This window comes from Molossus molossus, unplaced genomic scaffold (genome assembly GCF_014108415.1).
Source record: "Molossus molossus isolate mMolMol1 unplaced genomic scaffold, mMolMol1.p scaffold_m16_p_22, whole genome shotgun sequence".
In the NCBI taxonomy this organism is placed as follows: domain Eukaryota; kingdom Metazoa; phylum Chordata; class Mammalia; order Chiroptera; family Molossidae; genus Molossus; species Molossus molossus.
The window spans coordinates 25,557,268-25,685,308 of record NW_023425358.1 but is presented as its reverse complement, the minus strand read 5'-3'; the positions used below and the strand labels follow the sequence as shown (position 1 = coordinate 25,685,308).

The 128,041-nt window shown below is 51.1% G+C and overlaps 5 protein-coding genes, 1 long non-coding RNA gene and 1 other non-coding gene across 13 annotated transcripts in view; 5 read left to right on the top strand and 2 right to left on the bottom strand.

Annotated features, from left to right (window-relative positions):
• The first annotated feature begins 8,254 nt into the window (after positions 1-8,254).
• On the top strand, positions 8,255-21,587 carry SELPLG (selectin P ligand). Of its 4 annotated transcripts, none has more exons than XM_036276663.1 (4): positions 8,255-8,629; positions 12,612-12,671; positions 14,120-14,721; positions 14,812-21,587. In XM_036276663.1, exons 3-4 carry the CDS (start codon positions 14,125-14,127, stop codon positions 15,412-15,414), a joined length of 1,200 nt encoding a protein of 399 aa, XP_036132556.1. In that variant the 5' UTR covers positions 8,255-8,629; positions 12,612-12,671; positions 14,120-14,124; the 3' UTR covers positions 15,415-21,587. The 4 variants fall into 4 exon arrangements, with proteins under 4 accessions (XP_036132556.1, XP_036132554.1, XP_036132552.1 ...); XM_036276661.1 differs by having other exon boundaries at positions 14,120-14,735; positions 14,826-21,587; XM_036276659.1 differs by having other exon boundaries at positions 14,120-21,585.
• Positions 21,588-29,985: 8,398 nt separating this feature from the next.
• TMEM119 (transmembrane protein 119) lies at positions 29,986-35,738 on the top strand. Its single transcript, XM_036276973.1, has 2 exons — positions 29,986-30,015; positions 34,103-35,738. Exon 2 carries the CDS (start codon positions 34,114-34,116, stop codon positions 34,957-34,959), a length of 846 nt encoding a protein of 281 aa, XP_036132866.1. The 5' UTR covers positions 29,986-30,015; positions 34,103-34,113; the 3' UTR covers positions 34,960-35,738.
• Positions 35,739-54,945: 19,207 nt separating this feature from the next.
• On the bottom strand, positions 54,946-61,097 carry ISCU (iron-sulfur cluster assembly enzyme). Of its 2 annotated transcripts, XM_036277163.1 has the most exons (6): positions 60,959-61,097; positions 59,265-59,378; positions 58,184-58,294; positions 56,914-56,992; positions 55,628-55,710; positions 54,946-55,458 (listed from the first exon to the last, which is right to left on the bottom strand). In XM_036277163.1, exons 1-6 carry the CDS (start codon positions 61,070-61,072, stop codon positions 55,411-55,413), a joined length of 549 nt encoding a protein of 182 aa, XP_036133056.1. In that variant the 5' UTR covers positions 61,073-61,097; the 3' UTR covers positions 54,946-55,410. The 2 variants fall into 2 exon arrangements, with proteins under 2 accessions (XP_036133056.1, XP_036133057.1); XM_036277164.1 differs by lacking the exon at positions 55,628-55,710 and having other exon boundaries at positions 60,959-61,092.
• A 1,401-nt stretch (positions 61,098-62,498) lies between these two features.
• Positions 62,499-90,948, top strand: SART3 (spliceosome associated factor 3, U4/U6 recycling protein). 2 transcript variants are annotated; one of them, XM_036276680.1, is made up of 19 exons: positions 62,499-62,840; positions 69,073-69,199; positions 69,487-69,591; positions 71,933-72,117; positions 73,225-73,276; positions 74,598-74,722; positions 78,769-78,924; positions 79,616-79,754; positions 80,212-80,319; positions 81,220-81,297; positions 81,424-81,482; positions 82,466-82,575; positions 83,512-83,624; positions 84,507-84,583; positions 85,186-85,354; positions 86,895-87,346; positions 87,853-88,005; positions 89,095-89,285; positions 89,930-90,948. In XM_036276680.1, the coding sequence occupies exons 1-19, from the start codon at positions 62,526-62,528 to the stop codon at positions 90,090-90,092; spliced, it is 2,877 nt and encodes a 958-aa protein (XP_036132573.1). In that variant the 5' UTR covers positions 62,499-62,525; the 3' UTR covers positions 90,093-90,948. The 2 variants fall into 2 exon arrangements, with proteins under 2 accessions (XP_036132573.1, XP_036132572.1); XM_036276679.1 differs by having other exon boundaries at positions 62,526-62,840; positions 73,171-73,276.
• A 1,613-nt stretch (positions 90,949-92,561) lies between these two features.
• Positions 92,562-99,789, bottom strand: FICD (FIC domain protein adenylyltransferase). The gene is made up of 3 exons (XM_036277314.1): positions 99,742-99,789; positions 97,837-98,195; positions 92,562-95,242 (listed from the first exon to the last, which is right to left on the bottom strand). Exons 2-3 carry the CDS (start codon positions 98,135-98,137, stop codon positions 94,167-94,169), a joined length of 1,377 nt encoding a protein of 458 aa, XP_036133207.1. The 5' UTR covers positions 98,138-98,195; positions 99,742-99,789; the 3' UTR covers positions 92,562-94,166.
• A 2,617-nt stretch (positions 99,790-102,406) lies between these two features.
• Positions 102,407-102,536, top strand: LOC118640471. The gene has a single exon (XR_004961388.1). It is a non-coding gene; the product is annotated as a small nucleolar RNA SNORA33 (small nucleolar RNA).
• Positions 102,537-124,115: 21,579 nt separating this feature from the next.
• LOC118640243 overlaps positions 124,116-128,041 on the top strand; it is a 16,386-nt gene continuing 12,460 nt past the window's right edge. For both annotated transcript variants that reach the window (XR_004961343.1, XR_004961342.1), the window contains exon 1: positions 124,116-124,217. This is a non-coding gene — a long non-coding RNA (uncharacterized LOC118640243). The remainder of the gene's footprint in view (positions 124,218-128,041) is intronic.

The following is a 128,041-nucleotide window of genomic DNA, read 5'->3' as shown; positions in this document are numbered from 1 at the left end:
AAGGACCGCTGTGCACAGAACAGCATCTCAGTCCCCCACCCCACAAACTCAGTCCACCAGCAAACGGTTTATCAGACTTCGAGGTGGAAGGACTCTGCTAGGGGACACCAGTCCTGGGTGCTGTATGAACTTTCTCCAATTGCAAGTTTCTGGGAAAGGTAGGAGGAGAAGTGGGGAGTGAGAAATTGCTCAAAATCCAAAGACGCTAGCTGCTGAGTGTGCTCAATGGGTCGGAATGGGAAGGAAGGCGAGTCTAGGGAGGCTGGTGGGGTCTTTGAAATTCAGGGTTGGTTTACTTTACTGCATGGAAATGAAACCGGGTAACAAAACTGCTTTTAAGAGCCTGCATAAATGGGGGCATGGAGGGTTTGGGTGGGGGAGACAGCTCACGAGACAGACTTCATGCCAAGGGACCTAGGAAAGCAATGCCAATCCATTGCCCAGGGAGCTCCGGTCAGAGACAGGAAGTTACTCCAGCGCTCTGCTCCGAAGTCGGAAGGCAGCTGAAAAGCAAGTAGTCAGGTCTCTTCTGTTGCCCAAAGAAATCCATGCGCTCTAGAGTTTGGGGACTGACCACTGGGTGCTTAGGTTTTTCCCTCTTCAGTAGAGGTGTGTTCACATCTCAAAGACTAGGTGAATTTTGAGGGAAAGGATTTAGTGGTTTCGGAACAGCACTGGGGAGGAAGGATTCAGACAGGATCCCAACAGGCAGCTGTGGGTGTGGGGAAAGCTTTAGGTTGAAAGTGACAGAAATCAGTGTTTCCAAGGGGAGGAGCGAGGGCTCACCTGGTGCCAGGTGCAGTGTGCGCGCCCTAGGGTTTCAAATACAAATAAGGCGCCTTCCCCGCCCTCAGGCAACCTGTGATGCAAATAGGTTAGTGTAAAGGGATCGTGCACTGGGGTGCCTGGGGGCCCTCTGGAAGCTGGGGGTGCTGGCTGCCAAATTCCGTCGCACCTCACCTCCCCCAGCTGCCTCTCAGGTCCCAGCAGCCGAGCTCACCATTCATTACAGCTCTGCTGTCTCATTCTCGTTCCTAACCCTTTCTCCCCACGATCCGTGGTTCTATTTATCTTGACATTCACTGGATAATTTTTTTTTTTATCCTCACCCGAGGACATTTTTGCATTTATCTTCAGATAGAGCGGGAGGAAGAGAAGAAGGAAGAGAGAAACCTTGATGCCAGAGAGACACATCGAGTGGCTGCCACCCACACGACCCCAACCAGGGCCAGGGTCTGGGGACAAACTGCCACTGAGGCACATGCCCTTAGCGGGAACCGAACCCGGGACTCTCTGGTCTGCGGGCCGACGCTCTAACCGCTGAGTCAAACCGGCCAGGGCCCAGTGGGTAAATGTTTTCACAGCAAGAGGGTGAAGGTACTGGAGCGAATGGCCAAATGGTCCAGCAAGGAACAGTGTGTGGGCTCTGTGTCCTGAGGGTCGAGAAGTCAACCATCAGGATTCCAGCCAGTAACATCCAAGCGTTGGGGCTACAGTGACAGCCTGAGAACCGAGAAGTTGCCCCATGCACAACAGGAAGTTGTTGCAGGTTTGTTTTCGTGCCGAGATGCGCTTTGTGCTGGGGAAGGCACACAGCATCTCCTGGTTGCCCAACGCCCGGCTGCTTGCGGCCACCCCCACTCCACGTCCAGAGCCCAGAGAGCTCACCACCCTGCCAGTTTCTACCAGAGGTAGTGTTTCAAAACATCAGAAAAGATGGCAAGGTGGAGATTCTTTTCATGTTTTAATTAAATGTATTGGGGTGACATTGGTGGGTGGAGATTCTTTTGTTGTTGTTTTTCATCCTCATCCGAGGACATTTTTCTATTTTTTGTTCAGGTAGAGTGGGAGGGAGAGAGAGGAAGAGAGAGAGAGAGAAACATCGACGTGAAAGGGACACATCGAGTGGCTGCCTCCTGCACGACCCAACCAGGGCCGGGGACAAACTGCAACCGAGGTACGCGCCCTTAGCGGGAACCGAACCCGGGTCTCTCTGGACCGCAGGCCGACGCTCTAACCGCTGAACCAAACCGGCCAGGGCGGGTGGAGATTCTTACATGGGCATCGGCCAGAAACCTTTCCTTGTAGAGACCAGACTGTTTCTTGAACTGGGTCCTCGGTCTACACTCACCTGTTCCTTTTTTTGCTTCCAGGGCGATGTGTTCTAGAACGGAATCTCACGATTTCACAGGGAGACACAAGTCCACACTCTTCGGCCTCCTCTGTGAGCCCCTTGGCCCTGCGTCCCACCGTACCTGATTCCTGTCTGCTTGTCCCACCTGCAGGCTGTCAGCTGCCCACGTGGGCTCCAGCTTCAAAATACACCCCCGTTCCAGCTGCTGCTCACACCTCCTGTTACCCCCTAGCCCAGGCCCCCCTCCTCTCTGATGTGGACTGCGCTCCTGTAGTAGGGTTCTCCAGAGAGACAGAACCAATAGGATGGGTGCAAATATATACAGAGATTCATTGCAAGGAATTGGCTCACAGTTATGGAGGCCGGCGAGTTCCAAGATACTGCAGGTTGGGCTCCAGCCAGCAAGCTGGAGACCCAAAAAGCAGATGTTCCGGGTTGAGTGTAAAGGCAGCAAAAACAAAACAAAACAAAAAAAACAATGCTCAAAGGCAGGCAGGTGAGGAGTGCCATCCCGGCCTTCAACTGATTGGATGAGGCCCACCCACCCAGAGGCCAGTCTGCTTTTCTCCGTCTACCCTATCACCCTCACAGTTTGACCTGAGCACCCTGGGTCCCGGGCACATTGACACATAAAATTAACTGGCACAGCTTCCAGACCAAGCTGCCCACTGTCCCCTGCCGTAGCCTTGGCGTGGCAGCCAGAGTAACCTCTCCAGGTCCGGAGGCAGGGGTGGGCAAACTAAGGCCTGAAGGCCAAATCCAGCCCACTGGAAGTTTCTGTGTAGCCCACAAGAAGAGATTTTACATTTTTAAATGGTTGGGGGGAAAAAACAAACAAAAGAATAGTGACAAGTAAAAATTTTATGAAATTCACATTTTAGTGTCTTTTCTACATTTTCGGAGTTGAGTGGTTGCAACTGGCCCATTCAGAACAAAACGTGTTGATCCTTGATAATCAGGCTCAAAACCCTCCACAACTTCCCATCCCACTCAGAGTAAAAGCTGAAATCCTCACACTTGGCAGAGGTGACTTGTTTCTGTAGACTCCCCAACCTCCTCCCCTGGTGACCCACTGGGTCCCGAAAGCCGCCTGCCTCTGAGCCTTTGCACGTGCTGTTCCCTCTGGACCACCCACCCTCCCTACCCCCTCCAATATCTGCAGGGCTCTCCACTTTACCCCCTCCCCTGCCAGCTCCCCCATTACACTTCATTACCATCAGATCTATCATCTCATTGAGTTGGGTTTTTTTTAAATCCTCATTAGAGGACATTTTGGCATTTATCTTCAGATAGAGCGGGAGGAAGAGAGAGAAACATCGATGCGAGAGAGACACATCGAGTGGCTGCCACCCACACGACCCCAATCGGGGCCGGGGTCAAACTGCACCCGAGGTACGTGCCCTTAGCGGGAACCAAACCCGGGTCTCTCTGGTCCGCGGCCGACGCTCCAACCGCTGAGCCAAACAGCCAGGGCGACTCGCTGAGTGTTTACTCTCTCCCCAGATGGTGCAGACTCTGCGAGGACAGACACTTGGTCCCTTCTCAGTGGCACCCACAGGGTCTGGCATAGTGCGTCAGTAAATATTTGTTGAATGAATGAATTGAAAACCTAGACATCTGGGATGGAGGCACCTCTTGGATTCTCTGTGTGGCAGTGATTTGCTTCCAGACTACGGCCCTCCCCTGACCACAGCTGACCCCAGGCTGGGCCAATGAGCCCCTTGGAGTTACCTCCAGTGCGTCATATCTGAGTTTTCATGTATGAGGGCCTGGGAGTCGGGGACGCCAGGGAGCAAAGACAGAGCAGGTGTACAATGATGGAGGAAGGGCTCCTGGGTCCCTTTTGTTTCCCAGAGTCTGTGCCCAAGGTCCAGCTGCATTCTGACCTTAAGCCCCATGAGATACCACGGGAACCCTATTGCCACTTAGGCCAGTTGGAGGTGACTCCTTCCTTGTGTGGTTCTGTTCAGAGCCCGGGTCCAGGCCCTTCATCCCCGTGCGGTTCTGCTCCAGAGCCCGGGTCCAGGCCCTTCATCCCGTGCGGTTCTGCTCCAGAGCCCGGGTCCGGGCCCTTCATCTCCGTGTGGTTCTGTTCAGAGCCCGGGTCCGGGCCCTTCACCCCCGTGTGGTTCTGCTCCAGAGCCCGGGTTCAGGCCCTTCACCCCCGTGTGGTTCTGCTCCAGAGCCCGGGTTCAGGCCCTTCATCTCCGTGTGGTTCTGCTCCAGAGCCCAGGTTCAGGCCCTTCATCCCCGTGTGGTTCTGCTCCAGAGCCCGGGTCCAGGCCCTTCACCCCTGTGTGGGTCTGCTCCAGAGCCCGGGTCCAGGCCCTTCACCCCGTGCGGGTCTGGCTCAGAGCCCGGATCAAGGCCCTTCATCTCCGTGTGGTTCTGTCAGAGCCCGGGTCCAGGCCCTTCACCCCGTGCGGTTCTGCTCCAGAGCCCGGGTCCAGGCCCTTCACCCCGTGCGGTTCTGTTCAGAGCCCGGGTCCAGGGCCCTTCATCTCTGTGTGGTTCTGTTCCGAGCCCGGGTTCAGGCCCTTCACCCCGTGTGGTTCTGTTCCGAGCCCGGGTTCAGGCCCTTCACCCCGTGTGGTTCTGTTCAGAGCCCGGGTCCAGGGCCCTTCATCTCTGTGTGGTTCTGTTCCGAGCCCGGGTTCAGGCCCTTCATCTCCGTGTGGGTCTGCTCCAGAGCCTGGGTCCAGGCCCTTCACCCCGTGCGGGTCTGGCTCAGAGCCCGGATCAAGCTCCTCCTCGCTGTACCTCCGAGGCCTGGCGCGGGGCGGCCGTTGGAGGCTCGGAGTCCTGCAGCTGCTAACCCTCTTGTAGAATCACTGAGTCCGCAGCACGTTTCTGGATTGGCTTGCCCTCTGACCTTCCGGGTTGGGACCAGCCCCTACACTGGCCACCCTCCCCTACACTGGCGGCCCTCCAGTGCCCAGCTGCTCCGGGGACCCCTGGGGTCCCTGTTCTCCACCTGGAGGAAGGGTGCCTGACTGACAGCAGGACGGGCTGAACAGGAACTTCCTGCAGTTCTGTTCCCATTTGAGAAGCAGAATTGCGTCCCAGCTGCGGTGGCCCCAGAGGGCCATTTCCCCTTTAAATGAGTCAAATGGCATAATCTCAGCCTGGGAACCCTCCTTGAATCAAAGAGGATGGTAACCGGGAAGCAGCTGGGTATGACCCTCCCCCCCTGGGCTGGGACTTTCTTTTGAGCAGCCCTGTTCCCTATTTTATGAGGCCTTTGCTTTCATTTGAACAAAAGGCCCCATGACTGGCAGGTAAATGCAGAAGCCGCTGCCCCTGAGAAGCAGGCCAGCTGGACCCTTGTTTGGGAGGGAGCCTGGGTTTGCAGTCCCGATGACCTGAGTCCTTCCCTGAGCCCCCGCTCCCTGGGGGGCTTCTGTGGGAGACGGCACCTCCTTTTCCCGCAGTTTGTCCATTTTCAGGGAAATGGACAGAGGGTCCTACAGGAAGTGGGCATCGTGTCAGGAAGGGGCCACAGTGAGTTTCCAGTGAGTTACCAATAGATGATCAGATCTCCACCCGGCCTGTCAGGTACAGACCTCCCCAGCCACCTGTTTCCAGGATCCCACAAGGGTTTGATCCCCCCCCCCCCCGTTTTCCCTAATAACCAAAGGTGTCTAGGTGACCAGTTTATGCCTGTAAATGACAGGTGGAAGCTAAACTTGGCTGGCTTTGGCCACCTAAATGCTTCCTCTCTTTGTCTCTAAGGTGTTGTTTACATCTTTATTTTTATTTATTGATTTTAGAGAGAGAGAGCAGAAGAGAGAGAGAGAGGAAAAAACATCGATGTGTTGTTCCACTTATTGGCGCATTCATTGGTTGATTCTGTATGTGCCCTGACCAGGGATCCAACCTGCATCCTTGGCCTATCAAGACAACACTCTAATAATTGAATTACCCAGCCAGGGCATCTCTGGGATTGGTTTTTGTCAGCGGTGTGAACAACTCCCCACTCCACTGCCCATCCAGATACAACAGAGGAGCAAACTGCAACCACGCAGACCACTGCGCAAGCACAGCTGGACAGGTGGGGACCCGGTGCCCACCGTGAGGCTGGTGTGAACACACACTCACAGCTGCGAGCATTGCCACCCCTCGGCTAGTGTGAGCAAGACCAGCTAGTGCATGGGTGACCACTAGGAGTGTGCGGGGGAAGACCGCACAGGTGTTGCAGGTGGGCTCCAGACCCCCGCAATAAAACGAGTCGAATGACTCTTGGGGTTTCCCAGGGCATATGAAAGTTGTGGTTACATTATACTATAGTCGATTAAGTGTTGCAATAGCGTTTTGTCTAAACCCCCCCTCCCAATGTACATGGTTTAATTTAAAAATACTTTTTTTTTTGTATTAAAAAAATGCTAACTATCATCTGAGCGTTCTGCAAAGTATCATCTTTGTGCTAGTGGGGGGTCTGGCCTCGATGCTGACTGATGGGGGGTGCTGAAGGCTGAGGTGGCTGTGGTGATTTCTTAAAGACATTGATTTCTTGCATGAACGATTTCTCACAGCTCACTGGTCACCGACCACTGGAACAGATACAATAATGAAAAATTGATTTATTATCAGAATTACCAAAAATGTGACACAGAGATAAGAACTGAGCAAATGCCAATGCAAAAATGGCACCGATAGACTTCTTCTATGCAGGTTTGTTCTACAAACCTTCAATTTGTAAAAAAACAAAACCCAAACAAACCAAAAACCCCTCTGCAATATATCTGTGACGTGCAATAAAGCGAAGCGCAATAAAGCGAGGTAGATCTGTATAAGGACACCACCCGGTGGGGCTCCAGTTCCATTTTGTCCTAATTTTAAAAAATATATTTATTTTCTTTAAAGTATGTTTTTATTTTATTTTTTACGCATTTATCACTTTATTCAAAAAATTTTTTGTTCAGGTAGAGTGGGAGGGAGAGAGAGGAAGAGAGAGAAACATCGACGTGAAAGAGACACATCGAGTGGCTGCCACCTGCACGACCAACCAGAGCCGGGGACAAATTGCAAATGAGGCACACGCCCTTAGCGGGATCCGAACCCAGGTCTTTCTGGACCGCAGGCCGACGCTGTAACAACTGAGCCAAACCGGCCAGGGCTAAAGTATTTTTTTAAATTAAAATTTTAGAGAGAGAGAGAAATATCAATGTAAGAGAGAAATATCTGCGGGCGGGATGGGAAGGAAGGTGTCCTGGGGTGAAAAAGGAGAAATATGTGTAACAAAAATAAATTAATAAAAATTGAGGGGGGGAGAGAAATACCCATCTATAGCCCCCATATGCCATTTGGGGATTGAACACGAAACCTGGGCATGTGCTCTGACTGGGAATTGAACCGGCGACCTTTTAGTGCATGAGATGACGCTCAACCAACAGAGCCGCACCGGCCAGGGCACCACATTTTATTTAGAAACAACCTATGTGCAAGGTGGGGTGTGAACCTCTCTGCGCATGTGCCGAGCCCCACCTTGTGCAAAAACCACAGGCCACGTTCTTGAGAGCTCTGTGCATTCCTGGGCCCCCCAGACGTTGCCCACGGTCTGCTCTCTGCCTGAGCTGCCCACCCAGCCCACCCAGCTCATGCAGACCCGCTACTTGTCATCTCAAGTGCCACTTCTCCTTGGCAGTCTCCTGGCACCCCTCCCCCACCCAAGTTGAGTTAGGGGCCCTTCCGGGCTCACCACAGGGTGACATCACCGTGTCATCCTGGTCTGTGTACTTGTCATTTGCCGGCCTCCCCACCACATGAAGAGCTACGAGGGGGCTGGGGTCTGACACTGCGGGCCGCTGGAGCTGAGCACAGCCAGCCCGAGTTAGCTGAGCCAATGTTACCCTGCTAGAGGACGTAAATTCTTCTTATGCACGAAGAACATGGGGTTTGCCATCTAACTTCCCAGCGAGGCTGTGGTTGCAGCGGGGAGGACCACCTGTTCACCCAGAGAGACCGTTCGGGTTGCAAAAGGACCGCGTCACATTTGCCACACTCAGGGCGGCCCACGTGGTGTCTTCTCCCCCCACAACTTTCCTGGGCTCTAAGAAGCCATTACCCTCCTCCTTTGCATCTGGTTACTCCCTTCCGGGGTGGGTCCCCGGCCACCCCATTCTCCATCAACCGTGGCATAACGCTGTGACCTTCCTCAGCATGGCCCCTCGACCGCTGCTCCCCAGAAGATTTCCATGTGGTTCTTGGTGTTTCATGGTTACCAGAACCCTTGAGTGATATCAGGCTCCACAGGTCCCTGTGTGCCACCACCACCCAGTCACATCAACTGTCACCAGGGCTGTCACAAACAAGGAGGTGTGGGTCATCACGTGGCCCTTTCTGAGTAACTACATTCTCGCTTCCTCCTTTCACACACGGCCGTTGGGCGTCGGCAGGGGGTAGGACCGGGCGGGGGTGGCACAGCAGTGTCCTGCAGTGTGGAGCAGCGAATTCTCCTGAGCCCACGAGGCAGCTGCCCATGCTCTGCTGAGCACGGTAAGTGCCAGTTCGCAAAACCACAGGGAGTGGCCGGGGCGCCCAAGGAACCAGCGCCGGGCTGACGGCGGGGCAAGCCCGGAGCTGCGGCCCGGGGGAGGGCGAGCCGCGGTCTGGGGGCCCGGCAGGTCTGCCGGACTCTGGCTGCTGTCCCTTCCGGATCCTGCTCGGCCGCGGCCGCCCTGCCCTTGCAGACAGTGTGTGTGTAGGGGCCACTGCTTGGTCGCTGTGCTTGGGAACCTTCTGAATCAGAAAAACGGGAGAAATCGGGAGCGTGTCCCTAAAACCCGCTCTACCCCACCCACCCCGGTGGGACGCGGGGGCCCAGAGAGGTGGAGGGATCCGCTTGGGACCAGCGCTGGTCTGGGAAAGACCTAGGAGGGGGTGCGGGGTTCGTCCATAAAAATCTCGTTTCCGAAGTGTGTTCTTCACTCTTTTTAATAAGATTGAGGAAATGACATGTGTTCATAACTAATCATTCAAATATTAGAATTAGGGCACTATCGCTAGCAAAAGGAAATGATGATGATACACTTGTTTGTATTTGGGGTGTTCTAGGGGAAAAAAGGAGAATAGGGGGCTGGTGGCCAAAGCAGTGCCCCCTACACACACGCGCGAGTGCACACGCACACACATACATGTACACACATACGCACACATGCACCCACACACACCCACATGTGTGACACACGCACCATAGACAAGGGTCAGGGTCTGGTTGCCTGGAATTCCCTTTCTCCCCCCCGCGACCCTCCTGTTTTCTTCCCTCTTCTGTCTCAGTTCCCCAGGCCAGGCCTCTCAAGGTCCCCGGGTGAGCGGCTCAGGATGGGGCTCCCCTGGCCCCGGACCCCAGAGTGGCTTCTTCGGGGTTGCCTGGGCAGACCACCACCCCTTAAATGGCAGATGCGTCCCTCACCAGGCTTGGCCAGCAGCCCCGGGAGAGGGAAACCCAGACATGGGAAGGAGCCGGGCTGCCGGGCTCGGTGCCTTCTGGAAGCCTCGGCCAGGTGGGAGCAGAGCCTTCAGAGGTGCTGGGAATCGTCTAAGAACCCCGTGCCCCTTTTTAGAGAGGAGAAAACGGAGGCACAGAGGGGAGAAGTGGCTGCTTCGGGTTGTAGGGCCCCAGTGAGCTAACAATTCATGTTCGGCTCTTAGACCAGCGTCTGGCGCACTTGAAACAGGTGGTTCACGCACAGGCTGGGCTCTGCCCTGCACACAGGGCTCGTCCCGGCCTTCTCTGACTGCCGATGTCAGAGGTGGGTCGAAGCTGTTCCAGGGTTGGGGGCTTCTCGGGGACTTGGCCCTAAACACAGCATAATAATGCCCACCGCTGGCCTGTATTGAGCACTTACTATGTGCTGAACACGAAACCTGGGCCAGCTCATTTCAACCCCACCGGGTGCAGGAACTGCCACAGTCCCTGTTCCAGCCAGGCATCTGTGGCTCAGAGAGGTGAGTTCAGTAGCCCAAGGTCACACAGCTTTGAACAACAGAGCTGGGTCTGGATCTGGGTTGATACTGGATTCGATCCCAGTCCTGTCTACTGGAAATGAGATGTGCACTGGGATTGGGTGTGTGTGGGGAGGGCGGTGGGGTCACCTGGGCCTCAGTTTGACCTACTTATGGATTCGGAGTCCTCCTTTCTCTTGTGGCTGCTCAGTCCGCACCCTGAGATGCTCGGTCTTCCGGATCCTAAGATTCCAAGAACTTGAACACTGAGACTCCCGGGGTCCAAGATTCTGGGTGGGAGGTCCCAAGGTTCTTGCAGCCCCAGGGTGGCTGCACAGTGTGGTTCTGGAGCTGGGGTGTGGGCCCTGAAGCAGACCCATCCCCCATCCCCCAGCCCAGGTGGGGCTTGGGGGCAGAAGCAACTTGATTTTAGCTTGAAAGGCAGGAAACGGGCAGTGTCTAGGTAAGCGGAAGACAGATAGGATGTGACAGCCCTTCGCCCCTCTCCCCAAGCCCTGCCCAGCCCCCCTCTTGTGATAAGTGGCTGTTTTCCTGTATCAGAGAGATGCGGTGATAGGTGGGGCCTGGAGGAAGTGATGTCCCCTCTCTGAGCCTTGTTTTTCTAATCTGCATAATGGACATCGTCTCAGCCAGTGTGGAGCGATGATAAATGAGGTCCCTCCAAGGAGGGGGTGATGAGCTGACCCATCCACAGCCAGGGCTTTATAGTACATCTTCGTTAGAGTACAACACGTCTATTTTAGCAGATGTTAGCGTCACTGTCCTGCCCTTGGCACTCAGAGCTCACACTCTGCTCCTCTCCTTGCTACGTGCGTGGCCCCACGGAGCCACAGGACCCGAGGAGCTGGGCTTCCTCCCATTAAACGGGCTGGTGCCTGCCCTGCCTCGGCCCGGAGCGAGGCTGCTGTGTCCGTGGAATGACAAGCATCAGGCTGGGTGTAGCTGGGACGGAGGGCCATGGCACCAGGGACTTCTAGCGCTAATGCTGGACACCCAGGGCAAGCTGGCAGCCCTGGCCAGGCCAGGCGGGGAGCTGTGGGCTTCCCAGTGTGCTAGTCTTGTATCTCAACAGACGGGGGGTCTCAGCTCTCACAGAGGACCCTGCAGTTTCCCTAACTGCACAGGGGGAGGTAGGGAGTTTGCCATCTCTGTACCCTCCCTGTCCACAGCCCCAAAGAGGGCCCCCCAAATACAGTGCTGGCATCCAGCAGGGAGGACCTGCCCTGCAGCATCTCATTGCAGTCTCGTGAGCATTCATTCTTTGGAGCAATAGTACCTATTTTACAGATGAGGAAACTGAGGCTCAGAGAGGGTGAAGTGACCCCCTCAAGGTCACACAGCTGCCAAGTGGTCTCCCCTCCACTCCTCTGCATGCAGGGGACTGTGGGAATGGGTGCAGGGGTGAGGGCCCACCTTGGGAACAGGACCTCGGCACCCTCCGTGATATCCTCCCAGCCCCCAGGCTGCAGAAAGGGGGGCCCTGACCGCCCCAGATGCCTCTCCCCACCCGGGAACTGGTGGGCTGGGCCTCGGGTTCTGCCCTCCCCTCTCTACGGGAAGTGGCTGAGCGCGCAGCCTTCCAGGAACTGAGAGCTGCCCGAGGAGGTGGTGGTGAGTCTTTGCATAATTATGAAATATGGCCCTGAGCTGGTGGTTTCTTTCCAAATGCCTCTGCCCCCGGGAGAGTAGGGTGAAGGTTAGGTCATGCACTACTCCCCCAGCTGGGAACTCCACCCGTGTGCAAAGAAACTCTGCCTCCAGAGGGCAGGTTAGGGTGGCTGCTGAGATGCTTTCAGTAAACCCATCCCGGAAGTCCTCCAGGGCCCGGAGCCATCAATCTGGGCCAGGAGAGAAATCTTTTCAGGGAGCTGTGTGTGTGCGTGTGTGTGTGTGACGTTTATTAAGCACCTCCTATGAGCCTGGAACTTCTGAGTCCATCAGCTCACTGCATTCTCTCAACCCTGTGAGATAGGTACTGTTTGTTATTCCCATTTTACAGATGAGAAAACTGAGGCTCAGAAAGGCAAAGATCTATGTCTCGGTCATACGGCTTGTAAGAGAGCCAGGACTCAAACATCTTTTTGTCTGACCCCATAACCTGTGCTCCCAATTCTATGGTCAGCATGGCAGCCAGTACGTATGGGGCTGACCTTTCGAGGTGATGTGGCCTTTAAGGTCCTCCTTATTCTTACCCTGCCCTCCCTCTCCCAACTTGCTCCCCAGCCCTAGCCACAAACACATCAAGCTAAGCTCTCTTCCAAGCCTTTGCGCCTTCTGTCCCCACAGCTAGGTTAGGTCTCTCCACAAAACCTTCCCGAATCCTCACTGGGTTCAAATCTGATCTCCGCCACTTGCCTGCTGTGTGTCTTTGGGGAAATGGCTTCACCTCTCTGAGCCTCATCTCTCCTCAGTCAGATGAGGATAATTGTGAGGCCAGATGGGTCTGACGCAAATATCATCAAGTCAGGTTTAAGGAATTATCTTAAGAAACCAACATGATTCTCCCCAACAGGTGAAGGAGGTCAGGTGGAGGCTGAGGGGCCTGCGAGTACTTCCAGCCGCTCAAGGAGGGGTAAGCAACTGCTCTGTGCTCCACGTCATGCCAAGCGCGAGGGACGGTCCCGGAAATGACCCCGGCTCACTCTGCCCCGGGCACTGTGGCCGGGTGGCATGCTGTGGAGGGTACTGAGCGCAGGGACCCAGAAACACCTGAGGCCTGCCCTCGGACACAGCTGTCACTCCTCATGGGATTTCCCAATGCAAGCCTTTGAGGGGCACAAGCACCAGCCAGGGCCAGGGGGAGCGGAAGGAGAGAGGACGCGTTCCTGATGCCAAGAAGAAAGACCAGTGAGCTGGCCTGGAGGACAGGCGCTGCCCTTTCTGGCCACCTGGTCGGGAGGCTGACGGCAATACCAGCACGGACAGTGACCCTGCCCACAGGCAGTGAGCCAGCTCCCCAAGGGCAGGGCTCTTCTGAGAAGGTGTTTCTCCCGGCCCCAGATGGCGTGACCCTGGGCCCTGGGGACTTCTGCGCTAGGTTGACCGAAAGCATCTAAGTGCCGCCCTTTGCGGGAGCGAAGAGCAAGGGGTATCGGTCCATTTCACCCTCACAGGCGCCTCTGACGTAGGTGCTGTTATGTCCATGGTGTGGGCGAGGACCAGCCAAAGGGACACAGGCCAGCGGAGGCACCGAGAAAGGAAAAAAAAAAAGCTGAGCTTCTGAGGGACAGGCCGGGGCTGTGTGGGGTGCAAACCCAGACTGGGGAGAGTGGGATGGAGGGGTCAGGATCAGACCTCAAGGGGCCTCAGGGTCCAGACAAGCAGCTTTATCCCGTGGACCTGAGGTCTCTGAACTCTGCTCATGGCCCCATCGGTGGATGAGTACATGCCTCTATGAATTGTAAACAGGTTATCTTATAAATGTAAAGTTAATATAACTAGAAGCTCTAATATGTTATTTCCTTCCTTTTTGATTGATTTTAATATTTTCTTTAAAAAAGTGTACTATTTGTATTGATCCGAGAGAGAGGAATGGAGAGGGAGATCGGATTGTTGTTCCACTTATGCACTTGCTGGTTGATGCTTGACTGTGCCCTGACTGGGGATCGAACACTCAGCCTTGGTGTGTGAGGACCACGCTCTAACCAACGGAGCTACAGGGCAGCGCTGATATTTCCTTTTTCTTTTCTTCCTTTCCTTTATTGATTTTTAGAGAGAAAGGAAGGGAGGGAGAGAGAGAGAGAAACATCGATGAGAGAGAACATCGATTGGCCGCCTCCTGCACGCCCCCCACTGGGGATCAGGCCCACCACCTGGGCATGTGCCCTGACTGGGAATCGAACCGGCGACCTCTCGATGGGTCGTTGCTCAACCACTGAGCTTGGAAGTGAGGATGCCTGAGGCCAGGTGTGTGTCCCAGACCGACACACCAGCTGCGGCCGCCCAGAATCGCAGTCGAGGGTGCTCAGCAAGTCCAGGGTAGAGCTGTCCTGATGTCCCTCTGTCCGTGTCTCCCTCCAGGTGCCATGCCTCTGCAACTCCTCCTGCTGCTGGTCCTGCTGTACCCTGGCCGCAGCCTCCAGCTGTGGGAGGTCCGGGAGGATGAGGCCAAGGAGGCCCCGGGCCACCTGCTTGCCCGGGGCCGGAGACAGGTGGGTGAGGACAAGGATGACTATGAGGATTACGGCACAGACCCTCCAGAAGTTCTGGGATACAGCCCAGGGGCTGAGACCCTGAGTCCTAAGCTTCAGACTGTGGCGGGAACCTCAGGGCAGAGAGATTCTGCAGGGCCTGGTACTCCGGAGCCTGCCACTATGAAGGTGACCACAGGAGACTCTGCCACAGGAGGTGCAGCCACTGAGGATCTTAGCACAGAACTGGCCACGCAGGGGATTCCCGTGACACCAGGTCCTCTGACCAAAGACCTGGTCACTGCAATCCCTCCCAACACAGAGGCTCCATCCACAGAGGGGGCTCCATCCACAGAGCTGGCCACCATGAAGGCCCTGTTCGTGGGGTCAGAGGTCACAGAGACATTGACCACGCAGCCTGCAGCCACAGAGGCCCTGTCCACAAAACCAGCAGCCACAAAAGCACTGACCACACAACCTACAGCCACGGAGGTGCTGTCTATGAAATCCACCAGCATGGAGGCCCTGTCCACAGAACCAGCAGCCACAGAAGCACTGACCACAGAACCTACAGCCACGGAGGTGCTGTCTATGAAATCCACCAGCATGGAGGCCCTGTCCACGGGGCCGGCAGACATAGAGGCCCTATCCACAGAGCCCACCACCACAGAGACCCCGTCCAAGGATCCAACCACCATGGAGGCCATATCCACACAGCCTGCTACCACAAGGGGTCTAACCACAGCCCTTGTGCCCGCTGATCTCTACAGGGGCACCACTGTGGCCAGCAGCAAGCCGCCTGATACCTTGGTCAAAGAAGGGGAAAGCCGGCAGGGTCTGCTCCCTCGGAGCTCTGTGTCCCCCCGCCCCACAGAGGGCCTGGACTACATCCCGGTGAAGCGCTGCCTGCTGGCCATCTTCGTCCTGGCGCTGGTGGCCACCACCTTCCTGGTGTGCACCGTGGTGCTGGCCGTCCGCCTGTCCCGCAAGAACCACACGTACCCCGTGCGCAGTTACTCGCCCACCGAGATGGTCTGCATCTCAGCCCTGCTGCCCGAGCGGGAGGAGGGGCCCGTGGTCACTGCCAACGGGAGCCTGCCCACCACCAAGAGCCCAGGCCTAAAGGCAGGGCCCCAGAAGGACCGAGACGGGGACGACCTCACCCTGCACAGCTTTCTGCCGTAGCTCTGCCGGCCCAAGTCCCCGAGCAGGTCTCCTCGCTCTCCGCGGTCCTAACCACCACTGAGCGCTCAGGCCCCGTGCACGTGTCCGGGCTGCACCGAGGCCCCTGGGGAACAGGGATCATTCGGGCCCCTGGCCACTGCCACAGGACTGAGGCAGCCCAGATCTCTCCTTTCTCCCGGCCTCTGGAGCCTCATTCCCACGAACCCAGGGAAGACTCGGTCCCTGCCTTCACCCCCTGCTCCTGTCTCGTGCTTGCCATGGTCATGATGTGTTTTGGGGGTGGATACTGAGGAGTGTTAGTCTCCTGCGGCCGGTTCCTGGTGCTACCCCACAGCGGCGACTGGATTTTCTCAGCTCCTCCTCCAGGGAGCCCAGGGGGAGGTGTTGTCTTTGAGGGCTGGGGAGGCTTCTTTGAAACTATGCGCATCTCTGAGCTTCCTTCTGGTGACAGAGGAACCCCATCCTGCCCTCTCATGCCTCCCCTGTGTCCAAGGTAGGGGGCGCTGTGTTTCTCCCTGAAGCATCCCTCTGCCCAGCGCGGGCCCACAGGGCGGCACTCAGTAAATATCTGATGAACACGTACCAGCTGAATGCTTCGAGGTACTGGGGGGCCTCCTTCAGGCAGGGTGTTGGTCCTTTGCAGTCCCGTCCCCTCAGGAAGCCCCTTGCATGGGCCATCGGGTTGACTTCAGTAGTGTGTCTTGGGCAGGGAGTGGGGTGGGGGGCATCCTGGTATATTCCTGAGAGGCTGCGGAAGATTTCAGGCCATTTGGGGTTAGAGGGAGGGACCACTTGATTCAACTTCCTCCATGACCCAGCTCTGGCCTACGGAATCGGGTTCTACCAAATCTCAGACAAGTCTAAACATCAACGCCGGCCTCCCCAGAAGCCCACTGTGACCCCTCCGTTCCGCGTGGGGCCTGTCTCTCAGTAACACCCAGACCCACCCTCCCTCGCACGGACACCTTTGGCTTTTGTACAGCTCACAGAGTACTGACTGTCATCTGAAGTTCAGGGCCAGCAGACTTTTTCTTCAAGGACCAGGCAGTAAATATTTGGGGTTTGGCCGGCCACCAGGTCCCTGTTGCAACGTCTCAGCTCTGTAATCGAATGCGGCAAACAATAGCATGTCATGAATAAAAGGGTTTGACTGAGTGCTAATAAAACTTTATAAACAGGTGGCAGGCTGGATTTGGCTGACCCCTGATTTAAGCATAGGGTGACCAGAAGTCTCAGTTTGCCTGAGACTGTCCTGATTTTAGCCCTGGAAGTCCCAAGTCAGGACCGCTGGCGGCCCTATTGAAGAGCCGCTTAACCGCGTGCATGTACGACCACTTTTGAAACCCACCTTGACCCCGAGGGTCGGATCAGAGTCAAGGCTTGCGGAGGTGAAGTGGCTCTATCTGCCTCCCGGCGCCTCTCACTCCTCCTCCTGCAGGGAAGGGCACTGGTGCACCTTCTAGAAGGGGAATAAAATCCACTTTGGGGGAGACCTTTTCTCTTCTAGAAAAACACCTCCGGTGGCCTGTTTAGAAGTGAAGGGCCATCCACTCCAGGACATAACCTGCAAGGGGAGATTTCGGCAGGGGTCTGGAGACACTGGCTGCACCCCAGGAGAGAGGGCTTGTGGGGACGAGGAGAGATTGGGGAAGGGAGGGAGGGAACGTGGCAGGCAACAGAGTCTGGGAGAAGTGGAGACTGCTTGCCCCTCCCCTGAGCCTCTGGAACAAGTATGATACACAAGGTGTGTTCAGGGCGCTTTGGTGGAAGAGGGGTGGCCATTGTGCCTGGGGCCATCAGCCCTGGAGAAGGAGGGTTGATGCGTTAGGAGGAACATCTCACTCATTTCCCCTTAGGAAGGGATGAGAAAAATCAGCTGGGATTGGGGACTGAGAATCTAAAAGACTTGGGGACATCTGAGAATTTTTCCCAGGGTCTTGTTACCTCGTCTTTCTGGGCAGGGAGCGGGTGTCCCTTTCTCCTAGGGGTCCTGGACTGCCTGGTTTTCTGTTCTTCCAAGGGGCAGGATTTGTCAGTCAGTGATGATGAGTGTTTAGAGCAGCCACCAGGGGGCGCCCGGTACCAGCTCTTAGAGCCATTTGCAGCCCAGCACCCTCCCGTCCAGTGTTTGAGGATGAAGGAGGGACTGGTAGCCAGAACCAGGCTCCAAACCCAGCTGTGTGCTTGTAACTGTTTAATGACTGGCTCTGTGGGTGAATTGGTACCCATGCCATGATTTGTAGTGATTGCCAATTTCATTGACGTAAATACTTCCATGGCTGATTTTGAGCAACCAACCATTCATATAGATGATACAATACATGCCAATCATCTCAAGGGCATAGATAATAGTAGAATATAGTAAGATAATTAGGAAGGGATGAGTTTTGAGTATCGAGGACCTTAGTTTTTAATGGTATATAATTTAACTTATGAAACAACTATCTCGCAAACTTCTGAAAATCGGATAATTGGCTCTCAGAGACAGGCCGGCACCTGCATAACACTGTGCCCTTCCTCCTGCTCTGACCTCCCATTGCCCTTGAACACCAGAGCTCAATTGCCCAATTAATCCATTTAGCAAATATAGCCTGAGCGTGAATATCTGCAACATCTCCTCGAGTCCCCTCAAACAGCCTGGGAAGGAGGAACTAGCATCCTCCCCATTTTACAGAAGAGAAAACTGAGGCTCAGAGAGAAGTCACCTGACCCAGGTCATGCATAAAGATCTGGGATTGGAACCCAGGCCTGAATCAGCAAGCCATGTTCAAAAAAAAAAGAGGAAAAGAAAGCCATGTTCTCACCACTATGCCACACCATCCTTGAGATCACAGTGGGGTTCTAGGGAAATCCCATGTCCCCAACTCTCCCCCGCTGCTGATCACGCTGGTGCCTGGAAGTCCCTGTCAGCTCCCCCTTGCAGGTCCTGACTGCTGAGCGAAGAGACTGGCACTTGGAAGGGTGATAAAGTTGAAGCCAGCCCCCCGCCTTGCAAGGAGCAGGACACAGCAGAGCTGGGGCCTAGGACAGAGAGATGGCTGGGGACAGGAGTGGCACTTATCGGGCAGTGACTGCATGCCCGGCCTCATGCCGAACAGTTTATCTGTATGATCTTATGTAGGCCTCGCAATAGCCCTGTGGCGTGGCACAGCAATGACCCCGTTTTACTGCGGGGAAACAAGTTCAGAAAGTTGAACTACTTACTGACTCCGTCAGGATTCACAACTAAGAAACGAGACTGCTGACTTCAGCTCCGATGTCAGGAAAGGAAGGCGGGTAGACAGGAAACGGGGGGTGGGGGTGGCTAAGTTTACTCCAGGTCCCTTTTGTCTCAGGAGCTTGGGCTGTCGGACCTGCGGGTGGTTCATTCAGCAACTGATCTGGGCAGAGGTTCCCCAAACTCACCCTCCATATCCCACCCCACTGGCGCTCAGCCAAGCCCTATAACTCGACTTTCACGGCCTGTCTGCTCTGTGCCAGGCCCTGTGCCAGGTCCTGGGATGCCAGGTGAGCGGTACAGGACTGGTGATGCCCTTGGGGCTCGTGGGGCTCGAGGGAGAGGGAGAGGAATGGACCCGATCACATGGATTGCGGCAGGGCCAGAGCCCAGAGGAGAGTGCGGGGCCCTGAGCGCGTGCCCTGCGCCAGACCTTGGAGACTTGGAGGACGCAGACTTGCTGACTGGGGAGGGAGGCTTCAGAGAAGGATGTTCCCGGCGTGGAGAACGGAGGAGCACTGGGGAGCAGACCAGGCCTGGGGGGCTGCAGGGAGGAGGGTGTGGCTGTGAGGGTGAGGGGGGCCTGGGCCCGAGTTGGGGTGCAAGGCAAGTGCGGAGTGTAGAGATAACTGGGAAGGACCCAGAGCTCTGTGTGAGGCATCGTGTGAATCCAGGGTGCAGACAGCGTGGCCCTTGAGGACACGTGTGCACGGCCACGGTGCCCCAGCGTTGGCGGGTAGACATGGGCAGGGCCCCGAGACGTGGGCTTGTAGGAGCACAGTCCACTGGCCTCACACAGATTGTCATCCAGCGATTGAAAATGATGTTTTTGAAGGATAATGTGGGAAAATGCCACGATGTAACGTCAAGTGAAGCCAGCCTCGGTTCCTCCTCTGTGGAATGGGGCCATAACAGTGTCACTTCATAGGGCTGTTGGGAGGATCAGTGACACAGGCCTAGGAAGCCCCCGGCCCAATGCCTGGCACAGGGTTACGTGCTCAGCAAATCGTGGCCGCAGTATTAGGGTGATCAACTGTAGGAAGGACACTGGCACTACGGCCACCAACTTGGCGAGAGGTCGGCCGTCGAGTGTAGGATCGCTTCTTTCGACTTTTCTGTCTTTTCCTAGTTTTTCTCAGTGAACAGAAATAAACGATAAGTGTTAGGAAATCGGGTGGCCCCAGGCCTCCCGAGCTGGTGAGTAGAACCATCTTCCTATAGCTATTAATGTCCGCACAGGAGGGCTCCGAGCCCATGGTCCTCACCTGGGGGCCATTTTGCCCCCCAGGGGACACTTGGCAATGTGTGGAGAAACTTCTGGTTGTGCCTACTTGAGGGAGTGTTATAGGCATCTAGTAGGAGGTGGGGGTGCTGCTAGACACCCCAGCGTGCACAGGACAGCCCCCACGTCCAGGCGGTGTCCGGTCCCAGACCGCGGTAGTGCCCAGGTGGAGAGAGCCCCGCACAGGTCCCCTTCGCAAAGGCTTCGGAAACCCACAGGGGCTTCTGTGTGGCCATGAACTTGGTTGTGGAGTGTCCTTTCGGTGGGCGGAAGGCTGTAACCATAGCTGCTCCAGCTCTTGCCACCCGGGGCCCCACAGACCTGGCACCCTCAAGGTCAAGGTCAGCCAAACGAGGGTGCTGCCGCTGAGCCTCCTAGCGGGACAGCCTTGGTGCAGCTTCTCCCCAGAAAGGAGAGGAGAGTGTCCCCAGGGCAGGGAAGGGGAGTTCTGATGCGGCACAGACATGGTCCTCTTTCCCAGGGACAGGGACCCTGCAGGGGAGCCACGTGCTGGTGAAACACACACCCTCCAGCCTCAGCGCTGGTTCGGGCCGCCCCTGCTCCCTGGGAGTTCTCTTAGGGCTCTCTGTTGTCCTGACTCACGTCTGGTCTTTGGGCTCCTGAGAGGGTCAGGCTTCACATGATTTTCCCCATGAGTTTCAGAAGCACCTCAGCAAAGGAATATTATAGGGCAATGCGGTCCCCTGATCCCTGCAGCGAGAGCTTCTGGACCCCAACTCCCGCCCCGCTCAGACCCCCATCTCACCTACTGACAAATGTGTTGGCTGGATGAGTGAAGGAAAGCTCCTGTCCCCTCTCTCTCTGCTCTGGCCCCATGCATCTTCTTGCTCTCTCTCCTTCACATGCTCCTGCCGCAGGACCTTTGCACTTGCTGTTCCTTCTGCCTGGTACTCTCTTCCCAGATGTCTGCCTGGCTGGCAGCTTCTCTTCCTTGAGGTCTCAGCTGGAATGGCACCTCCTCAGAGACAGTTGTCCTTTACAACAGTCCCCTTTCAAGGCACCGATGACTACCTGGAGTGATGGCGTTGATATATTGATTTTTGCTAGGCGAGGTTGGGGGCCTCTGTCCCCCGCGTTCACTCCTTTGTGGTCACTGCACAGTGCCTGGCACACAGTGAGAGTTCAGGAGACATGTACTGAATGAACACATGTGCTAGGGAGACTTTGCAAGGGCGTGAGGACGGAGGCGAGGCAACGGGACTGAGAATATGTAAGTGCCCGCGGGGAGCTCATGAGCACCTTAGTTTTATGGCTTGGAGTCCGGCAGACCTGGGTCAAACCCCCACTCCACTTACTAGTTGCAGGGCACTGACGCCTCTCTAACCTCTGGGAGCCTCAGCTTCCACACCCGTGAAATGGGGAGACGCAGCCTTCTCTTCCTGGGACGGCGGGTGCAATGAGGGGGGTGTGGCCGGCACAGTGAGGTGCCCAGTTAGCCCCATCCTGGGAGACAGTCCCTGGCTACGGGGGCAGGCGCCGACCATGTGAGGGGAACCATGGAGGCCGCCAAGCTCCCCCAAGCCTCGAAGCCCCACCCCTGTGGTTTGGGGAGCCAGCCCCAGCCCTGCTGAGCTCTCTGTCTTTTGGCCTAAAATTAGCTCACAAATTCCTTGGCTGCCTGGCTGGTGCTTCCAACCGACAATTCAAACCAGATGTTTCCAGCTGTTGGGGCCCATCGCCCCTGGCCAGCGCCCTGGTGCGTGCGCGTGTCCTGGCTCCGGAGGCGGGACTTAGCCAGGGGAGATCGACCCACTGCGTACACGCAGGGTCCCTGGCTGCGTGGCGGGTGCGGGTGGGTGGTGGAGAGGGTGGTGGAGACAAGCCCCAGGCCTGCATGTGCACTCCTCCTAGGACAGGGCGCCCCCTACTGGCCAACCGGCTGGTGCACGAGGGCTGGGGTAGCTAATTGCTCTACTACCCCTTTCGATCCGGTAACCTTATGGAGCGCCTGCTGTATGCCAGCCTTTGTGTTCTTTTTTTTTAATCCTCATCCGAGGCCATTTTTCCATTTTTTGTTCAGGTAGAGTGGGAGGGAGAGAGAGAGAGAGAAACATCGACGTGAGAAGGACACATCAAGTGGCTGCCACACTTGCACGACCAACCAGGGCCGGGGACAAACTGCAACCGAGGTACGCGCCCTTAGCGGGAACCGAACCCGGGTCTCTCTGGACCTCAGTCTGACGCTCTAACCGCTCAGCCAGACCGACCAGGGCGGCCTTTGTATTCTTGTCCCGATGGTGTGACAGAGTCTCAGTCCCAGATGTCACTTGAGTTGCTGTTGTTGCTATTTAGTGCCTGGTGCCAAGGCTCATTTTCTTCTCACAGTAACACCCAGGGTTCAGGGTGTTATTACCTCCCATTCTACTGATGCGGAAACTGAGGCCCTGAGTGGTTGAGTCACTTAGCCCAAGGTCACCCAGGGTTCCCCCAAGGGCAGATGATCTTGGCTTCTCCTGGGTGGGCTTTACTTTTTGGCCGTCACCCCACGCGGCCCTGTCCCTCGTGGTGGGTGGACTGGATGCCATGGACACCCTCCCTGTGAGCGGGGCCCTGGCCCAGGTGCACAAGGCTGACTCGGGGCAGCTGCCAGGAGCCCCCGGGAGCCAAGGTGCTGGTCCTTACTGAGTCAGCAGATGGTGGTCTGGGCTGGGGAGCTTTATGGCTTTCGTGGGGGCTTATGTGGAGCCCCTTCCTCTCTCCAGAGATGGGACCTAGCGACCTCCCTTGGTCAGCATCCTCGAGAGAAAGGGTGGGGGGGGGGCATAAAGAAGACGAGGGCTCCATGCAGGGAGAGAAGCCGGGAAGGGTTTTGCAAACGCAGGGAACCACGACTGGCCTTCTTCACTCCTAGTAGCAGCCAAAGCCCTGCAAACGCCCGCAGGGGCCTCGCCTCAGGCCCCGGTGCCCGCTAACCTCACTTCTCCTGCCAGCCCCTCACGCACTCTCTCCCGGCCACACCAGACACTGTCCTTCTCCACTCCTGGAGAATTCCGGGCTCGCCCACCTCAGGACCTTTGCACAGGCTCTTCTCTGTGCCCGGAATGCTCTTCCTCCGGTCATCTCGCGGATTTACGTCTCATGCCCTTCGATGTCCCCCGCTCCCTGCTTTGTTTTCCTCCGTACCCCTTGCCACGACCGCCACACCTTGTATGCGTTGCTATTTTTTTTTTATCCTCACCCGAGGATATTTTTCCATTTTTTGTACAGATAGAGTGGGAGGGAGAGAGAGGAAGGGAGAGAGAGTGAGAAACATCGACGTGAAGGGACACATCGAGTGGCTGCCACCCGCACGACCAACCAGGGCCGGGGACAAACTGCAACCGAAGTACGTGCCCTTAGCGGGAACCGAACCCGGGCCCCTCCGGACCGCAGGCTGATGCTCTAACTGCTGAGCCAAACTGGCCAGGGCACGTTGCTATTTTTTTAATGGTCTACCTGTCCCGCTAGAGGTAAGCCCCATAAGGACAGGGACTTCTTCTTCTATCTGTGTTGTTCTCTGCTGGATCCCCAGTGCTTGGAAAGGGTCTGGCACATGGTATGTGCTCAATAAGAACCTGCTGAGAGCCCTGGACGGTTTGGCTCAGTGGTTAGAGTGTCGGCCCGTGGACCAAAGAGTCCCAGGTTCCATTCCGGCCACGGGCACGTACCTTAGTTGCAGTTCGTCTTCAGCCCCAGTTGGGGTCATGCAGGAGGCAACCAGTCGATGTGTCTCTCTCACATCTATGTTTCTCTCTGTCTCTCTCTTCCTCCCTCTCTCCTTCTTCTCTATCTGAAGATAAACAGAAAAAGATAAAAAGAAGCCGCAGAGAGATAGAGAGAGAAAAAATGGAAGAACGGGAAGGGAGGAAAGGGAAGAATAGAAGAAAGGAATGAGGGAGGCGGGAGGAGAGGGGGAGAGAGGGAGGAGAAAGATGGGACGGAAGGCCTTAGTGTAGAGGGGCGGAGAGCAGGAGAAATGTGAGCCGGGCACCGAGTGTTTGCAGGACTTGGGGCCCTGAAGCTCAGCTCCAAGCCCTCCTCACTTCTCCGGACCAGCCCCCTTCCCAAAGATGGAGAGAGGCCCCTGCCAACAGAGCCGCAGAGGAAGTTCAGAAGCCTCATCTCCGTTCCTGCTCGTGACGGGGGCGGGTGGCGCTGGAGGGGTGGGCAGTGGGCAGAGCAGGAGGCCGAGGCCAGGTCTGCAGCGTGGCCGTGTTTACATTCCGCCCTCCCACGGCCGCTCCTCTAACCGGGCCTGGGGAATGTAAATGTTTACAACGCGGTGCGCAGCTGGCCGGCCACCGCCGCCACAGGAAGCCGAGACTCTACCAGCTCTGGCCCCTCCTCCCCCCTAAGAGAGAGGGACGCAGGGTTCTTTATTTTTTAAAGAAAACTTTTAATCAAGTCACAACCTACACACACATCTGAAGTGTGCAGCTGGCTTTTCCCCTATGAGCCCACGTCCCCCCCCCCCCCCATCCCATCTAGATATTGTGCATCCTCAGCCCCAGACCGTCCCTCTCACCTCTTTCCAATCAATACCCACCAAGGTGACTGCTTTTGGGACTTCTGTCCCGATAGCTTAGTTTTGCTTCTGTTCTAGAACCATGTGGATGGAGTCACCCAGGGAGTATTTCTTTGGGTCTGGTTCTTTGGCTCCGTGTTCCCATGGGATTCACCCACATTGTCACAGGTCTGGCGTCTCTTCCTTTCTCTGCTGAGGAGTGTCCCACTGACCGGATGTACCACAGTCTGCTCATCCAGTCCTCTGTGGGTGGACGTTTGTGTTGTTTCCAGCCTTTTCCCCCTTTTTTTGCTGTATGGATAACACCACTATGGACATCTTTGTTTTTGTGTGGATGTGCGTCTGCATTTCTCTCGGGTGAAAAGACCCAGGAGCGAGATTGCTGGGTCACCCGGGAAGTGTCTGGCTAATTTTATAAAGATGGTTCTCCAAAGTGGCTGGCTGTTTTCTCTCCCATCAGTAGCGGGAAGCATCTGGTTGTTTGCTGGGGGTGGGCAAACCAGTGGAAAATTTACTTAGAATCACAGAATGACAGAGCTTAGAGGAGGAGCCTCTGCTGACCCTTCCTGGTGCAGGAAGGGAAATTGAGGTTCAGGTCACACAGCTCACGAGGGGCAGAACCAGGAGTTAATACTCCCAATTTCCAAGCTCTTACTGCTCCCTGGTGAGAATGCAGCAGCACCCAGTCTCATTTCCTTGGAGGAGACCTAATGCCAAGCCCTTCCCCACCTCAGGGCCTTTGCACTTGCTGTTTTCTTGACCCAGAAAGCTCTTCCTTCTGCTCCTTGAGAGATTCCTCTTGCCCTGCAGGTTAGTTAGACACCTCTTCAGAGAGGATGTCCCTGACCATGATTGCCAAATAGCTGCCCAAGCACCTGCTCCTGCCCCTTTCAAGCTGCTCCCTGTCTCCTCATCCTTTTTATCTTTTTGGTAGCATTTTGCAGTGTTGGGTTATCTTCCCCGTTTGTCAGTTGACTTGTTTGTTTCTCATCTGTCTCTCCTGCAAGGAGGTCCCTGAGGCAGAGGCTGGGTCTGTCTTGTTCCCGTACAGGAGCTGGTGCAAAGCAAAATAGTGTCAGTGTATCCCCTCCCTGTGCCTCTGTTTCCCCATCAGTACCATGGGCAGGTTGGGTAGAGTTGTTCAGCCGGTGAAGGAGATTTATTGAGCACCTACTATGTTGCTGGCACTGGCGCTAGCGATACATTGACAGAAAAGGCCCTGATCGTAGACCTCGGAAGTGGATAGTGTAGAGACACGTAAATAGGACATTATGGCCCTGGCTGCTCAGTTCTCTGAGTGGGGAGCCTGGGGTGCAGGAACACAGAGGAAGCGACTGATCTCCCTCCCCAGAGGCTGGGGTTCAGGGAGGGCTTTCTGGAGGTGGTGATGATTGAAATGGAATGTGCAGGGGGGGGTGGGCAGGCAAGGGGGAGCGCGGAGGTGATGCTTCAGGCAGAGGGAGCGGCCGGAGCGAAGGTGTGGCCGCATCTGTCTCGCTTACAGCTCTCTGTGCCCGGCAGCTGGGGGTCGCTGAGAAATAACAGAGCCTCTCGAGTTGACAGATGGGGAAACTGAGGGCCACAGAGGTCTCACAGCACACTTAGAGCTCTGGCCTGCTTGGACGAAGCCCACTCTGCCTCGTTGGAGCACGCAACAGGAGACCGCTGCATGGGTGTCCCTCTGAAGGCCAGGCCTGTGGGTCGCAGCCCTGGCCCCTCTGGCCACATGAAAAGCTTGGGCTATTTTTTCCCAGAGCGCAGGCCCAGTGGCCCCGGGAGCTGCATAATTAGAAGGGATTCTGAGCCCACGAGAAGCTGGAGCTGGGGGCTGTGGTAGACCAGTTGGCCCATCCCAGGCTTAACTAGGGAGGACCCTGGCAGAGGCCTGAGGAGGGTGGGTTTCGTCCTGGTCCTCCCTGTCTCCTCCACTGTGGCTGTTCAGCAGGGCGGGGGTCATGGCTGCTAATTGCATGGTAGGCACAGGGTGAGGTCTCTGAATGGCTTCAAGGCTGGGCAGAGGGCCCGTTGCTCTCTGCCTCTGAAATTACAGGTTGCAAGCGAGTGGCCCGGCCTGCTGCATGCTGCAGGCCTGCCTGTGCCCTCTTGGAACCATGGTAGTGTGGGCCGTGGGGGTCATCTGGCCCGGGACCCAAAACAGGTCCTGGAACTAGGGAATGGGAGACCCTCAGGGAGGACAAGGAGTGGCTGGGGCAAAATCTCAGAGCAGTAGTTTGTCAAAACGTGGGAATGCAAGAGCGGAGATCAGACTGGTCATTCACACAGCATTTATTGAGCGTCAGTTGCGTTGCAGGCGCTGTCTTAGTTGCTGGAGTGAAGGCAGTGGACAAAGCAGACAAAGTTTCTGGTCCCTGCAGAGCTGCTTCATTTCCTCTCACTTGAAAATAATCTTCAGGAACTGCTCTGAATCTGCTGGGGTCCCAACTACCTCAGGGCCTTTGCACGTGCTGTTCTCACTGCTGGGAATCCTCTTGCATCCCTGTCTTCCTGAATACCTCCTCCTCATCTTCACAAGCAACTCTGCCATCGCCTTTTGACGGAGGTCTCCATGACCGTCAGGACCAGACTAGGCTCCCACAGCCCCTGAACTGTCTCATCCCAACTCTTAGCCCAGATTGCAGTTAGATAGTCACTTGTTTGTTTTCTTAATATCGTAGATCTCCCCTCTACTCTGTAAACTCTGTGCCTTTGTTTGCTCGTCACTGTCCCCCAGGGCCTGACACTGAATGTCAGAGTGTTGGAGGCAAAGTGTGGGCAGGCGGGTAGCTGACATCTAGTCTGACCCCACATTTATTTTTTTATTTTATTTTATTTTATTTTATTTTTTTAATCCTCATCCGAGGACATTTTTCCATTTTTTGTACAGACAGAGTGGGAGGGAGAGAGAGGAAGAGAGAGAGAGGGAAACATCAATGTGAAAGGGACACATCGAGTGGCTGCCACCCGCACGACCAACCAGGGCCGGGGACAAACTGCAACCAAGGTACGTGCCCTTAGCGGGAACCGAACCCGGGTCTCTCAGGACCACAGGCCGACGCTCTAACCGCTGAGCCAAACTGGCCAGGGCTGACCCCACATTTAGCTGCCGCCCAGGGAGGGATGGGGATTTGTCCAGCCGCCCACAGTTGATGTGTGAGCTGGGGCTGGAACCCCCAGATCCCTTTTCCTCCCATCGGTGACTGCCAGTTTTGCTGTTCTGACCTCGGATTGCAGGTTGGGATTGTGGGCTGGCTGAAGGGGAGCCCGTGTGTCTTTGTGTGTGGGTGTGCATGTTGACATGGTCTGAGAGCCCGTTAATGGGCCAGATGGAGGTGGTACTACTGTAGGGGATGAGCCCCGGGTGCAACTTCACTTCCAGGTAAGACACAGGAGCTGGTGAAGAAGAAGGGGCTCTGACCCTCAACGTGCTATTTTAGGTCTTGGCAGGTCACGCTGCTGCGAACCTCAGTTTCTGCATCTGTCCAGTGGGCTTCACTTATCCCTTCACCTCTGCCCAAGCACTATGGAGCGAGCACGGTGGAAGGCTCTGTGGGAGGAGGAACCCCAGTGCTTTGGAGGGGGGTGATTTCAGCTCCCCAGGGAACAACTGCAGTGTGGGCGACGGCATGGTGCCCCACCCCCAGAGATGTCCACACCCTCGTCCCCGGAAACCACGAATATGAATATGTCACCTTACACGGCAAGAGGGACTTGCCGGTGTGATTAAACTGAGGTTCCTAGAGGAGACAAGTGTCCTGGGCTAGCGGGGTGGCCCGATGGCCTCACACCGGCCCTCAGAAGTGAAGAGAGACGGGAGAGAGAGCCAGAGGGGCAGTGTGCCGACTCCGCCGGCACCTGGCCGGGGAGGAGGAGGAGGAGGCCTGTGAGCCGAGGAACACAGGTGGTTTCTAGAAGCCGCGAAGGCAAAGGAACAGATTCTCCCCTTGGAGGTGCCAGGAGGAAGGCAGCTCTGCCAGCCCCGTGGCGAGCCCAGGGACACCCACTGCTGACCTCTGGCTGCCAGGACTGTAGGAGAAGAAACGCGCGTTGTCTGATGCCACCAGTGTGTGGTGACTTGTTACGACAGCAACGGGAAGCCCATCACTTGGCCTCCGGCCAATGCTTTCTTATCGCCCAGCAGCTCAGGCTCCCCTCCCCCATCTCCCTCCTCTGAGGCTCCGCACGGGGCAGGACAGGTGGAGGCAGGGTCCGAACCCTGCCTCTGGGTCCCAGACTCCTCGGGGGGGGGCTGCTCTGCTCTCAGAGGAGGAGCCCAGAAGGGACCCTGTCCTAGGCTGGATGAATGACATTCTGAGACTTCCGCCCGGCTCCTGCTGACGTCCCCAACCCTTGTTCCCTGCTCCTTCCTTCGCCCACTCATGCTCCAGCCGCTCTGCCTTGTCCATGCTGTTCCTCCACCTGGAAGGCTCTCGGGCTGTCCTCTTGCTCAGACTGCTCGTCCACAGTCGTCCTCTCTTTGCCCCGGGACAGCCGAGCCCTTGGCCTGGCCTCTCTCCTGCCACAGACGCGTTTGTTTTTTAAAAAGTGATTTGTGTACGTGTCCTCCCTGGAAGCCTTCGAGCTCCCTGAGGGCTGCGTCTGGTTCACCTCCGAGACCTGCTTGGGACAGCGCCCGGGGCCCTAGAGGAGCTCATTAAGAACATCTAGAACATCTCTGCTGAGTGAATAAAGGAGTTCATGAATGAATGAAAGCAGGGGTCACTGACCCACGGGATTCCTCAGGTCAGCCCGAGGTCCTGGCTCCAGGGCTGCCACTGGCCCGTCTCAGCCACTAGTTGAATCACTTGGACGCATCCTGCCTCACTTTCCCCAGCTGTGAAATGGGGCCACAGCTCCTGCTCCAGCCACGCCATTTGGGGTAGTGCGAGGCCACCGACCTTAGAATGTCAGAGCCAGAGGAAGCCCGGAAATCTGACCCACCTCTGCAAATGGGGAGACCGAGACCGGAGGAGGCAAGGGCCCGACCAGGGCCAGACAGGGGGTGACAGGACTTTCTCCCTGCCCCAGCCCTGGGCCCTCCAGCAGGGCTGCGATCGTGCTCTGCCTTGTACACACCCTGGCTCCCACTCTGCACCCAGAGCCTTGGAAAACCTGAGTCACAGCTGGAACGAGGATGGGGAATTTTCCTCCTCACTTCCAGGGGCCTCCGAACCTCCCTGACCTCCTCTTCTTTGGAAGAAGGACAGGACCCCAGCTTGCTGTTTTGTGGTGGGGGTGCTGTGGAACAGCCCTGTCTGTCTGTCTGTCTGCCTGTGTGCCCCAGCCTGCCCTGGGGACCGGTGGTCAGGGAGGAAGTGTCCCATCTGGGCTTCCCCGAGCATGGAGGGGGCGCCTTCGGGAGTGTGAGCGAGGGGGATGTGTGTGGCCCAGCACAGCCCCACCCCTCCCCCTGTCCCCACCCCAAACCCCTTAATGAAATCAAGCTGGCCCCGCAGCCAAGGAGGGAGGGAGGGGGCGGGAGGTGGGCGGGGCGGCCAGCCCAGAGCAGCGCCCGGGCACTGGCACGACTCTCTCTCGCTCCACCTGGCGGGAGCACCAGGCCTGTGTGCAGAGGGACTGGTGAGTCCTGGGGTCCCCTCCTCTGCCTGGGGAGCCTGGGCATGTCTTGGAGTTTAGGGACTGTGGGCCGGCAGGAGCGCTTTGGGGGGGCATCTCTAAGTGTGTGTACGTTTTGAGGGTGTGCTGCGTGCTGTGTCCGAGTGTGATGTGTGCTAAGGGAGAGGGGTGCGGCGCGGGTGCCTTCCGTGCCCCCGTGTGCCCGAGTTCTGTGTGTGCATGGTGGCCTTGCCGTAGGGGATGTGTTGTTTTCAAAGTGGACGCCAGGGGGGTTGGTCCCTGGGTCAGCGGGAAGGTGGTGTGGACCGGGACCGGCCCGTTCGGGGGGATCCATGGCGTGACCCGGGGTTGCGGTCGTGCACATGTTGTTGGAGAATCAGCCGATTGTGTGTCTGTGTGTGTTGTCTATGCGTCTGTGCGGGTGGGCCGTGGGAGCTCTCTGGGGTGTCTGGGGGTTGCATGCCTCTGCTGCATCTGTATATGTATTGTGTGTCCACGCTGCTGCTGCTCTGTGTGTGTGTGTGTGTGTGTGTGTGTGTATTTTGAGCCCTCAGGACCCCCCGTCCCTCCTCAGGTGTCCCCTCCGAGGGGCCCAGGTCCCTGTCCTCAGCTGCCCCGGAGTAGGGGGTACAGTACTTCAACCAGACCCCTCCCCCAAGGGCCACTAATTGAAGCCACATTTTTGCAGGCGGCCCTTCCCCCTCTGGCTACCGGCTCTGGGTGGGGGTGGAGCAGCTGCTGTGGCCCCTCGACCTCAGGTCTTGGGGTGCCTCGGTCTCAGGGAGGGATTGACATATTGCGTCATCCTGACTTCAGCTGGGGCCTCACGTTTTAAAACAATAAACCCCGAGTGTGTGGGCTCTGAAGAGAGGCCCCGCTCCAGGCTGGGAGCCCCGGCCCACCATGTGGCACCCGCTGTTGACATCGCCATGCTCCCGGCACAGCTATGTCTTGTCCTGACAACAGTCCATGGAGGTGGCCCTCACCCCACCGCAGAGATGTGGAAGCCGGGGCCCAGAGATGACACCCAGGGCACATCACCGGAAAACCACCTCCCGTGGGGTATTCTGAGTGGCCTCTCTGTTCAGGGTCCCGTTGAGGGCTCCCCCCTGACAGGCTGTGAGGCCTGGGCTGCCTAATCCCAGTTTCCTGTAGGTAAAACGAGAGGGGTTGGCCTGACCCCCCCCCCCAGCTCTTACCGGCCTGTGAGTTCCCGAGTCCTGGAAGAAATGAGGACCCAGGAGGAAAGTAGAGCAACTGGTGGGCTACAGCCATTTCAGAGCTGCCCAGACAGTGTGCCCATTCTACAGATGGGACATCGAGGCCCAGAGAGGGCAGGGGCTGTCGTGCGGGCCATACAGCCATCTCCTGCGGGACCCGGCCAGCTCCCACACTTTGCCTGCACATTTTCTGGGGAGCGAGGAGGGGTTGTAGGATGTGGGGGATGCTAGAGTCGGGGTCTCAGCCTTTGAGAGCCAGAGATTGTTTGTGTGGCCTCTTTCTTTACCCTCTGCCCCCTCACCCCGAGGCTTCAGGGGAGGGAGCACTGTTCTCTGTCCCTAGCTGTTGTGCGTGTGTGTGTGGCCCTAGATTTCCTGGGGACCAGGCTTGAGGGGACTTCACCCAGCGAGGTGGGAAGTTGGCCTGCCCCGAGGTGGGGGAGGGAAGGAGCACAGCGCACGCATCAGGTGAGGATGATCATTTGTTGACATCAGCGGGAGAATGTTGGCTGACCCTGGCGCTCCGCTGGGGTAGCAGTTCAGCTGCTCCTTCCTCTGGGAGCCGCCGCTCTGGGCAGGCCGGACCTGCAGTCACCTCCCCAGCACGCCCCCCAGTTACAGACGGGGAGAGTGAGGCCCAGAGGGTGGAGATGGAGCCAGGATCCGAGTCCCGGCCACCTGCAGCCCTGCAGGGAGGGAACTCCAGTTGACCCTGGGACAACCCCTGGTCTTCAGCCACCGCGGCCACAGTTGAGGTCTGTGGTGAAGCTTCAGCTGCACCTTGAAAGGTCTCTCCTGGGGCTTGACTGGATGCAGAGGCAGGGTGGGTACGGGTGGGACCAAGACCCCAAGGTCAAAGCTGTCTGCAGGAACCCTTGCCAACAAGTACCGGAGAGCGGAGGACGGGAAGGCTCCTGAAGTTCGTGTGGCCTCTCAAATCTTTTCTCGAGCTGACAAATGACACCGACCAGGGAAGGGGGCCAGCCCCGGGCATGAGTGGGAGAGAGAGAGAAAGAGTCAGAGAGACAGAGAGAGAACTCTTGGAGTCACACAGAAGGAAGTTCAAACCCCAGCTCTGACCCTTACCGTCTCTATGTACTTGGGCAGCTCACTGTCTCTGAACCTCAGTTTCCCCATCTGAAAATAGTTGTCTCTCTCTCTCTCTTTTTTTTTTTTTTGGTTAATTCTCACCGAGGACATTTTTTTCTGTTGATTTTTAGAGAGAGTGGAAGGGAAGGAGGGAGGAGAGAGAGAAAGAAACATCCATCCGAGAGAGACACATCGATCGGTTGCCTCCCACAGGGGCTCCGACCGGGGCCGGGGATCAAACCTGCAACCAGGTACGTGCCCTTGACGAGGAATCAAACCACGACCCTTCAGTGCCTGGGCTGATGCTCTATCCACTGAGCCACCCTGGCCAGGGCAGTGTTGCCTCTTTTTATGTCCTGGAATTATACTTTGTTTTTGCCATCTGAGCCAGTTTGTCCAAATTCATGTCAGCACAGTTCATTTCAATTCATGACACTTTCATTAGGAAGCCCCGGGTCACTTAGTACAAGACACTCTATGGCCTATTGTCATTCCCGCCTCATCTCTTGAACCCCCAAAGTCACCGTGAGGTCAGCACCGCGCCCGTTTATTGAAGCAGGGCTTCAGGCCTAGGCACTCAAGGGGACCTGCAGTCGAGGTGTTGGGGACCTGACTTCTTTCTCCAGCCTAGGAACTTGCTGTGTGGCTTTGGGCCTGCCCCTTGCCTTCTCTGGGCCTCCGCCTTCCCGTCTCAGTTCCCTGAGAGAGGGCCCCAGATAGGGGATCCCGAGGCTTCCTGTCTTGGAGCCTCTAGCCCCACCCAGTGTCAGGGTCCTGGGTCAGGATGGGATTCTCCGGGGTGACCTGAGGGGCACAGAAAGGGGTCCCAGGGTTTATCTGAGCGCCTCGCCCTACTCAGGCTGGCTGGGAGGGTTCATGTTTTAGAAGCCAGGTTCCTCCTCTGTAAACCAGGCCCATGAGGAATCGATTAGTTAGCCAGCTGTCTGGGCCAGGTAGGGTCTGGGGGTTCATGCTGGGAGCAGCTTGGCAGCGGGAGAGGGAGGTGCAGGGTCCAGCTGGTTCCCATTTCGTGGTGGGCTCAGGCTCCAGCAGCCCCTGCTTTGTCTCAGGCACGGGGGAGGGGGATCCCCTGCAGCCTTGGGTCCCACTTTGAGCCTGGAGGTGAAGGTTAGCCGAGGGGCAGATGCTCCCAGCGTGCTCCTGGCATGCAGGTCCTCTGCTGAGCTCAAAAAGTGTGAGGCTTCGAGACCTGTGAACTTCCAGAGAATGAAGGAGACCTCGGCAGGGCTAGGGGCTGCTGGGGAGGGCTCCCCACGGGACGGGGTTCTGCTGACAGTTCCTCAGTTCCTCACGTGCTCAGCCCTACTGTCTTCAAACCCCTGCTCTTCCTTGGCAACTCACGAACCCCTCAGTCTCCAAACCTGGAAAATGGGCTAATAATAGTACCTCCCTCATCCGGTGGTTCTCAAGACTCAGTGAGAAATTCCACATAAAAGACTTACAATAGTACCTGGGCATGGTAAGCAGGAAAAGGGTCAATGGTTATGATTAATTCAGTCAGGTCAGTCAAGATACATTTATGGAGCACTTACTGTATACCAGACACAGAGCCCCGGGATGCTGAGGTTGAGATTCAGCCCTGCCCTCCAGGACCTCAGGGCAGAGTGGGTGGGGCAGGTGTGACCCCCACATACGAAGGAGCAGGGAGGCTCAGGATGGGGAGGGGAATGTGCTGGAATATGCGGTGCTTCCTGCACCTCCTCGGGGTCCGAGGCCCTGGAGTCCCGCCCTGACCTCTCTCCTGCGTCCCTTCCCCATAGGTCCCGGCAGCATGGTTTCTGCCATGGCCCCCAGCCTCGCCGTGTCGCTGCTGCTGCTCCTGCGGGTTCTGCCCGTGGGGGCCCACTCCGCGCTCATGCAGGGCTCCTTACTGGAGGACATGGGGGGCAGTGGGGAGGCTGATGGCTCCTCAGCCTCCTCCCCGAGCCTCCCGCCCCCCAGGACCCCAGCCCTCAGCCCCACGTCGGTGGGGCCCGAACCTACGCCCCTGGCGGGCCCCAAGCCCCCCACCAACTTCCTGGACGGCATCGTGGACTTCTTCCGCCGGTACGTGATGCTCATCGCCGTGGTGGGCTCGCTGGTGTTCCTGGTCATGTTCATCGTCTGCGCTGCCCTCATCACGCGCCAGAAGCACAAGGCCTCCGCCTACTACCCCTCGTCTTTCCCCAAGAAGAAGTACGTGGACCAGAGTGACCGGGCCGGGGGCCCCCAGGCCTTCAGCGAGGTCCCCGACAGGGCTCCCGATGGCCGGCCGGAGGACGCCCTGGACTCCTCCCAGCAGCTCCAGGCTGACATCCTCGCCGCCACCCAGAACCTCAAGTCTCCCGCCAGGGCGGCCCTGAGCGGTACAGACGGAGCCAGGATGACGGAGCGCAGGTCGGCGGGAGAGGAGCCGGGCAGCCCGGAGGAGGACCGCGAAGCCCAGGGGCGCGGGGTCCCAGCGGAGAAGCCAGATGTGCCCGAGGAGCCGTGCTCAGCGGTGGCAGCGGGGGCTGTGGGGGCCCGCGAAGGCCCAGGGGAGCCAGAAGCGGCTCCCTCATTAGCCCAGGAAGCTGGGGATCCAGCTGGCACCCCCGAAAGCCCCTGTGCGTGTGGCAGTGTCACCCCTAGCGTCTAACAGGCCTCCAGGGCTGTGGCCCTGACTGTCGGACCCCTCGTGGTCCCCTCTGTGGGCATAGAGAGGCCCTTGGCCCTTAATGCTCCGATGCCCCCTCCTTGCCCACCCCCAGCTGCAAATCCCAGCATGTCCTGATCCTAAGCAGGCAGAGGTACTGGTTTCGGGTCCACCCTGTTCTAGAATCTCACCAAGTTCTAGAACACTTGCCCCTGCTGCCCCAAAGGCTACATCCCAAAGCACAGCTCGCCTGGGGAGGCGGGGCCAGGGTGTGTCCGGTTACAGACACGTCAATTAGGAAACACCCGCAGGTCCCTTGCGGCAGCGCCAACGTCACCATCGAGGAACAAGAGAACACAGACTAACGTGTTGGAGACTTTAACCAGCAGGAGCAGAAGTGCCCGGGGCTGCCCCAGAAGCTCGCCTGATGGGTCGGGAAGCTTCTAGGAGGGCCCCTGCTCACTAGTGCCAGGTCCTTGAACGGGCATTTCCCAAACTGGGTTCCCCGAAGTCCCCTGTGGAAAAAGGATTGGGGAGTCCAATGAGTGGAGGCAACACCGCCCCTCGACCCCCTGCGCCCCCTTGGAGCACCCCAGGGCTCCGGCAAGTCCTACAGTCAGGGCCCCTGGAAGCTGGTCGCCCTCGGCCTTTCCCAAACTGCTCTGGACCGCGGAGCACTTTGTGATTTTGTTTTAGCAGCTACAGTGTAAACTGCCGCGGAACACGCTCTGGAAACGACTGCTGTCGATGTTCCCAGGGTGCCCCGCAGTGGCTGGTGGGGCTGGGCGGTGGGGCTGTGGGGATGGGGCGAATGAATTAAACCTTTTTGTCGGGCTCCCAAAGCAGCCTAGAAGCCCGGGGCTGTGTGTGAGGAGACCGTGCTCTGGGGGAGTCTGCGGGGGTGGGGGAGGGTTTCTGACGACGGGCCTGGAGCAGGGGGGCCCTGGCCCCGCCCTCCACTCACACATGATGTCTGGCAGCCTGTGTCCACAGCCGTCTTTAGTCTTTGACCAGGGAGCCTGAGCTCCGTCCTGTCTTGGGGGGTCTGGGGGGGTCTTCTCCATCCCTCCGTCTGGGGCCCCCAACCCCTGCACAACTCTCCAGGTGCTGAGCTATAACAAACCAGCACAATAAACCTTTATTCCAGCCTGAGTCTCGCTGGTTTTATGAAGGGGGGATGAGTCCCCTGGGAGATGGGGGGCATTTCCCCTGGGCTGTTCCATGGGGACGGGGCAGCTTTCTGGGCCAGACACATCATCTAGGTTACAGGGGCTGAGTCAAGGGGGAAGGGAGGAAAGCTGGGTGTCCCCGGGGGATGGGGGAGGTAACTGGTCCCCAAGGCTGAGCACCAGCCTTGACTTGAGGCCACAAGCCAGGTTCCATGCGTGGCCACAGGAGAGCCACCCACCTCTGTTTCCCAGAGGCAACATGGGCAACGGAGGGGTTCCCAGCGGAGGCTTCGGCGTCCCAGCCCCTGCGGAGTGGCTGAGGATGGGATGGGTGTCCTGGACAATGCCACACTCGCTGTACCCACCCTCGCTGGCGCCTGGGGTTGGAGGCGGCCCTGGCCTTTGTCTCCTCACCGCCAGGCTCCTCCTTGTCTTTGATGGCAAGTTCCTGCGGCCTCTGCCCCAGCTGCCAGCTGGAATCCAGATGTGGCTGGCCGGGAGCATGTGCTGGCTCCCGAGGCGATGGGGGCAGGGAGGCCGTCCCCCTGCTGCCCCTCTCCTCCTTCGACCCCACATCCATCCAGAGGGGGCCCGGATTAGGGTTTCATAACACACAATGGCCTCTGTCTGGCTCAGTGGGGAAGGGCCCTCCCTTTCTCAGCCCAGACCAGCTCCCGCCCAAGCACATGGGGAGAACTGAATACAAGCACTGAATACCCGGGTCGCTGTGTGGCTCTGACCAAGTCACTCAACCTCTCTGGGTGTGACAGGCTCTCTGCTTGTTCCTGAACTCCTCCTGGGGTGTGGCTCCCCCATGGGGTGCATTAAGTTTCCCCAAGACAGGCAACAACCAAGTAAGACAGGCGCAGGAACTGGAGATCCCTGGGGAGTAGGCAGGGGTGAATTTCCCAATCAGCAGCTTCCTGGTCAGAGGATCCCCATTAATGCTCAACTGCCCCCCACCAAGACATAGCGTGTGGGCCTTAGCCATAGCCGGTGTCCCCTGGAGCAGTGGGGGGATTAAGGAGGTGGTCTGAGCTCCAGTGCAGGAGTCAACCTCTCCCTCACCTCTGAGCTATTTTTTTTTTCTTTTCTTTATTGATATTAGAGAGATAGAGAGGAAGGGGGAGGGAGAGAGAGACAGAAACATTGATGAGAGAGAACATCGATTGGCTGCCTCCTGCGTGACCCCCCACTGGGGATCGGGCCCACAACCTGGGCATGTGCCCTGACCAGGAATCGAACTGGCAACCTCTTGGTGCATGGGTCGATGCTCAACCACTGAGACACACTGGCAGGGCACCTCTGAGCTTTTATAACTACTATTCCCTCTGTCTATTAACACACTTCCACCCCCTCCTCGCCTTGTTAACTCCCTGTCATTCTTTAGCTTCTGGTCTAGATGTCCCCTCCTCCTGGGAGCCTTCCCTGACAGCCCCCGACCACCCTCTCTTCCACAGTCCCCTGGGCTCAATAATAATAACGACTGCTAACAATGAATGAGCACCTGTTATGGGTCAAGAACTGCTCTAAGCGCTGGACATCATTAACTCATCGAGACTTGCAACCCTGTGAGATGGGCATTATTATTCCCATGTCACAGATGACAAAACTGAGGCTCAGAAGGGGAAGTCGGTTGCCCAGGTCACACAGCCAGGATTCCAGCCAGCCCTGCAGTCTGATTTCTGAGTCTGAGTTCTCTGCTGGGCTCTACTGCTTTTTAAACAAATGAGTGAGTAAATGAATGAATGGAGCCCTTGAGGGAGGGGACAGCAGGGCCCCACTCCTGCTTAGAGCCCCTCCCATCTGCCCTCACATCTGCACTGGGGTTACGCAGGAGAAGCCTTTTATGGGCACACATGTGGCTGGGCACCAGTGGGGAGTGAGCCATGGAGGGAGACAGTGGTTGGGGGCATGTGTGGCTGTGGCAGAGCCGGGGGGGGGGGGGGCTTGAGGGCAGGGTGACGGGTTCCACTGTCCCAGAGATCCAGGAATCTGCCAGGGCCTGAACAGGCCCCCACTGTCCCCGGGCTTGTAAAACCGCACAGCTGTCCTCAGCCTGGGAGTCTGTCCCAGGGCCAGGCCTGCTGTGGCCACAAAGGGGGAGAGGAGAGAGCAAAGCCACCCCGGGACATGCACCCCAGCTCAGTGTGGGAATGGGGGCCTCTGGGGAAGTGTGGTGGGGTAGGGGTGCTGAAAAGCCCCCTTCCTGTGCCCTGTCCTGCTCTGATCAGCCTTAGGGGTTGGGCATTTGCTGCCTGGGCGTCACGTCCAGGGCGGGAGCGGGAGGAACAGAACTAATGGCCCTCCGGGCTGCTCTGCCCTGGGCACACTGCCCTCAGCCCTCTGGGGGTTTAAGGTGGTTTGGGTCTTGCAGTGAGACTGCCCCGGTCAATGCCAATTCCACCCTTTCCTGGCTGTGTGACCTTGGGCAATTCGCCTCACCTCTCTGGGCCATCATTTCCATATAGATAAAGAGGGATGATCCTACCCCACCTGCACAATGGATGACCTGTTAAAAACCTGGGCTCCTGGACCCCACCCAGACCAATTAAGTCAGAGTGTCTGAGGGTAACTGTCACCACCAAGACGTGAAGTCCAAGGGGAGAGGGGCCCGGGCTCTATGCACCACTGCCCCCTCCCCCAGCTCTCGGCACAGTGCCTGGTGCACAGTAGGTGCTCCGTGCATGCGTGTGCATGCAGGTGTGCAAGGCTGAGGGGAGGCGTGTGTGCCAACCCTTCCATTACCACATCCCCCTCTCCACACTCACCATACCCTTGTCTGTGGTCCCAAGGCCTTGCCCCTTTCCTGATAGTGGGGTGGGGGACACGCATTTTGTGTCCACTGCATTTTATCTTAGGTCTCACTTCCTTGTTTTGACGCCCCGCTGCCCCCCTGGGGTGTTGGCATCACTATTGCCCAGCACTGAGGTCTGGCCTATTTCTCATTTACAGGGGCTTGGAATCCTTGAGTCTGCCCTGGTTTGGATTCATTAACCCCCTGGGTTCCGAGGTGGCCCAGGAGCAAGTAGCAGGGTCATAGACCCTTTGTTTTCCAACCACAATGATGCAACGAGCACCTACTGTGTGCCAGGTATGGGGGACACACTGTTAGCAAAACAGATCCGAGGCTGTATTCTAGGGGAGGAGATGAATCCAACAAAGAATCGTCCGGACACAACGATTAATAACAGGAACCGCCGCCTTTTATAAATGGACTATTGGAGCCTCACTTTTTGTAGCTTTTCTGAAGTCTAATGGACACGTAACAAATGCACATATTTAAAGTGTACAATTTGATACTTTTGACATATGTGTATACTCCTAAAGCCATCACCACAATCAAGATGATTCCACCTATCACCTCTGAAAGGTGCTTGGTGTCCCTTGTGAACTCTCCTCACTGCCCCTGTCCGTCCCCCAGCCCCAGCCCCAGGCAACTATTAATCACCAGTCATAGTGATTCATTTTTTTTTTTTTTTGGTTTGTTTTAATCCTCAGCCGGGGATATGTTTTTATTGATTTTAGAGAGAGAGGAAGGGGGAGAGAGAGAGAGAGACATCGAGTATGTGCCCTACTGGGAATCGAACCTGAAACCTTTTTGATGTATGGGACGACGCTCCAACCAACTGAGCCACCCAGCCAGGGCTGTGATTCTTTATTTTCTGGAATTTATATAAATGGAACCATACAGTGTGCGTGTGCTCTTTTGGTCTGGCTTCTTCCACTCAGCATACAGAATTTGAGATTTACTTATGTTACTGTAGATATCAATATTTCACTCCTTTTTTACTGCTGAGTAGTATTCCCTTGTATGGGTGTGTTACAATGTGTTTATTGGGTCACCTGCTGATGGACATTTGGGTGGTTTCCAGTTTTTGGCTGTTACAAAAAAACCTGCTATGAACTACTGACATTATGTTATTTCTCCCTCACAACCTTATTAATGAGATGGTCATTATTTCTCCTCATTTTATAGATGGGAAAAACAGAGAACCAGAGAGGTCAAGTAACTTGTCCAAGGTCACACAGCCAGTAGTTAGAACATAGAACCTTAAACAGTGGGCATGTTTGAGCTAAGTGACTTAAGGGAACTTCTACAGTTCAGAGGGTCTCAGAACCCCTGATCGAGACCAGACACTCCACTTATAAATGGTCATCTGAGGACCAGACAGCAGCTGGGACCCGTCCAGAGCTGGTGAGAATCAGGGTCTCTAGTGGGCAGTCCGGTACCGTGGCCAGCTCTGTTCTGCTTCATTCTGGCTCTCCCTTCACCTGGTGTGGGGGAAGGATTGGGCTTGTCTGGAGTGGGACAGGGATTTGCCATTTTTTCTGGAGGTTTTTATTTCACGATTTCTCCGGCTGCTCAGAAATAGCAGGAAGGATTTGGCACTGGCTCCAGGGCCCGGGAGGTTCCCCCACAGCTGCTCCCCCGTCCCCAGGCTGGTCCAGGGTTTATGGAAGCAGCTGCAAAGTATAAAATAGCCCTGCTCATAAATCTGCTCTTGCCAGGGCCCCCGATGCCAGAGGCCTCTGCGATGCCCAGCACAGGCATCCCTCCACCCTCTGTGCCCCTGCAGGGACTCCTGGGGCTGCTCTGGAAGGCTGGAGAGTCCAGATCTAGGGATGGGCACTTGGGGTATCTCCCCTAGGGTTTGGGGAGTAGGGCTTAACTGGAAGGCCTGGAGGGGAAAAGGGAGAAACTAGATTGCAAAGGGGTCAATGACTGGGGACAGCAAGAGATGGAGGAGCTAGAGGGACACAGAAATAAGGAACCAGAAGCTCCAAGTAGGCCCCTCCTAGCTATGTCTTGGGCAAGTCAGTTTACCTCTCTGAGTGATAGTTTCCTCCCTTGTAATGCTGAGACCACAGCCCTTGCCTTGTCTCCTCGACTCCCCAGGATGCTGAGAGGTTAATAGATGCAAATATACTTTACAATATGCAGGGCAGTAGAGCATGGTGGTTAGGGGTACAGGCTTCAGACGACCTGGGTTGGAACTCCAACTCTGCCAGCTGTGTGATACTGGGCAAGTCACTCAACCTCTCTGGGTCTCAGTTTCCTCATCTGTGAAATGGGAATAAGGGTGGTACCTACCTTGGAGGGTTGGTGGAAGCAGAGTTTGTTCACTTAGAGTGCTTAGGGCAGCCCCCCAAAGGTGCTCAATGAATGTGGGCATCTGTTGGCTGTAAACTGTGGAGTGCTGCGCCCCAGAAGGGAAAAGGAGGAATCTTCTGTCTCCAAGTATCTGGTTGTTCTGTGTTACTTTGTCTTTCCAGGTTTAGGTTTAGAAGCTTCAGAATCATGAGATCAGTGATTCTTAGATGCTTGAAATTTTAGAGCCTTAACATCTTTTCTTGGGGGTTAAGGCAGGGGGTCCTAGAAGTGTTGGTGAAACCAGAGCAACACCAGCAGCAGAGAAGGGGTGAAGGATGTGGTCGGAGAGGAGAGACAGGCTTGTGCTGCCCTTTGGGTGACGTAAAGGCCCCCCCAAACCCGAGACTCTGCTGGCGTTTGGCGCCCAGAGGGGGCCAGGGGTCATGACGCAGCTGTTCCCTGTCTCACTCTGGGGTGTGGTGACCCCAGCCAGGGCTTAGACATTGTCTGGGCTAGCATAGCTGGACACGTGGCTGGCAACATGGGAGCCCAGGGACTTGGGCCCGAGGGGACAGGTGCTGGAAAGGGCAGGGGGACCCAGTGGGATTGGTTGCCAGGTGACACAGAACTGTCCTCCACTCTCTCTGTTGTGTTCCCATCTAGAAAACAAACCACATTCTTATCAGTGCCGACTCCATCAGGAAACTCCTCCGGGCACAGTGGAGAAAAGACATAAGGTGTCTGCATCCAGAAAGACTGGTGTTCAAATCCCGGAGTTCGGATTCCAGGTCCAGGCTGTGTGCCCTTGAGCAGCTCCTGCCCCTCTCGGAGCCGCGGCGCTTCACCTGCCGTGTTGCAAGGCTCAGATGAGCGGCCCAGGGCCAGGGATGGAGGAACAGCTCCTTGTCTCTGGTTCTTCCGATTGTCCTACCGTCAGGAAGCTCCACAGAGGGTGCGTGAGCAGTTCTGATCTCAGAGATTTGTGGCTTCTCTTCCAAGCCCTGCGGGTCCAGCCCGGCATGGAGCTGGGTACTCAGTAGGTGCTCAATGAATGCTTAGCAGAGAGTGCTGAGCTCCCTTCAAGGAGCTCCTAGAAGGAAGACCAGAGGGTCACCACTGCGGGAGCTGGACATCTTTGTACCTGCCCTGAGAAAGGCTGTGATACGGCAGGCTCCAGGAAACTCTCTCAGCCCCCCCAATTCTTGAGCACCCACGGTGTAGCAGGCATAGCACTAAGCACTTTCTACCCACTGGGTCCTCACAGAGCGGAGGGAGGCATGGATATTCACCACCTTCTACTGTGGAACACAGAAGCTCAGAGAGGTGAAGTGACTCGCCCAACGCCACACAGCCAGAAAGTACCTGAGCCAGGCTTTGAAACTCCTGGGGAATGTTGATTCCTATAGCCCCTGCTCCACGCTGCCTGCAACACTATGAATGAATGAATGAATGAATGAATGAATGAAGGCAGGCAGGCAGACAGGCAGGCAGGCATGAATGTAGGATAAGGCCAAAGTATCAAACTTCCTGATCCCACGGCTCAGCTGGCGCAGGTGTACTCACAGCTGCGGGTGCCGCGTGCCGCGTGCCTCGTGGTGTGCAAGGTGGACGCCAGGTCAGGCGGTCAGGGTTCACAAACAGCGCATGCGCACATGCGCCGGGGAGGCTGCTGGGACTGCTTACCCAGCACAGGACGCTTGCCCAGGCACCACGACCCAGCAGGTGGCCCGGGGTCACATCGCCAGGGAACGACCAAGCCTGTGGGACTCCAACACCCTTGGCCCTGCCCAAGATACTGCATACAGGAGAGACCCCGGGAGTCCACAGAGTCTGGAGTTCAAGCCACAGCCATGGGCTCCCCGGGGGCGTGAATGTGGAGATGTGGGGCACTGGGAAGGCCCTGGCTTTGGGTTCGAAGCCCCGTGGTGGAGGCCCGGCTCTGCCTCTTCCTTGGCTGTGCTGCCTGGACAAATCACTTACCCTCTCTGGGCCTCGGCCACCTCTGACAAAGGGAAGAAGGAGGCTTGCTCTGAATTTCAGCCAGCTGGTGTTCCCGTGTGAGGCGTGAGCACGCGGGGAAAAGAACGGCAGGATGCCATTTTCCCAACGTAAAAGGAATCACTTGATTCTCAGACAAGAAGCTCTTAAAAAACCTGCTTCTGCCCCGCCCCCTTAATCCATCCCAGAGAGATCAAACTCCTCCCATTTGAAGAGACCCCTAGAAGAGATCTCCCAGGTTCTTTGATTGCTTCACCAGCATCTTAGCAACCCCACACGATCCGGGCTCCTTTCTTCTAGCTAACCCAGGAATCGGGCCCTGAGACCCCTTGCCCCACCGCCTGGCCCGCATCAGGGTTCTGGCCTGCAGGACAGGGCCAGCCATTGGACAGCCATTAGAAACACTTGGGTTTTCCTCAGGACCTCTCCGAAGATTAGAACATTTGTCTTTGTCTAGATCTGATCTTCGCAGAATGAAGTGAGAGAGAAATGGCCCCTTTTGGAGGGTCCTATGGCAGCATCTACCAATGTGGTACATTCCTTGCCCTTTGCCCCGGAAATTCTTTCCTGGAACCTGCCTACAGGTTCCTGTGTGGACCCTGAGGTGGACGCACAGGGATGCTTGTGCCGGTGTTGTTTAGAAGAAGCGAACAGAAGGAAACCGCCCACGTGCCCATCCGGCGGGATGGTTGAAGAGATGGTGGCCATGTCAGGCGAGAGGAGACTCAGAGAGAATTCTCTTTGGAACAGTGCCTGGAACAAAGATATAGTCAATAGTTTTCAATTTGCTTGTCGCATAAATGATTTCATGGGGAAAATCGCTGCAAAATGGATTCGATCAGCTTCACTTGGCCAACGGGAAAACCGTCTCTGCTCAGTGAATTGTTGACAAAAGTGGCACCGCAGAAGTGAGGTGACGTGGCTGGTGAGTCGGGGACGGGAGAGGTTTCAGGTTCTAGGCGTGTCCTGGCAGCTCAACAGCCTTACAGGAGTGGAGGGAGCTTTGAGCTCCGGCGGGCAGCCCCGACGTGATGGCCCCACACATTACAGTCACCTGTTTGAGGTATGAGCCCAGACTTCAGCTCACCTGGGCTTTGGGTATCTGGAACGGAGTCAGTACAGGGTTCTTCTGGGTCAGGTGTGGGGGCCAGAGGAGGCGCTGGGCGAGCTCACGAAGGGCGACCACAGATGGCAGAGCTGGAGGGCCTTTGCATCGTCACGGAGGACATCTTGCAGATGCAGGATGTCCTTGCAGACACGTGGCATGCTCCGAGGTCGGTGGGATCGCCGGTCAAAGGGGCCATGAACAGCATTTTCAGAGATGCTGCTAAATGACTCCCAAAATGCATCACCTGTTTCCATTCCCATCTTGGTCTAAGAGCGTTGCCACTTTTCCACATTCCACTGCCAGTTTTCCGGCTATTCCCCAGTAGGTGAGAGGTGGTGCCATTGTTGTTTGAGTTACTCTGACTACAGCTGAGATAGAGGCTTTTCCTTATGGAGTTCCTCTACGAATTACCTGTCTCTATCCCTAGTCCCTGTTAGTGTTGGTTGTGTACCTGCCAATTTCAACTCTTTCGAGCCACAGAATCCTTTGTTCTAATAAACTCTTTTTAAAAAAACTCCCCACCCAAGGATATTTTTCCATTTATCTTCACAGAGTGGGAGGAGGAGAGAAAAACATTGATGTGAAAACCCCGACCAGGGCCAGAGGCCAAGCCGCAACCAAGGCATGTTACGTGCCCTTGATCAGAATCAAACTCACGAATCTTTGGTCTGTGGGCTGACACTCTAATGGCTGAGCCAAACCGGCCAGGGCTGTTCTAATAAACTCTTACTAGGAATGCTAACATGAGTTGAATGAGTTGAATGCTAACATGAGCTGCATCCTGGGAGGGGGATGGGATACCCAAGGGCATCTGTCTGCCTCCTTTTGTCCCCTGCAGGGCCCGTAGGGCTCAGTGAAGCATAGTTTGCAAATAATTGTACCACTCAAGCTACAAATGGGGAAACTGAGACCCAGAGTCTTCCAGAAAGGCAATGGCTGAGGCAAGTCTCCATTCTAGGTCACCTGACTCTTTCAGTGCTCATTCAGGGAGGGTCTCTAGGTAGGTAGATGATCAAAGCATCCACGAGTAACTGTCTCATAGCCTCCTGACTATGCTTGTGTGTGTGTGTGTGTGTGTGTGTGTGTGTGTCTTATTGCAATGTTTGGAACTTCTAATTCGATATTTGGTGGTTGTGGTGGTGGTAGTGGAGGTGCTGGTGATAGAAATGGTCCATGATAATGGAGGTAGAGGTGGTAAAGATAGGTGATGATGGTGGTGGAGGTGGTGATGGTGGTGGAGGTGATGGTGGTGATGATGGTGGTGGAGGTGATGGTGGTGAAGGTAAAGGTGGAGGTGGTGATGATGGTGGAGATGGTAGAGGTGGTGGTGATGGTGATGATGGTGGAGATGGTAGAGGTGGTGGTGATGATGATGGTGGAGGTGATGGTGGTGATAGTGGTGGAGGTGGAGGTGGTAATGTTGGTGGAGATGGTAGAGGTGGTGGTGATGGTGATGATGGTGGTGGAGGTAGAGGTGGTGGTGATGGTGGTGGAGGTGATGGTGGTGATGGTGGTGGAGGTGGAGGTGGTAATGATGGTGGAGATGGTAGAGGTGGTGGTGATGGTGGTGGGGGTAGAGGTGGTGGTGATGGTGGTGGAGGTGGAGGTGGTGATGCTGGTGGAGATGGTAGAGGTGGTGGTGATGGTGATGATGGTGGTGGAGGTAGAGGTGGTGGTGATGGTGGTGGAGGTAGAGGTGGTGGTGATGATGGTGGAGGTGATGGTGGTGATGGTGGTGGGGGTGGAGGTGGTAATGATGGTGGAGATGGTAGAGGTGGTGGTGATGGTGGTGAGGGTAGAGGTGGTGGTGATGGTGGTGGAGGTGGAGGTGGTGATGCTGGTGGAGATGGTAGAGGTGGTGGTGATGGTGATGATGGTGGTGGAGGTAGAGGTGGTGGTGATGGTGGTGGAGGTAGAGGTGGTGATGCTGGTGGAGATGGTAGAGGTGGTGGTGATGGTGGTGGGGGTAGAGGTGGTGGTGATGGTGGTGGAGGTGGAGGTGGTGATGCTGGTGGAGATGGTAGAGGTGGTGGTGATGGTGATGATGGTGGAGATGGTAGAGGTGGTGGTGATGGTGTTGTTGGAGGTGATGCTGGAGATGGTGGTGGAGCTGATGGTGGTAGTGGACATTCTTGCCTGGTCCCTGATTTCAGAGAGAATACTTCCAAAGTTTTCCAGTGGCCAGGATGTTTGCTAAAGTTTTCTGGTAAATAACCTTTTTTCACATTAGGGGAATTACTTTCTATTCTTGGATTGTCGAGATTTTGTGTTGTAAATAGGTATCGAAGGTTACTGAATGCTTTCTAGTTATTCGCTGAGATGAGACAGTTCCTTTTTTCTTGCTGTAAGGAACGAGATGAGAACATTCCCAGGAATCTGAACGAGCTGCTTTGTCTCAAGCATGGATGTCCCTCTCATTCACTTTTCCTGTCTCTTTCTCCCTGAAATGCAGACACTCTTCAAGGCCTGGGGAGCTGGACACTAGAGGAGGGTGAGGCATCAGAATAGAAATGATCTCCTCGTGCTGGGTCAGCGCTTTCTGCCTGCTCAACTTCTGCTGCTGTTTCCTGTACTAATCCCAGGGGGGAGCAGCTCCCCCCACTTGTTCCAGACATAGCCCGAGACATTCTGAGGTTGCGTTAAAATGCTGGTGGCAGACAGACGTGGGGTCTTGAAGCCTTGCATTCCTCTCTAGGATACTGGGGGAGGGGAGGCAGCCTGGGGAGGCTGGGCGGGTGTGTGGTGGGGGAGGAATTTTTCTTGGGGGGAGTTGGTTCGCGGTGTGGGGAGAAGGGCTGGTTGCTAGGCAAAATCGGCAGAGATGAATCACATTCTGGCGTGAGCTGGGTATTGGCTAAAATGAGAAGTTTGTGGAATTTTTTTGTTTGAGCTGGAAAGGAATATAGATTCATCGGGTCCAACCCCTCATTTTGCAGATAAACTACAAATACAGAGAGGGAGAAAGGTTTGCCCGGGGAGTAAGGGATGGATCTCTCGCCTCCTAGCTTTCTCCAGGGTCCTCCCTGTGGGTGCAGGCCCATGGCCAGAACAAGTCGTGGGGAGCACATCCCATATTGTACGTTGTGACTGTTCTAGGCCTCAGAGGTTCCAAGGGGAACCCTCAGACACTCTCCCTGAGCGACGTGAATCCAGAGTGTCGTGTGCTGAGAAGGAAAGGAATAGTGTGATGGCCGAGACAGGAGGCGTGGGTGGATGGGCGGCCTCTCTGGGGAGAGAGCATTTGCGGTGACACCTGAATGGAGAAGGCGGCCTTGTGAAGCTCTAGGGTAGAGAGCTCTGGGCAGAGGGGCCAGAAAGTGCAAAGGCCCTGAGGTAGCAATGAGCTTGGTGAGTTGGAGGGACGGCAGGGAGGCCGGTGCCGCTAGAGTGGGCTGAGGGAGGCGAAGGGTGGGCAGAGCCTGGGTCAGGCAGGGCTTTGGAGGCCGGAGGTTCCATGGAGAGCGCTTTTCTTTTTTTTTAATTTAATATTTTTTTTCTTTATTGATTTTAGAGAGAGAGGAAGGGAGAGAAAGAGAGAGAGACAGAAACATTGATGAGAGAGAACATCGATTGGCCGCCTCCTGCATGTCCCCCACTGGGGATCGGGCCTACAACCTGGGCATGTGCCCTGACTGGGAATCGAACCGGCGACCTCTTGGTGTGTGGGTCGACGCTCAACCACTGAGCCACACCGGCCGGGATCCATGGAGAGCTCTTGTTCTGCAGAAGGCAGAGGTATGATCTCCCTCTGACTCCTTCTCCTGCTCCGTGGTGCATGTTAAGGGCCTGTCTTTGGGATAAATGAGCATTTAGTAAGCACCTATGGTGTGCCCGGCTGTCCTGGGCACTTCGTCTATGTAACCTTATTTTACCCCACAACATCCCCTCTCAGGCTGTCCACATGAGGGGGACAAATAAGAGAGGCCTGCGCTTGTCGGGGACCACTCCGCGCAGGCGTCCCTGACCCAGGCTCTCTCCCTTGAGGCCTTCGGCTTGGTTAGCTCGGCCAGAAAATGCACAAGAAGATTGTCCTTTGCCTCGGCAACCTAGAAAAAAGAGTGAGAAAGGTCGAGAGGAGACTCAGATCCTGGCGGCCGCCCAAGCAATCTTGCCAGGAAGCAGGGCCACGCTGTCCCGAGCCTGTGGGGTTAGGATGGACGAGCATCCCCTCAAAGGGAGATGGTCCTCAGAGGCCCTGCTGTTGTGGGAAAGGGAGCAAGATTCCGGGCCTGAAGGGCAAATGGGACAGTGTGAGAAGTCCCCACAAAGCTCCTTTGGCCCCAGATACTAAGCCCAACAGATGCCGGGAATTCCTTCTTTAATGAAGTATTCATTGGTGGTAAGCATTGCTCTTGGCTCCTCTTCTTGTAGAATGCAAATCTCCCTTGGAAAAAGAGAAGAGGACGTCTCAAATCCAATCGTGCGATCAATTTTAGAGATTGTAAATGACGGGGCCCCGGACCCTGGACAAATCTTAGGAGCCATTAGATTTGGAGCTCCCTATGGGGTCAATGGAGACTTTTGTTGGGGCTACACTGCTGCCCATATCCTCCCTTTGCCCAATTCTGTGTTCTTCACTGCCCTTTCCACAGGTGCTGATCCCAGGAACACTCTCGAATAAACACCTTGTGTGTTAATTTCCATCTCAGAGTTGGCTTCCTGAGGAACCTGACCTGTAACAATGATGGCGATGATGATAATGATGGTGATGATGATAGTGGTGATAGTGGTGATGATGTGGTGATGATGATGGTGATGATGATAGTAGTGATGGTGGTGACGATGATGATGGTGATAATAGTAGTGATGGCCGTGATGATGTGGTGATGATGATGATGATAGTGATGGCGGTGATGATATGATGATGATGATGATAGTGATGGCGGTGATGATGTGGTGATGATGATGGTGATGATAGTAGTGATGGTGATGATGTGGTGGTGATGATGATAGTGATGATGATGATAGTAGTGATAGTGGTGATGATGTGGTGATGATGATAGTGATGGCGGTGATGATGATGATGATGGTGATGATGATGGTGATGATGATAGTAGTGATGGCGGTGATGATGATGATGACAGTAGTGATGGCGATGATGATGTGGTGATGATGATGATGATAGTGATGGCGGTGATGATGTGGTGGTGATGATGGTGATGATGATAGTAGTGATGGTGATGATATGGTGGTGATGATCATGGTGATAATGGTGACAGTGACAATCATGGCAGTATTGAGCATGATTATGGTGATGATGGTGATGTGGATGGTGGTGATAATGGGGATGGTGGTGATGTTGATGATGATGACCGTGATGATGGTATTATGATGATGGTGATGATAGTTAACATTTACTGATCACTTATCACATGCCTGGCACTGTTTTTTTTTTTTTACTATACATTTGATTATTCATTTAATCCTCACAACAATTCTGTGACTTAGGAACTAGTATTCTGCCAATTTTCCAGAAAGGGAAATTGAGGCTTAAAGAAGTTAGGTACCTGCCTAAGGTTACGTGCAGAGATCATGGCAGAGCTGGGATCAGAACCCAAGCTCCCAAGTCCCCATGCAAGGTTGTTCCTTAATGTCCTGAGGTCCTGCTCAAAAGGGGCCAGTGACACAGGGCTGCCTGCGGTATTTGGGCAGAGGGGCATCCAGTCCGATCCTTTGACTCATTGGCCCGAGGCCTCGGGGCCAGAAAGGGGAGCCCCTGGAAGCTCTTCTGCACCACAGCTTCAGGGCAGTAAGAGTTGTCCTCCCGGGGGCGGGGCGGTGGATGGGCTTTTGGGGTTATTCCGAGAGCTGGGCTTCTCTGAAGTGAGGCCAAGGGTGGGAGTGTCCACATGACTTTTCCAAAGATAGCTGGGTGGGGATGGTGCTGGTGGTATTTGAGGCTGAACCTGGGGAATAGCTGTGCCCTGTGGTTGGCCAAGCACTGTGGCGCGAGCTTGCCTGTCAAGTCGTATGTGACAGAAGTCACATCTGCGTGTCTCCTGCCTGGGTGCATGAGACCGCAGCTCGGCTTACTTTTGGAAGCCTTGCTGTGAGGGCTGGTCCCATGGCAAAGACAACATGGGTGGGAAGCCTGGAGGTTAGAGCATTAAAAACCAGTAGTGATAGTACGGCTACTGGTAACAATAGCAGTGGTAGTAGCAATAGCTACTCTTAGTGATGGTAATAATGATACCCATACTAATAGGAGTAATAATAACAGCAGTAGAGAACAGAGTGGTGGCCCCCTTCCTGGCCGTGTGATCTTGGACACATCACTTTACCTTTTTGTGTCTTTGTGTGTAAAATGAGATCATCATAGTATTTAGGATTTCTGTGGGGAGTAAATGAGGTCCCAGTGACTGGACCTGGAAGAGTCAGGGCCCAAGTTTAGCAGCATGACGGTGGCCATAACAACAATGCATTCTTTTCATGTGCCATGTGCTTTCCATGCAGGATCTCATCTATTGTCATGTCACTGCCCCCGGGGGGGCACGATTGTCACTCTCAGGTTGCAGGTAATAAGCCGCAGGCGCTTGTTCAAGGTCACACGTGGTAGCCAGCATTTGAACTCACCCTGCCTGACTCCAGCGGTCCAAGCCCACTCTGCTCTGTCCTTGTGCTACCTCCCTGGCCTTCTCTGGGAGGTGGCTTTTTGAGAGGGTGGCCGATGTCTTCTTGGAGGATGGAGAGAGCAAGCAGACAGGCCAGACAGAGCCACTGATGAGGGCTGTGTCCCACATCCATCTCCCGGGTAGGACTTGAACTCATCCATCAAGTTTCAGTGGGACCTAGAGGTCTTCTGTCCTGTCATGAGGATGGACACAGTCTACACTCTTGCCTCAAGTTCAAGGGGCCTACCTCATCAAGAGGTGCCTCCTCATTTGCTTGGTTTTTAAAGAAGACTCCATGATAGAGACAGCTAGTTTTAACAGGAGAATGCTCACTGTGATATTCTAAAACTGCGTTTTGATGTGGCCTCAGGTGGCCCCAATCCAGGAATAACATGTAGGAAAGGCTGAGGTGTGGTCAGAGCTGTGGTGTGGTGCTTCGCGGGGGCGTTGGGAGGCGGGCAGAGCAGCTCCGGGGAGCTTGAGCCGGCCCCCTCCTAGCTGTGCCTTCTGGGGCAGCTCAGCTCACCTCCCGGAGCCTCCGTTTCTCCTTCCAGCCATGCACCCTCCCACCCACACATCTCTCTAGCCTCATCTCTGTAACTATCCATCTACCCACCCACGCAGCCACTCACACACCCAATCATCTATCTATCCACAAACCCATCCACCCATCAGTCTGTCCATCCATCTACTCAATAAGCTTTCATGGAGCCTCTAGTAAGTCAAGACCATACTAACTGCTGGGCTCCCGAATGAAGACACTGCCATGAAAACACCTTACACAGTGCTCAGCAGAGGACTAAATTACAGGCCCTGGCTGGGTGGCCCAGTTGTTTAGAGCATCGTCCGGATACATTAAGGTTTTGGGTTTGATCCCTGGTCAGGGCACATATGAGAAACAACCAATGATTGCATAAATGAGTGGGACAACACATCAGTGTTTCTCTCTCCCTTCCTTTCTCTCTCTCTCTCTCTCAAATCAACCAATAAAAACAGAAGACAAAAGTACAGACCACCATGCACAGAATACTGAGTAGCTGTTAATAAGAATAAGGCAGGTCTGCAGGAGCTGATATGAAGACACATGCTCAAGAGGAAAATAAAAAGATGCAGAAGTATGGGAAGTACACTACCGTTTGGGTTAAAAAACAAAAAGGGACCGTCTAACTTCAACACATACATATTTGGATATGCCTAAAACTGTTGTTGAAGGACACAGGAAATGAGTATCAGAGATTGCCTCTGAGGAAGGAATTAGGAGAAATGGCTTGGAAACATATCATGCCGTAACATTGCAGGCTGTTTGAATTTAAAAAACAACAACTGTGTACTATCTGTTTAACATGGAAAAAAATAATTTATATATAAAAAAGAAGACCTAGTCTCTGGGTAATGATATAGAAAGATAAGAAAGTAGCTAATTGTAATGTCATCCATGATACATATGTGATTAGGGAAGTATAGGGGAATGTGGGAGGGCAGAGGGGCACCTAGCTCAGCCCGGGGGAATCAGGGAAGGCTTCCCAGAGGAGGTGATGCCTGAGCTGAGACTCCCAGGCTGAGTGGAGGTTGAGGGAAGATGCTTGGCGAGGATATTCCTGGCAGGAGGAACAGCGTGAGCAAAGGTCTGCAGTTAAGGTTCAGTGTGGCTGGAACAAAGCCATCGAGGTGGTAGGAGGTTTAGAATTTGTCCAAAGGGCAATGGCCAGTCGTGGATGGGTTTTAAGGAGTGACGGGGTCAGTTTTGCTTGGAAAGACCCCTTTGGCAGCCATGTGGGGGATGGATCCCAACAGTGAGGCCGGGGGCAGGAGGCAGGGAGGCCGATGGGAAGGCCAAGGGGGAGGCCAGGGGAGAGATGATGAAGGCCTAGACTAAGGCAGATGTGGGGGAGTCGTGGGTGGGGCAGAGAGGAAGGGATTCAAGAGCTCTCTGAAGATGGGAAGAAACAACTTCTCACAAGAGCATCCATCAAAATAATTTTAGCAAATTGCTTTGCAAATTGCACAGTTCTTCATAGTGGTTCCCACGCATGAGTGCACATTGGAAACTCCTGTGCCCAGAACCCACCCCCAGGACATTGTATTTACTTGGGTGTCCGGATGAAATTGGGCTCCCTGATGGCTGATACACAGCTAGGGTGAGGGCCACAGTATGTGATGGCGAGTTGGCCAAATGAATGAATTGGGCTCATCCTGTTGGTTCACCTTCTTCATGCAAATACTCAGGGTGCAGGTGAGCCTCTGCTGCGCAGTTAGGATCCTCAGTATGTTCTGCTAGAAAGAAACAAGGCGGGAGAAGCGTGGGCTTTTAGGGTGGCCCAGCCCAAGTGTGCTGGCTTGAGTCTGTTGACCTGTCGAGCCAATTCCCTTGTTTGAAACAGACCTCAGTGGGTTGTGGTGAGAATGGACAGGATTACAGATGTAAGTGCCTGGCACAGAGCAGGGGTGCCCAGTGGACTGTTGTAGCTCTCATGTCAAGATCCCCATGGAAGAGTTCAGTTGGAGATGCTAAGACCCACTTGGGGACAGAAGAAACCCTAGACGGAGCTCATTGCAGGGTGCATGACGCCCCCGTGTGGTTAAAACTAGATTTGTCTGAGAACAGGAGTGTCTCGAATGTACATTTCAACAAGTCCTCGTTTCTTTTAGCAGCACCAACTTGTACTTTGAGGTTGGGGCTAGCCTGGTCACGTTGTTTTACAAGCAGCTTCTGATGTGTAGAATTCAGCTTCAATTCTCAGAGGATAACTGGGACAAAACCGTCTCATTTAAAGAATCACAAAGAAATGTGGTGGGGAATTGTGGTGTTGTCACATATAATAAAGAAGGGAGGGACCAGCACAGCTGGGAGGGGCTGTGAATTAAATAGAACATGCCACACAGGGCCACCCGACATGGTCCCGCCCGGCCGCTCTAATTTGAGATCCCTGCTCTGTGGTCTCCACAGGCTGTGTGTGGAGGGACTGGTCTTTGGATTTCTGTGCCCTTCCCCAGAACCCAGAGGATTTGTATATATAAAAATTTAAAAAGGAGGTATATTTAAGAGGCAGCAAACTTCTGTCTGCACCCAAAAGCCACCATCCGGAAAGACAGACACATCTTACTTTGGAAGAGTTGATGGAGATTTGAGACCGTTAGCTCGAATTTCAGTACCATGTTTGCACCAGGAAACGAGGCCTCCTTTAGCGGGCTTTGAGCGGGTGCACCAGCTGTGGGTACCTCGGTGCTACCCCTGCCCTGAGCCAGGGCTGGGTGTTTCCGACCTGAGCTCACTGTACACAGGCAGTTCAGAATGGACTATGTGAATATCACGCCTGTGCTGGGCAGAGAATGGGACAAAAGTTCCCTGGACTTGGTTCATCTGCCATCATGCAAGTTACTGCCACCAGCCCAGACCTAAAACAGAACTCTGTATTTTTTTTTTTTTGGTAATGCTCACCAGAGAATATTTTTTCTTTCTTTTTTTGGGGGGGAGTGGAAGGGAGGGAGGGAGGGAAAAACATCGACGTGTGAGAGACGCATAGATTGGTTGCCTCCTGCACGCACCCCAACCAGGGCTGGGGTTTGAACCTGCAACCTGGGTACACGCTCTTGACTGGGGATCGAACCCATGACCCTTCGGAGTGAGGGCCAATGCTCTAACCGCTGAGCTCTGTATTTTAAACTCACTCCCAGGGGCTCTTTACCTATCAGTTGGCCACAGCTTCGGGGTATTATCTAAGCCAGCCTTTGTCAGACTTCACAAGTCAGTGAAATTAGAAGAACCTCTCCTCTCACTTTGAGTTGTCAATCTATTATTATTTTGCAAAGAGCAACCAAAACTGACAGCCAGCTCCTTTCGCCTTCCCCCTTGTATCAGAAAACATGACACTGGCCTTGTCAAAGTCTCCGTCCAGGCTTTACCGCCGTTTGCTCAGAAAGATCCTGCACTGTCGTGTCCGGCACCTGGGAGCCCCAAGGGGCTCTGGGCAGCACTCTGGGGTGAATGAAGTATCCAGGAGATCAGTCTTAGCAGAGAAACAGTCGTACATTCCTTTGTTTATTATATATCTGCAGATCTGTCTTATGCACAATACTTGGTTCTGTCAAACACTACACCAAAGCACTCTATTGGCAGTTCTCCCCAACAGACCCTGGTAAAATAGATCTTCGCACATTTCACAGACTGGCCCACTCAAGACTTCATACTGCTCTCAGTTCTGAGGCCCTCCACACAATTCAGAACACACAGGAGCGGGGTCAAGGTGATACAAGCGGGCTGAAAGAAACTACAGGATTCAGAACAATAAACTGTATTTTGCTTGATTAGAGCCGCAACGCGAACAGCGAACGTGCTGCGGCCTAGGAGCTTCACTGTACCGGGGACTTCTCAGGTCTGAGGCGGCAGCACGGCGAGGGGCGAGCGGTGGACACACAGTGGAAGCTTCGCAGGGGCTCACTTCTTCTCCGCCTCGCCTTTCTTGGGTTCTTGTTTCAGTTTGTAATCAGCCAGGGCGGCCTTGATCGCATCTTCAGCCAGCACTGCAAGGAGGGAAGGAAAGAGCCAAGTGTGAGAGCCAGAGGGCGCGCTGGGCAGGGCCGAACAGCCACCGAGCCAGGTGCTGCGGGTGGAGCAAGCCTGGGAGCAAGCGGTTTCCTGAGCCAGATTCCTCTCGAGGTGGCTTTCGAGACGGATGGGGGCGTTAAATACCTGGGATTCCAGGTTAGTTTCTGAGCCTCTGCGGATCAACTTTCTCTTCTGTAAAACTGGACAATCATGCTTTCCTTGCTGGGCTGTGGAAGGACTTACATCATGTGGCTGGCACGGAGCAGGGCCAGACAGGTTCGTTCTCACCCGCTTACAGGAGACTGGAGTTAAGGCAGTGGGTGCTGGCTAAGCTAGCTAGTGGGGCTTAGGTCCTATTGCCAGGATGGTGTCTGCCACATCCCTCTCCAGTGATCCTACGCCTGAATACTCTTTAGGAGGGAAGCTATGGAGGAAAATAAAAACGGAGCTGAAATGAGAGCAGAAAGCAAGCCAGCAGTAGAGAGCCTTAGCTCAAGGGTTCAGTACCTAAGACGGCCTAGTGAAAAGCTGGGTTTTTCTGAACCATGTGAACATGTTTACAGGCTGTGGCATTTATTCATGGCTACTTGAAATTCCACCTCAAGTGGAAAGAACTTGGGTCTTAGCAGACTCTTGAAGACTGACTTGGCGTGTCCCTGTCCCAGCCCTCGGTTCTCCTATGAGTCTTCCCCTGGCAAGAGGCCTGGCTCTCTGCTGGTTTTTAACTAATTTGGTCAGTAAGCCTCCAACCTGTTAAGACTGCTGTTTCTCATTCCCTCCTTTCCCAAGAAGGTTGAGAGAAGATAGAAATAGCTTTGGATTTAAGACACAGACTGAGCTGGAAAGCCAAGCGTCAGTCTGAAGGCATCCGAGCTCTCTCTCTGACAGCGCAAAGGGGAATGTCGTTCAGCTGGGCTTAGTCAACGCAGACACAGATGCAGACCGACAACATCCACAAGTGGACAAGAAGGGATGAAATTCCCAAGAAACAGGATTCTGCTGAAAGCTGAATTTTCTCCTCTGCTGGTCCTGACTTTACTACAAGGGGGTGGGAACAGCACAGATTTGGAAACAAAGATGGGGCTTAGATCCTGACTTTCTCACGTAGGAGCTACGAGTGCTTTAGCCTGAACCCGCCTCCTCATCCCCAAGGGGGGAGGAAATGGCACCTTCTGTGGCCTGGAGGATGTCTCCGAGGCTCACTGATGATGCTACGAAGCACTCGGCGTGAGGCCTGGCACACTGCCACCCCCTGTCGGCTCTCCTGGAGACGGCTGTGAGACCCTGGGCTCCGACCCTCTGAAGGCAACAGAGACGGACTCTGTGATCACACAGGGCTTGTCATCACTGTCACAGATGCAAGTTGACCCCATTGCACAATTTCTCCCGACTGCCTGGGCCTGCTGGCGGCGTGGAGGGCAGACACTTACTGGAGCAGTGCAGTTTCACGGGGGGGAGGCACAGTTCCTTGGCGATATCTGTGTTCTTGATGGTCAGGGCTTCCTCCACCTGAGAGGCACATGGGAAAGACAAGCATTACTGATGCTGTCTAGACGGACAGAAATAAAAAAGGGAAGGCCCAGGAGGACAGGGTGTTGGGGATGGTTTCTGTTCATAAATAACCCCCCTCAGAGGACAGGTGTCAAGGCTGTCGGCGGCGTCCTCGGGCGCACGTGCACACAGCTGCACCGCTTGGCTGGGGTGAGGAAGGCCTGCAGGGACACGTTTAGGAGCCGGAAGAGAACTGGGGAGAGTCTCTTGGGAATCAGATTTGCTGGAGGCTAGAAACGTGGGTCTGTTTTTTAAAGGCAGTGACTTTCTACGCTGGTTTTGTGAGTATCAGCTTCTCTGATGTCCTTATACCAAATGTTCAGATTAAGTCCCTTCAACTAGAAGTGCTGATGGCACTGGGAGGTGCAGGGTGCCGGAGCGGCCGGTGGCACTCCAGCACGGAGGCGGTGGCACAGGCAGGTCTTGGGCAGGAGCTCTCTTCGAGCTCATCCTCTGCAGAAAGGGGACTGGCTCCTCCAGACCGAAGTGACGCCTGGGGTTTGGTCGAGAGCCCGGGGGCCGGTGCTTCCTAGCCCACACGGAACAGAGTCCCACCGCCTTAAGAAAAGCCAGTTTTCCCCACTGTCCCCTAACTTCCCAATGTCACTAACTCCACTGCATTACGCATGCAGTTCCGTTCCAGAAACTCAAGATGGGCCGATCTCAAGGTCAAAGAAAGGCCCTCTTCCCCCATTTTCGAGGTATGTGCCTTTGAATGGGAATCAAACACAAGACTTTTTGGTCCTCAGGCTGATGCTTTAACCGCTGAGCCAACCAGCCAGGGCTAAAGGTTTCTTTTCAGCTCTAGCTTGTTAGATGGAGAGGTGAGGATCTTTTTTTCTATTTAATAAGAAACAGAAATGGAAAGCCCTAAATAAAAATGACCAACAACAATAAAAAAAAAACAAACCCAAACTAAAAACACTTAAGAAAATTATCTTCTGTTCCCAATGTGGAGAATTTAATAAAAATCTGGAGAGGAGAAATTAAGAAGAAATTCTTAGAATATTATTAAAAAAATCAATAGTTACTCCCCCCTGACCCCCCCCCCCCCCCCCCCCCCCCCCCGCCACCAGACCCTTCCCATAACTGAGGAGCACATTTGTGGAAAATGAGATTCAATTCTGCCAGATTTTCGAGCAACCTTACCGTCTTCCCTTTCACCCATTCGGTGGCTAACGAGCTGGAGGCAATTGCAGAACCACAGCCAAATGTTTTAAACCTGGCATCCACGATCTTCCCCTTCTCATCCACTTGAATCTAGACAAGAGACGGGAATTACTTACTCCCTGTAGAACCTGGCACTCACACAGGCTCACTGGGGCCCTCCCAGCGAGCTTTAGTCTTGTTTCCAAAACTACCGAGTTTGATCGTTTTGAAGAGCTCAGTGATGAAAAGTTAAACATACGAACAGTTCTATGGAATTATATAGGCCTAGCCGGTCAAGATTAGCTGAAAAAGATGCCCCCTTTGCAGTTTTGGGTTTTGTTTCTTTGCAGCCCGAGCGTGCTTTTTGGCTGGGAAGTTCTGCTCACGGCTGCTGTGGCAGTCTGCCTCTGAAGACACTGGGAGAGTCTACGCTCAAGGTCTCTAGTTAATGCTTTTCTCTCGGACACCAAATTGCATTTAGCAGTTCCATCCTGCCTTGTTTCTGCTTTCTTTCTTTTTTTTGGTACGTGCCCCTATAGGGAACCAAACCCGACACTCTCTGGTCCGCAACCCCACACTCCAACCGCTGAGCCAAACCGGGCTGTTTCTGCTTTCTGAGATAGGCACGAAGACGCTGGCAAGCTGCCCACCCACCATGATGAAGTAGGCTGTGGATAAAACTACAGTTTACCCAAAGTGCCAGTCACTACCTTCTGTTGTCTTGAATTTGGAGGAGGTTTGATTTATGGGCTTTCTTATCTCACTGAGGATTTGCTAGCTTAACGGTTGTGGCTGTCAGTAAAATTCACAGAACATTTTACTTAACCGACGTTGGAATTTAAGCTGATTCAGTGAGTGGAACAGTGTGATCAGTTTGCTATACAGGAGAGGGTCAGGGTAGTATGCTAGCAGAACTAGGATTCAGGCTCTGCTCTGATCATTTATAATACTGACTCATCCCATCTCACAGGAATCACAATGGAGGCCAAATGAAATGGTGTATGAAACTGCTTTGTAAACCATGAAGCCCTGTGTAAGCAAATAGATTGCCATTACCATTAAAGATGAAAACCAGCTGTACCTGTAATTTCATTACATCACCACACGCTGGAGCCCCCACCAATCCAGTTCCAACATTTTTAGATGTCTTGTCAAGAGACCCCACATTTCTGGGATTTTCATAATGATCAACAACCTGAAATGAGAGTGTTAAGAGAAATCCTCGTCACTCTTTTTTGGTATTGACTTGACTTGATGTTAAGCTCCAAGTCAGCAGGCAATCACTAAATAACAAATTTTACCTTTGTGGGAAGGCTTACACGCACGTCAGTAACCATTTGTGACCCAAAGTCTTTTTGTGTCTCCTTTCCAGTTATCTTAAGAGATTTGTGATTGTGGAGGAAAATCATGTCTTAGTTCCATAGGGTTTTTAACTACATATAATTATTTGACCTTTATCCACGTACACTGCCAGGTTTGGGCTCAAACGGCATATTTGTTATTTCCAAATAAAATCTATTCTCAAAGAAGAATAATTATTATTCAAAAATTCTAAAAGTGAACTATGATCCATAAATTGAAGGCTCTCCCAGAAGCTTCAAGGAGACTGTTACAGAGAAACAATGCTATGGAATGAGTCCAATTCAGTATGATGACAGAATCAGTTCCATCACTGTCTCAGGGCTCTGAAATCTCCCCGGTGCAGCTGCGCGCCCTGGTGGCTAGAAGGCTGCCAGCCAGAAGTCATTCAGAGTGTGCTGTCAACAAAACACACCCCTGGGTGGGGGAGGAGCGAAGTCCTTGGCGATGAGCTGAAGCCAGAGAAGAATAAATGTCTATTCAAAGTGGCACACAGCAGGCTCTAATAACCTTGACATTTTTTACCAGTTAGCTGTAAGTATATCGATCGTCCAGCCTCCCTCCCCTCACCGATCCGACACGGATGTTGACTCCAAGACTAAGGACCTACAAGAAGATGCCCAATCTGGACTTTGTGTCCCATGTTGACTTACCACATTCTTTAGTAAGTTGTTTCCCGAGTGCTAGAGCCTCCGGTCTAAGGGACTTTATGCCCCCGGAAGGCAGATCACACACCTACCCCTCTCCCCCCCCCCAAACAAAACAAGAAAGTAAACGCGTGACTGCTGGTTACGCCCGACTCCGCCTGACTCCACTCGGAGGCTTCGAGCTCCTACAAGAACAACAATAGCGGCGCCATACACGCCCTCTGTGTGCTGGGAACCATGCCGAGGACTCCACAAGCATCCTCTCCTGCAGGGGGCTGCTAAGATACCCATTTCCAAACGGGGGCACGGCTTCAGCGAAGGGCAGTGACTTTCCCAAGGTCACTTGGCCAGGGCAGTGGCCGGCTGAAGCCGGAGCCCGCCCGGGTGTGTGTGTGTCAGGTCAGGCTGAAGTCAGGCTGGCAGGTCCTAGCAGGACCCTCCTTCCTGGGCTGTCAGGATGTTTAAAGGCTGGGATGCAAGTCATCGCAGCCGGCCGCAGGGCCTGCAGTTATTTTTATTTCATGCGCAGTTAGTGTCACTGCGCAGCGGGGGACGCTGAGGCAGAGGAGCGCGAGGGGGCGGCCCCTTCATTCAGGGCCGGACGCCGTCCCTACCCCTAGCCACCGTGGGGGCCCCCCAGAATCCCGCGGCCACTCCTCCCTAGGCTGAGCCTCCGTCCAGTGCCGGCACGCACGGGTCCCCTCGATGGTCCTCGTACTTCCGCCCCACGATCGATGCGGACCCCGCGCACCCCCTTGCCCACTCCTACCTTCTTGTGATAGAGCCGGGCCGGAGCTGACAACTCCCGGACCGGCAGGCGCGGGCTCTGGAGCAGCAGAGCCGATGCCGCTCGCCTTAGACGGACCGCTCCAGCCGCCGCCATCTTGCGAGCGTGCGCCTGCGCAGGCCGAGCGCGAGACCAAGGGAAGGGGCGCGCCCGCGAGTCGGCTCTCAGCTAGGCGCGCGCACCCTGTACGACGACTCCGCGATTGCGCGCCTGCGCCCTCCCGCTCCGTGCACGTGTCCGCGCGTTGACCACGCCCCTCGGGGAAGGCGGGGCGCGGAGCGGGAAGGTCTGAAGTTGCAGGAGGGGTTGTCATTGGCGCTGGGTTCTGAATGGAAGAGGGTCTCGGGCTGGAGCGGGACCCGCTGACGTCCACAAAGCCCACCGCCGGAGTCCGGCGCAGAGGATCAACCAGTCCACCTTTCTTAATCCTAATATACAGCTAAGGACTTTCAGTTTCAGACCGATTTAGTAACTTGTCCAGGGTTATTCAGAGAGTTAGAATCAGTTGGGATTCAAATTCAGACAATTCTGAGTTAGAACCCCGGTCTTGCTCCTTCCTCGTTGTGTGACCCCTAGGCAAAGGACACCAGCTCTCTAAGCTTCGATCTTTTGTAATACGTACTTCAAGTTCATTCATGGGCAGATATGTGCTGAATACATACTATGCGTCTGGGCGCTAGTCTGGACTTTGGGGATCCAACGGCAAGAAAAACAGACATCATTTCTGCCTCGTTACCCTTGCTCGTGAAGGAGAAAGGCAATAAGTAAACACACCAATACTTTCCAGCCTCAAAATGGGAAGCTTAATTAAGAAGGAAACGAACACCATGTCCTGATTTTTAAAAAGTGTTTGTCTATGTTTGTATCTACTTCGGTATAAACGACAGTAAATTCAACTTATAAGACAATACCTGGCAGTTGAGAGTTTCTAATTAAATGCTTAGTAAGGTAATTAATACTGGTTTGCAGAATGTGATCTTATAAAACAAGAAAACACGTGTTTTTAACGCCTACTAGGCACTCGGCATTACATAAAGGGGAGGAATCTCTTTGGGGGAAAAAAGGGGCTTTTCTCATGAATGGTGCAATCGATCCCTGAGGACTTGGGGTTTTCTCCGCGTCTGAGGATCAGTTGCTGGGGATACTGGAGCCACGCGCAGGTCGCACTAGGCGGTTAGTAAGGCATCTATCCCCAGCGTCGCCGTGACCTTCTCAAGATGGCGCCAAACCCTGTCCAGTCATCACGCTCACGCCACGACTTCCTCTAAGGGCCTCCACTTCCCGTCCAAAGACCCAACTCTACCCGAAGTGGAGACGGAGTACATGCCGTGTTAGTGAGGTTGATTTTTTCTCACGAGCGCTTCCACAAATACATAAAAATAACATGAATTGCGTGTATTTAGAGATTTCCCCGTCATCCGAGGCTCACGTTTTCCCTCCAGGTGGCCAGAGAGCGAGGGTTTCGATCAGGCGCGTGCGGCGGACAGCTTCTCCTGCAGCGGGGTCTTCGGCGGCCCCGTGAAGATCCGGGAGTCACTGGTAGCGCAAGATGGCGACGGCGGCCGCAGCCTCGGCTTCAGAAGCGGAGGCCGAGCCCAAGGCGGGGCCCGAGGCAGAGGGCGAGGAGGACGAGGTGAAGGCGGCCAGGACCAGGAGGAAGGTGCTAACGCGGGCTGTGGCTGCTGCGACGTACACGACCATGGGGCCAGCGTGGGACCAGCAGGAGGAAGGCGTGAGTGAGAGCGATGGAGATGAGGAGTACGCCATGGCTTCCTCCGCGGAGAGCTCCCCCGGCGAGTACGAGTGGGAGTACGACGAAGAGGAGGAGAAGAACCAGCTAGAGATCGAGCGGCTGGAGGAGCAGGTGCGCCCGGGGGTGGGCAGCGGGCTGCCTCCGTCAGGTTCCCGGGCCCCGGCCCTCCTCCCCGGGCCTGGGCGGTAATAAAGCTCCCGGGGCCGCAAAACCGCTGTCGGTAACCGTAGCTGCCATCATTTGGGCGCTTACCGCTTGCCTGGTGCTTTGCAAGCGTTATCCCATTGAACCTTCGCAACGGCAGCGAGGCGGTCGTGTGTTCCCCGTTTTCCGGGGGGAAAGAGGCTCTTCGTGGAGGGAATTCTCTTACCCAAGGTTACACTTCCTGCAAGTGGGGAGGCAGGACTTGAACTCTGAGCCGACTTCACAACTCCCACGCCTAAGCATACCGTTAAACCAGGTCCTGCAGCAGAAAGAGAGTCATCTCCGTGGGGGTTATTTTCCTGTAGGAACGATGACGTTGATGCAATATGATGTAGTAGGCAGTATATTGACCTTGAGGATGGTCATAGACATGGAAAGGTAGGGGTTTTAGCGTCTGGAGGCCAAGGCTCCAGCCTAGATGTCCGACACCTCTGTGTGCCTGGGCGGATTTCTTCCTTCCTTTGAGCTTCAGCTTTCTCTTCTGTATATTGGGAGCAACAATTCCATCGCCTTGTAATGGCCGTAGCAGCAATTATAGTCAGCTGTCTGGCACCAAGGAGTAAGGTGATCTCCAGACTGGTAACTGCCTGGAATCCAGGGTCCCAGAAGGAAATGGTGGCACGTTTAAATTAGGGTAATTTGAGAAAAGGTTAATAAAGGGACTACTGTGTTTATGAAGGGGTGGGCAGGGAAATCAGGAAGGAGGGATAGTATTCCAGGGCTAGTAATAGCAGGGCCCGTGTTCATCTTAAGGCCTGAAGAGGTGATGGGAGTGTCCGGTTTTCCCAAAAGTTGTGTGGAAAGGGCTCCTGAGAGGAGCCAAGACCTTTGGTCAAGGGGTGCAGCTCTAGTTTACTATCAGGGATTGGGACCAGAGAAGAAATACTCTGACCTACCTCTCTTCCTCTCTCCAAACATCTGCTGGTCCCTTCCGCTAGGCAAACCCTGCTGGAAGAAGGAGAACCAGAGACCCCATCTGTGTGGTCCACACAGCAGGGTGGAGCAGAGGGTGCAGTGGATTTGGGGGGCAAGCAGATCGAGGACATTCTTGCTCATTTGCAGATGAGAAAACAGGCTTAGAACAATGTTAAGATGATTTGCTCAAAGTCACTTGTAAGGGGATTTGAACCTCTTGAGGTTGTGGACCAAATGGTGCACTGAATGTGAAATCACTTAGTGATGTGACATTGTTAGCTTAGGTCACTCAGCCTTGCTGGATATGCGATTCCTTGTATATCTTCTCTGGTAGTGATGTTTTTGTTAAGTTGTGAAATGGTGATATCCTTTATTGGTGTAGCTCAGATTTTCAACCAGTGTGCCACAAGAATTTTTAATACCTGACTATTTTAATACCTGACTAATACCTGACTAATAGTCAATACCTGACTAGTCAGGAGCACTTACCTTTCCCTTAGATTGTCAAATGCCAAAATGACAGTAGCCAGTACAACAATAACTGTCCAGTGTGAATGAATCAAAATTATACCTATTTTGTTGTCAGGTTGGCAAAAAATATATTTTTGTGTGTGCAACAGAATTTTAGTGATCAGGCTGTGTGTGCCATGAAATGAAAAAGGTTGAAAATCGCTGGTATAGGTTGTCCCCGGAACCAGTTGGGGTAGGCAGGTGGTTACCATTTCTGCTTTCCATAAACAAGTATCTCATTGTTCACTCAATCTTTTATTCATTCAGCAAATGCACTGTCATATGGGTGCCAGGCTGACTGTGTCTCTGTCCTGCTGAAAACCTATTCTTCAGACTTCCAGCTTCGCCCTTTCAGTGAGCCATTAGCTTGGATCTTACTATTCTGTGAGGTAGGGGAAATAGGATTATCTGTTTCAGTGGAAGGGGAAGCTTGGAGGTGGAGGGTACCCAGTTTACTAGAGAGGAGGAGTCCGGGCAGAGGTCTCCTGGGTACTGGTGTTCTGTAGTTGCCTGTCCTGCATCAGGCCACGGAGGGTGGGATGGAGCTCAGAAGGTGACCACTCAGGATGGGATCTGGCAGGTGATGGTGAGTTGAAGAGCTCTGGCTTTATCCTCTTTGTCCTGGGGTCTAGAAATGGACTTTTCCAATTTTTCCAAACTTCCCTCTCCCCTCATTCTCATCCCAGTTTCCAGTTCTGGCTGTAACTGCTTTTGTGGTGGACCACACCGATGAGTAACTTCCAGATAGGCCTGTGAAAAACTCAGGGGCCATGTTTGCGATTTCCAGTTCTCGTCCCTGTGTGTATTTGAGGGAAGCTGGCAGTTAGCTGTGGTGTCTGTCCATGTAACTAGGCAAAGCTTTTCCATTATTTGTGTTTGTCCTGAAAGTGAAAGTGGCACACCATGGTGCCTTACAAGTTATTTCAGCTCTCAGAGCCTGTGATGTCCCAGTTGGTAAGAGGGGGGTTGTTGTAGTGCCTCCCCCACCGGGCTGTTGTGGACTTGAAGTGACAACTTGTGTAAAGCTGCTGGCAGAGTTTGGCACATAGTAGGTGCCATGCCAAGGCCCGCTCTCTCCTTTCCTGCGGTGGTAGCGTGTGTCCTTTCACAAGGCCTCTGTTATTTCTCCACTCCCACTCAGGCCCCGTTTGTGCTGTTAGGGAGTTAGGAAATCAGTTAGCAGATAACTTTGTGCATTGGCTAAGCCGCCTCTTTGTTTCAAGCATCCTTTGTTGTTAATGATGTGCTGAGACCAGAATAGACCAGCATGTGTACTCACTTGTCAGTGCTGCTTGAGCTCTGTGGAAATGTCTCTTAAATGCATCTCAGTATGCATTTAATGTACAGACTTTCAGAGCACCCCCCATATTTGCTGTCTCTATTAGCTGGGTCTAAAGATCAGAAATTTAGATAAAAAATCACTTAGAGGGCTCCTCTACCTCAGTGACTTTTATACCTTTTTCTTCTAACCTCTGCATGATACTCACGTGAGGGACACTTGCATAGGCATTCCTTACACTAACTACTAAGGGCTCTCCCACCTCTCTTCATGCTCAGCAAACACATTCAGACCCAGGTAAGTTGTGAGTTGGTGGGGTGACAGGGAGAACCTAGAATGTTCTTTAATAAGGAAAATACAAATCTTTCACAAACTTAATTTCTTCAACTATTGTTACCGGTGTGACACACTTGACAGTCAGTTTTGAAAACTTGAGAACCAGAGCTTTACCCCAGCTCCTTCCTGGTACAAGTGAGGAAAGGAATCACTGGAGGTTAGAGCACTTGTGTCCTGACCTAGGCCGTCACATAACCAGGGGATGGGAGCAGCTGGTCAGGTTTTATAAATCAGCAGGGCAGCCTTGCTACAAGTCTTCGAAAGAATTAGTAGGTCATGCTCTTATTTGTTATTGATTTTCCTTTATATTTTTGTATGTGAATTGGTACATGCAAACACAGTTCACATCTGTAAATTATAGAGGATGGTAATCAACTGAACACGTACCCCACCACTCCTCTGAGGGTTAGAGCTGAGTCAGTTGTGTGTATCTCTGGGAGTCTCCTCTGTTCCTCTGTCCCGCCTGGCCCCTTCTCCCTTGCCCCACTCCTAAAGCTCAGGTACTACTTTCTTGAATCTTGTGCATGTTCTTCTTTTGGAAAACATGTATAGTTTTATTACTTAGGTATGCATCCTTAAGCAGTGTATTGTCCACCTTTGTTTGTTTTTGAGCTTTTAAAAAAGTAGATCACGCTCTATGTAATCTTCTGGGACTGCTTTCCACCCAGCAGCGGGTTTCTAAGAGTCATCCATTTTACTTGTCGTTGCAGTTTATTCATTTTGACAGCTGTTTATCAGTCCTTCTGGCATTTGGATGGCAGTAGTGGTCCCCCCTGCCTCCCCACCCCTCATTACAAACAAGTTACACTGAAACATGTATAAAGGTTTCTCTGTGTTCTTGTTTTTCAAACTGGCGTCATGGTCATGGGTCCTGAATTCACTTTAGAGGATACAACCAGCGCCACCTCTGTAACCTATTTTTTGTCTTCCAGGCACTCTCTTCTGTTCTGTTGGTCAGTTTGTCTATCCTGTGTCCATTTCATGGTCTGACTCATTATTATTGAGACTTGGTATCTGATAAGACAAATGCTCCTATGTGTATTGTAATGCACTAACTAGTCTCTAGATTATTAAGAGTACATTGTCAGATGGCAGAATGTTAATTGAATGAAGTATAAGTAATCTGCCATCTCTGGAGTGGGAAATATTTATTGCTGAAATGTGGCAGATATTTGAAGAATAGATGCTAGTTTAGTCTTTGTAGATTTAAGGTAACCCCATATCCTAACTTATTTGAAAGAGACCAGTTCCCTCGCAAGAATCCTTTCCTGTTGCCCTTTTATAGCCACAGTTTCTGACCTCTGGCAATCTCTAATCTTTTCTCCACTTCTAGAATTTTATCATTTCAAGAATATTGTGTAAATGGAATCATACAGTATGTGACTTTTTGAGATTAGTCTTTTTCATTCAGCACAATTTCCTCATGATTTGTCTATGTTGTGTGTATATTAGTTCCTTTTTATGACTGAGTAGTGTTCCATGGTGTGGGTGTGCCATGGTTAGTTTAATCATTCACCATTGAAGGACATCTGGGTTGTTTCCAGTTTTGGCTATTAGAAATAAAGTGGTTGTGAACGTTCATGTATGGGAGTTTGTGTGAACATAGGTTTTATTTCTCTGGGAAAATGCCCAAGGGTGCACTTTCTGGGTGATATGGTAGTACTGTATTTAATTTTATAAGAAACTGACAAACTGTTTTCCAGAATTGTTATACCCATTTTACATTTCCATCAGTAATGTATAAGTGATCCAGATTTTTGAATCTTCTGCAGCATTTAGTATTGTCACTGTTTTTTTATTCTAGCCATTCTGTTAGGTGTGTAATGGTATCTCATTGTGGTTTTAATTTGTATTTCCCTGATAGCTCGTAATGTTGACATTATTCACGTGCACGTGCTTGCCATCTTTGTGTCCTCTTTGGATATACATGTTGGTTCCTGTCTTTTGCCCATTTCTAAATTGGATTTTTGTTTTTTTCACTGTTGAGTTTGGAGTTGTATCTTTTAGATATTAGTCTTTTGTCAGATATGTGGTTTGTAAATATATTTTCCCAGTCCTTAGCTTGTCTTTGCGTCCTCTTAGCATAGTCTTTTACAGAACAAAACGTTTTAATTTTGATAAGGTCCTAATTTGCTGAGTGGTTTTTTTTTTTTTTTTTTTTTTTATCATGAATGGTTGTTGGATTTTGTCAAATGCATTTTCTGTATTAATTGATATCATGAATTTTTTCGTTAGCCTGTTGATATAGTAGATTACAGTGATTGGTTTTCAAAGATTGGACTAGCCTCGCATACCTGGAATAAATCCCGCTTAATCATGGTGTCAAATTCTTTTCAAGCATTGATTTTGGTTCTTTCAGTTTTCTTGTCCACACTGCTTGTTGTAGCCCACTTACTTTGATTTGCTATATATTTCATTCAGTTCTGCGTATTTTTAAATTTTCTTTGAAACTTCCTGTTCAACTCATAGATTATTTAGAAGTGTATTGCTTAATTTCCAAGTGTTTAGAAATTTTGCTACTGTTACTAATTTCTAGTTTGATTCTACTGTGATCAGAAAATGTACTCTGTATTATTTCATTTCTTTTAAAATTGTTGAGGTTCGTTTTCTGGCCCAGGATATGGTCTCAGTAAATGGAATGTTCCATGGACACTTGAGAAAAAAATGTGTATTCTATTATTGTTGGTTGGAGTGTTCTGTCTTATCAATTAGATCATGTTGTTGTTGATGGTGTTACTGAGTACTTCTATATCCTTGCCGATTATCTGTTTAGTAGTGAATAACTTGCCTACGGTCACACGTTGTGTTTATTTATTTGTGTCATTAGAATGTTTCCTGTGTTTTAGAGAGAACCAAGTGTGTTCTGACAGGAATTGTCACAGACTTGAAGGAACTTGATAGTTATTAGAAAAAGCCTCTTTTAATGATTGTTTTCCTTCTTTTTCCTGAGGGTAAATGTTTTATTTCTATTTTAGAGGCTCTCCGAGATGGCACATTTATTTTGTTTATGACAGGCATGTGCATTGTCACCAATGGTGGAAAAAGCTAAGTTTTGATGATAGCATTTTAAATGTCAACTTCTGTTTCTTTCCCTTTTAGCTGTCTATCAGTGTCTATGACTACAACTGCCACGTGGACCTGATCAGGCTGCTCCGCCTGGAAGGGGAGCTCACCAAAGTGAGGGCGGCCCGCCTGAAGATGAGTGAGATCTTTCCTTTGACTGAAGGTAAACACTTCATCAGCCAGGCTGCCTTCATAAACACAATTTGCAAAACATAAAAGTGCCCAGCAGGTGTAGAATATTATGGTTTTAGTGATTTGATCTTATTTGGAGCCATAAGCCTTCTCTGGGCTTGGTGCAGGTTTCAAGAATTGAATTTCTGTGAACTGTGCCAGGTTGTGTGAGAGGTATGAAATGTTTGCACGCTGATGACTCACAGTTCGTGCTTGCTCGCAGACTGACTGCCCTTCGGGGAGGGAGCTGGTAACGCAGGCCGTGCTATTGTCTTGTAGAGCTCTGGCTGGAGTGGCTGCACGACGAGATCAACATGGCAATGGACGGCCTGGACAGAGAGCACGTGTACGAGCTCTTCGAGAAAGCCGTGAAGGATTACATATGTAAGTTCCCGTGGGCGTCGTCCAGTGCGCCCCGCAGGCACCCTGCATCAGTCTCTGCTATCGTGGGTTGTGTTTGAGATGCCACTGCCCGGAAAAGAGCCTTAGTCTAGCAGTCAGCAAGATTGGAGTTCAGCTGTTTTCATTGTTGTCTATGGTTTTCAGTGGAAGATACTTGGTTTTAAAATACAGGTATGCCTCATTGTATTGCACTTAGCAGATACTGTTTTTTTTGTTTTTTTTTTTAATACAAACTGAAGGTTTGTGGCAACCCTGTGTTGAACAAGTCTATCGGCACCATTTTTACCAATAGTTTCAGATGGTAGCAGTTTTTAACAATTAAGTATTTTAAAATTAAGGTATGTACATTTTAAAAGACATAATGCTATTGCACATTTAACAGACAATAGTATAGTGTAAACATAACATATATGCACTGGGAAACCAAAAATTTGTGTGACTCACTTGATTTTGATATTCACTTTATTGTGGGGGTCTGGAACTGAACCTGCAGCATCTGTGAGATCCGCCTGTACAAGTAGAAGAATGTTTGTAGTAAGTGGATGAATATACTCCCAGCATTTATCTGGCAGGAAGAATTTACATGGTATTTGCAGATGACTAACAATTATCTTTTACATGTTGAATAGGTTTTTAGGAGTTTTTTTAATATTAAGAAACTTAAAACTTATTTTTTTATCCCCACTCAAGGACTTTTTTGCATTCATCTTCAGATAGAGTGGGAGGGAGAGAGAGAGAAAAACATTGATGTGAGAGAGACACATCGAGTGGTTGCCACCCACACAACCCCAACAGGGGCCGGGGGGCCGGGGACAGACTGCAACCGAGGTATGTGCCCTTAGCGGGAACCGAACCTGGGTCTCTCTGGTCCGCGGGCCGACGCTCTTAACTGCTAAGCCAAACCGGCCAGGGCAAAACTACTTATTTTGAAATAATTCTATATTTATAGGAACTTGCAAAAATAGTACAGAGAAGTCCTGTGTACTTACTTCATCCAATTTTCCCCAATGTCTTAAAACAATAGTACAAAATCAAAACCAGGAAATTGACCTTGGTACAGTGCATGTGTATAGTTCTGTGAATGTTACCCTTGTAGATTCTGGTAGCCACTAGTACATTCGAGATCCAGAACCCTCCCTCACCACAGAGCCCCCTTGGCTCCTGGTGCTGACAGTTCACCAGTGCAAGTGAATGATTTAACTTCCCTTTACCCTCCCCTGTTGATGGTTAATTCTCTAAATATTTTCTCTACGTACATTGGGGAGTACATCAGACAGTGCGGTGGACAAAATGTTTTAAAGAGCATTACAAAATGCACCCCCCCTTTTAATTAAGCATCCTTCTTCCCCATCTCATTTTTCTTTCTTTCTTTTCAATGGGGGTATTTCCCTTTGTGAGAAGCATCAGCACTTAGAAGATAGATTGAAATGAGGGAGAGGATTGTTGTGTGTACCTTTACCAGTCAAGAAGAATATAATTAAAAAAATTTTTTTATAATTCAGATAGTGAAAATAATAGGTATTTTGTGAATATAAAATTATACTGAATGTGCCTTTATTTATTTATTTTTCCTTTATTGATTTTTAGGGAGAGAGTAAGGGAGAGAGATAGAAACATCGATGAGAGAGAACATCGATTGGCCGCCTGTAGCATGCCCCCATCTGGGGATCAGGCCCACAACCTGGGCATGTGCCCTGACTGGGAATCAAACTGGTGACCTCTGGGTGCATGTTTCGACGCTCAACCACTGAGTCACACCAGCCAGGCTGTCTAGATAATTTCAATGTTGGGAGGAGCCATGATGTAATCTATTGAAAATTACCTTCTCTTAGAGGAGGAACTGTTGACCATTTATAAACTTGACTTATCCTCACTAAGGCCTTCACTTCCGAGAGCTAGCTTATTTCCATTTTTATTTTGCAGCCCATCTGGCATCACTATATTGGTGAATGAAAACAGAGTAGCTAAAGCTTGGGCTAAGTTCTCAAAATAAACCTACTTCAATGAAAAAGCAAGCCTCAGGAAAACATAGTAATCCTCAAATGGCTTTGATATCTTTCTAGTATTTTTATTTTACAAAGTTAGTGTATAGACCTCTGAAATTATTTTCAGATCTTTGAAAAGTATAGGCAAAGCATCTATAGTAAGAATTGATGTATTCATAAAGAGCTTAATTCATTTGGTCTTAAAGCTATGGGAGTGAGTATATAAAAAGTTTAAAAAGGGTAAAGAAACAAAGCAACCAGACCTTTTTTGTCATCTTTGTTTAAACATCATTTGGGTATTTCATGTTGTGAACTAACAGAACACTTCTCATTTTTAGGTCCAAACATTTGGCTAGAGTACGGCCAGTACTCAGTCGGTGGGATTGGTCAGAAAGGGGGCCTTGAGAAAGTCCGCTCTGTGTTTGAAAGGGCTCTCTCATCTGTTGGTTTACACATGACCAAAGGATTGGCCATCTGGGAGGCTTATCGGGAGTTCGAAAGTGCGATTGTGGAAGCTGCCCGGGTGAGTTCCTGTCTCTGACCAGTGCTTGCATCTGAATAGTCGGGGCTGCCTTTGTAAGTGCTCCTGGAAGAACATAGTTAATAACATGGTCTTTGCCAATCCCTTGGTGAGTGGGCAGTAAAATAAAATCAGTAGTCTTTGTGGACTAGCAAGAATGATTTCTTTGACTATAAAGCACATAACCCTACATTTTGTTCCTGATATTTAAAAATACAACTGTTTTAGTTACTGGTTCCAGGATAAAATACAAGAATAACTATGTCACCACCCCCACCCTCCACCCAAAAATGTCCAGTAGTAACAGTCATAATTACACTTTTTTAGACTACAATTTATAGAATTTTACTGTCCCTCTCCACTGTGTTTGTGAGGGTGCACACTGAGTTACTGATACATAGTGAACCTCTCTAATAGTTAGATCGTTATTGTTAAAGTAGCCCAGCCCCTTTTTGGGTTATGTCCCTGTTGAAAAATCTGCATTGATGCCTTCAGCTTTATCAAGGCGTCAAGGCTGACTCCTCTGGCTGACACTTGTAGCTTTCTGGTATCAGACAGAACCCTGCGTGGACTCTGCTCCCACACTCTCCTCAACATTCTTGTACTTTCTGGCCACTGTACTTTTACTCAGAATGTTCCTTCAAATGGGAGTCACTTTCCTTCTCTTGCTACCTCTGGAGAGCCTGCAGACACATCCCAAGTGCCAGCCCCTCCAGGAGGCTTTCCTGATGTCCTCAGTACAATACCGCCCTGCCTAAACCAGCTGAGAGCAAGCCGTACTGCTGACACTCGTGATGCTTGGCTTTTATGACATCGGCCTCATTATAGTCATTGGATACGTTTCTTACATTCCTTCTTGCTTTCTCTCTATCATGAACACTTAGTAGCAGAAATAACTTTTATTTTTGTACCTCTTGTAGCATTTGACACAATACCTCATGTGTAAGAGGTCATACATTTTTTTTTTTTTAGTTTGAACTAAAATATGTGTGTGGAAATAATTTTTGAGGTAGGAAGACCCAGAGTTTGTCATTTACTACAAATTTGCTTCTTTAGCCCATGGCTGGCTTCCTTTCCCCTTCTGACTGGGAACAAACCTTTGATTCACAGCTGGAGAAGGTGCACAGTCTCTTCCGGCGACAGCTGGCGATCCCACTCTACGGTAAGAGAAACTGACACGTCAAGAGGCAGCCCTTCATAGTTTTTAAAATGCTCTGGGGTATGTCATGTAATTAGGCTTTCCCCAGTATCCCGTGAGGCAAATGTGGCTGGCCCTATTCTCACCGGATGGTGCCACTGTGGACGAGTCCCTTGACCAAAAGATACCTTTTTTTTTTCCCCCTTATTATGTATTTTACTGTTCCCCTTTCCCCTGCCCCACTCGTAACTCCTGTCGCAGTCAAAAAGATACCTTGAATTATTAATGCTCAAGTGGGCTGTGAGGGTCAGGATCATTATGATGTTGTTGGAGAGGCAGAGGTGGGGGGGGGGGTCTCTGAAAGGGATAGGAAAACTGACATCCTGCATTTTCTGGGGAAACTGGGTTGAATCATGAGCATTTCTTTTGAGGAGTAACCTCTTCCATGGCAGTGGGGGTTTTACACGGGCCCATGTCATTCCCTGGGGAGGGGTGGCCTGGTTTAGGAGCACCATTGACTGGAAGTATTCATATCTGAATTTCTTGGGGGTTTGGTACAGATTCTCCTTTTTGAGTCAGTGTATTTTGTCAGGCCAAGCCTTTGAGGTTCTGGAGCTTGAGCATGAGCAGCACTGGGAGGGATTTTCGGCACATGGGAGAGTTTGGCGCTGCCATCTTGTTGATTCCTAGGCATGGTGTGTACTGCACACCCTCAGAACCTCTGGACAGCTTCACCGGAGCCCAGGCGTTATTTCTCTTTTTACTTCATAGTTATTTGGATTTGATTTAGCAAATTATGAAGTGTCTCTCTAGTCGAATCCTTGGGCGACATGCAGAAAAGGCTAGAATGGAGCTGGCTGGTAGATTTCATCTCACCAGTGTGAGGGGGCTAGCATAGTGAGTAGAGCATGAACTTGAGCCACATTACCTGGGTTCAAAACCTTGCTCTGCTGTTTCCTGTGGATAATTGATGTCATCCTCTGCAAAATGGGGATCACATTAGAACCTACCTCATAGAGTTGTGAGGATCAAATGAGTTAAAGGCTGTGATGGGTTAGAAAATAGGCAGTGCCCAGGTAAGTGTTGTTAAAGTGTTACTGTTAGTTTCGTTAACTCTGATTGCTTAATAAGTTGGTAGGACTGCCTGGGACAGTACTTTGAGACAGAGTCTAAGGCCAAGTCTGAGCTCAGCAGAAGAGCTTAAGATTCAATCAGTAAGAGCTGCTATGGCCACATATATGGAGTGGGGGGTGGTTAGGGGCACCTGAGTCTCATGGTTTAATCTAATTTTGAATTGATATAACCCAATGGCAAGACCCACGGGGCTGAATCCATCTTTCAATAGATATGGAGGCGACATTTGCAGAGTATGAAGAATGGTCGGAAGACCCAATACCAGAGTCGGTAATTCAGAGCTATAACAAAGCACTACAGCAGTTGGAGAAATATAAACCCTATGAAGAAGCACTGGTAAGTGTTGGCTCTTTTTGCAGTAAATTTCTCTCTGTAAACTTTTCCCTAATTGGTAGTTGCAAGTAAAACAGTATCTTTAAAACTTGTTTTATCGTGAAATATATAGAGTGTATAAATGTATACTACAGTTTACATACTAATAATAAAGTGAACATCCATGTACCCACCACCCAGGTTAAGAAATAGAACATTGCCAGTACCTTAGAAGTCTCCTATGTGCCCCTCTCCGATTGCCTCCTCTTCCCTCTCCCGAGAGGTAATCACTTTCCTGACTTTTGTGATACTCATTCCCTTGCTTTTCTTTATAGTTTTACAACCTATGAACATACCCTTAATTTATTGTTTAAATTTTGCTTGTTTTTGAACTTGTATATAATGGAATCATGCTACATATTTTCTTTCATTCAACGTGGTTTGGGGTTTTACTCATTGATAAGTATAGTTACAGCCCATTTATTTTGCTATAAAGTTGTCTGTATGTAAACAATTTATTCATGTTAGTTAGGTTGTTTTCAGTGTCTGCTAGGAGCAACAGCGTTGCTTTGGCTATTGCACATATCTTTGGTACACATGAAAAAGTTTCTCTGCGTGTATACCTGGGAATGGAACTGTTTTCCAGGTTATCCATTCATACTCCTACTAGCAGTATCTGAGACTTCTCATTGCTTTTGCTTAACTTTGGATATTGACAGTCTTAAATTTAGCCAATCTGTTGAGTCTGAAACTGGTGTTTTAATTTGCATTTCCCTGGTTACTAATGAGGTTGAGCATCTTCTCACATCTATTGGCCGTTCAGATTTTCTTTTTTGGTGAAGTGCCTGTGTGGTGAAGTATGTCTTTGACACGCGTTCCTTTTGGTTTATCTTTCTTTCTAATTGATTAGTGGGGGTCCTGGCACTTAATTCTTCCTTTTAGTTGTATGTATTGCAAATCACCCCCCCCCCCGAAGTTTGTGGTTTGTCTTCTTTTAAAAATGGCATCTTTTCATGTCCAATTTTAATGTAATTGGATTTATCATTCTTTTCCTTATGGTTTGTGCTTGTTATGCTTAAGAAATTTCTCTATACTATGAAGTCATTAATATACTTAGTTCTATCTTCTGAAAGTTTGTAATTTTGTATTTTATGTTTAGGTCTCCATTTGGAAATGATTTTTATGTGTGGTATGAAGCAGGTCAGGTTTTTCCACGTGGAGAACCAGTTGTTCCAGCGCTGACTCTGACCGCCCCCGCCCCCCCCCCCCCTCCCCCCCCGCGCATGTGCAGGCCCACATCTGTCGTAGATGAGCTCTCCACTTAGGTGTGGGTCTCTTTCTGGCCTCTCCCTGCCGTCCCACTGGTTTACAGTATGCTGTCGTAATGATGATAATTTTGTAAGTTCTGATCTTAGGCAGCTGAGTTCCCTGCTTTTTGTTCTTTTCAAGAGGATCGTGGCTTTCGTTACCTCTTAATGCTTTCATTAAATTTAGAATTTGCTTTTCAGATCCTATTAAAAACACTTGAATTCTTTATTGGAATTGCAGTGAATCTGTAGATCAATTTGGGGAAGAATTTACACCTTTTAAACATCAAATCTCCCAATCTGTGAACATGGTATAGACCTCTGCTATTTAAAATAGGCCTTGTCTTTCTGTAAAGTTTTATAAATTTGTAAATTCATCTAATGTCTTGAACACATTTTTTTTTTTTTTTTTAATCCTCACCCGAGGACATTTTTCCATTTTTTGCACAGACAGAGTGGGAGGGAGGAGAGAGGAAGAGAGAGAGAGGGAAACATCGATGTGAAAGGGACATATCGAGTGGCTGCCACCTGCACGACCAACCAGGGCCGGGGACAAACTGCAACCGAGGTACATGCCCTTAGCGGGAACCGAACCCGGGTCTCTCCGGACCGCAGGCGGATGCTCTAACCGCTGAGCCAAACCGGCCAGGGCATTGAACACATTTTTATATGTATTTCTACATGGTAGTTGATACTATTGGAAAAAATCTTTTTAAAGATTTTATTTTCTAGTTGTTCTTGGTATATAAAATATAATTTGTTTTTTAGATTCATTTTTTAATCTAACTTTCTAGGTTCTTACTAATATTAAGTTATGTCCTGACCAGATAATCCATTTGTTTAGAGCGTCATCCTGATATGCCAAGGTTGCAGGTTTGATCTCCGGTCAGGGCACATACAATTATCAACCTGTGAATGCATAAATAAGTGGAACAACAAATCGATGTGTTTCTCTCTCTAAAAATCAGTAAATAAAATTGAAAAATTACAGATTCTTTTAAATTTACTGTGTGGACAATATTTGTGGGTTGTTTTTTTTTAAAACAATGTTATTATTTGTAAGTGGCATTCCCCCCTCCCTTTCTTGGTCTTAGAATGCTTTTAACTTTATTTATCATGCCTCAGACTTAGTCTCTTGTTATCTTGTATTTCTTGCCTTTCTGTTTGATCCACGGCATCCTTGTTAATTTTGCATCATACTGTCTGGTTTGTTTACATTTACTACATGTATGTGCTGCTTCTTTCCTCTTCCTTCCTCCGTGCAACCTAGATCTTTCATTTGAAATCACTTTTCTCTTGCTTGAAGTCCACCCTTTGGAATCTCTCTCACTGGACGTTTGCTAGGAACAGACTTTCTCAGTTTTTGTTTGTTTGAAAAAGTTTTACTTTGTTGCTCTCCTTTTAAGTTACTTTCTCAGGATGTAGAATTCTGACTGACAGTTGTGTTTTCTCAGCAATTAAATAGATCTTTCTGTCTTTTGACTTCTGTTGTTGAAAAGTCAGCTAACTCTTGCTTTGAAGGTAATCCTTATTTTTTCCTCTGGCTGATTTTAATCTCATTGGTTTTGGTTTGATATCCTGCAATTTCACTATAGTAGGTTCAGGTGTGGATTTTATCCTGCTTGTGGTTTGTAGGGCTTCTTGGCTTTGAGTTTGGTCTCTCTCATGACTTAGTGAGTTAGAACACAGATATTGAGGGCCAGGCTACCTCCAGTTTGAATTTTAGCTCTGCCACTTAGTAGCTCTCTCTGATTTTGGGCTAGCCTCCTTGTGTCTCATTTGCCTTGAATGTAAGGTGAGGATAGTAATGATACCTGCCTCATAGGGTTGTTATGACGATCCAAGTTTTAATGTATCTTAAGCCAGCAAAAGCTTGACCTTCGCTTAGCTTAACCACCTTCACTTAGATCTTGTCCTTAGTATTTCTCATTTCTTTACCAGTTTGTTGATGATTTTCAAGATGTTTTTGTATTTAATCTGGCAGTTTAGTTGTTTTCAGAGACACAGTGTCTGGGTATCTTGTTTGTCATTATTACTAGGAACTGCAGCTCTAAGACATATCATCTTTCTATGTTCAGAGCACGTGTGCTCTCTTGCTGGCCTGCATGTGCTCCCTGTCCCTTTTTACATGTAAATGATATGTATATAATTGTATTTCACAAAGTCTCATTAATGACATCCTCAGCCAGTTCAGTTTTGTTTCGACTATCAGCAGAGTGTCACTGAAAAGAAAACAAGTTGAAGAAGAGAATTTAGTCTGAAAAGACTTTTGATTGTACTTTTTTGGCTCAGTAAACCTTCAGTATAGCCTCTTCCATCTTCTTCATGTACCTGTACTCTGGCATTTGGAAGAGAAACCTGAACTAGCACAAGGCACTGGGTTAATCCAGTGTGGTTGCTTTCTCTCCACTCAGAAGGCCTTGAAAATAACTTCTGTTTTGGAAAGATGACTCACATTGCTCATTGGCAAAGGTGTTTCTCTTTCATTCAGTTCCTGACTGATGGGAGATTTAAATTTCCTGTAGTCCAGGGTTGGATTTAGAAAAAGGTTTAAAGTGCCTTTGTGGCTATTGCCATGAATGGGGGACACTTTGCTCTCACTCAGCCCATCAAATTATAGATCCCAGTGTGCAGAGGTTCTGAGAGGGTTTGGTGATTCTTGGTGTAGCCAGTCTCACCAGAGTTGAATAGGAAGATTTGTTGTGCTTCCTGACACTGTCAAGCAGCTCATTTCAAGTTCATTGCCATTCTCCTTCGTCCCAGTTGGAAGCAGAGGCACCCAGGCTGGCCGAATATCAAGCGTACATTGATTTTGAGATGAAAATCGGCGATCCTGCCCGTATTCAGTTGATCTTTGAGCGTGCCCTGGTTGAGAACTGCCTCGTTCCTGACTTATGGATCCGTTACAGTCAGTACCTAGTAAGATAACTGTTCTGATTTCATTTTATTTTTACCAGTTTGGGATATACTTAAAGAAAATCAGTGTGCTTGGAGTTAGTGCATGCTGCTCGCCCCTGCTTCTCATTTTTCCTTCATCCTCCTTTTTCTTCTCTTTGTCAGCTCACTTAGGAAGTTTTCCTAGTGTTTTAAGTTATTTTAAACCGACCAATAACAAAAAATTGCATAGTTTTACTATTAAAGATTTTATAATAATTTTTTAAACTTTTGTTATGGAAAAATGTAATCACATAAATGTAGACAGATTAGTAAAATGAAACCTCATGTACCCATCACCCAGTTTCAACAGTTACCTAACAGTACTAATGTACTTTCATCTGTATCCTTACTTTCCCCATTCCATGTTATTTTAAATTAAATCCAGAAATCACATTTCCTTGGTAAATATTTCAATATATATGTATAAAGATTTGAATCAGGATGCAAACGTTAGGATTGGCTGATGCTTTTAAGGCAGTTTTAATCTATAGGTTCCCCTCTCCACCTCTCTTCTCCCTTACTTTCCTTGTGATTTCTTTGTTGAAGAAATCAGTCACAAGAGACATTTCTAAGGAAATTTCATTTGTCCGTTGATTGTGCTGGAAATGTCTTGTGGATGGTGAAGTCTTAATCATAAAAATTTATCTCCTTACCCTGGAATTCTTTGTCATAGGATCGGCAGCTGAAAGTCAAGGATTTGGTTTTATCTGTACATAATCGTGCTGTTAGAAACTGCCCCTGGACAGTTGCCCTGTGGAGTCGGTACCTCTTGGCCATGGAAAGACATGGAGTTGATCATCAAGTGATTTCTGGTGCGCAAGTTTTTGTGGGACGATTTCAAAGCTTTTTGTCCCAAGTCAGAAGCTAGAGTTCTGACAAAGTCATTAAATCAGCGTTCCCCAGGATGCTACTCTGGGATAGTGGGTAATAGGGACAAAAAGTGCTCTAAGTGGGAGATAAACTGGTTATACCTTTTGCTTCTTGGAGCTTTTTAACATGCTAATATTTATTGTGATCTTCCAGGAGTCTCCTCTCCAAACTTAGTTATCCTGGAATTCTTATTGCCTTTTCTAGAACAGCTGGTGCATTGCTGTAGTAGCTTTTCATTTGAACATTTCTTTCTAGCTTATTTCACTTTGTTGCATCTTATGATGATGTTAAATCATACAGTATTTTATAGTTAGTAGAGGTTTTCATAATACTTTTGAAAGCTTTGTATTAATTTCCTTATGAATTGCCCACAAACCCTGTCTTTTTCTTCAACTCCAGTGACCTTCGAGAAAGCTTTGAGTGCTGGCTTCATCCAGGCCACTGATTATGTGGAGATCTGGCAAGCACACCTTGATTACTTGAGGAGAAGGGTTGATTTCAAACAAGGTATTTAATGCATGTGCTTTATATCAGGGCTATGCTTTTTCTTAACATATCTTTTGGTGAGATGTTCTAGTTGCCCAAATACATCATGATTGGGCAAATGTTGTAGACCAGCCATTGGTAACTTTTTTCCCCCAGAAGTTTTAGCTATTTAAGTCTTTAATAAGTTATGCTGTGGATTGTAAAGGAAGAGAGTAATGGTCTTTAATGTTTTATGCTGGCTCTTACCAGCTTCTTCGGTCTCATTTTGTATTTCTTTCTCCTCTCCCTTCTATATGTCCAAAATAATTCTATAAGTAAGACTGCTGTGTTTCTATTAAATCTTTTTCTTTTTTTAAAATACGTTTTTATTGATTTTTTAGAGAGAGAGAGGAAGGGGGAAAGAGAGAGAGAGAGAGAGAGAGAAACATCCATGTGAAAGAAACATCGATGTGAGAGAGACATCGATCGGCTGCCTCTTGTATGCCCCCTACTGGGCATGTGCCCTGACCAGGAATAGAACCAGGACCTCTCAGTCCATGGCACAACACTCAATCGGCCAGGCTCTGTTAAATTTTTGAACCTCTGCAGGACTCCCCTTCCTTTCTCCTTTCCCCCTTCAAAAAGAATAGCAGTGAAAACCGGTTGTCTTACTCATTCTTGCATGCTCGTGCACATGGCCTCAGCCATTCCACTGGCTGGGAGACCGCCGCGTGGCACCCTGTGCTCACTGTTGTCATTGTACTGCCCGTGCTGTGCTCTGCTTCAGTGTCTCTTTCCCACTGTGTGATGAGGGCAGGGGCTGCCACTTTCATTTCTGTGTCTTCAGCATGATGTCAGGTGCATAAATTGGCCCTTGGGAATTCCAGTGTAGGATTAAAAAAAAAAGTGCTTTGTAGCTTCATAAACCTCTTTTGCTTCCAGACTCCAGTAAAGAGCTGGAAGAGTTGAGGTCGGCATTCGCTCGTGCTTTGGAGTATCTGAAACAAGAGGTGGAAGAACGTAAGTGTGGCCCTGATTTCCTGCTTTGTCCAGTTGTAGTTCCTGTTCTCAGTTGATGTGCGTTTTCAGGCACAGGCTCTTTGTCTCTAAATTACTTTCTAATTTTGACTAATTCTATTTTTAAAGGTTTCAATGAGAGTGGAGATCCAAGCTGCATGATCATGCAGAACTGGGCTAGGATTGAGGTAAATGTTTTTGACAATTCCTTCAGCTTCATCTACCTTTGAAGGACCTTTGTCTGATACTGTGGCTGAAGTTGAGTCAGAATCCCAGCTGATGGTCTAGGCTCTGTGGGGACTCGTGTTATGTACCTAGCTTGATGCACATTGTTTATATCTTGGTGGAAATGTTAGTTCCCAGGGAGAAGGTGTGCAGCAAATGTCAGCGCCAGGTGTTCGTTCACCCTCTACTTCTCCTCTCCCTTGCTCGGTGCCTCATTCATGAGAGCATATCAGGTGTGGACTGTTGGCCAGGCATTGACTGGGTGCTGGGAAATGAGGTAGACACGTCCCTGCACTAGTAAAGCTTTAATCTTGTGTGGAAGACAGACAGTTTGACAGATAATTACAGGATGTAATGAGTTGAATGTTATTACTGGACCAACGACCCCAACGGGAGTAGGACATGGAACCTGCCCTGGTCAGCTCATACAACTATAAACTTCTGATGTTCCATTCTTTGAGGGGGAGTCAGGTCAAAGAAACGTTTATTGGGTAGTTTCTGGCTGGGATGTTTGTGTTGTAATCATTTTAAAGTTGAGGCAACTGAGGCTTAGAGCTTCAGCAGCTTGCCCAGGCACTTAGTGGCAGAGCTGGCTTTGGCTTCTAGATCAGACTGCCTGTCTCTGCACTGCCCCTCCAATTGAACACTTGTAGCTAAGTCTGATAAAAGTAAGAAGCGACTAGCCAATACTGTTGTAGCGCCCACAGGCTCCCGATCTTTGTTCCCAGCAAGAGGCATAGGCAGACAGCGTGAGGCTTGTCTCTGCAGAAAGGCTGACGTGGTTGGGCTGGGCCTGTTACTGGAGGGCGGCCGAGGTAATGTCCAGGGATTTATGTGACTGATAGTTCGGGGATGGCTTTTTAGGTGTATCAGTGTGAGGTATGCTTTGGAAGGGGTGTCATAAGGCTCAGGTGCTTTCCTAACTGAGCCTTGTAATGCTTATTAGGCTCGACTGTGTAATAACATGCAGAAAGCTCGGGAGCTCTGGGACAGCATCATGACCAAAGGAAACGCCAAGTACGCCAACATGTGGCTTGAGTATTACAATCTGGAAAGGTAAGGACGTGAGGTGGGGAGGCAGTGCTGTGTCAGGAGTAACCTGTCTGACCTTTGCTGTTTTCAATGGGCCACCACCTTCCTTCATCCTGTCTCTTTCAGTAGTGGGCGGGGATAGAGAACCAAGCATAGTATTTTGTGCCTGGGTGGTTATAGCTCTGTGTTTCTTTTAAAAAAACTTGTCTTTTGTTTTGAATTTTGGACATGAATGTTTTATTTGACTGTTTTGTGAGCGACTTAATTTTTATTATATTTGCTTTGTATATAAAGTGTAAAATACTAAAAAGCACAGAGGAAAGAACCAATGATCATGGACCTAGATGTAACCACCATTAGTTAATTGTTTGAGTATATTCTTTGAGACTTTATCTGTGCTTAAATATTTAAAAAATGAAAAAATATAGTGCACCAGTTTTAAACCTATAAAATAACTTTAATAAGATATATCCAGTAATACTGATAACATGGGGAAAATATAAAGATACGACCAGCATTTTTATTCAGTATATCCTGAACATAGAACGTTTCCTATAATCCTGCCCCAGAGGTGACACTATTACAGCTTATTGAATACTCTTCTTGGTCAGCAGTTCTCAAACTTTTTGGTCTCAGAACCCCTTGGCACTCTTATAGAATTTGAGGACCCCCAAATTTGTTTATGTGAATTATCTAGACCTCTAATTAATTTCCATATTAGAAAGTGAAAATGGTGTTCCATGGGGAAAAAAAAAACCAGAAAAAACTAGTTTAGATTGTAGTCCAGACAATGACAGCTTTTCTTTGCAAAACCATCGGATGTGGTGTGCAGACGTTTTATGTGGAGCGTGCTGGAAGCGAGAGGCTCCCGTGGCACCAACCTGTGGGAAGACTGCCCCTCCCTTTGTGTGCCTTCTGCTTTGAGTCCTGGTGGCAGCGCCTGTTTGCTTTCTGCCCTAGAGCACACGGTGACACCCAGCACTGCAGGAAGGCTCTGCACCGGGCCGTCCAGTGCACCAGTGACTACCCAGAGCACGTCTGTGAAGTGTTGCTCACCATGGAGAGGACAGAAGGTGGGGACCCTCGGTTCTGTGCTTCTGGCTCGGAGTCTGTAAGGACAGACTGTGTTATGGCTACAGCCCCTCAAGTGGCACTCTGTGACTTGACTGTCATGTGGTGGTCCCTATGAGATCAAATCCTCTGAGATTCTCCAGATCCAAGGAGGACTCTCCATAGTTCTAGCATGGCTTCTCAGAAATCTTTGTGGAGGGGCCGTCTTGTGCTTTGTAGCGTCTTCAGCAGCGCCCCTGGCCTCTCTCTGCCCACTAGGTGCCACTAGCACTCCTTCCTGTCCCCAGTCACAACAACCAAAAGTGACTCTAGATGTTGCTGAATGTTCCCTGGCAGTCAGGATCACTCCACTTGAGACCCCTGCTCGAGCGTGCCGTGCATGCCAAGGAGCACAGAGGCAGACGGCTCGTGTGGTCGCCTGCCGAGGTTTAGAGCCTCCGTGTGAAGGCTCTAAAACAGCGTTGGTCTGGATTTGGAGTGGGAACCCTCAAACCTTGAAATAAAACACCCAAAGAACAACAAATTCCGAAACACCCCAACATCGATCATTTGAGACACTCTTCGAATGTCTTAATATAATTGTCTCACACCTTTTGCACTGGAATGTTTTTATAATCTTTGCCAGGGAGCACCCACAACAGATCATATGCTGGGTTTCAGGTCTCTTTTCTAAAAGAGAAGGGATGTTTTAAACACACCTTGGAAGGACTGTTGGAATTCTAAAGGTTTAAGTGTACCTAATGAAGTCGTCTTAAAATGGGGAGCTGACTCTCTAGTTATTGTCTGATGGGAACTATGTCCTCCAGAGTGTGGGGAAATGAAAAGTCTGTTGTTGTATCTTTCAAAAACCTACAAATTGAAAGTTTGCTTCTCTTTCCATGAAGGTACTTTAGAAGATTGGGATATAGCCGTTCAGAAAACTGAAACTCGATTAGCTCGTGTTAATGAGCAGAGGGTTAAGGTAATGATGTTGTTTATTTGAAGTCTTGGGAACCTCTGATCGCTATTTTGACTGTGTTTGGGATGAATATTTTTTTTGTCAAAATCTTTGAGGTCTTTCTAAAAAGTGTCTTGCTTAGAAAGTATTTATTATGAAATATCTGAATCAATTTTTAAACCAGTCTTATATTTACTTTTTAGAATGGTTTTAAACTTGAACCCCCAAAATAAATACTTTTGTATGTAGTAGGGGAATTTTGACCCTAAAATTTACTAGAATAGACAAAAAAACAAAAACAAAAAAAAAGCCAATGAAAAGGAGCCTCACTTAGCCTAGTGATTGGAATCTGAACACGTCCAAATTAATTAGGGCCCCAGTTTCCTAGATTATTTTCTTTCTTGGTGAATAATTACTGGGGCTATCGTATGACATGCTGTGGACTTGAGAGGCAGCGTCCTGAGAGGCCCGGAGAGCGCCGGCAGGGGAGCTTGCTTTTCCCTCATCTCGTCCTGTCACTTGGGTAAAGGATTTTCACTCTGTCCTTGTTCATCCTTCTCATCGCAAGGCAGTAGAGTTCACATCATTGCTGCGTCTGGTGATGCATCATGTGCCCAATTTTCCAGGCTGCAGAGAAGGAAGCTGCCCTCATCCAGCAAGAGGAAGAAAAGGCCGAACACCGGAAGAGGGCCAGGGCCGAGAAGAAAGTGTTGAAAAAGAAGAAAAAGACCAGAGGCGCAGAGAAGCGCAAAGCAGACGAGGATGATGAGAAAGAGTGGGGCGATGATGAGGAAGGTAAAGCTTTTCAGAAATTTTGTTTTGGAACATCTCAACCATCCAGAGATTGTAAAAAGCAGTACAAAGAACTTTGCCCATCACCCTTCCTGTTCCTGCCTACTTCTGTGCCCTGTGCCAGGTACTGCCCTGCACAGAGACCTGGGCTCCACCCCCTACACTGCATTGTCGCCTCCACTGCCCTCCTGTGTGGTGCCCTCTTCACCCCCTCGGGCTCCCGTACCACAAGCTGTCCGTGTCACTGCCCCATGTGTGGGCATCCCCTTCTCCCACTCAGAGTCCAGCCACCCTGCACACACCTGCCTTGTGCCCCCACCTGTGGTTTTGACTTGGTAGAACTTACTAACCATTGTTTCTGTCAACTCTCAACTTCAGGAATGGGCAAGTATGGGTCAGATTTGTTTCAGCAGAGTCAGTCAAGGTAAAGAATTGTCTAGACATTGAACTCTGTACTCTCCCCCAGTGTGAAGTTGTCAGCCAGAGGGAAATAGTCATGGAGTCATCATTCGGTTGACTTTTTCTTGCACATCTTATGGGGGCCTTCAGAAATGACCGTGGCAGCTCATTGCCCTTCAGAGCCCCTGGTTTAGCAGGATAAGGCGAATGGACTAGTGACTGCAGGGTGCGTAGTCAGGTTGTAGCCGGTGGAGGTGTGGATTACGGTGGACGTCAAGGAGGCACGTGTGGCTCGGCTCCCTGCAGGAGAGTTCATGGGGAAGTGGAGCGTGCACCTCGGCATCTGGGGAGGAGGGAGTGACTGTCAGGCTAAAAATGGAAGACAGCCAGACACAGTCGGTGTTAGCAAAGCACAAGGCACAGAACAGCCTGGCATTTTCTCTGAGCAGCAAAACTGGGTTTGTGCCAGGTGGGGGCCAGGTGCAGGGTGGTGAGGCTGGAGCAGCTGGCTGGGCCCTACTCAGGGCTGCTCTTGAAGGCAGCACACAGGGGTTAGACTTCATTGGGAAGCGGGGAAATTGGTGGCAGGGTCTGAAAGGGGGGGGCCAATGCCAACTGGGTTTCAGTGCAGTGCCTCTGGAGACAGTGGAGAGAATGGGTTGGTGTGGAATGTTACTCAACTCTCTTGAAGGACACGAGACAGTAGTGGACGTTTTTAGGAACTATAGACCCTTTGTAGAGCTTTCCAGAGCATGGCCCACATGTGAGGTACATACTTCAGAGTGACCCAAGGTGCCCGTTTAAATGCAGGTCCCCAAGCCCCATCCTGCCCTTGCTGCCCTGGGCCTTTTAGGAGATGGGCCTTGGAATTTGCCAGCTGTACTTTTGAACTCCCTGACCTTTCATGTTATTAAGAGTAGGCAGTGTTATCACTTCTGCTTGACTTAGCCCACTTACCTGAATGTAATCAGGGACAGGGCCAAGCTTGGCAGGTGTGGTGCATGCAGGTCTGCAGAGGGGAATGAGTGTTGGTCACAAGCAGCTGTGCAGACTAGCTGTTTGCAGTGGGAGGAGCATGCACGTGGACTAGCTCAGCGCGAGAAGAAACGGGTAATCATTGCTGTTTTCTCCTGACAACCTGTAGAGCAGCCTGCCAAACGCAGAAGGGTTGAGAACAGCGTTCCTCCAGCTGCAGAAGGACCGGACCTGGAAGCGGAAACCGGACTCTTTGGGAAAAGCGCACCCGCAGATGTCGCTCCCTCCTCAAAGCAGGAGAGGGTGGCTGCCCCGAAGAGGGACCTGCCCAAGGTGCCCCACGACAGCAGCAAGGACAACATCACCGTCTTTGTCAGCAACCTGCCCTACAGCATGGAGGAGCCGGACGTGAAGCTCCGGCCGCTCTTCGAGGCCTGTGGGGAAGTGGTCGAGGTCCGCCCCATCTTCAGCAACCGGGGCCATTTCCGAGGCTACTGCTACGTGGAGTTTAAAGAGGAGAAGTCGGCCCTGCAGGCACTGCAGTTGGACCGGACGGATGTAGGCGGGAGGCCAATGTTTGTTTCCCCTTGTGTGGATAAGAGCAAAAATCCTGATTTTAAGGTATGTTTGTGGAAAAAAGAATGCCTTTCGTGCAGAGTTGCTTTAGGCCGACTGAATACTCTTTTTTGTGCGGCAACTAATATTTTAAATATACACGGAATTACCTATGCTTTGTTAAGAACTGAATTGCACGTTAATTGAATGGCTCGGTCACTTGGAGCTTGCATTGCTGATAAATGGACGTAAAATGAGGAACTGTAATAATGGTGACTGTCCACTGAATGCATAGGAGTGACAAGGGACTGTGCTAAATGTTTTATGGATTACCTCATGGGATTCTCACCCGCTCTGAGAATAGCTATTTTCATTGTTGTCATTTTACAGAGGAGGAAGTGGGGGCTTCAAGAGGTTGAATGACATGCCTGGGGTGACCTAGTTAACAATTCCCAGCACGTAGAGTAAGCTCCGGTCTGCCCGGATCTGTAGATGAGGCCGGTGCTGGCTGGGGCTAGCCGGTGTGCTGGGCTGGGCCTCCAGTCATCGGTGTCCCCTCCTGTCTTCCTTAGGTGTTCAGGTACAGCACTGTCCTGGAGAAACACAAGCTGTTTATCTCAGGCCTTCCTTTTTCCTGCACTAAAGAGGAACTTGAAGAGATCTGTAAGGCTCATGGCACTGTGAAGGACATCAGGCTGGTTACCAACCGGGCCGGCAAACCAAAGGTCAGCATTGGAATGGATGGCCGGCTCTTTGCCTTCCGAGGCTTGGGAGAACCTCGTTCTAACTGCAGAGATCACTGAGTTCTAGAGTGGGTTCCTCCTAGTCTGTGTGCTAAGAAACAGAAGATAACAGGATAGGTACACTAGGCTCTACTTGCATTTGGAGTCAGATTAACCTGCTTGTAGCTAATTGTACTACAAAGAGTAAGGCATTCCCCTGGCCAGTTTGGCTCAGCTGTTAGAGCATTGGCCCTTGGACCAAAGGGTCTCAGGTTCAATTCTTGGTCAAGGGCACATACCTGGGTTGCAGGTTCAATCCCCAGCCCCCGTTGGGGCGCATTTGGGAGGCAACCATTCGATGTGTCTCTCACATCGATGTTTCTCTCTCCCTCTCCCTTCCACCTCCTTCCCTTCCACTCTATAAAAATCAATGGAAAAAATCTTCAGGAAGAGATTAACCAAACAAAAAAAAGAATAAGGCATTAAAATAACAGCAACCAAATCTACCACAAATTAGCAGGGAGCATAGTGCAGATCCTGGACTATGGGTGAGGACTTGGGGTGAGGGGCTGTTCTCTGCAGTCTCCTCCTTCCTGCCCAGACTCCTTTTCACAAGGCTCCAGCCATTTCCTCGGGTCCCTCCACTGGACTCCCTGTTACCTCCTCCCTCGAGTCCCTTCTCAGTCTCGCATTAAGTCCTTTTCGCACCACATCTTGAGCAGTGTTGTTTAAGCATGAGTTTGGATTACTTTGTTCCCCCCTCTCCTTCTCCAGGTTAATCGAGAGTTAGAGTAAGATAAGGGGGTGGCATGAAGGCACAGATGTTAGGGCACAGCTGGGCTGCTTCCCCATGTCCAGGCCACCTCGGCCATTTGCTGGATTTATACTGGTCCGTGTCTTCCTCTTACAGTCAGTTGCAGAAATGGGGAGAAAGAGTAGCGGGGGGAATAAACCTGTAGACTAAGGATGGCAGTGGTGGGGAAGGTCACCTGTTGCTGGGGTGCCTGCCCTGTCCTGGCCCGCCCTCCCCCCACCTGAGGGAGGAAGTCACGTCCTGGCTGTGCAGCATCTGACCTGACTGGCCTCTTTCAGGGCCTGGCCTATGTGGAGTACGAAAGTGAATCCCAGGCATCGCAGGCTGTCATGAAGATGGATGGCATGACTGTCAAAGAGAACAGCATCAAAGTGGCCATCAGCAACCCCCCTCAGAGGAAAGCTCCCGAGAAGCCAGAAGCAAGGAAAGGACCAGGGGCCCCCATAGTGCCGCGGCAGATATACGGAGCGTGAGTATTTGCGCGCTAGCCATGCACACTTCATCCTGGCCAGCTCCACGATGGGTTGGTTTCCTGTTAGCACAGCGCGTTAGGACAGAAAGCCAGGGCCTGCTGTCCACTGTAGTCACCGGAGCAGGGTGTCCAGAATGTGTCCCTGTAGAGAGCAAGCCCGGAAGTGGAACCCTTCCTGGTGTTTGCCAATTTACACTTGTGATTTATTTAAGGTCAAATTTTTCTCAGTCTGATTAAAGTCCTCTTTGCTAGTGGAATCCACATATTTAAAGAGAGCTGACAACCATATGCTTGCCAGGGTCACCTGCAGCTCTGGCTGTCACTGCAGGAGCTGTCTACCTGCTGGCTGACCCAGCACAACTGCCAGGGGCTTTGGTGAGGTCTGGAAGGTTACAGCTGTTTTATCTGCCCATGGGTGACTATATTGCAGTGTGTCCTTGCCAACGTTAGGAAGAAGGCCACGGTAGTTTAACGTGATTTTTACCCACTAGTCAGTCAAGGAGACATAGTCTTTATCTTATCCTATTTTTTTCACTTTTGAACTTTGAGTGATTTAGACTCTCCTGGCTTATTTTCACAAAAGAACCAGGGGCCCCAAATCGTTGCTTTGGAAAGGGTACATTCCGTGTTTGCTCTTCCAGGCGGGGGAAGGGCAGGACCCAGCTCTCTCTGCTGCCTCGCGCCCTGCAACGCCCGAGCACGGCGGTAGTTCAGGCCGAGAACGGCCCTGCCCCGAAGCCAGCAGTCGCCGAGGCTCCCAAGATGTCCAATGCTGACTTTGCCAAGTTGCTGCTGAGAAAGTGAATGGGACTCTGAGAAGGGAGATGCCTTACTTCTTGCTGGCTGGGAGGACCACCTGTCACCCAGCTGTACCCTGGGTATGGAAGGGCCCGGGCAGCGCTGCGCTCACGTGCCTCCCCGGTTTAGACAGCAGGGGACGGGTGTCCAAGGAAAGAGGCTCTACGTGTTCCCTCACATTGAGGGTGACAGGAGGAGAACAGGCACGCCACAGGTTGGACACCGCGTGTGGTTTCTACGCTGTTTTTGGTCTTTAAGAGTGAGATACAGGAGTGGAACTCCTTGGACACGCCGTTTTGAGACAAACTTGTCCAAATGTTTTTGGCCAACTCAGGCCCCTTCTTATAAGACACTTCTCTTACTCTCTGCATAGTACATGTGCCCGTCGCTCTTTTAATTTTTAAAAGACAGAATGGCAGATACTAGTAAATCACCAGAATGGCCTATTTTAGTAAAGAGGTGGGGTAGGGGAAGTCATATAAAAAAATTTGATGGATTTTTGTTCAAGGGGACTGAGTTTTTATATTATGTATTCCAAAATGACATGTCACCCATTGTTTTATGTTTCCTAAAAGTAAAATATTTGTACATTTGTTTCTATAGGAATTCCGTGTGCCACCTGCTGGGGCCATTTCCTCTGCCTAGTGAACAGTGGACTGTTTTGTCTAAGTACTGAGCTTTAGCCTTTGGTTTTGTTTAAATGTCAAGTACAAACAAATTTTCCTCATTTAGCTTTGTTTATTAAACTGAAGTTCTCTGAAAAACCTCTTGCAGAATGGTACCCAGCTGCTCACTCAAATGTGGGTATTTGAAATGTGTGTACCTTGCTTCACCTAACAGATGTGTAAATAGAACTTTTGTAAGTCAAATCCCATGGTCACTTTGATTGGAATCTTTTTGGCTGTGATGTGTCTTCAGTTTATGGCAGTTTAGCACTACCTTTTTGCTTTTTTACCCATACTATTTAATCAAATATCTGTTTCTTTGAAAGCGACATTGCCAGTCCAGTAGGGGAAACTTACTTTAGAAAGGCTCTGGGGTGGGGGTGGGGGGTCGGGAATTCTCTTAGATGTGCTGGAAATCAGCTCATCTGTTTCTGAGTGTTTGTGCATCAGTCAGGCTTCACCACAGTTTTTTATTTTTAATCCTCACCCGAGGACATTTTTGCATTTATCTTCAGATAGGGGGGGGGGGGCATTGATGTGAGAGAGACACATCGAGTGGCTGCCTCCCACACGACCCAACCAGGGCCAGAGACAAACTGCAACCGAGGTACGTGCCCTTAGTGGGAACTGAACCCAGGTCTCTGTGGTCCGCGGGCCGATGCTCTAACCACTGAGAAAAACCGGCCAGGGCTTCACCACATTTTTTAATGGAAAAGTAAAAATAAAAATAAGGAAACAGAATAGTAAGATAAACTCTTTACGTGCCTACCATTGAATGCCAGCACTTCCCACCTCAGAGCCCGTCTTTCTTCATCTCTGCCTCCACCTCCTGCTCCTCCGCGGTGCATTATGTTAGGGGTACCCCAGACGTCATAGCACTCACCCACAATAATGTGGCAAGGCTCTAAGGTGAGAACTCAAAAAGGCCATGGTCGTCGTCATTCATAGAAACATGAGCAGTAATACCTGTGTCATCAACCATCCAGCAAATTTCTAATTTCCTATTGCTTCATAAATGTCAATTTCACCCCATAAGATGGATGGATAATATCTTTTTAATCTGCAGGTCCCCCTCTACTGTGTCTTTCTTATGCACAGAAAAATTCGGTGTGAGGAGTACTGTGAAGTAAACTCCAGCAGTGGGTGTTTCTTCCCTCACAGCATCCAGAAGCTGCCGTAGCTCTGGCTCCTCCTGGCTGCTCCGAGGGCCCTCACCTCGCTCGGCAGCCTGTTTGGTGGGCGAGGCTTGGGCGGTCGGGGCTGCCACCAAAGAGCCATGGCTATTTCCTTATCCCTCCAGGGTCGGGTGGCTTTACTCTGCCACTTCCCGTTTTCACTGTGTGGCTCTCCTGCTATTGGCCGTTCCTCTGACCTCACTTCATACCTTCAGATGTCAGCACAGGCTGAAACAGGTGAACCTTTTTGGACTTGAGCAGGACCCACATCCAGCCATCATACCTGCTGGCTGTTCCAGATACAATTTTTCAGGAACATGTGACTGGGTTTGTGTGTTTCCCCCAGAAAATCATGAACTCATGGTAAACAGAAACATGAACTGCCATTCTAGTTACTGGAGTCGTGAAGATCAGCAACCCATGCCTGTCAGCCTAGGCAGGCAGCTTAGCCAGCTAGTGTTGTCTCGGTTTCCTCTGGACTCCTGTCGGGTCTGGTCCGCTGCCAGAACATAAATAGGACTGAAGTCTTGAAAACCACCCCTCCTGCACCCTTCTGACGGACAGGACCGTCTCTCGAAGACAGCAAAGTCTCAGGCATTCATTTAATGCAATAAAATACTTTATTAAGAGTCAGTTATTTGTTACTGTAATATCCTTCACATAGAGCTAAAGTGCCAATTTCTATAGCACAAAACCAGCGCTTTGTCAGGCTTCCTCGGTGTGCTTATAAAACCAAGATGAGAGAAGATTTAAAGTTTAAGAAATACCTTATGGCAACATACAAGTATGAAAATATTTTTTACAAAGATTTGAATAACCATCACTTGGGGCCCATTTTGTACATCTTTACACTTATTTTCCTTAATCTTTCAGAAAACTTCTGAATGTGCTTATTATACAATTAATTAACTATAAACTAAATACTTGCTCGTAGGAGCAGTGATCTCATTACTATCAGGATCTGAATGATCAGACCGGAGACAACACTGTATATTCTCACCATCAGTCAGACACTGACAAAGTGCAGCGCAGTGTTAGACATCGCGGGCTCTGTCCCTGGAAGGGGACCAGTGATTCCTGGCCATTCTCCCGAAATAGCAGCAGTGGTACGGCACCTGTGCCACACGTCATCGAAAGAGAAGTCTATTTCCATAGAAGGACAGCTTGGCTGTATTACCTTTTATAAGTTAGAAAAGTAAGGCCACTCCAAGGCAATCTATTCTGCTTCCCCGAGGGGATGCTGGACAGTACACTGGCTGTGGAAAGGGGGGGGGAGGGTGTCAGTAAGTGGATCTAAACTGCATGACAAAAGGGATGTGCCCTGGCTGTGGTCAAAGGTTTTTTGTGGTTCAGTACAAAGTGCTCTGATTCACCATCAGAATGCTTATTTGGCGTTGATGTGGTATCTGTTGAACTCGGAGAGTGGAGGGTGAGGGACTTGCCCACTGGCGCAGTGAAGATCCAGAGAACTTCTAGACTAAAACATCTGTCTGGGCTGCTGCAAAGGAAGCGAGAGAAACATGGACAGAAAAAGAGAAATCAGGCTGGCCATTCCCCTATTCTTAGTTAGAAAAATAGTCTTAATGTGGAAAAATAGCCTCCGACACTAGAGTTTGCAAACTATGGCTCTTCCTTGAAATAAGCAAGGTACCGAACTAGAAATGTTATCAACACTCATTTCACTATCTCAGAAGTCTGCCCTGCCAGTAAGAATTAGCACAACACTCATCTCTTTGTAGGGAAGCAAAAAACCTTTCAATCATTTCTCAAAACTGGGACCAGGTTCTCCCCGAGAGTGCCTGACCTCCCCGGGAAAGCCAAGTCTCAGAGAAAGATCTGGAGGAGTTAGTCCTATGTCTCTGGACCTCGCCCCAGTCTCAGCCCCCCGCCCCCCCTTAGTGCAAATTCTGCTCCAGAACCTGGTCTGGTCACACGAGCACTGGTGCCCCCAACGCCTGCTGGGACCACCGCAAGAATAGGCCACCAGCACAAATGGCAGACACCACACAACACTAGCTCAAAAGAAAATAAATAACTTGGCTGAATTATAAGTTATCTCTGAGACAAGGCTAAATAATTTAGGTTTTTTTTTTTTCCTTTTAACTAAACATTTGGAGGTAAAGAACGTTTAAGTTCCTCATCTGTCTCCTGCTCTGGGAGATGACAAGGTTTCTAGAAATGCTAAGTTGATGTTTTTCTCCCCTTGGAAATCCATTGTCACCAAGGGAGGACCTAAAGGGTTAGGGTTTCACAGGCAGCGTCTCCTTGAACCCAGAGTGGTTGGGTTTGGCCTCTGGCAATGCCACTGGGTACTCTGTTGTGGCAAAGAGCAGGGTGTCCAGGGTGGTCTCTGTACACTTGGCAATAAAGCGAATGAATGGCCTCACGTCGCCTTCATTGGCGACTTCCAGTACGTGGTAGTACTCCGATCTCTGCTCCTTGCGGATGGTGATGGGTGGGTAACCCGCCTGCATCAGGATGAGGTTCATCAGCAGGCGTGAGGTCCTTCCGTTGCCGTCAATGAAAGGGTGGATGTAAACGAGTTTATAATGGGCCAAGGCTGCAAATTCAACTGGGTGCAGACTCATAGCATCCTCGGAGTTGAGCCACTGGACGAACTCTTGCATCTGCTTTTCCACATCTTGCGGATGGGGAGGGATGTGGTGTCCCACAAGGACCTGTGTCGACCGAAACCTGCCGGCTTCCACGGGATCCACATAACCCAGCACCCGCCTGTGGATCTCCAATATGTCACTGATGGTGACGGACCCGATGCGGGAAACCAGTGTCGTGTTGACGTACTTCATTGCTGCGTGCATGCCAATGACCTCGTTCTGCTCCTCCAGGCTTTTCCCTGGCACAGCGTAGCGGGTCTCCAGGATGTGCCTGATTTCTGAGAGGGTGAGGGTGTTGCCCTCAATGGCAACCGTGTGGTAGATGTGGTGGTAGTACGTTTCCTCCATAACCCTCTGCAGTGCGGAGTTGCCCTTGGGGATGGACATGACTTTCTTCACTTTGCTGTCGATGATGCTAAAGTACCTCTGGTCGATCTCCTCCACCAGCGGCAGCGTCCGGTCCCGGTTGATCAGCGCTTTCTCATGGGAGGGCGAGATGGTCAGCGCTCTAGTGTACAAGTAATCTGCTTGGATGATGTCCTTTTCTTCCTCCGAGAAGATGCCAAACTCGGTGAGCGCATCCACAGAGTCTGGGTCCATATTCAGGGCGTGCAAGAAGAGCTTGTGGGCTTTCTCCCGCTTGCCCTGCCGTTTCATTTCCAGGGCTTGGTTCAAAGCTGCTCTGGCTTCCAACTTGGCGGCTAGAAAAGAGCCAAAGAAGCGTTGTCAGGGAGGGCAGGGAGCGACAAAGGACATTCAGGTGAGCTGTCAACTGTGCTGAGCTCCCAGGGGAAGCCAGGGCCTGTCCGTGCTTTGCAGCATGCCGGGTACCACTACACGTATGGATGTGTCTGTTCCCCACAGCCCCAGGGGTGCTCGGCTGGTGGTTTTCCTTTTATCCCCAGAGCCATTCTCTGTACCCTGGGAGGCATCCCTGGGTCTCCTGCCTTCCAACTGCCGTGCTGAGTAGCTGTTCCTGTGGCTACAGCTCCCACCACTGGGCCCTCCCTTCTCCAGCTCTTGGCTGTCTTGGTGATCCATCCTGATGGTGCCTCCCTGCCTCTAGGCCAGGCTGTGACTAGCTCCCCATTAGTACTAGCCTAGCCCTAAGTCTCCCCACAAGGGCCCTTCTTCTTTTTTTTTTTTAATATTTTTTTATTGATTTTTTTTTTTGAGAAAGAGAGGAAGGAAGAGATAGAAACATCGATATGAGAAACATTGATCGGCTGGCTGCCTCCTGCACGCGTCCCCCACTGGGGATCGAGCCCGAAATCCGGGCCTGTGCCCTGACCAGGAATCGAACCGGAACCTCTCAGTCCATGGGACGATGCTCAGTGCACTGAGCCACACTGGCCAGGCACAAGGGCCCTTCTTTAATTCTTTGAACCTAGTGCTTTTTGGCCTGCTTGACATCCAGTCTTCCTCCACCAGCCCCCACCAAGTCGGTGTCAGCCACACATACTGGGCTTTAGTTCAAGGGCCCCAGGCTCTCTCACCCTCTAGTCTCTGCTGAAGCACTCTCCCCTCATGACTGTTTCCTTGGGTCACTCCTGCTTACACTATGGTCTCAGCTTAGGGATCCTCTCCTCCAGGGAGCCTTCCTGGTGTGCTCTGTGGCCCCACTGGCTCCCCCATCACCACACGGATGGCACTGTATCTGTCACCTGTCAGCCTGTCTAGGCTGGGAGGTCAAGGCTGACTTCACTGTGATACCCTGTGTCCTGCACACAGGACAGAGACTCTAAATATCTATCACATTAACAAGCATCGAAGAGAGTGCTGCTCGTGTCACGGGGAGTGAGAAGACTCCATGGTTTCTGCCCTGTAATGTACAAAAAGTCGGACAACTATAACTCAGCAAAGGATCCCCTGCTCCACACACACGCGCCTGAAAGATCCAGGCGTCAGGACATCTGAGATGGGAAGTAGGGGAGGCGGGGTCGGGGAGGGACATGGATTGTGGCTGCAGGTAAGGTTCAGAGTCCACTGTGGCTCCAGCGAGTGTGCAGCGGTGCAGAAGTTGTGCTACAGCCCGGAGTAAGGAGGGCAGGGCGCTTCCCTGCAGGGAAGGCATCGATCTGCCTTCCGGGCTCCCATCTGGGCAAGGCCAGGTAGAGGCGGCTGGGAAATGGTGCCAACAGCCTCAGCTGCTGGTGGAGGGCAAAGCCGTGGTTCGCCAGCTTGCCTCCCCGGCCCCAGACACCCTGGCAGAACCCGGTGAGAAAGCCGGGAAATGAAAACACGGCACACCCGCGCTGTGGGATGCAGCAAAGGCGCAGAGCGGCAGAGATCGAAACTGGTGCTGGCAGGAACACAGACACACAGACCCGTGGAACAGGACTGAGCCCAGAAATAAGCCCGCACATACATGGGCAACTAATTTTCATAAAGAGCCAAGAACACAACAGAGAAAGGAAAGTGTCTTCAAGAAATGGTGATAAAACTGGACAGCCAGCCTGGCCGGTGTGGCTCAGTGGCTGAGTGTGGACCCAAGAGGTCGCCGGTTCAATTCCTGGTCAGGGCACATGCCCAGGTTGTGGGCCCGATCCCCAGTGGGGGGCATGCAGGAGGCGGCCAGTCGATGTTCTCTCTCATCGATGTTTCTATCTCTCCCTCTCCTTTCCTCTCTAAAATCAAGAAAAAAAAATTAAGAATAGAGCTATTGTATGACTCAGCAATCCCCTCTCTGGGTATCTACCCCCCAAATTTGAAAACACTTATTCACCAAGATATACGCACCCCTATGTTCACCACAGCATTCTTCACAAAACATGGAAGCAACCCAAGTGTCCTTCGACGGATGAATGGATAAAGAAGATGTACATACATACAACGGGGTACTATTAGCCATAGAGATGAAATATTGCCATTTGCCATAGCATAGATGGAGCTTGAGAGTACTGTGCTAAGTGAGCTTAGACGGAAAAGGACAAGAACTGTATGAATTCTCCCATAAGTGGGATATAAAACAAAAAGCAACAAATGAACAAACAAAGTTCATATATACAGACGCAGAATGGTGTTCCCAAAGGGGAAGGGAAGTGGGGGAGGACAAAGAGGGTAAAGGAGGTCAAATACATGGTGATGGAAGGTGACTGGACTTCAGGCAGTGAGCAAATAGAAGATATAGATGTATTATAAAGTTGTACACCTCAAATTTATATGTTATTAACCAGTGTTAGTCCACCGAATTTAAACAGTGTAAATAACACAAATGACAACATCAGTAAAATGTTGCATAATCACAAAAAAGCAAAAAAACAAGAGTTGAGGAGAGACAGCCACTCTGTCTTACCCGGAGAGGGCTTGCTCTTGACCACCAGCAATGCTGCATCCTTGGAGGTGACACTGAGTTCCGTGGATGGGCTGGTACATTTGGAGACGGTGTGCTGTGCCCTGTCCAACTTGCTCCTGAGCAGGTAGAAGCCTTTGAGCAAGGACAAACACTGCTCCTCCATGGCCCCCAGGGGCAGCAACAGGGCCAGCAGGGACCCCAGCACCATGCTCAGCAGCATCACCCACAGGAAGCGGCCCCAGATTGGGACCCATTTTGGTTCAACCACGGCCATCACTGAAGCCATCGGCATGAGTGTCATCTGGACTCAGGGGTGGGCCCCTTGCACATACCCACAGTCGTCTGGGAGAGAGCTGGATCTAAAAGGAACCAAGAGTTGTAGGAGATGACACGTTTAGGATACATTTCTAACTCCTGCTAGGGCTTGGAGACTCCCATGCTTCTTAACTCACTGACCTGAGGGTGGAGGCAAGCAAGGAGTGGATATAAATGGGGAGGGGCCAGTCTGGAAGGACTGGGGCCACCTCCAGGGTGGTGCGTCTCTGAAAAGCAATGCTGCAGTTGCCCAGCATTTATTAAGCACTTACTGTGTGCCAGGCCCTGTGCTAAGCACTAAGGACCTACACATACCCTCCTGCAACCTTCAACAGGAGCTGATGCTACGTCAACCCACTTTTCAGATGAGGAAACAGGCTTAGAGAGGTGAAGTGTCTCTGCCCCAAGTCACCCAGTGAGCAAATGGCAGCCTTAGGACTTCAATTCAGGACCCAGTGTCTCTAAAGTCTCCCCTCTTTATCACAAATTCTGTGGCCTCTGACCCCAAACAATAAGTATCCGGGACAAAAGTAAACATACACACGTATCCAGATTGACTCAGGCAGTTCTGTGGCCCATTCTTGGATAAGCACAACTGGTGGCCTGATTTACTGTTGCATGGCCGGCCACCTCTTTCTGTCCTCGTCCTGACATTAGCCACAATGCCGATCCTCTCTCTGACCTTCCTTTTCTGGCCTGTCCAGCTGGGATGCCACCTAGAGTTTGGGTAGTCGAGCATCTCAGAAAGAACTCAGGTGTGGGCCACAGTGACCCCTTGCCCCCTGTGACAGTGGGCTTGTGCTTGGGGCCGGCAGCGGGAGTGGAGGGGTCAGGTATGCAAGCACCATTATGCTAACAATAGGCATTTATTGGGCAACTCCAGTGTGCAGAGCTTTGAGCTAAGTGCTAGCCCTGCGTTATCTCACCTACCCTTCAGCAGAGGCAAGCTACACCAGTTCCATTTTACAGACGAGGGAAACGGGACACAGACAGGGTAAGTCCATGCCCAGAAGGCCCACAGGGAGTCAACAGTGGCCTGGGGAACGAATCCTCAGTGCGTCTGGGTCCGGGGTGCTGCAGTCTTGACCTCTAACAACCCGGGCCCGTGCACCTGCTCGGGGCTGCTCCCGGTGCTAGGCCAACAGGAACCAGAAATGGTTGATTAGGTTGATTGCTCGGGGCTGAGTCTAACGGGGGAGCCTGGCCCGTTGACACCGGACACGAGAAGCGGCTTGGTACGGGCTCTAACGGGGGTACGCTTGGCGTGCGGTGGGGGCACGCAGACGGTGCGGGTCACTGCTTCGTCCAGGTGGGCTGCGCGCGCTCCCCGAGGACGGGCTCGTCGGTGGGGCTGGAGTTCGCCGGGGACGCGGGTGTCGAGACCGGGGAGCAGTGCGTTCCCGGAGGCGCGGCTCTCACCCCTCACTACGCTAGGAAGGGGGAAACTGAGGCCCAGAGAGGGGCGGGGACTGGACTAAGGTCATTCTGGGGAGCCGCTCCTTCTGAAACCCGGCCCAGGCTCTCCGCCCTGCCGCACCCTTCCCGGCTCAATCCTTTGGCCCTCGGGCTCGCCCCCTCCTCACCGCGCACCTCGGCCAGGCCCCCGCCGCCGCCTTCCCGGCGTTCGCAAGCTCCGCGGCGCGGGCTGGCAGAACCTCCTCCGCCGCCGCCGCCGGCCTTCTGGCCCCGCCCTCGCCGACTCGCCATTGGTCGGCCCGTCCTTCTCGTCACCGCGGGTTGGCTTTCCGCACTGGTCCGCCCCTCTCATTTCCGGGTTCTCGGGTCGCCGTCGGCTTCCCGGGGAAAGACTCGCCGTGGGCCACTCCCATTGGCTGGCGCTTGTGTTTGTCTCGTGCCCGCAGCAGCCAATAAAAAACAGGAGGGGCGGGCCTTGGGCAACAGGCGCGAGTAGCGGGTGCGGAGAACGCCGGCGGACGCGGTTTTGGGGCGCTCTATGTACAGGCTTGGCAACTCGGAAACTCGCAATTCCGGTAGCTTGGAACTGCTGCCCTTCCTGCAGGTCCCAGCCGGGACATCTCTCCAGGCCTCAGTTTCCCTAGGTGTAATATGAGGGTGTTGATTTGCGCCTCTCCACCCTGTTAGTCTGACTTAACAGCCCAGGTCTCATCCTCCACCTGGGCTACCAGGATTGCGTTTCCCCTTTCTCTCAACTTCTCTCTTTTCTTCCCTGACTTTTAATGTGGATCCTCCAGGGAAGGGCCTGGCTGTTTGTATTGGCTTCCCAGAGAGAGAGAGGAGTTTTTCCTTCATGCAAAAAGCTGAAGCCCTCCCCCTCGCCCCCGAATTTCCATCTTAATTCACAAATATGAAACATCCAGGACGTGCCCAGTAATTCTAAGCATTGAGAAGATGTATGTCAACCGATTGTTGGTGTCAATTCAATGCCGACAGGAGTCCCCAGTTTGGGCTGTGGTGAAGTTGGAGACCAGTGAAAACTGGCTCAGTCATGAAACAGCACAGGGGGGGCACAGCAGGCTGTGAGGTGGCGGGGTCGGGCAGCCCGGCCTGGCAGCTCAGCCCGCTGTGACAAGTCCACGTCTCTCGGGTGAGCCGGCTTTGGTGTTACAGCTCAGCTCTGGCCTGGCTGCGCCTGACCCTTCAAGATCTGACCTCCTCCACAACTCACATTCCCTTTGGGGAGCCATTCTGAGGGAGTGGTAGTGGGTGTCACCATTGGAATCACAGAGCCCCGAGTTCAAATCCCACGTCTACCACTTGCAAACGGAGTACATTCAGCGATTTGACCTCGCTGATCCCGTGATCCTGTGTGCTTTTCGTAAGATTGGGGCACTATGATGACAGTACATCCTCTAGGGTTTTGTGTGAGGGCAAAGTTTTAAGTGTCTGCTACTGCAATTATTCCTAGAAAAGACACCAAGTCATTGCTGTTTGATTTGTTATCTGCAGAAGAAACTGTCAGAGCTCCAGCCTGCTCCAGCCACTGGGAAGAGGCCCCATTGCTGTTTGTAGGTCTCAGTCTGATTCAGTTTTAGGGAAGCCGCTGACCCACAGCACAAAAGGAAGTGTCCAGGCCCAGGCCAGAGGTGTGCTGTCATGAAAGACACCATGTGGGGACATTGCTCTTTGGGCCTCCTGTTTATAGCTTATAACTGGCTCCAACTTCCCCAAGTCCCAGCCCTTGGCATGAAGAATGGCATGTGGTAGATGCTCAAGAAATGTTGACTGGAATAAGAAACATCTGAAGTAGGACTAACCATGGAGTTTTTAAGAAACAAAATCAGGATTGTGGTTATTTCTGGGGCTTCTTGTTTGTATCTTTTGAACAAAAATCTGGAACATTGTTCTCTCAGGGTCCCCTGAATATCACTTCTGATGGCCCAAGCAGTAATGTAAAGACCTTTCCCAGAGGAGGGCCTGCTATATAACCAGCTAACGATGGTGAATGGTTGGTGGGGTGGAAAGCAGTGAAGCTCTGGGGTCAGACAGATGTGTGTTCAAATGCAGGGTCCACTACTTACTAGCTGTGTGACCTTGAGCAGTTCACTTACTCTCACTGAACTGGGTATTATGGGGCCTGTGGACCTTTGTCCCCTCCCAGGCATAAGGTGATATAATCACCTACTTTTATTTTATTATTATTATTTTTGTTAATCCTCACCCAAGGATATTTTTCCATTGACTCTTTTAGATAGAGTGGAAGGGAGGGAAGAAGAGAGAGAGAAGAGAGAGAAACATTGATGTGAGAGAGACACATCTATTGGTTGCCTCCTGCATGACCCCGACTGGGGCTACAGATGGAACCTGCAACCCAGGTACGTGCCCTTGACATGAATAGAACCCGTGACCCTTTGGTCTGCAGGTTGACGTTCCAACTGCTGAGCTATACAGGCCAGGGCTAATCACCTACTTTTAAAGATACCATCCTTTCTTCACTCCTTTTTGGGATGCCAGTGCAAACTCTTTAATGAGATTAGTCCGTGGTAGCAAATCCAGAAGCTATATAAGAACCATTAGTGAGTAAAACTGTGCCTGGGCATGAGACAATAGGGAAAGGTGGGGAGTATGGAGAATGTGGGAGCACTGTCTTGTCCAAAGTGGGCAGCAGCTTCTCAGTTCTAGCCTACATTTATTATGCTAGGGTGCAGTCCAGAAATTGACAGATTTTCCTATTTTCCAGATGTGTCAGGGCTAGATTTTTAAACAGTTGGCACGTTTGCCTGTCGGCCAGAGCGAGCTGCCAGATCCCTGCTTAAAGGCTTTTAAAATGGGCAGGAAGCCAGTCAATGAGTCTGTTTACCTGAATGTGTTTCTGCAGAAATTTAGAGAAAGCTGGCAATAGAAAAGCCATGCTATGAGCCTTAAAGACATTGAAGTCATTAAGGTCCCTGAAAATGGCTATAAAAAATAAATAAATAAAACGGGCAGGAGATGGTGGCAGGGAACGCAGGAAGCAACGCCACAAATGACTCTCAGCAAATGATTGCACCACTGTCTGTGGACACCAGGGGGCAGTAATTCACCTGGCATCGCGTCCCCCATTCAATCCCCTTGTCAGGAGAGCACACTCAATTTTCTTTCTAGACTTTGTCTGCATTCAGTTGTGTTAAATGCACAAAATATGGTCCCTGAAGCGATATTGAAAAGTTGTTTTTCTCCATCTTAAGTATTCTGTACTGGGTGGAAATTGCCTCCCAGTGGCCCACAGAGGAGTTTTCTAAAAGCTTACCTTGACACTTGACAAAGAACCGGGAAAGTGGCTGCATGGGAAATGTGTCCATTATGCAAAACAAAACAAAACAAAACAAAAAAGCCTTATGCTCCTTTAAGAAACAGCATTCAAGCACTTCTTGCTGGCAGAGGCAGATTTGATTGCTTAGACACACAAAACCCTCCAACTTGAGGTTATATTGTATTGGGGCGACTCCAGAAGAACTCGACTTCATTTAAAAGAAAATACATCATACTGGTTCTTGCTCCCTTCATTCCCAGGTTCCTCTCATTTCCCAGCCTGCTTGGACATTTCCTCCCCTCCTAACTTAGAATGCTGCAGGAGAGGAGACTCCGGCAGCCACCCCCTCTGACTGCTAATCCTCCTTTATTTGACACACCCAGGGAGGTTAGGTCCAGTTTTTGAGGCACCTCCAAGAAACAGAGTTCTGGGGACCCTGATTGGGTGTCCCTGGGCTGATGGCTTATGCTCTGGACTCAGGATGTGGCACATGTCCTACTGTGTTGGACTGATTTTCACGAATCTATTAAGATCTCAGACATGCAGCCCTGGCCGGTTTGGCTCAGCGGTTAGAGCGTCCGCCTGCGGTCCGGAGAGACCCGGGTTCGGTTCCCGCTAAGGGCACGTACCTCGGTTGCAGTTTGTCCCCGGCCCTGGTTGGTCGTGCGGGTGGCAGCCACTCGATGTGTCCCTTCACGTCGATGTTTCTCTCTCTCTCTCTCTTCCTCTCTCTCCCTCCCACTCTATCTGTACAAAAAATGGAAAAATGTCCTCGGGTGAGGATAAAAAAAAAAAAAAAAAAAAAAAAAAAAAAAAAAGATCTCAGACATGCAAATAAGTGGTGTTTTCAGAGCAAATCATTTGTGAATGTGATATTTCTCACTTTAAAAAAGCCAAACATAACTGCTGTTTTTTCTTTTATTATTTTTTAAATTTAATTTATTTATTTTTGTTACAGATGTTTCTCTTTTCCCCCCCACCGATCCCCCCTCCCCCTCCCTCCCCACCCTGTCCCCAGCTTTGTTGTCCATGTCCATTGTTCATGCATATAATTTCTGTGGTTTATCTCTCCCACCACCCCCTCTTCTGGGGATTGTCAGTCTGTACCCCACTTCCACGTCTCTGGGACTACCCCATTCTTCAGACTGTTATGTTCATCATATTCCACAAATAAGTGAGATGCTGTTTTTTCTTGTTAAATAACCAACTTCTCTATTTCTTAAAAGCAAGATGGATCATTATAGATATAATAGAACACATAAATAAGAAAAATACCCATGCACAACTATACTAGATATTTTTCTATGCATATTTATTTTTAAATTATGAAATATTTCAGACATACAGAAGGCATAGCTAATACAATGGGTGCCTGTGTGCTTGCCACCCAGTTTAAAAAATAGCATATCAAATTACCAATGCACCGAAGCTCAAGGGCGCCCCTCCCCTATTACATTCCCTTCTCTCCCTCCCAGAGGTAACCACCACTTTGAATGTGATGCTTATTATATCTATACATGGCTTCCTGCTTTTATCCATATGTACATATTTCTAAATAATATATAGCAATGTTCTGCATATTATACATATATATTCTATGTATCCTTCTGCATTTGGGGGGGTTTCAGCATTATATTTTAGAGATTTATATTCATATTCATATACTTAGTTCTGTGTAGTATTCCATTTAGAATGTATTTCTCATTTACCTACTGAAGGGCATTTGGATTGTTTCCAGTCCTTCCCTATTACTAACAGCACTGCTGTGAAATTCTTGTCTGATTCTTTGGCGCATGTGTGAAAGTTTCTCTAGGGCAGAGTTTCTCAAAGTCTCACCTGGGGAGTTTTTCAGAAAACACCCATACCTGGACTCATTCCAGACCAATAAAGTCCTCCAACTTTTTTGATTTTCCTGTGTCTTGACAATAAGTGGACATAATTGTACTTGCCACATTTATCTCATTATTGGTAGTGGTAACTACAATTTATTAAGCACTTACTGTATATTAAATAATTTATATATATTAGTTTATTGGATTTTTGTAACTGTGCCATGAAGTAGATGCCATTAAGCCCACTTTATGGGAGATGAAAAGGAGGTTCAGAGAAGTTAGGTAATTAGCCTGAGGTCACACAGCAAGCAAGTGGCAGAGCCGTTCACAACCAGTCTTCTTGACTCAAAACGTATTGTTTTAATCACTCGAGAACCTACAGCTTCAGAGCTGACAGGTTACACTTTAACTCATCAACTTTACAGGTGGGGAGACAGGTGGAAAGAGAATGAGGACAGAGCCAGGACACAAAGCCAAGTCTCTAGACTCCCTATCCACCAACACATCTCTTTCTGATGTAAAAGTACTTTGGGTAAGGGAGTGAGGAGCAGGGAGGGAAAATCTTAATAAAGCCATCTTTCTTCTCAAGACACTTTCTGGTTATCCTGTGTCCGTGCTGGGTAATGAATAACCCCCAAATTCAACAGCTTAACCCAGCAATAGACATTTATTATCTTCCGTAGGTCGTGAGGGTGGCAGCTCGGCCAGACTGTTCTGACCCCAGCTCTCTCCTGAGATGGCAGCTGCAGTGAGGCGGGGCTGCCGTCCTCTGCAGGCTTGAGGACCCATTCCCGAGGTGGCTCGCCCCCGTGGCTGGCAGGCTGCTGCTGGCTGGTGGCCAGGGGCTTCAGTTCCTCTCCATGTAGTGGCTCCAAAGCGCTTGAGTGTCCTCAGAACATGGCAACCAGCTTCCCCAGCTTGAATGATCTAAGAGCGTAATGTCTTTTGTTTTTCTTTATTGATATTTAGAGAGAGAGGAAGGGAGAGAGAGAGAGAGATAGAAACATCGATGAGAGAGAACATCGACTGGCCACCTCCTGCATTCTCCGCACTGGGGATTGGCCCCACAACCTGGGCATGTGCCCTGACCGGGAATTGAACTGGTGACCTCTTGGTGCATGGGTCGACACTCAACCCGAGCCATACTGGCTGGGCTAAGAGCATAATGTCTTTTATGACCTAGCTTCAGAAGTTACGCACTGTCACCTCTGCTGAACCCTATGGGTCCCAACGCAGACTAACCTTGGAACACTGAGCAGACTACCTAAGGTTCACCAGGAGATCACTGGCGGCCACCTTGCTGGCTGCCTACACTGTACCCACTGTGCCTGCACCTCCTCAGACGCCACAGTTCTGCCAACAGCCTGCCAGCGTGGCCTTCGGGCCCCATGGGCCTCGTGTGGATGAGTCTTCAGGAGCCTCTGCAGGTGTGAGCCTTACCTATGAGAACAGTGGGCTCCGGTGGCTGGCTGCCTTCCCCCCAGCTGTTCAAGGCAAGCTTTCAGGCCACGACCCTCTCACTGGCCCGAGACACTGCCTTCTGCCAAAAAATATGGTCCTGTGGACATGGAGGCTGGCTCAGGTGCTCCCGATGCTGTGTTCCATCACAGCCTCTAAAGATGGGACCTGCATGGTCATGGCAACGCAGGGTGGCCACTTGGCTGGCATGGAATATGGACCGAGAGAAGCCCCTGTCTGCATCCTCCCGCTTCTCAGACTTCCCTGCTCTGCTGACCGCGGGCTGCCCTCCCGCAGCGTCCAGCAGCGAGGCCGCCAGGGCCCGGGCTGCTGTGCAGATCGGATACGCTTCGCTCCGGGTCCAGATTGCAGTCCCTTTGGACGAACCCCAAAAGCTCTCAGTGGAGCTTTCTGTTGCCATAGTAACGTGGAGACAAGGAAATTAACGTGGGTGCTTGGCTAGCCAAGAAAGCCAGGCTTTTAATAGGCATCCCGCTCTTTCAAATAGATAAGAATTCCTCGGAGAGCTTTACACGGACATCAAAGGGTCTTTTTTTCAGGTTCTGAGAAAATGCTCTTTAAAAAATTATTGTGCAATGAGCGCAGCCCTCATCAGAGAGACGGTGGCGGCTTTGGAGAGCTGAGAGGAGCCGGAGAACTAAGTTTAGAGCCAAGACAACTTTCTGTCTGTTAATAACGGCTTTCTTGAGGTATCATTCACACCGCACACGATTCATTCATTTACAGTGTACACTTCAGCGGCCTTTATCACACTCACCGAATTGTGAAACCATCACCGTAATCGATTTTAGAACGTTTTCGTCACCCCCCAAAGAAATCCCATCCCCTTTAGCAATCCTTCCCTGTTCCCCACCCCGGTCCTCCCTCCGGCCCTGGCGACCTGTTTTCTGTCTGTGTAGACTTCTCTGTCCTGAACATTTCCTATAAATGGAATCATACAATAGGTGGTCTTTGGTGACTGGCTCCTTTCAGCGTTTTCATTCTTTGCCTCCTTAAGGTTCTCTCCGTGGTTTCTCCGACAACAGCGTCTCGATCTCTCTGAGAGCAGTTGGTTGGCTGGGGGATTAGCCTGGGGTGGAGATGGCCCGCCCCTCCCTCTTCCATCCTGAGCTGTCCCAGCTGCTCTGAAGCTGTAGTGCGGCGGTGCTCAACCTCCCTAATGCTGCGACCCTTCCATACAGTCCCTCATGCTGTCTGTGGGCGTATCTGCATGTGGGCGGACCCGCCTGGCGTCGGATAGGGGAGCGGTGTCTCGGTTCCTAGGACCACTGGAAATATGTGTTTTCCGATGGTCTTAGGCAACCCCTGTGAAAGGGTCGTTCGACCCCCAAAGGGGTCGCGACCCACAGGTTGAGAACCGCTGCTATAGCAGGAAAGTGGCCCCTTCGGAGCACGGCTGGTCGGGTGGGAGGAGGATGATCACAACCAGCAGGTGCCCACCAGGTGCCAGGCACCAGACGAAGGGCATCCCATGTGTTAGACAATGGCATTGTCACAGACCTTTTTTTTTTTTTTTCTTTTGATGAGATTTACTCTTTTACTTCATGAAGATGTTTCTCTGAGGCTATAATCGGGGTCGGTTTTCTATTTTTCAGCCATAAACAATGCATGTCGAAGTCATCTCACTTTTCACTTGCTCGTCTAGATACTTTCCTTGTTTATTATTACTATTATTTTATTGTAGTAAAGCACACATAACAAAATGTAGCATCTTTATTTTAAGTAGATAGCTGCGTGGTCTTGCACAGATTCCCACTGTTGTACAACCATCACCGCCATTCATCCCCTAAGGCTTCATCCCCTGGACTGAAACTTTGTATCCATTAAACGACTCCCTGTTCCATGCCCTCCCAGCCAGGTCCACTGCCCTTCCGCTTGGTGTCCCTCTGATTCTGACTATTCTAAGTGCCTCACCGAAGCGGAATCGCATAGTATCTGTCTCTGTGACCAGCTCATTGCGCTCAGCATGGGGGCATCCACGTGGTAGCCTGCGTCAGAATTTCCTTCCCCTTTAAGGCTGAGGAACACGCTAGTGTTCACTTGCAACATGTCATCGTAGACAGCTGAGAGGCCAGCTTGATAGCACGTCTCAAAATTGTCAAAACTTTAAAGGGTGTGAGTCAGTAACAGACATGGCCACGACTCCTGCACTTGAGATCGGGCCCTGGTGGTTGCCACAGGCCCCAAGTCAGGCTGTTGTGAATGGGGGGTCCTGACCCCCAAATTTAAGGAAGGATATGAAAGAAGTTGATCCTCCTCAACCCTAAACCCTGAATGAGGGAAAATGGCATAACCTCTGAGCAGGATTTTCAGAGAGGAGCTATAAGCCAGTGCACAGTGATTTTTGGTGGCAGAGAACCAAGAGTTAGAATGAATTGGACCCCCTGATGTACCACATTGGCTCAGTCCTGTGGTTAAAGCACCGGATCCCAGGCCCGACCGGGATTCGTATCTGAACGGCCAGCTAGGTGAGCTCAGGAAATGACATCACCCCGAGCCTGTTTCCTGAGCTGGGAAATGGGACTACCAACGGCACCTTTCAGCCATCTGTGAGTCACTTGTTTTATCATTTACTTAACGTTTTTCTCTAAATCAACTTTTAAACACAGAGCGTCACCCTGAGGCAAGAATGTTGGTGCCATCGTAGGTGCCAAGGGTTTTTCACTAATACGCATCGTAACTAAAACGCATGTATTTAAAAGCGGTTTGTCCCACCAGAAATTTAGCCTCACAAGGTGAGGGATTTTTGTGTATTTTGTGTGCTACTATATCCCCATCCCAGTTCCTGGCCTGTAATAGATGTATAATAAGTGCTGGATGAATGAATAAATGAATGATTGAATGAGTGAACAGATGACCTGAAACCATCCTCCATGCTTCGGGCAACATGGAGATACTTCACCAGGGTGGTGTGCTTGGCTCCTGGCCCATGGTAGGCATTTACAGTGATACCTCGGTTCTCGAACGCCTCGGATTTCGACCAAATCGGTATTCGACCAGGAGATTCGAGAAACTTTTGTCTTGGAATCCGAACAAATATTTGGAACTCGAACTTCCGAGATGAGCCGAGTTGAGCTGAATGGCGTTCATTCGGCCCAGCGCGCCTTGCTCGCGTCCTCAGTGTGAGTGCAGAGAGAGAGTCACGCTTTGTGGAGAGAGTCACGCTTTACACTGAATTTAATCCTTAGACATACTGTACACTTTTATTTCTTGTTGAGACTTATGTTTTTCTACATATTATATACAAATTAGGCCAGTAAATAGGCATTTTCTGGGGCTTGGAACAAATTAATCCAGTTTCCATTATTTCCTATTGGGTTTCATTGCTTCGGTTCTCAAACAATTTGGTTCTCGACCGTCCTCCTGGAACGAATTATGTTCGAGAACCGAGGTATCACTGTAATAAATGTTTGCTATTTTTAGCTTGGGCAGTCAGAGGAATGTGGGGTCCTCAGGTTGGAAGACACCCCCACCCCGTGCCCACACCAGCAGCCATCCTTCTGCCTTTTGGTTCCAGTGAGCTGGAGACGTCTTTTGGCTACTTGTGAGCGCTCCATCCAGATGGCTGGACAGATCTGAACATTGACCAGTGGAGAGAAGCTGCAGGGACTGGAGAGATGTTCTCGGTCTGTGAGGGCTCAGGGTACCCAACGGCCTGATCAGTCCTTGGCCATTAGTTATTACCATGGCGGGCAATTTTGTGACGGCAGCGGCAGGCGTTCGGGCTTCCAGATGTCGGCTGTAAATGCTCTGCATTTGCTGAGCTCCCAGGAACACGAAACCTGTGTCAACGGACTTGCCCAGAGCCTGTATGGCTGCGTTTTTGTTCTTGTTTAGTTATTACATTAAGTCTCCTGTGATTACAGAACCGACAGCTGGCAAGGATTTGCATATGGCATGAAATTAAGTTAGTTCATTTTAACGTCTGAACTGAGCAGGGCACGATTGGATGGTGAAAACTCTTTCCCTTGCCTTCGTTTGCACATCTGCTTTGGGCACTGGCCTCTAATGTCTTCTAGTTTGATCTCTCCCCACTTCACCCAGAGGGGACAGGGGATCTGTGCCTCCCTCGGGAAATCCAGAAAGGATTTTGTACTTGGGGCTCAGACTGTTCTCTTTTGGGTTTCCAGAGGAATTAAGGCTCAAGGGCTGAGCTGAAGAGACCAGAGTTCCCAGCTTTATGTCTCTTCTTTTTTTTTTTTTTTGCTGTGTTTCCTTAGGCAAGTCACTTTCCCTCTCTGGGCCTCAATTTCCAAATCTGCCAAACAAGGAATTGGAAGTAGATAAGCGTTCATCTATAGGGGTGCTTTTGACATCTGAAGAGGGACAACTTTTCACTGAGTGGGACTGGGTGAGGTATCATTTGGTGTTCAGCATCCCTGGTCCTTGGGTCTCATATACCAGCACCCTCCCCGCCCCCCCATCACTGCCAACCAAAAAACACCTCCGTACACTTCCAAATGCCTCTGTAGCAATCACCGTCAGTGATAATAATAAAAATGCTCCAGTTCCCTGACTCTGACCCGGTCACTTCTAACATGGGACCCTGCACTGTCCCCAGAGCTCCCTGAGGGATTGCGTGAAGGCTACTCTGTGACTTTACCTACTGGTTTGTCATGGGAACATTTCCTAATAAATCCTTTTTACACAAAGTCTACCTTAGGGCCTGCTTCTAGAGGACCCAACTCAAGGCAGCCTCCAGGGGGCGGTATAACCCAGCATGATGACCTCTGAACTAGACCATCTCACCGATGTATTTCTTCATTCAGCAAATCTTTGATGTCTAGTATGTGCCACATCCAGGACTGGGTATACATCTGTGAACGAGATGGATCTGCCCTAGCAAGGCTGACAGACACTAAGCTCAGAGGGTGGCTTAGGGTGACGACAAACCAGGGTGCTATGAGAGAGAAAAAAGCGCGGTAACAGGTTTTATGTTGGATGACTGGGGGAGGGGACGGCTTCTATGAAGGAAGGACATTTATGTGGCTACATAAAGGAGAAAAAAGAATGAGTGAGCCAGGTAAGGAGCAAGAAAAAGCTTGTCAGGTGAAAGAAAGGCACAGAGAGGTGAGGTTATTCTCCTCAGGTCACACAGCGAGTAAGCGTGGAGTCAAGATTCCCGTCCTGGCTCCGAAGGCCTCTTCTGCACGCCACCCGCTCTATATATGGGATGGCCCTATTTTGTTTAAACCCACGCTCGTGGTCTGGCTGGAGATATCCGAGTATGTTAGACTGCTTATTTTATCTTTGGGTGATCTTTTTAGGAAAAAAGTCTTCATTGAACCATTTTTGTACATTGCACATAAATTGTGTAACAATAAAATAATCAAGGTCAAAGAAAGCCAGAGGACCTCATTCTCTTCTCCATGCTTACCTCGATCCCCAGCTGTCCCGGAAGCCACGTGGCTGTTTCTCTTGGGATGTCCCCAGAGGTGTGATCTCCACTCAGTCCCCAGGTTCTGCCTGGCTCCCAGGACCCAGGGAGCAAAACCAGCCTTGTTGGGGCATTCGTCCTCAAGGCGACTTGGTGTTGGGTTGGGCTTCCCAGAAGAAGACCTTGAGACAGGATTCAGGGTCCCAGGGGAAATGAGAAGGTAAGTTGGGAGGCAGGACAGGGAGAGCGAGGAAGCCCAATAAAGTTCAAGTTCAGCAAAGCCCCGTGGAGAGCAGCCTCGGCCTGATCCCATGTGGGTGCCCTGGAGTGTGTCACATGCCAGAGGGACCCATGCCTGGGGAAGGGAGCGGGCTTTCATACACCTGCCCCTGACAGCTGTCAGCGAAGGGCTGCCTGGGAGAAAGGCTCAGGCACGTCTGGCCCTTCACAGGTGCCAGGAGAAAGCCTCTGGCAGCCATGGGGAGGGGGGGGGCGTGCACAGAGGCGGGTGGGGCTGAGCGGATCTGGGGGGAACACCAGTGTTGTCCAGGGCAGACTGGGTTGAAAGGTGGGAGATGCTGGGACGTCCTGGAAAGAATGCTCTCCCAATCTGGGATTGACTCGGTGTTCTCTTCTCCCTGTGTGACCTTGGGCAAGGCGCTCAGCCTCTCTGAGCCCTGATCTTCTCCTTTGAGAAATGGAGGCAAAGATTGGTCCCTCCACCGCAGGGCTTGTACATTGGAAAATCTCACACACTGTAAGATGCTAACTTTTCTCTGGGTTGGGGATTTATCTATGTCAGGTCTTTTCCTACATTTTAAATCCGATGGGATTGTGTTTTGTATTAGTCAGCTAAAACAAAATATCCTGGATTGGGGAGCTTAAAGAGCAGAGATGTATTTACAGTTCTGGAGACTAGAAGTCCAGATTCAGGTGCAGCAGGGTTGGTTTCTGGTGAGGTTTCTCTCCTTGGTTTGCAGACGCACCTTCTGCCTCAGCATGGCCTTTCCCTGGGCACACATCCGAAGTAGGAGGAGGGGAGGGAAGGGTAATGAGATCTTTTTCTTCTTATAAGGATACCAGTCCTATCTGACTAGGGTTCTACCCTTATGACCTTATTTAACCTTAATTACCTCCTTAAAGGTCTCATCTCCAAATACAGTTACATTGGGGTTTATGGCTTCAACATGTGAGTTTGGAGGGACACAATCCAGCCCATAGCCCCCATATATAAAAAAAATGCTTGCATAATGGCCCTGGCCAGTTTGGCTCAGCGGTTAGAGCGTCGGCCTGCGGTCCAGAGAGACCCGGGTTTAGTTCCCGCTAAGTGCACGTACCTCGGTTGCAGTTTGTCCCCGGCCCTGGTTGAGGTTGTGTGGGTGCAAACCATCGATGTTTCTCTTTCTCCCTCCTGCCCTATCTGAAGATAAATGCAAAAATGTCCTCGGGTGATGATTAAGTAAGTAAGTAAGTAAATAAATAGATAAAATAAAAGGCTTGCATAGTGAATGACAGATACTCCCTCAATGTTCATTTCTCTCCCCATCTTTTCTTCCCCTCACCCTTTCTCCCTTCTCCTCCTTCCAACCACTCTGACATCCCAGACCATTTAGCTCTGGGCTAGGGAAAAAGTAGTGAACAAGACAGACACAGTCCCAGCCTTCATTTGCTCTGAAAATACCTGCCCTCTCACCCCTGGGGAAGCAGGTTCATCAAGTTCAAGATTGGGCTTGAGATCCCTAAAATGCAGTGTTGGAAGGAAGAGCTGGTACACGCCGACCTACAGTCAGGCAGGCCCCAGAATGTGGTTAAATGAAAAAAAAAAAAAAAAAAAATAGTGCTAACTCGAAAATATAATTTCACTTCAAAATGCCTATTTCCAGCTTCTCCTGAAAGAGTGAGCTGAGCCGGCAGCCCTGGGCCTGCATTCTTGTGAGGACTTGGTTGGCTTGAGCGGCATGGCTGCCCCGCCAGCCTGGGGAGGCGGGGACAGTGGTTTTGGTTCATTCCCTTCTGTGCCTGGTCTGGTTCAGTCATCATCACCTGCCTGTCTCCTGGAGGTATTAGGATTTGCAACTGCTGGTTTAAATAACCCCACCTCTGATGGAAGAGCCTGACTTGGGGCCCTGACTTTTCCCATATGGAGAATGGGATCAGTAGAATTTAGGTTTCTATGCTTTTTCCATGTACTTTAGCTCATTGAATGGAGGGTGGGGTTTGGGGTGAGGTGGGGGCTGGTGGGAATTGGGAACCAATATGGTGGTAGGCTGGTTGCATTGATGGTCCTAGTTAATGTCCTGCCTGTATCCATGCCCTTTGTTCTATAATTCCTAGCTCCTCCTAATCTGGCTTTGACCCTATGACTTTCTTTGGCCAATGGGATATTACCAAACAATGCAAGCAGAGGCTGGAAAAAGTGCTTGGACTTGCCTCTTGGACTTCAGCAGTCAGCACGAGAATGTGCCTGGGCTAGCCAGAAAACATGTCCAGACCCGAACATGAAAGACACATACATGTAGGAGAGAGCTCAGTTGTCCCAACTAAGGCCATCAGCCCAACATCCAACGGCCAGCTGACTATCAGACATGTAGGTGAGCTCAGCAGAAACCCCAAGACCTACGGGCCAACCTGCAGACTAGTGAGCAGTGATAAAAATAGTAGTTGGCTTAAGTCACTGAGTTTGAGTCATTTGTTACACAGCATTATTGTAGCAGTTGATAACTGATACATCTACATTCTATGCAGACTCCCACCTTCTTCCCTCCCTCTTCAACTGATATTTATTGAGCATTTACTATGTTTCATGGATACAATGCTGAACAAAACTAGATACTGTCCTTGTCCTTAGGCTGTTTACAATATTGCTGTATTTCTATCACTCACCTTGAGAGATTGAACTTCAATAAGAAGGTGACATTTCACGGTTAGAACAACACATTATGCTCCAGGCTGATGTGGAGTAGGTTTCTGTCCCACAGACTGCTTTGTCACAACTTCTCTCTTTCCCATTTTCATCGTCCCTGCAGCCGCTGCACAGAGCGCCCCTGGGAAAAAAAGTTCTTCCCGGGAAAATGGAAATCCTTTTGAAAGGATGTGTACAATGGGGATGTTCTTAAGTAATTTATGTGAAGAGTGAGCGATTCCTTGTTTTCATAAGGTAGGGAGAGTTTTATGTACTGCAGAGTTTGATGTACTGTGACACATGTTGCTTTGATCTAGCTCTATGCAGAAAAGCTGGGCGTTTCTCCGAGTTCGGGGAAATACACCATAAATAAAAGTGGCGGTTTATTTCTTGGCTGGCCATTTGCTCTAATAATGTGAAGAGATGTCAACACCTATTTCTTAAGGGCAAAATATGAGGTTCTCGCTACACAGAAAGTGACTAGAGCTTGCCGGGTGCTTTAGACTCTTAAAGGAGGGGGTTCCTGGCCCAGAGCCTGTGTCCTGGTCAGATTGTGGTCCTCAACCTCCCAGCTGACCCAGCTGAGATCAGGTGAATAGGGAAGTTGGCACCATCTGACCCCCGGCTCTTCCCCCTTTCTCCTCCCTTTGGGTGTCACTCCCAAAGACCTTTCAGCTCTGCAAATCCCCATGAAAGGGAGAGGCCGGTCCCGGTCCCGGTCCCGGTCCTAGCCTCAGCTTTCCCATCTGTACAGTCACCCAAAAAGATAACACAACCTCTTCAGCTGCACCACACCACCAAACACCCAGAGCCGTCCTTCCTCTGGGCTTATGCTTTCGTCAGCTGCATCTGGGGACAGAAGACAGTGAGGTATGAGTCCCCAAGGATGGCATTTCAAGGAGTGGATTGGGAGTGGAAGGTCATTCTGGGTTGGTGTGTGTTTGAGGGATGCTGTTCCTGCTCCTCAGGTGGTGGCTGCGGCTGGATGCTTCACCACTGGCTCGGACAGGAAGGAACTCTGGGCTGGGTATGAGTCCTGGTTTGGTTGTGAACCGTGCGGCCTTGGGCAAGTCAAGTCCATTCTCTTGGACTCAGTTTATCCCTCTGCCTATTGTAGTGGCTCTCCAGGCTCTGACATTCTGGAATTGATCGAAGCCAATAATGTCCTGGCCTATGTGTCTGAATGTGAGAGGGGGTTTCCCTCCAGTCCCCTGTCTTATCTTGGGGATAGAATCCAGAGTGTGAATCAGAATTTGATGGAAAGCCTTAAGAACTGAATTCAAATTGGCTGAACCAAGGGAATTTGCTGGCCGAAAAATCTAGGCACCGGCTTGAGGCATGGCCAGATCCAGGTGTCCTTCATTTACCAGTTTAGTGACCCTGATAGAAAGGAAGAACCTTTGTCTCAGATGGTCCAGCAAAAGTCCCATGGCTGACTTTCATTGGCTTAACTTGAATCACATGCTCACCACTGAGCCACTCTGATTGGCCAGACCTGGGTCATGTGCTCACCTTGTTGCTGGGGGCAAAGTCAGCTCCATCTAAAACTACCACCTGAGAGAGGCGGAGGTTCCCCATAGGACAACATGGCCCTAACGGCAGAGGAATGGGGCCAGGCTGGGATCTTACGGATGGAATACATTATTCATTCCTGGAGTCCCGGATGTCAGAGCTCCATGAACGCTCAGGTACTATGCGGCTCAACCCCCTTCCTCCCAAACCTGCATTTCACAGATGAGAAGACAGGCTCCAGGAGAGGAGGCCATCTGAGTCCCCGCGTCTGAACACCCAGATCCTTCACAGCCTCCGAAGGTGGGTGGCCCCCCTCCAGGTGATCTCAGTATCTCCGGGTGGCTGACACCCGACGCCCGATGGGATCCTTACCCAACACTGATCCGTCCAAGCCTGCAGCACCCTAGCACACATCGCCCACCGCCCATTACTCCATGTGGTCCAGAGACCAGCAGCCTGGGCACTGCGCCGAGCTGGGGAGAAACACGGAGCTCCGGGCCCACCCAGAGCCGCCAGATCGCTATCTGCCCGTGAACAGTCCCCCCCCCCCACGTGTGCAGCTGAAGTCTGAGACGTTCTGGTCTACACCACGGCCCACGGCCTCCCGTCTGTGAGCTGCTCCACTCTCGCCTCTGGATCCCAGGCAACCCTGAAAAGGCTGTCCGCTTAGGACCTGTAGATGGTTGCGTTCTGTAGAATTCTCTAGAAGGTCTTTGAACCTGACCTAGCTCCTTCCTCCTGCTGCTTCGGCACAGCTGCCATCACACTGGCCTTCTCCCCATCACCACCAATGGTGTGAGAGGGGGTTGGGGGGCCTGAGACCTGGGGCCCGGTCCTGGGGCTTTGTGAACTGCACGAATTGGAAAGTTTTCTTTCCAGGCTTCACTGTTCCCTTCCATTAAAAGGTGTGAGCAGCCCTGGCTCAGTGCTTAGAGCGTCTGCCCATGGACCAGAGTCCTGGGTTTGGTTCCCGCTAAGGGCATGTACCTCGGTTGCAGTTTATCCCCGGCCTCGGTTGGGGTCGTGTGGGTGGCCACCAGTCAATGTGTGTCTCTTGCACATCGATGTTTCTCTCTCTCTATTACTCCCTCTCTCCCTTCTGCTCTATCTGAGGATGAATGCAAAAATGTCCTCGGGTGAGGATAAAAAAAAAAAAAAAAGACGTGAGCGGCCCTGGCTGGGTGGCTCAGCTGGTTGGAGTGTTGTTTTGTACACCAAAAAGTTGCAGGTGCAATCCCTGGTCAGGATGAATGGGAAGCAACTGATCAACATTTCTCTCACACACTGATGTTTCTCTCTCTCCCCCATCCTCTCTCTCTAAAAATCAATGAAAACATATCCTTGGGTGAGGATTAGTAAAACAACAACAACAAAAACCGAGGTGAGCGATGCTGGCTTTGCTGTCCCGGATGTGGGGAGACGCCTGAGCGCCATGCAACTCCATGGCCAGGCTCCTTCCCCTGTGGTGTGTGCACAGTTGCCTCTGAGATGCTGTCTCCCCCTCTCGGGACTGGGCATCAGCGGGCTGGCCGTGTGCATGTCGTAGTCTTGATAAGGCTACAGAAAGCTCAGGCGGTCAGCGAGAGCTCTCCCTGACATTAATTACGACGCTCGAGTCACAGCTAGGCGGGGCGGGGCGCAAGCTTCTTCGCTGGGCCCCGGAACCGTTTCTGGGAACCAGGAAGCCACGTGGTATTTTATCAGATGTTTATGGCTGTTGGTGTAGGGAGGGGAGTTTACAAGGCCCTGCAGGCTGAGCGCTGGGAAATTAAATTTCGTGCATTTTGACTCAGTCCTAATGGTGCCGCCAGCCATGGGATTTGTGGGGTCGTAAAGCGTTGAGCCCATTGCAGGCTGGAGGCCTTGCTGCCGGCTCCAGCCTGTGCCCTTGGTGAGAGGTGGCCTCCAGGAGCCCGGGACTCGGCTGTCCGTTTGTTCAAAAACACAGGGCTTGGAGCCACCTGACGCTGGAGGAGGCCAGGGGGCATTATTTCCTCGAGTGTCCAGAGGCATCAGGGCCCCACTGACACCTCGATTCTGGACTTCCGCCCTCCGGAACAGTAGGAGTGAATTTCTGGTGTTCGGAGCAGGGGCGAGGCAGGGCCTAATTGGCACCTGAAAGCTCTCTCAGGCGGTCTGAAGACTGACCATGGGGGGTGGAGCGCAGGGTTGGCGCTGAGCTGTGTCCAGCCCCTGCTGGACACACACACACAAATCAGAGCTTGGGGACAACTCCAGAGACACCGTGGTCTTGCTGGGGAGATAGACTTACTTCGCCAGAGTTCATAGTTGAGGCCTAAATAGTGGGCAGAGGTTCTAAGATGACTAACATCCTCAGAAGCTGAGGACATCAAGTCAAGGACAGCTTCCCAGCGGAGGTGGCCCCAAGGGAAGGGCAGTGGTGGGCTTGTAGAGGAACGGGGAAGACAATGACATTAGGGACCAAAGCAACCCCCAAATGTAAAAACTCTTCACAATATTGAGTGCTGACTATATGTACCTTTACTCTTCTATTCAACCCTCAAATGACCGTATTTCTCTCCCCATTTTACAGATGGGGAGACTGAGGCTCAGCTAAGTCACACACAGAGGTTAATTGGTAGAACTGGGATTGGTGCCCACCTGGGTAGCCCTGACCCCTGGTTGTGGCTTTCCACCCCTGTCCTGCTCCCCGCACCAGAGAGGAACTCAGAAATTCCAGGGGCTGCTTAAAAAAAAAAAAAGCCATTTTTCTAATCTCTTCCTGACCAGGAAAAGACTCCTTCCTGTTTATCAGATGACTCCACTACAGGTGTAAACTTGTCATTCAACAATAAAAAAACCAGGGAGCCTAGCCGCCATGTGGCAAACAAGGCCTTTTCACCATTCTAAGACCCATAAATTAAAATCTCAAATTAGTCAGTGCTTGGGACCGACCGTTTTGCAGTTTTTGGTGCAGATGCCCGAGGGACATGGGAATAAACCCTATCCAAATCAGGGAAGGGCTGAGTCCCTGCGCCTTTTTCCCTCCTGACATAAACTGCTTAAAGGTGGCTGACAAAAATGGTAACTTGTCCCCCTTAGAGATTCCGCAGCCTCCTGACCTTTGATCACAGCCTGGCCCAGGAGGCTGTGGTGGTCGAGTCCTGCAAGTAGGGACATGGCGTGGATGTCCCAGAGTGAGCAAGAAATAAACCGGTTGTCAGCGGTACTGAATATTCTGGGATCCCTTGTGAGGGCATCAGAACGTGGCCTGTCCCGCCCACTGGGTGCTCTGGGTGAGAGGAGGCCGGGGGCAGGCAGCCAGCAGGGAGGCCTTGGAGAACGCCTTTCCTTCCGGGAGGTGAGCGATGACGGGGCTGGGCCGGGGCAGTCGTATGGAGGAGGGAGAACGGAACGAGCCGGTTGTGCGTCGCCGTGGCTTGTGAATGGACATACAGGAAAAGCGGAAGCATTTCTTTCTTTCTTTTTTTTAAATCCTCATCCGAGGACATTTTTTCCATTTTTTGTTCAGACAGAATGGGAGGGAGAGAGAGGAAGAGAGAAACATCCACGTGAAAGGGACACACCGAGTGGCTGCCACCCGCATGACCGAGCAGGGCCGGGGACAACTGCTACCGAGGTACGTGCCCTTGGCGGGAACCGAACCCGGGCCTCTCTGGACCGCAGGCCGACGCTCCAACCGCTGAGCCAAACCGGCCAGGGTGCGAAAGCATTTCTTACGTTAAGCTTACCTGGGTCTCGTCCTTGCATTGCTGTTGGACCACGAATTGGGCTGAAAGTTCCTCCCACAATCTCCTATTGGAGAATAAATTTTATTCATTGTCTCCCAAGAAATGATCTCCGTTTTCACTTTTCAAACAGGGCAAAGGGGAGTTCACTGCGGAGAAGTGAGGGGCCGTGGGCTGCCTCCCCACCCCCACTGCCACCGCCAGGGCGCTCTCTGCAGGTGGCATCGTCAATTCTAACGGAACACGACAGGTGCTGGTCAGCTGGCCGCCTCGGGCATTGGGGAAATCAGCTTCGGCATGACTTTATTACCTGGCTGTCCCCAAAGAACTGAGAAAATAGACCGAATTCCTTCCGGCTTTGTGCCTCATGCTCCCCACCCCCCAACGCCTCGCAAAATTCCCGGTTCAATCAGAAGACGGCTATTTGGAACAGCTGCTGGGAAGTGGGTTAGCCCGGGAGAATCTCGTTGGAGGGAGAATTGTGTCAGGAGGCAAGGAGAGAGAGAGATGCGATTCAGCCTGTGTGTTATTTCGTCATTAATCCTCACTCGATATTTTTCCCATTGATTTTTAGAGAGAGTGGAAGGGAGGGAGAGAGAGAGAGAGAGAGAGAGAGAGAAACATGGATGTGAAAGAGACACATCAGTTGGTTGCCTCCTGCACTAGCCCAGACCAGGGCCAGAGATCAAACTTGCAACCCAGGTACTTGCCCTTGACCGGGAATCGAACCCCAGCCCTTTGGTGCATGGACAGATGCTCTAACCACTAGGAACACGGGCCAGGGCAGCACTGTGTGTTTTCATTAAAATGACTGTACATCTTTGTAACAGGAACAGTACTGTTTCCGTGGGGCAAAGTGAGAGAAGCCCTGTGTGTGTGGGGGGTAATCCTGGGGACCACAGGGCAAGGGTCATGTGGCCAAGGTCCGGTCAGCTCTGCGTGTGTGGTGAGAGCTCAGAAGCTGGGTGAGGGTGCTGCCTCCACTGGGTGGGCCCTGGCGTCGGCCCAGTGGGCACACCTGTGCTGCCCAGTGTGGTGGCCACCAGTCACAGTGGCTATTTACCTGCACATCAGTGGAAATGAAATGAGATGAAACATCCAGTCCCTCAGCCACGCTAGCCATGTTTGACATGCTCGACAGCCACAGTGGCTCGTGGCTACCAGACTGCACAGCACGGACACAGGCCTTCGGCCACGGCAGCAAGGCTGTGGGACAGCACTGGCGTCGGCTGCCGGGGAGGCTTAGAGTGGAGGAGACCCAAGCGAAACAGGGACCAGTGACCCTAGCGGGAGGAGCCTCTATGCCCCCACCTCTGTCTCCCACGAAGTGGCTGAATCAGAACCCGGATCTCACTTACTTCCAGAGCCCCCCCTACAATGAACATGTAACATGGACTGCCCAAAGCTGCTCCCAAGTGGCTTGTTTTGTTCAACATTTCTTGAAGGAAGGAGCTGTGGAATTGACCCCCAAATCTGACACGTCATCAATTGAGGGGTGCTCTCCCTCCGGCACTGGCGAAGGCAGCATGAAACCGAGGCACCGCCCACCGCCCTGAGCAGCCAGAGAAAAGCCCAGGGCGGAAGCGGGAGCTGGCACAGGCCAGAGGTAGACCAGGGTCCCCAGAGAGGCTGCTGCCCTGGCGAGAGAGGGAGGGGACACTGGGCCTGCCCCTTACTAGCTCTTTGGCTCCCACGTTTTCTCTTCTTGTCCCATCTAGTCTCTCTCCACAATTAGGGGGTGCCTTTAAAATATGAACCAGATCACCTGACTCTCCTATTTTAATCATGTCCATGATTTCCCATTGATTTAGAATCAAATGCAAATTCTGCTAGGGTCTACAAAGGTCCCTGTGACCTGGCTCATCTCCCGAGGACATTTTTCCATTTTTTGTTCAGATAGAGTGGGAGGGAGAGAGAGGAAGAGAGAGAGAGAGAAACATCGACGTGAAAGGGACACATCGAGTGGTTGCCTCCTGCACGACCCAACCAGGGCCGGGGACAAACTGCAACCGAGGTACGTGCCCTTAGTGGGAACCAAACCTGGGTCTCTCTGGACCACAGGCCAGCGCTCTAACCGCTGAGCCAAACCGGCCAGGGCGCAACATCATCTTCCTTTACAACCTCTCGTTTGCACCACTGTGGCCCTCATTACCACCTGGAATGGTCTATTTCCTTGTTTGCTTTCCCAGTATTGCCTGAAGCCCCCAGACTGGCAAAGTCATGAGAGCTGGGCATGCTTATTCCACTCCTCACTGTGTGGACAGCGCCTGGCAGTCGGAGACACAACAAACCTTTGCAGAATAAAAGAAGTAACGGCCTTGTGCACAATACTTAACCTCTTTGAGCCTCAGTTTCCTCATCTGTAAAATGGGAATACATTGGAAATAAGTCATAAGGTTAGTTGTAAGGTAGACATGGAGTTATGAACAGTGCACAGGACACAGTAGACACTCAAATGGGTGATTTTATTTTTTTTTATTATGAGAGAAAAGTGGCAAGTTCTATACAGATAACATTTTTTTCCTGAGCCTCTTCAAAGAAAGTTACCAACCTGATGCTCGGTCACCCCAGAATTTAGTACAGTTGGCTCTCTGTATCTGTGGACTCACCAACCCTGAATCAAAAACATTTGGGGAAAACATGTTACTTTGTTGCTGATGTGTGCCCCACAGTCAGGCCGACAATGGCCGACTGTACTGAATGTGGACAGTCATCTTTTCCTTGTCATTATTTCCCAAACAATGCAGGGTAACAACCACGTCCACACCATTGCACTGGATCAGGCACTCTAAGTAATCCAGAGGTGAGGTGAAGCACATGGGAGGAGGGGCGTAGGTCCTGTGCAAACACTACCCCATTTCATGTAAGGGACTCGAACATCTGTAAATCTTGGTGTCTGTGGTGGGGAGGAAGGTCCTCCGTGGATACCTGTAGAGTCTATTTCCTTACAACAAAAGGAGGCTCCTAGATAATCACAATCAAACCATGGGATCAGGACATTACGCTGATACGTGACTACCACCTAGTCCTCAGACCCCATTCGAGGTCCGCCCTCTGTCCCAACAATGTCCTCTGCAGTAGAAAGGTCCAGCCCAGTATCACCCGATGCGTGTGGTTGTCCCGTCTCCAGAGTCTCCTTCAGTCTGGGACATTCCTCAGTCTTACTTTGACTCTCACGACCTGGACGTTTTTGAAGAGGACTGGCCAGTGACTGTTGTAGCATGTCCCTCGGCTTGGGTGTGTCTGGTGTTCCCCCGTGATTAGATCTGAGTCCTGCGTCTGTGGCAAAAATTGCAGGAGCCATGCTGTGTCCCCACTGAGTCCCCCCAGGTCAGGTGGCGGGCGGTGTCCCTTTGTCCTACTGCTGGGGAAGTGCACTTGGTCATGTGACAGGTGGCTTCGCAAGCCACCCACTGGGAAGGTCCTCTCTCCCTCTCCGTAAGACTTCGCTAGTAAGTGTTTTTGTGGGAAGGTGCTTTGAAACTATTAAGTACCATCATCAAACATTTACTTGACTCCTTCGTTCACTCTTATCAATAGGAACTCATTCTTCGCTATTTTATTTAGTGGGTTACAATCCATTACTATTGCCGTTTATTTTGATGCTTAAACGGCCTCCCTTTTGGCCAGTGAGAGCCCCTTCCAGCTGCCTTCTGTGTCCCTTGCTCTGACCCCCATTGTACTGCGGGCGCTTCCTTGCTTTCTGGCCCCCGAGTGTTCCAGGTTCACCTTGTTCTTTCCCTGTGCCAGCTCTGGGATCAACCGTTTGCCAGAGGAGCTCTGCTTCTGTTCGGCGGAGGCTAGCTCGGGCAAAGGTGTTGGTGTGAGGTGTGCTTATTGCTCCTGGGGTGCCACAGCCCCGAGGGCAAAGCCAGGGGAGGTGTCTGTGTGTGCACACACACCCATATCCATGTTTACATTTATATTTATTTCTAGTTTTCTTTCTGTATATTGAAAACCACGGTACCTCTGATTCTAATCCACCACCGTAGAGTTCATTCTGGTTTCCTTTCTTTTCTTTTTTTTTTATCCTCACCCGAGGACATTTTTCCATTTTTTGTTCAGATAGAGTGGGAGGGAGAGAGAGGAAGAGAGAAAGAGAGAGAAGCATTGACGTGAGAGAGACACATCGAGTGGCTGCCACCCACACGACCAACCAGGGCCGGGGACAAACTGCAACCGAGTTACATGCCCTTAGCGGGAACCGAACCCAGGTCTCTCCGGACCGCAGGCCAATGCTCTAACCGCTGAGCCAAACCAGCCAGGGCTGGTTTCCTTTCTTTTCATCTTTGTAACTCCCGTCTCCGATGGAGAGAAATCTGCTGCTGTTATTCTCCATATATTTACCCATTTGATCAATGAAGCCATTGATCCTCCGTTACTGCTGTCGTTTCTATCTTCCCTGCACGCCCTTGTCACCCTGCCTGAGCTCTTATCCCATCTTGGCAGTGCCCTGGTGTGGACAACACCCTCCTCTTCCTGCCTGGGCTCCGACGATGGCAACTTTGGTTGTTCCTGTTGTTGCTGTTACCGTTCCTGGCAGGTTGGTGGGGCAGTGGGGTGGGCGTTTCTCTCACTTGGACGCTCCGCTTTCATCCAGCCCAAAGGGCCAATCCTGGAGGCTCGTGGGTGTGTTTTTATATTCATAAGCTGCTTCTCGCCAGCCCCCTCGAAGAGGTCAAAGCAATTAAAAATCCTTAATTATTACCCAACGTTCAGCAGTTGATGGCTGATTCCCAGAGCCGCGTCTTACTCTCTTCCACCTCCCCCGCAGAAATCAAAGGGAGGAAAAGTAAGTCGCAGCTGAAACGATCCCCCACTCACTTTCTATAAAGAGGAAAATTGGCTGCGCTAATAAACATGAATATTAATGTATAGACAATTTCACTCAATTAAAGTGATGATCTATAATTTTGCCTCAGAGCTTTATGGAGGCCATTTCAATGACTACTGAGTGGAGGTGGGTGCTTTTCAAAGTTTATGGCTTTGGCTTAACTCCCTCATATCCATCACTGGCTTCCAAGCAGGATGGACCTTGAGTTCTTCCCTGACCAAAGTGTTCGGTGCTCAGAGCATTCACCTTTTCTGTTTGTAGGGCCCTGGCTATATCATTGTCATGGCAAGTTTATGAGATTCTGCCTAGCTCACACTGACTCCCCTCTTCCCGGGAACTCCCTGCCCCCTCCCCACCCTCCGCTGATGCACAGGCTCTTTGGGATGTGTACTCAGTGGCCATCTTTGTTCAGCGAATTTCCTCTCATCCTGGCCAGAGCTGATGGGCCCAAGGGGGAGACCCTGGCCCCAGATGGGCCAATTAGAGACTCTTCTCTGGGAATTTGAGATTGGGATTAGAAAGGACCAGTGTCAGAGGGATGCCTTTGAGCAAAAGTATGAAACTCAGAAGCTGTAGGCAGATATCTTATCTTTTGTCTCATACACTGGGTGGTGCACATGCAGAGGCCAACAGGCTGCGGGGCAGAAGTGGGGATAAGCAGGTGTCCTGAAGGCCTCCTACCTGCTTCTCCGGGTCTCTCTTGAGTCTGGCCATGTCCCCACCCTGGGCTCCTTGAAACACTTCTGTATCCTTAAAGCAGAGTGTCCTTTGGAAGGCTGCTGTCACCTGCATCCAGAGAGCCCCAGCTCACCCAGTGCCGATGGACAGCCCCTGTTCTTACCTCTGCGCCTGAGCATGCTTTCCTGACCAGCTCGCTGTCACAGCACTGTCACCCAGGAGCAAGGTCCGGCAGGCCAGGGGAGGGCGTCCTCGCTTCCACCTCTCAGGTTCTATTTCCACCTATACGTGGACAACTCTGTGAAAGGAGAAGACCAGTCTGCTGGAGACGATCACTCAGAAAGTTTGGTAGTTGCTGTCAAACAGTGGGTCGCCGGCCGTGTCATTTTTTTTTTGCCAGTTTGGGGCTCTTGAAGACACAGCTGCTGTGTGTTGTTGGCTTTCTTTGCTATTTCCTAATAGATCCTGTCACTCTCCATTCCCTTACCTTACCGTATTCTTCTTAGCACACATCACTGCCTAATATTGTGATACCTCTTTGTTTGTTCACTGTTTACTGATTGCCACGACTAGAGCAGGGACCTTGTCTGTTATGTTCATTACTGTACCCTAGTATCTAGAATAGGGCCTGACACATAACAGGTGGCCAGCAAATATTTGCAGAATGAAGAAATGAATGAATGAATGAACAAACAAATCGAACCTTTCTTTGGGAACCCCCGTGCAGAGGCTCTGGCTAGTAACCAAAAACATCTCAAGGGCCTGAATGTTCTTTTGTTTAACCTACCTTCTGGTGCGCACAGGCCATTCATAAGGACAAGTGTCTTTTCCTGGGCACACCCAGAGAATGTGGCTTGGAACAGTCTTTGGATGGAGCGCACCTGGGTTTGAACCCCAGCTCTGCCACACGAGCTGTGTAACCCTTGGGTAACTTACTCAACCTGTCCACACTGCGTTTCTTCATCTTTGCATTAAGGATGATAATAGTTTCTGTTTCACCTGATTGTTGTGCAAACTCGAGCCGATAAATATCACTTTCTTAGCTAATAAATGTCTATTTCTTAGCCCTGTAACTGGCACAGGGTACTTACTCAACAAATGTGAGTTTTTGTTTTAGTTCCATTAGGAAACATCGTTCTCCATTTTTGAGGAGAACTGGCTTGTTCATTGATTAGTACATGAATTGATTAGTACATTCAGCCAACACATGAGTGTGAATTTGGTGGTAAGAAGATTTGCCTCAAAAAGAGAACTCAGAATGATTTAAGGCATGATTAACTCATGCATTGGGCCACCAGCAGAGGTCCTTAGGGTAAGATTTGGAGGTAGGATCCAGAGCAGTGCTGGGTGTTTTAAACAAATCTTGCAGTTGGGAGATGTAGGTTCTGGTTACAACTTTCTGCTTAAACTTGGGGAATATACGTCACCTCTGCTAAACCATTTTTCCCATCTGAAAAATTGGGTGTGACACTAGATCACTTAGCCTCAAGCCTTAACGTGCATCAGAATTCTTTGGGGCGATGTGTTAAAATACACACCAGGGCTCTGCCCTGCAGAGAATGATTCCGATGTCGGGAGGAATGGCGCTCCAGTACTGGGAACCAAATGATACTTGAAAGTTCCTCTCTGTGGTTCTGGCGACCCTCAAACACAGCACAGTCCCCACCCTTAGTGCTTTGCCTTCTGTGGAAGTCCAGGTGACCTAGCCTCCTCGCGCAACCTTTTAACTCCACAGGGAGCTTTCCATGGTGCTGAAGCCAGGTCCAGGGCTCCGTAGAACATGCCCCTGTTGGCATCTTCTGAGTGGCTGTTCTTTCACAAAGGGAGAGCAAATCAACTTCAAGGTCCCCTCCACCTGCCCTGAAGTGGCTCCAGCCTTTCCTCTGCTTGGTGAAAGAAGAAAATTGTTCTTATTTCCACACCACGTTGCCAGTGAGCTGGTTTCCATGACAGCAGAGAGAGGGAAGAAAAGCCAGGCTCTCACCTACAGAGGAATTAACAGCCACCCTCTTGGAAAACAAACAATGATTGCAGGAGAGTGCTGCAAATGGAAGAGGGTTGGGTTTCAATTCATGCAGCCACATAGTATGGGGCTCTGAAAAGGAGAAGGTGTGGGGGGCACTGAGGGAGAGGATGGATTTGTAAGGGTGTTCATGGGGAGAGGGACACATAGTAATGATGATGGCAAGGATAGCATCTCACAAATCCACTGCATTTTACATTTTTTGACAGTCACTTTAGACCATCAACACATCGTATGGATTTTACTCAGGCAGAATGGGGACCTCAAGGGGAAAAGTGATTCATATCTCACTTTCATGCTGTCCCTTAGTGCTTGGGGCTTCTCCTCCGTGGCCATGACATCTCCAAGCATGGACACTCCTCCACCTCCTCCTCCAAATCTGTTCTTCCTCTGTCCCATCTCCTCCCACCCCTCATAACCGAGGCACCTGAGAAGCCTATCTTAGTTAGAGACCAAGAGTGAATGGAAGGACTATTCTCTCAGGTCAAGTTTATTTCTGGAGGCAGAATTCTAATCTAAACCAGTGACTCCAATGGCAAAAGCACTGACACTTTGCCAGGTTAGGAAGGAAAAACATTTGAATACAGGTGCATTTCCCAATTCTGCTTACATGAAGTGTTGTTCTCACGTAAGCTTGAGGGACTAGTTTCATGTTCTATATATTCTTAGGACAACCCTATTATTATCTACATTTTACAGGTGAGGAACACGAGGCCCAGAGAGGCTAAGTAGCTTGTCCAACTGCGCACTGCTGGGAAATGCCAGCACTGGGATTGGAACCCAGGTCCCTGACACTCCAGTTGAACACAAGTGTCCAGTTTAACTGAGCAAG

Coding starts and splice junctions, on each gene's coding strand:
- SART3 (XM_036276679.1), top strand. CDS start 62,526: ATGGCGACGGCGGCCGCAGCCTCGGCTTCAGAAGCGGAGGCCGAGCCC. Junction 74,723..78,768: donor AACCCTATGAAGAAGCACTG/GTAAGTGTTGGC, acceptor CCTTCGTCCCAG/TTGGAAGCAGAGGCACCCAG. Junction 80,320..81,219: donor AAGGGTTGATTTCAAACAAG/GTATTTAATGCA, acceptor TTTTGCTTCCAG/ACTCCAGTAAAGAGCTGGAA.
- FICD (XM_036277314.1), bottom strand. CDS start 98,137: ATGACACTCATGCCGATGGCTTCAGTGATGGCCGTGGTTGAACCAAAA. Junction 95,243..97,836: donor CAAGAGCAAGCCCTCTCCGG/GTAAGACAGAGT, acceptor GCTCTTTTCTAG/CCGCCAAGTTGGAAGCCAGA.
- TMEM119 (XM_036276973.1), top strand. CDS start 34,114: ATGGTTTCTGCCATGGCCCCCAGCCTCGCCGTGTCGCTGCTGCTGCTC.
- ISCU (XM_036277163.1), bottom strand. CDS start 61,072: ATGGCGGCGGCTGGAGCGGTCCGTCTAAGGCGAGCGGCATCGGCTCTG. Junction 59,379..60,958: donor CCCGGCTCTATCACAAGAAG/GTAGGAGTGGGC, acceptor CTCTCATTTCAG/GTTGTTGATCATTATGAAAA. Junction 56,993..58,183: donor AATGGGTGAAAGGGAAGACG/GTAAGGTTGCTC, acceptor TGTGCCTCTCAG/GTGGAGGAAGCCCTGACCAT.
- SELPLG (XM_036276660.1), top strand. CDS start 14,125: ATGCCTCTGCAACTCCTCCTGCTGCTGGTCCTGCTGTACCCTGGCCGC.